This window comes from Anser cygnoides, chromosome 19 (assembly GCF_040182565.1).
Source record: "Anser cygnoides isolate HZ-2024a breed goose chromosome 19, Taihu_goose_T2T_genome, whole genome shotgun sequence".
NCBI classification, from domain to species: Eukaryota; Metazoa; Chordata; class Aves; order Anseriformes; family Anatidae; genus Anser; species Anser cygnoides.
Window position 1 is genome coordinate 6,708,600 of NC_089891.1, and position 103,504 is coordinate 6,812,103.

At 42.6% G+C, this 103,504-nt stretch overlaps 1 protein-coding gene across 7 annotated transcripts; it reads right to left on the reverse strand.

The window, feature by feature from the left end:
• Positions 1 to 39,591: 39,591 nt before the first annotated feature.
• SPAG9 (sperm associated antigen 9) lies at positions 39,592 to 102,638 on the reverse strand. Of its 7 annotated transcripts, XM_048064350.2 has the most exons (31): positions 102,237 to 102,635; positions 95,336 to 95,456; positions 84,297 to 84,367; positions 82,909 to 82,941; positions 75,833 to 75,927; positions 70,976 to 71,129; positions 67,306 to 67,516; positions 66,471 to 66,570; positions 65,652 to 65,773; positions 62,514 to 62,571; positions 61,415 to 61,567; positions 61,281 to 61,332; positions 60,718 to 60,848; positions 59,470 to 59,526; positions 58,436 to 58,609; positions 57,612 to 57,741; positions 57,241 to 57,333; positions 56,778 to 56,945; positions 55,913 to 56,084; positions 55,326 to 55,553; positions 54,545 to 54,740; positions 53,593 to 53,715; positions 52,992 to 53,072; positions 52,444 to 52,511; positions 51,327 to 51,475; positions 50,012 to 50,183; positions 48,887 to 49,000; positions 47,131 to 47,169; positions 46,086 to 46,262; positions 45,149 to 45,286; positions 39,592 to 43,236 (listed from the first exon to the last, which is right to left on the reverse strand). In XM_048064350.2, the coding sequence occupies exons 1-31, from the start codon at positions 102,540 to 102,542 to the stop codon at positions 43,121 to 43,123; spliced, it is 4,002 nt and encodes a 1,333-aa protein (XP_047920307.2). In that variant the 5' UTR covers positions 102,543 to 102,635; the 3' UTR covers positions 39,592 to 43,120. The 7 variants fall into 7 exon arrangements, with proteins under 7 accessions (XP_047920307.2, XP_066836455.1, XP_047920310.2 ...); XM_066980354.1 differs by lacking the exon at positions 55,326 to 55,553 and having other exon boundaries at positions 102,237 to 102,638; XM_048064353.2 differs by lacking the exon at positions 82,909 to 82,941 and having other exon boundaries at positions 102,237 to 102,634.
• Between the last annotated feature and the right edge of the window lie 866 nt (positions 102,639 to 103,504).

The following is a 103,504-nucleotide window of genomic DNA, read 5'->3' on the forward strand; positions in this document are numbered from 1 at the left end:
AACTAGGCCATCCTACCAGTGTTTAGGGAATGCCCTTAGAGAAGTGTCATTATCCTGCTCAGGCATCATTTCCCTATCTACAAAACAAGATAGAGCATTTTTGATTCTGCAACAAAAGCCTTGGAGACTAATGGATGAAAGAGCTAGGTACCATTAAGACAGACGGAGGTCCATGTTACCCTCTCTTCCTTACCGTGAAAGTAATTCCTGCCATCATCCTTTGAAACAATCTGAATGAGTCCCTAAAACTTGGACACTTCTCTAACATCCTCTGACTTACTGGCTCTTTTGTCCTCCTGTGCCTGCAGCAAATCTTGCTGAACAGGTTTATGCAAAATAATCTCCATGCAAACATTCTGCAAATAGATCAATTCCATGTCCGGTACCAAACGTCCTATCGGGAGCCCACTGAGCAAATGGACGTCTTTGCTATAAAATTACATACCGGAATGTCATGTAGCATCCTAACTATATAGATTGGAAATAATTTAACTTTCAGCACGGAGTTTTCAGTATTGCAACGACAGCAGTATGAATAGCCACATTTTCTGAGAATTGCAAAGGACAAGTGGTTAAGGTCAGCAGCTTCGCAAGAGTCATTTGCCTTTGGTGCCTAATTTAAGACTCTCCAGAGCAGACTTTGCAAGGTGCAGATCCACTGAAGCTCCCAGTAAACTGTGATGGAATTATGGATGATTTGCATTTTCTGGTAATCAGCCTGGAGAGAATGCAAGCTGTGCCCACAAAAACAGAAGTGTGCACAACTGAGGCTGGTTGAAGACCATGACACTCGCTCCTGCAGGCAGAGGAGCTCCTGCCCAGCTCCGTGCTGTCCCGGTGGAGCTCACCCTCCCACCAGCTGCCTTCACAAAGCAAACCACAGACCACAGAGATTTGCTGGGTAAACAGCGAGCCAGCCCTGCAGTATCACTGCTGTAGAGAAACTGAAAAAGAGCTGCAAGAGGTGCTCCCCACCTGGTGCAGCTCTCCACGGGACGATGCTTAGGTATTTAGGAGAGCGGCACGTAGCACCTCCCTAACCGAGATGCATGAGGCTGCACCCAAGGGCTGTCTGACCCGTGGTGGAGATATCTAGCAGGGAACCAAAGAGCCCAAGGAAGCCGGGAGCGCCAAGGCAGGTTGTGCAGCCACTCCCTGTGTGCAGAGGGCTGGAGCACGGCCGCTGCTGGCTGGGGAGCCCAAGCCCCATGGCCGGGGGGGAGGCTCCAGCCTCCAACACGAGGCTTTAGCATGGCTGGTCACACACCTCCCCAAAACAGAGGTCTGTCCCCTCCTTCAATCTCACCCAGACACTGCTCTGAACCAAGGCATTTCATGAGCCTGCCCAACGCGGGGAGCTCGTTTGCACGTTCCCTTTTGGTTTTGTACCATTTCCAACATTTCTGGCAAAAACATTTCCTCTGACTGTTTTCCTTCTAAAAACAGCCTCTTCCAGACAGAGCTGCTCTGCCACCATTTAGCCGGGTAGACATGCGGCTATTTAAAACGCGGAGCTAGAACATTAGCAAAACACTTGTCTGCTTCCAAGACAAGCAGTGGAGGGGAGGGCGCGCCGCTGGGTGCAACCTTGCCTGGCCCCGGGAGGGTTAAGCCTGCGTCATGGTGCCCTGTGCCGAATTTAAGGCTCCTGGGAATGGAATCTGTGACAAAACCTGACAAGGTTTTAGGAGCAGCTATTTCGCAGCCTTGGGTATTTATGCCTTTGGCTCCCAGCTCTTTTGCACTCTGCGGTCAGCGGTTTAATTATTTACCAGGCTATACGCAGCACCGTTCGGCAACAACCATCAAACCCGACATTTTGCTAATGTGAGGGTAATTGGGTTATTTTTCTCCCACCAGCTGAACCCCCCCCCAATCTGCTGGGAGATGCAGAGTCATAGCTCTGCTGGCTTGGCTCCCTGCCACCCAACTGCTCCTTTAAAACCCCATACCTCCCATTGAAGGAACTCGGTGTCCTGTTCGCCAGGAGGACGTCAGTGTTTCTATGGAAACTCTTCCCAAAGATTCTCGCTCCGTGCTGCTGCTGCGTATTGTATGACCGGCTTTGTACACGGCAATTCATTATAGAGGCTGTGACGAAAAGGGAGCAGCTCTCTGCCCAAAGGGAAAAGCATTCAAAAAAAATAAAAAAATCCAACCACCACACCACCTTAGTATTAATAAAATAAGCCACTAAAACTGAAGGTGCTAAAGCTGTTTGGTATTTGGGTTATGAATGGAATCTGCTTGCCTGTGCTCCTTGCAGAGAAATGAAAAATACCATTTCCTGAATAATTAGCTTAGCTGAAGAAAACCTTCTAAATTCTACATAAGGTCCATTTTTTTTCCCCGAGTAGCTAGGGGAAAATTTTCCACCTATCGCCATCACAATCATCATGATCGATGAGTGTCACGTAAGTAACAAATGGAGCCAAACAGGAGCCCCGTACGTGCACCGCTGCGAGTGCAGGGGAGGCTCAAAGCCGGGCTCAGATTTCGCATTTGAATTAACATCTGTGAAGGGGACACAGAATTAATAGGTTGACGGAAGATTCAGATTAATTTCCCATTTTCCTCAATAACAGAAAATCACTGGAACCAGCAGAGAACACGCTGACGACATTTACGTAGATGTCCCTTGCTGGTTACGTCCAAAGGTGGCCAGATTGCTCACCCTTCTGGAAATGAGCACCAGGTATGAAATGCTAGGAAGGCAAAAGGTCTGGATTTATTTCCCGCTTCTATCATGGGTTCGCCCTGTTATGTTGTATTGAGAAATATCCATTAACTTGGAATATCTGCAGTTCCTAGCTGGTGGTGTGAAGGTGCCTGGGTGCAGCACAGCCGGGACAAAACAGCTCTCCCTGCCCTTGGGAGAAGCTCTGGGCATCTCAGCAAACTGGGCTGCAGGGGTTTTGGGGCAAGCACGCCGGTACCAGGGTGCAGAACCATAGCCCCCAGCCCAGCAGAGGACTGGGATCTCCTGCAGAACAGCAGGATGTTCACACACCGAGCTGGGAAACAGCACCGAGTGAAAACCTGAGCAGAGAAGAGGATGAGAAGAGACAAGTGTTTTATTTTTAAACCTTATGAATTTCTGAGTAGTTCTGCTTTGTTGCTTTCCTGGGGAGGAAGGCAGGGTTGGGAAAATAGGAATCTCAAACTATGCTAGCTCCCTGATCCTGTGCTAAAGACTTGTATTACCTTTAATTGATGTTTCTGAGTGCATTCTCATTGATTTACCCCAACTGCGCTCTTTGTGCAGAGAACATTCTATTCTCAGAGTGTAATCTAGACCCATGCAAACAATATAGATGTTTCCTGATAACATAATTTAGAAAGAGGAGAGGTAATTACTGCCTATGCTGAACACACGGCATCTGCGCTTGCCAGCGTACGACGAACCCGTGACCCCGTTCGGAATCTGTACCGGGGAAAACTCCCAGCCCCGCCAATGTGGTTCTCATTTTGCTGAGGGCCTTTTCCATCTTTTTAAATATGCAAGCCCTCATGCCTTTGATTTTTAGTTTCCTTATGATATCTCATGCTGAAATTATTTAGAAGGATCTTGGAGACTCTTCCATCTGAAATTCAGGGATCATTCCTGCGGAAACGCCTCTGTTCATGGAGGAGAAGAGAGCAGCGATGCTGGCAGAGGCTGCAGAGCAATGGGGAGAGGGCAGGCAAATTCTCTTGGGAGTAGCTTGTTCTTTTAAGTGCAATGAAACAGGTTCTTGCTTTTAAGAACTTGTGTTAAATACTTGAAGAAGAGGTTGGAATTATCTGACCTGCTCAGAAAAATAAGAGTCTGTTTGCCTATATGTAGTTCGAGCGCTATGATCTAAGATGAATAGTTGGAGCACTTCTGTCTTACAAATCATGCCACAAGTGCTATATTTCATTACCATCTCACTGATGGAAGGATATTCGGGGCAAGATGTTGCAATCTGAATTTTCATCTCTAGGGTCAAATCTGTCTCAGTTCGGCAGTGGCTAGAAAGCATTGCCCCATAGTGGGGTTCTGTACAAAATAAGCACACGTCCCTTCACCGCATGGTCAGTTGAGATCCATATCACAGAGAAATCACCACCGTAATAGCTCCCTGTATCAGCTGCCTCAAGAAAAAATAAAATTAAAAATAATAATAATTTAAAAAATCAATGACTGAATTGGAAAGCTGAGCTCGGTGACCACTGGGATTAAGTCAGAGAGGACGAGGCCAACTGCAAGGAAAATAAAAGCACTTAAATACACTGCTGGCCAGCATAAAACACCATAAAAGAGGAAACAGTTTACACAATAGACAGTAAATATTAGTTAATCTTTTGTCTCCGTACATGTACACGTCCTCCCAAATCCCAAGTCTCCAGAGGGACCGGACAGTCCGGAGGGTTTGGGTTAAAACCAGTCCGGGTTAATTGTGCAGAATTAGCCAGGCCAGCTAGCACAGGTCAGACTAAGCCACAGAATTTATGATGTAACAGTTTTACTCTGGTCATCGCAGGAAAGCAAACTGAAATTAAATCTGTTCAAAATAATTAAAATGCTGTTTCCTTAGAAGGCCAAAGAACAGGTAAGTCAGTAACAGAGAGGAACTAGAGGCAAAGGTGGAGAAATACATATGAAAATATATTTATTTTTAAACACTAATTTAAAGTCACAGGAAAACCTTTCATTGTGCACAGTTCCTGAGGTTTCTTTAAACAGGGAAAGAAGATTAAAATATTAATCTCCGCTGATTTCGCTGTGTAGCGGCAAAAATGAGTGTGGCTAGAAAGACTGACCTATGAGAGAAGGTTGAAAAAAGCTAAATTTGTATAGCTTGGCTAAGCAACAGCAGCACATGAGGAACGCGCTGGCAGGGTGCAGAAACAGCGAAAGATGGATTATTATTTGGAAAGACAACAGAGTTAGGGGGTGAAAATTAAAGAAAGGTCAAGCAGAATGCTAGAAAAGCGTCCTCTAAGACTCTGGCACATTCTTTAAGTAATGAAAGCCATGGTGTGCTGAACGTATAAGCATGGGGCTGAACTTAGCTAGTGTGAGGACCGTCGGATGTGACTTAAGGCTCTTCTATTCTTGAGTTTCCAAAGCAAATCACCTTTAGAAAAGTGACAACTCAGCTCTCACTATAAGTCATTTCTTCTCCAGCTTGGCACCTAGCAGTCACTGATCATTTCTTAAAATCTTGAGCAAAAAATAAACTGCAAGGAACAGTCCAGCTCTCTGAGGGAATGGACAAGCCAATCTAAAGCATCTTTGTCATCTCTGGTTTCCATGACAGTTGCATAATCAGACATTTATGTAAGTCGAGGTTTCCTCTTTAAATAGCAGGCTGTGATCTCATGCGCACCTACGGTATAACCCATTTGAATGGGGAAGATGTGCCAGTTGTGTAAAACTAGTTTTTTAATGCTTCCACCTTATTGTTATTTATTCATCATGGCCAATTAGCCTGGAGAGCGCTGCTCATATGTGAGCGACTCTTCTTGTCGTGGCCCAGAAATAGCCACCGTGACTGGCTCTGATGAACGTCCGGGCTCGGCGCTTGCTCAGACCCTGGTTCAGCGGCCAGGGCTTGCCAAGAGGCAGGGATTTCCTCGCCATATCCCTCCCACCACCAGCCAGAGCTCCCCCTGGCTCATCCCGGCCAATTTGGGATTTCTGCAGGCAGGAGGGACCCACCTGGGGCAGCTCTGCCAGCTTTGGGAAGTGCTGCAGGGGTTCTGAAGGCTCCTCCGAGCTCGTGCCAATGCAGAGCAACAAAAAGCGATGCCAAAGATATGGCTGGCTTCCCAGATCTGATATTAATTGAAATGAAGTAAAGCAGAGCTGCTCTGTGGAATTTCAGTCCTACTCCCACCTAGGTTCACGTAATGAGATTGAAATGCAAGCAAGAGTAACTGCAAGATAAACCTGCTTAAAAAAAAATAAATAAAAAAGTTGGCTACCTGGAAGAAGTGGGACCAGCAGGTAAATGGCTCTCAGCATATATGGATATTCTGCTGTGCCAGAGACTCCTCAAAACCAGCTCAAAAGCTGCGTCCAGTTAGCAAGTGGTGCTTGTACTAAAAAGCCATCTTTTCAGTACTTTTTTGTACTGCTCTGCATCAGCACCATATGCAAAAACACCATGAGACGGGGAGAACAGGCAAGAACAGAAGCCTGTCGGCTCTGCCAGCTCTTGGGGCCACTGCCAGCCTCCCAGCGCAGTGCCTCCTCTCAAAGACCCTGCCACGAGAGCAGCACAAAGCCTATCACAGCCCTTTGTTCCCGCTATCAAACAATCAGCAAAAAATATCTCCGCTTGCTCCTCGGCCTAATCTTCCTCCTCCCACCGAAGCCGATTTAGTGACAAAACAGGGCGGATTGGGGTTTGCAAGCGATTCAATTGGATTTTGCAACCGCAGCAGTATCTCTGAACAGCCGTCCATGGTCCCAGGCCCCCTGCAGCTCCCGTTAGCCTCCATCGCAAGGTCTCATTTTGGCCCGGCCATTCGCCCAGATTTTTGAAGGGGGGGGTTCATTTGCTCGTGCAAAGCGACTCCTGTGCTGCACGGAGGCAGTGCAACGGCTTAATTGCGGCGAGCGCTGCCGCTCCGTAGAGCTGGCTCTGACGCAGGTTACGTAACGGGATTGTTAATGCTTTTTATATGTTGGCGGAACTGAAATTAAAAGAGGAAATTATTCTCCTGATGCTCAACTCTAATCCCCATCTGTCTGTGTTTTTACTTTTCTGCACTTGCAAAGCTCCCTGATCAAAAGGTCTTGAATAGATTCCAGATTTCCAATTTAGTTTGCTTATGCAACCCAAAATATTATGGCAGTCTTTCTTGGGGGCGATTAAGCATATATTTTCAGTTCCTCCAATTCTCTCAGTTCCAAGAGCACTAAAAATGGCATAAAGCTTTAGCTCATTCCATACCATTAGCACCACAAACAACTCTTTTTTTTTTTTTTTTTAAGACTTTAAAAAGATAGGAATAGCCAACAGCTTTGCAGAGAAGGAATATATGCTGAAAAAACGCGATTTGTTAAATGTCCCCTGCGCCTTGGCAGAAAAGCAGGCAGTCTATACCGATAGAGCTGCTCAGCCAAGGCAAACAACAGGGGACGAACAGACACAGAGCTGCGCCATGACCAAGCAGGGCAGATCCCTGAATCCACAAAACTTGAGAGCTCTTTGGATCGAGGCTCTTGCTTTGTCCCATCCCGAGGATGGGCTTCAGCTGCGCTGCTGGGAACGGGTCTGATCTTTCTTGTGGTTTGGACAGTGCTTGGTTCACCCTCATCTGAAAACTGGCACCGAGTGCTTTTATTCTTTCTTCTTCCTTCCCATCCTCAGCCCTTCACCTGGTGCTAGGACTATGCGATCACCAGCAGGTTTTGTTTGGGGTAAGAAGGAGAGAGCTTACACTGCAAAATGTGGTTTGTACCCAAAGCACCAATGAATGAACCCAAAGCGTAACTGCAACACCCCCATCCCCACTTCTCAGGATGGTGTCACCCCTTCTGGCCACTGTTCCTATGCTCATGGCAGCTGTTAAACAACTGCACCACAGCACAGCCCTGGACCAGAAATCCAAAAGGCAGTTTGTCCAAATTTGGGTTGTGGAAGCTGTTATTTAAGGCTGTTGCTGAATCCCAGAAAATACCGATTTCTGGCTCAGCCAGGGCTTGGAGCCTTTCTGCTTTCCAGGATAATTTGATCTGAGAGCCTGACTACTGTCAGTCTTACACGTTTCAGAGAAACTCAGCACACGAGATGCCCAGGTACCGATTAGGCAATGGCAGAGGAAGCAACGCAGACCCCAAGCTGCCCACTTTGTGCTGGAATACACTTCAGACCATTTCTGCTGCCTATTTTGATCAGCTGCCAACCTTTTCCCAAGAAGCATTCAGAGTGAATTTTCCCTCCAACAATGCCTAGTCTTAAACACACAACTGACAGGCACGCTTGAAACCTTAAAACAGAAAGGGTATTTTAAAAATTGCCACCGTATTTCAGAAATTGCCACCACAAGACCCATGCAGCAAAAGGAACAGCGGCTTGTGTGGCTCAGACATACTCAGCAAAGTGGCTCCACTCGAATCACACGAGCCATTTATTATCTGTGTTTCAGCAACACCCACAGGCTTTGGGGACCTGCACTCTGCGTGTGCAACAACAGCTAAATATAGCGCAAGCGACACTCGGTGCAACCACAAAGCATCACTCACTTGAAAATCATCGCTCCCTTCGCTGCCCTGGAAACTGTCCCTGCAGCCCCAAACCGGGGAGGATGCTGTGGGACAGCCTGTGCTACCAGGAGACGAGCTGCTTTCACTTTACAAAGATTCCTTAAAATATCCTATTGCTGGTAATGTTTTTAGCAGCAGGACAGCTCCAGCAGTGCTAGAAAGGCAAGAGGGTAATCATCCGCCAGAGCTGGTCCGCTTCCAGTTCTGGGGAGCAGCGAAGCATATGCTAAAAAATCTCTCATCTCCGTGGTTAAAGCTAAGCAAATTGAAATGCTTTGCTGGGCAGAGGTGGACTTGAGGACACACCTCGCTCCAGGTGGGCACCTAACGAGCTGGTGAAGTTAGAGGGAAGGTAACCAAGTGCTTACACTTCTTGCTGAACTGGGGCCCGAGCGCTACTCAGCCCCCCATCCTCTTAAGCAATGCATTTTTCACGGACATTTCATTTGACCACATACTCAGAAAATACCATCAAAATAAAAAGTTAAAGAGCCGGGAGCCTTTGGAGAACTGAAATAAATAAATAAGCAACCTGGGGAAATCATTAAACTGCACAAACCGGCAGCAAGCCTTAAAAAGGAACTCCAGCTTACGCTAGCTCAGCGTTTGCACGTAGATGAAAGATGCTCCAGCCCCAGGGACCTGATCCATGACGGCTGCTCTGCACCCCGTGCCACAAACCCTGCCGGGAGGTGGGGTGGGCTCAGCCTCACACCCATGTCCTTCGCCCTTCAGCCCTCCCAGAAGGGGAGGCAGCACACAGGAGGCTAACACACTTGAGGCCAGCCCGCACGACGCAGGAGAGGCCCCGATCAAATGTTGCTGCTCTCAGCGGCGAGCGCCCCGCTTATAAATAACGCCAGATCCAGTTACTCCATGACCTTCGCTTCTCAGCCCCAGCAAAACCAAGCTTGTCCTGCTTGCACCTCCTCCCCAGGGGAGCAGCCCCGTGTTTTAGGGCTCCCACCCCAATGTGGGGTGACGGTGATCCTCCCATGGTGAACCAGCACCCCAAAAGCCACCATGGGGCAGCAAAGTGGGGGTCTTTGGTGTGCTTTGCTGTGAGATGGGCACCGGTGGGGTCAGCCAGCGTGGAAAAGATTTGATAAATGGGGTTAGTGCCTTCCCAACACCTTAGCACAAAGTAGTCAGATTTAGACGGAGTCTGCATAAAATGGAGCTGTGCTTTGCAAATCCATTAAAAAAAAAAAAAAAGCTTTTTTTGAGAACTAACCCAGGGATAAAACGCACACATCACGCACAGCACATATAGTGTCCTCTCCCCCTCCCCAGGCTTTCATCAGGAGATTTCCTGGTTCCTCAGACTTTCAAATCTCCGGCCAGGCTGGCAGCGTTTCAGATACGCCGGGGCTGATTCGCAGCTTGGACGCAAAAACTCAGTGACCTGAAACAAAGGGAGACGTGGCTGCTCCAGCGCTCGTCTGAGCCCCAGGCGCTCAGGAGGGCCCGGAGCGGCTCCTGCCTGGCCAAAGATCCAAATGTGGGGCCAGGGAGGGGACGGACACACGGCGAGGACACGTGGAGGGAAAGGGCATCCAGGAAAACAAGCTGCGTCCCAACACCTGCCCCAGCACACCCACTGCCATACCGTCATCCGCACCCCGTGCAGCGTTCCTCAACAGCTCGAGAGGAAAATGTAATTTCTTTAGGAGACTTGCATTTCCTATTAGCTGTAATTGCCCAAATAAATCTCAAGTGCTAGCACAGCTGGTCTTCTGTTGTTTTTTTTGGAGTTTTTTTTTTTTTTTAAACTCGCCATAAAGTGTTTACTAGCAGGGTTTTTCGCAAAATTTGATTTCAAAATTTTATTGGATTAACAATGAAGATGAACAGTGTATGATTCCTTCCCAAGCAATTTGTTGTAAATATTTAAAGGCTTAAAAAAAAAAAAAAAAGCTATGTTTGATATCTCTGAACTGCACAGCGCATTTCTGTCCCTTCACCGGAGCGACATAAACCCACGGATGTTTTTTCACACAGATGAGTGGGGAAACGTGAACTTTGAGATTTGCTCAGTGCCAGCGTTCCCCAGAGCTGGCTGTAAAACCCCCAGCTCCCACAGACATTCCTGGCAGAGCAAGGGTTTGGAGAAGGCGAGCAAGCAGAGCCCCGCGCTGCCAGGGACTCGCACACCCGCGGTATCTGGTGTTATTTACTTCCTCGCGGCACTCGTCAGCTCTGCTAATAGCTGAGCAAAACACTCGAGTACATTTTCATGTTCGCCACTGCAGGAAAATCCCATTTTGAAGACACAGGGGTATCTCATGGGAAAGCTTTTGAGAAACGTGCTGGCTCGAGACAGCCCTGCTTATTTTGGGATACAACACCAGCAGCTCGGTAACTCTTTCTGTACAGGGTGCGGGCTTAAAAAGGTCCCCGGTAATCCACTGGCTGCCTTCCCTGCAGCATCCAAATCCAATGAGCAAATGCTAGGCAATAAACTTCTGGGTAAATGGAAAAGCGAAATATCCAAAAAAAGAAAAAAGCTCCCTGCCAACTCTTGAGGGATTACAGCTTCGCTTCGGTTCTGAAATGTTTCTCGCGACACTGCCAATGCCCAGGGACATTAAATTGGAAAGACAGATAGGCCTTTTAATAGTTTAAGGAAAAGGGGCAGAAATTCTCTTCCCTTATTTGAACTCCTCATTCAAGCAATAATTCCTCACTGAGGGAATAATATATCTATATTTTAATTGAAGGCTGTGCACACTGTACGTTTCAGTTGATGTTTCCTTCTAGTCAGGGCTTTAGCAATCTGCCTATTTCAGGAACAAAAGCGCCGGGCGAAACTGGGGTTGCCGGGCACTGATTTGGACACGCAGGTTTCAGAACCGGGCTGTTTGGCAGCCCTGAGTCACCGCCGGGCTCAGCCCGAAGCTGGGTGGTGCTGCAGCCATGCCCGCATTTACTGCCCCTGCGCACGCTCTGCTTGTGCTTTGGGCACAAACCCTTCCTCGTGCCTCGGGCACAAGCCCTTCCTCGTGCCTCGGGCACAAGCCCTTCCTCGCGGGGCTCTGAGCACCTGCACAGCCTCCAGCCATGGTAACGCTGAGGAGCTGCTGGACACCGAGCGGCCATCGAGGTACGAACCCGCAGCGTTTGCTCTTGCAGCTTCAAAGCCGTCTTAAATAGCGAGACCGCCAGTGCTGTTTGGGACCTCGGAGGGAATCCCAGCTCACCCCTAAAGTATTTTCCTCCCTCGCTCGCCCTGACCACCCCGTGACCCCGGGCTGATGCAGCAGGGCTTTGCCAAGGCGGCTGCCAGCGGAGCGCTCCTGCAGTTGTCGCTGCCCGCCCAGAGAGCCGCGATCGCCTGGGGCTCCCCGGGAAGGACGGCGGCTTCCACCCCCAAAAATAATGCAGGATCTAAACTGGAGTCCGTGACCATGCTCACTGTCTAAGCCATTATGGTTTTAAAATAGTAACATGACATCAAACAAACAAGAAGACAACCCAAATCACTATTTAATACAAACCTTACTCTGGGTATTTTTCATTCTTATTTTTTTTTCCATTTCATTCTCCTATTTTCCTCTAAAATAATGATATTCCAGGTCAGACTGTGACTGCTGGAAACACTGCGTGACAATATTTCAGGTAATTTGAAAACACTCCTGAAAAAAAATAAAGCACTATGTAGGACACCGAAGAAAGCTGTGAACCTTCCCATCAAAAAGCTTCCCTTTACTTCTCCCTCTGCGCCCCCCACCCCTCTGAGCCCACCTGCCTCGCCCAGCACAGAGCTGCAGCGATACAGCTCCACGGGGAGCTACAAGGGACACTTTGCTCCCCTGCGGGCACCAGCTGAGCTGCAGCTGCTCCGGGGACTTTCCACAGACTGGATCAGGCCTCCAGAGCCAAACCCGATGGGCAGTGCCCAGGCGAAATCTGCTATTTCCATAGAAAAGGCGCTGACCCCCCCGGTCACCAGTTACAGCGCAGACCTGCAGGCAGGGGCAGCCCAGAAACCCACCTGCCCCTTCCTGCTCTAACAGGACTTATCAAGAATAGATAAAATGGAAAAAAATCCCATACATAACAAACTTTTCCTTTCCTTTCTTCTGGAATTAATTTTCAACACCTTTTGTTGTTGTTTTTGTTTGTTTTTTAATTGCTTGATAGCAAAGTCTGAAGTCTGAAAAAAGTTTACGTCTTTAGGTTCATTTGGCTGTAATCTGGTAGCACTCTGGGTCTATCAAAAGCAACAGAAACTGTTATTTGTGTTTTTCTGTGTTCACAGGAAAAAAATTATACACTTAGATAAACTGAACCATTCTCTTTGAACTTTTCCTTTGTTTGAATTAAATACTGTGGAAGCCAGCACGTTAATCACGCTGCAAAATGCACCGAGTTAGCGAGCTCCGATTTTTTGTTTTAATGAGCAAGTGTTCCTTGTGATAACTTGGGGAATTATACTTTCTGAATGGTGGGAAAATACACAATTATGTCACATCCCACCAAACTAAACACACTATTCAGGAAATATGGATTTTTTTCCCCCCAAAAAATTCTTTTTCTTTGCTTCTATACTGGAGAACTGTGGTTGGGGATTATAATTCCTTTCAAAGTGTTCTTTCTTAACAATGTTGCTGCTATTCATGTTTCTTTTACAGCATTTTCTGAATTGTTCTAGGTATTTGGATCTCTCTATCTGGAAAACGGATTTTTCTCTCCAGAGTAACACTACCTTAAAACCCTTTCTGTTGGGATGTTACGATGAGGTTCTCTCAACACAACTATTAGTGCCTGGTGGTGCAGTTAATCACCTTGCTATGTTTCCTAGGATAATCGCTGTTCCTGAAAGAGTAAATCACTCATTTCCATTAACAGCCAAGTGCCTGGTGGGCTGCAGGTTGGCTTCCCTCAGATCTTACATGGACAACAAAAGCCTCTGCACCGCAAAGGTGCCCCGAGCCTCTCAGGAGACCCGTGATGCCTGCACCCCAGCCCCCAGGGATGCCAAAGCCCCAGCGGGAAGCAAGGCCGGGTCAGGGCTGCAGGAGGGAGCAGAGCCCCTTTCTGCAAAGCTTCTCGGTGCACCAGCTTGGCACTGTTTGGCTTTGAACCTCTCGGATTCAACTTTTCCGCAAAATTTATTTTGATGGGGATTTTTCTTGTTGCAACAAAAAAGCCATGCCAGCTTCAGGAAAAGCAAAGCCGTTCCAATCAGGGAAAAAAAATGTGCAGATTGCAAAACATGGCAAGTTTTTAAGGATGGAACGAGCCCAGATGGATTCTCCTGTTTCATTTGCCAGGAGGAGGAGTGACTCAGAGCTCGTACGTTTTATGGGAAGTGCTTGGCACGCTGCCGCGGCTGGGGGCCCCAGGGACAGGACCAGGGCCAGAGTGCCATGGCAGAGCCCCCAGCCAGCCACGTCTCAGTGACTGGAGACCAAAGAACAGGCCCCGTTCCGCAGAAGTTGAAGGACAAGCATAGCTTTTGTTGCTCATTAGAACCGTCTGTTTTTTTTCAGAAATCAGCTCCCTGTTTCCTTAGTAACTCCTCTTGGAAGAAGTAAATGCACCTGAGCGTAGCTTAGCAATGTGCAGCGTCTACATACGTTGCCTCATCCATTTCCACCCACTCTCAGCATCTCCACAATCTTCCATGTCAGCCCTGCCACTGCTCGGTACGTGGTCCGATCGCCAGAGGAGTAGGAGCAGCTCAAGCCCGAGAAGCCCGTTAACCAAAGCCGTGGCGAAGAACAGAAATAAACCCGCACCAGGCACCATTGCAAATGTTGCTCCCAAGAGATGGGAGAAATTGTACGCCGAGATGTATGCGCATAAGGCTGCCTACGCCTATGTGTGGGAAGGGGTTTAATGGGGAGCCGAGAAAGAGCCTGCATGTAGGAGGAGAAGAGAGCAGATGTTAGCAGCGCCTTTTTGTTTTCCTGGATGGCATGGCAGAGGGAAGATCGAAGGAAAGCTCCCCTTCTGCAGAAATAGGAGCTCGAGGCACAGGCTGCGGGACGTGGCAAGGCTTTGGCCATGCGGCCAGGTCAGGCTCGGGGACTCTGGCACCAGCAGCAGCCACGAGAGGACCGGCGAGACCACACACGGCCCTTCACAGAGCACCAAGCACAGCATGTGCCTTGCTCTGCGGCATCGAACTTGGAAGTGACTTCTCCTTGGGCTTATGGAAAAGCTTCCCCTCACCCTGACCCAGGCACCTGGAGGTGATCACAAATGGCCAGAGGCAGCACTTACAACCAACGCCCGGTTGGGTCATCGATCAGAAACCCGCTACCAGCTTTCGGAATACCCTGATGGCTTCAGTTCCACTACAGAAACACCGGTGACTTTCCAAAGACTCATCCCTCCCTACAAAACAGCCACGTGCAATGGAAGTACCCACAAGTCGCCGTGCGGTGCCCGAGGCAGGGAAGGGCTGTACAGCCCACATTCGATGCTCACACTGTGCTGCTGGGCTGTATCACCAGGCTGAACACCCCCGGCGTCACATGCCAGCCCATTTCATAACCTACGACACAAATGGCTGGTGGAGGGCAGTGTCTGGCGAGCTGCAGGCACACCCTGCCCCAGGAGAAGGGGCTGGCAGCTTGGGGAAAACACCAAAATTGGCCCAGAACAGGACCGAGCTGCAGCCACTGGCGCAGAGTGCAGGACTGGAAGTTAGGAGGGACAAACAACCATTGGGCTCGCCACAAACTCTTCTGCCACTCATTTTGTACCAGAGCAGCTCTTAGAAGCCCTAAAGCCTCATGCCATACTTCACAGAGTCCCCGCTCGGAAGATTTCAGCCCGAGCATCTCCCCGAGCTTCTCAGCGCCCCCACAATGGGTGCCTAGCTCAGAGGGAGGCTGGGGCTGCGTAAATGCCTGGTTGCCAGACACAGAGGCCATTTAGGTGTCATGCTAATGGCCCTGCCCATGCTTTTATATATAATTTTCTTTAGCTGGCAGTGGGCGAGCAGCTCAGCTGCCCCATGGGCTCAGTGCAGCGCCTGATCCTAGCCGCATCCGCGCCCTGCCGGTCGTTGCTCTTCTTCCTTTGCAAGGCACAGATACAGGGCCCCTTTAAAGCCTGCATGAATGAGCCTCTCATAAATTCCATATTGGAGAAACTCTGGCTGTATCCTTTGGTCATGAAAAGAAATTAAAGCTGCATATAACATTCAGTACCCTGTAATCCCTCCGCACAGCCTTGTGCCTGCATAAATCAGAGCCTCTCATGAATATTGCACTGTACCTGCAGCTGCCTGACCCACATGGTTAAAAAAGATAAATAAAATGAAAACAAAGCGGCAGTCACGTAAAGGCTTCACAAACAGCACCTGCTTTCTGAGAGCCTGAAAGGTCACAAAACGCAACCTGAGAAGCACACAGCTTTCAGAGCCTTAAAAGGAGGGGAGAGCGTGTTTGTTCTTCCTCTCATGCAGCAGAGAAGGAAGCAGGGCGATGCACGGCGAGCCCTCTGGCAGGAGCTCTGTGGTCATGCAGAGGGACGAGCCGCAGCACCCCGAGGGCAGCACCGATCAGGGAAGAAATGCTGTTTTATGAGCCTTGGAGGGGGAGCAAGACCCCAGGCCCTTAACTCGACAGGTGAAGGGCTTTTCCCACCAGAGCTAACTCACAGGCGTCTAGGATTTCAAATTTTGTCTTGATTAAAGATAAGGATCTGTCTCATGCCTTTTTTTTTTTTAATCCCAAATCTTACAGGATAAAAATCTAGCTTTTCATCCAGCTCCTGTAGAGAGGCCAGGCACAGCTGCTATTAACAACTTCCCCAGAGACCAACAAAATACATCGTGGTGCTTGGGGGTTTCTGTTGTTTAAACTTCAGTCATGGGCAACAAAAACTGCTGACAAGACATCCCGCTCTGTCCCCTCCATGTTCTCCCTTGTGTTTACTGCCCAGAAAGTCTCCCTCCTTGAATTTGTGTGTGGGAATGGCACAAATGCATAAAAGAAAGGATCCCAAGTTCAGCATAGATTTACCTTCTCAGGACTTACCAGAGACCACAGACCAAGCTTGTCACTCTCTGGCCATTTAATTACTTTGCAACCTTTACCAAGGCAGTAGTATGCTCCTGCCTCAGCTTCCCCCGTGGTGAATAGCAATGCTCTAGCTACCTCAACCTCCCTAGAGCCCACCAAGAGTCCTGGAAGAGATCTGAGTTTTGTCCTGTACAATTTTCTGTGGCAGTCTGTATGTACTTGCTGCATGCTACCTTCCCACCAAAAAATGGATTTTTCTTTTAATAACAGTAATTCTCTTTCAGCTCCTTGCTGCCACTCACGCTGCAGCTTCTCCTACGTCAACCAGAGACAACACAGCGTTGTGCCCCCCCATCGTTGTACTGCAAAATCCTGTGTCTTAAAGCATTAAGCAAAGGTTTGTATTGCAGCCAATGAACGCTGTTAAAAGGGTATTGAATGCTTTTTCCATTGCCATTAATTGAGTGAAGGGAAAACAGACTCCACTGCTGTCATATCACATCAAAATAATTAGCTCAACTATAAATAGCTCAGCTTACTCACTTTTTTTTTCTCGTTTTTTGTAAGGTCAAGACTGCAGCCAAAAGGAGCAGCAGCACATCCCAGCAGAGCATCCCCGTCTTCCACTTGGATTCAGACAAAGCAGGGAGAAAAGGAAGCGCATCTGTAATCAGTGATCCCAAGGCCACACAATTACATCATAATTAGACAAATAATTAGTCACATTTAGATAAGAAGAGGGGGGGAAAAGAGTATTAGCAAGCCCACATCTATGCAGATTTACATGAGCTTAATTAATGAGCATTTTCAAACCAATTTTAGCTAAACTGCCTTTGTTTTTGTTGAATGATGCTTCTGCATCAAGTTAAATTATTCTTAATCACTTCAACATTAAGCCCAGCTTCTCCGTGAATAAGATGAGCAGAATAAGCTGTGACACCAAGGCACTTTCTTGACCTTGATTCGGGTTCACGCCCCGGCCTGCTGGGAGCCATGCCCTTGCATTTGCTGCCGCTGACCCTCGTCACCTTGTCGCTCGTTACTGGCTGGCAGGAGCAGCCAGGTGCCTCTACTGCCCAGGGCAGCATCGCACCACGGTGCTAGGAGCAGCAATAAGCCTAAGCACTTGGAGCAACACTGAGCACAGTGCAGGCTCCTGGACTTACAGAACAGACACAGCTGCAAGGCTGAATGATATCTAGGGCTCGACCCAAACTGCAGCCATGCCCTGTTCTGGTACCTCTCCCACTGTTTTAGCCTTGTGATCAGCTCAGAATTATCATCGTATTACAGCAATTAGTATCTTCAGTAGCCAAGAGATCAAATCTGGACTTGGAGTGTGTCATTTGTAGATGCGTTCACTAGAAGAGGCCCCTGAAGTTTCTGTGACAGTGCTCGAACAGAGCTGCTTGTGTGCGGTTGTTGTTATCCCCTGGAAATCCAGGGTGCTTGGAGGCACTTAGGTACTAAACTCCTTTTGACTGATGTTTATTCTGTGCAGTGCAGTCTCAGTTCCAGTCCAAGGGCTGCACAACAGCGTATTTAGATCCATCTCTATCCACTGAATGAAACCTGAAATATTCCTTTTCCTCCTTCTAAACTTCCCAACTCGTTGTAGCATCATAAATCACAGAAACCTCACTGTGCTCACTCGGGGCCTGACTGCAGCGGTGCGGAATGGGGAACTGAAGTCTCTTTCCACTGGTTCTAAGCAAAAGATTTTATGCAGCTTACCAATACACTGAGTTTTCATGGGAGCCAGTGGGAGTTAAATATCCAACTTGAAAAATATATTTGTGCCCAGGCAGGTCTGGGAGGTCTGTAAGTGGATCCTGACCTGCTCACAGATACTTTTCCTGCCGGGTCTCACATGCAGCCGTATTTTTCCAGATACACTTATCTATCTGCCATACGTGGCGATATATAACTCTGAAGAAGGCAGAGTAGGTGATTGCCTTTCCCTAGTCAAGTGCAGCAGAAAGGTCAGATTTAATATGAAGCTGAGCGGCAATGAAATGACACAGAAAATGTACAAAAATAGAGTGTAGCCATGCTGAAAGGCAAGCGTGTCTGCTCGTCCGGCTGAAACGCCCAGCAGCACAAACGCGCCATTCATCTCCACAGAGGCTCTTTATTGCTCCCCACTCTTAGGTTCGGGACACTGGCATCGCTTCCACTGGAGATGCGCTTTCCAGGAGTGCTGGGGATGAAGCAGGTCCCTTCAGACCCCCGGCAGCCCCTGGTGCCACCCAGCACCTCGGGGAGCTGTGCTGCATCTGCGCTGTCCCAGCAAAAGATATTTTCCCCAGTCCCCCCCCTTCTAATGGCTGGGGAGCTGCCGCACGGCTTATGTACAGCCCTACAGCTATTTATTTTAATTTTGGTGGTGTTTTTTCTAAGCACTGCTGGACTCTTACAAGATGGGCAGATTGTGCACGTAAATGGAAATGAATGCACAACACATTATCTCCCTATGTTCGAAGGAATACAGTGGCAGTCCCTTCTCGTGCCCTGCATGCAGTGGGATATTTCAGAGCTTCCCTATCTAAATTGCATTATGCTATGCACATTTTTTTCTCAAAGTCACCCCTGAAGTCCACAGCAGATTTCAAGGAGCAGTTCTGACCACTCACTGTGGTTCAAGCCCCAGATCCTAAGCACTTACATCAAAGACTCCAGATCAGCCACAGGCCATAGGAGCGCCTTTAAAACTAATTTTACAGCTGACAACGAGCTCCTACTTTTGCTCGCCTGCCTCATTTGGAGTTCAGGATTCAAAGTGCCTTTCAAAAACATGCTTGAGTTATGGGTAAGGCATCAAGCAGGGAAGTGGCTGTTCTTAAAGCTGAGAGAGGAAACTTTCTGAAGCTATCTATGTCATGTAGATATGAAATAATAGAGAATTGTTTCTTGTAGATACAAACTACAACTCAGTTGCAGTATGGCTCGTGATAAAGACATTGTGAAAGCTATCAGATGAAACTCTGTGTGCTAAATCTTCTTAATATTGAAGAGAAATGTAACAATTTACTGCCTGTGCTAAAGCCTGGGCTTACTGGAAGCGTATCCCGCCTTGCTTCCCCATATCTGCCTCTGTCTTTTAAATGAGTGCCATGAATCACAATCTAATAATAATTTTTTTTAAGAAATGCTTCTTTCCTAGGAAATCACATTCAGCCACAGTTTAAAGTAAACTCTGTGCATGTTCCAAACATTTAGAGAATACACTTAAAAGCCAATAGAGATGTGCTTCCTTTATCTACAGGTATTGGGCATGATCCAGTTACCAGGCAGGTCCACACCAGCACTCCCACCATCTCCAGCAGGCCCACAGCGTGTGGCTTATCAGGGGAGTTTTCAAGGAAAAAGAAAAATTACATGTAGAACCACAAAAGCACCATGAGCTAATTCCAGCCAGCTAGAAAGGCAGTGCATGATCTAACCCAGTCATCTAGACCTTCCCTACTGAAAGCGTGCTTTCTAGCAGGCCTCTCTGAGCACACATTGCCCCCATCTGAAAGGCAGCACCAGTAACCAAAGAGCCGGTTTCAAACCTCCAAGACCCACGTGAAGTCTGTGCCCTGCAGCCAGTTTGGCAGTCAGAGCTTTAAAAAATAAACCCAGCTACAGAGCGGTGATTTGCATAGCGCATGGTGGCTAAAATTAGCCTGCCTCAACTCCATCTCGAGAGGAAGTCTGACTTGCCACTGCAGCTTCAGGTTTCTTGGCTTTAAAAGCAATGCATAGCATCTGAGGAATACAGACGTGTCTTCTAGGCAGTCCTGCTCCTCTTGGCTGGCGCTGCTCCCCAGCCTGAGGCAGTGCCTACATCTCCAAGCTGTCCTGCAGCACCAGCAAGAGCCTCGTTCTTCCCAACCAGGGAAACCAGAATATGCTGAAACATGTGAATGCCCTCTTTTCAGTATGAAAAGGTTTAGAAGATGATTTATTAAGGAGAGGATGCGTTGCAGGTCGCAGGATGGTCTGTCGTGGACACAGGAAGAATAAAACTTCTCTAAGACCTTATCACCACAAGAGACAGGGGGTTCTTAAAGCTTGAGAGAGCAGAAGTGCGGTGAGAGGTGCTCTGCAGAAGACACACATGATGCAAAGTCATTTTAAAACTGGTAGATTAATTTTTGTTAGCTACTGGATTAACTTGAGATACCCCAGCCTGATTCTTAGTCGAGGTCCCACATCACCCTTGCATAACAGCCCATGTTTCTCTGTCATAATTTGATGTTGTTGCAGTGTTGTGATGCAGCTGCCCAAACAACTCACATGCTGTCTCCTCTAATTCTGCAGACGAATGGATGTCCATAGGAGGTTACACAAGTCCACCCTGGATGTCTCTGACCAATTTAAATTATTCAAAAAGTCGATCATCAGCTAAGTGCTAAGCTGTTTTTCATTTCAACTTCAGATGTAGCTATAGCTGCTCCCCCTGAGACGTATAAATCATTAATTTAGTTATGTAGTGGGATCACTCAGGACTTGTACTGCCTGGTGCTGCTTGCACAGGTCCTTTCCCTCCTAGAGCACCAACTCTGCCCAGCTGAGCCGTATTTCACACATCCCCACCCAATCCGTGGGGTCGGGGTCTGGGCCCTGGGACCAGGTTTCTTGGGGCTTTTGGCTCCTCTCACCATGAGGTTCCAGATACCTTCAAATCTGAGATCACAGCTACCAGAGCTTTATAGCCGAATGCTTGTATTAAATTTGTGCAAAATAAACTTGCTGCAGCAACAATCCAGTATTGGCTTTTATATTTCACATGAATGTAAGCCAGCATGGCTTTTCATTTTCTGCTGTGTTGTAGAGTTGAAAGGTAATGATTAGCTTTTAAAATACAATTAAAATGATTTAGTTACTACTTTGACTACAATATATACCTTATGGAAGGAGCACAGAGTAAAAGCTCACCGATGGGCTGAGTCCTGGCTGGTTGCAATTAGGAACAGAACAGCCCCATGACATGAAATCTGATGATACACTGAACTTCTGACCTATAGCAGAAATCTGATCGTCACAGCCCAGCTTCTTCTTCATTTCAGCTCTGTTCCGGAAAACAAAAGTCTTCATTCAACATTCAGTTTTCCCCACCCTTCACCACTGGAATTTTTATATGATCTGAATTAAATATGCCAGACTTTGAAGGTAAAAGTTGTAAGGGGCCAAGTGAAATCCAGGGCGTCTTTCCATTTCTTTAGCAATTGTCAGTAAGCCTTGTACTGATGTGATGGGGCCCTACAGGAAAATGAGGTGCTTCTGTGTCAAACTTCACTACGGTTTAAGCAGAATAAAATACTGGATCTAATATTACTGGATTTTTATTTTAATTTTTTCTGGGCTGGAGGCACTCATTGCTTTTTGCCAAAATTAGACGCATTCTCTGCTCCAAAATTTAAGACTTAATCCTAAAGTACTTACTCAGGACTTAGGGAAGGAAAAGCTGCTAATATCCAAAGTGAAGTCTGAGCAGAGCACCGACTTCCCAAGTTCGGTTACTACGCACCAGTGGCGAGTTGTGGTCGAAGCACCCAATAACCTGGAGTGTGTCACAGCCATGGTGCTGACACCTCCACAGTGTTGTGTGGAGATAATTAGGTCTTAAAAGATGTGCCACCATGCTGGACGGAGTCCAGCTCAGCAGTCCTCCTTATCTGAGTTTCTGCTCAGTTTTAGGCCCGTGCGCTCTTCGCTCAACAATGTCAACAGCCAACCTCCGTGGGCGTCAGGAGTGCGCAGGCGGGTGGCTTTACCCACCCATGGCTCTGATAAGCTAAAAACAGATTGAAGGTCTAAGTCAATTACACGTAAGCACGTGATAAAATTCCTTGCTAAACTGGGGCCTAAGTCAGTGTGATCTTAGGGTGGAACTCAAATAAAGGCTCTTGGAGGAGGAAGAACAGGCACAAGAATGGAGCCAAAGGTTCTCCTGGGGTGATGGGCTGGGGTGCGTGGCCAGAGCCCAGGCAAATGGGAAAACAGCGTGATCTGACAGAAGGAGGGATTGTGTGAGTGGCACCGTGGCTGTGGCTTGGGAGGAGGAATTTCCTCATGGGAACGTTGCCAGGAGGGTGAGGAAATTGCTTGTTTTTCTAAGCAGAAGCAACTAATAAAGGAGGGGTAGGAACAAAGGTTCTAATCTGTGTTGTAGGCAGTGTCACCGAGACGTAGTACTGGTGGTGCTTTGAGCTGTGCTGTTTAAAATAGCTTGCTTTCTTTAGGCTTCTGAAAGCAGGGTGAAGTAATAGAGTTCATCTTTTGTAAGCATCTGTGATCAGCATTCAGGAGGACTATGGCAATGGGTTGTGTAGTGAAGAATAAAAATAGCCCAGGCCTAAGATATCAGTCCCTGATTTCACCTTCAATTCTGGAGAGCAAGTGTTAGCTTAGTCCAGAAACTAAACACTGGAATTAGTAGAGCTGTGTGTGCAAGAATCCAGCTTTACCATGCAAAGACACATTAGACAGAGCAAACAACCCATAAAACACAGAACCAAAGAACCCCCGAAACACTGCGCCCTCCCACTAAGAGGGCCTTGGGGCACTGTGCTGGCCGAAAAGAAGCTTGGAGCTGTGAGGAACAGATGCTTCTGGAGATATTCCCACTACACAGAGGGAGAGCAGACTTCATGCCTGAAGGATCTCCCTGATTACATCTCCATTTTGCAATCACCATCTACAACTGGTTCAAACATAAAAATGGGAACTTCTGCTCAGAAGAGACGGCAGAGTCTGTACTCCCCTTATATCAGAGAAGTTGTTTTGAACCAACTCTTCTAGATACATAGCACTTAGAAGAAAGTGTAGCTCTCATGATAAGTCTTGTGTAGGGGTTCTCAGTCAATTTTTATGCCAAGGATCACAAATTAATTAAGAAAATCTTGTCGCTTGGAAACTCTTCTAGTCACAGTTGCATCGAATCACTCTAGCAGTAGCTTGCATGGAAAAATAACATTAGGGATATTTTTATTTTTAGCTGTCTTAATGAAATATAGCAGATGGAAATAAAGAGGAGAAGCCCATCCTATGTGACTAGCCATCTGTCTGGGGATCAGCAACAAGTACTTCATGGATCACAGCTAGAAAATTACTGGGTAATTAAAGTCAGTCTTCAAGCTACCTTACAATTCTTCACTCTCTTTATTCTACTCTGTAAAATGGATTTCAAATGCCACTCATAACTTACCCGGCCATGAGAGACATGCTTATAGCACCACCCTTAGAGTACTAAACCTCGGGTTGAACACCAGTGGCTGCTGCAATCCCTCCCTCCTTTAGAGGTCTGCAAAGCTGTCAGCGATCACATAGCCATCTACTCAGCATGAGATAAACTACCTGGATCCTCAGGGCTATTCCAGATGATCTAAATTTACCTTTTGGACATATGTAACCTGCCCTCGGTTCCATGGCACACCAAGCACTGGGACCACTGGGACCAGCACAGGACCATCCCCTCTATTAGGCCTGTTACGGAAACCAGGTTATTAACTTGAACACAGGGTAAAGAGCTATTATCCAAAACTAAATTTTGCTAAACTAGATTTTTGTGTTGGGTTTCCTAATGACGTGTAGCTTTTCCAAGTTAGTTAAGTAGCTAGCTAGGAATCTAGCCCTTCAAACTGCTCCAATTACTTCGACGCACTATTCATTTGGAGGAAGCTTGTCATGTTTAATGACATCCTAAACAGACATACAATCCCAAACACTGCTAAAGGTCACAGAGCTCGAGCTCTTGGAGATGAGATACTTATTCAGTGTTGTCATAGCTATCCCCTCTCTGTGCTCACACATGCTGCATTACTGCTGCAGCTTGTTCTCGCTTTCCTTTTTGGGAAAATCGATGCCTTGTCACCAGAAAGTTTGATATTTCACCATCACAGAATATTGGTAATTCTTCTCCTGTAACAGGATATTGTTATTGGACTGTTTTAACCTTGTTTATTACCTCCATACTGCCAGCTCTTACAATTCACTTGATACTGTTTTGGTTATTTTTGTGCTTTGATTTAAGAACACTGTGCTCCAGGACTGCACTTTAAGAAATGCCCCGAGGAGCGGAGCCAAGGGAGTCATTTTGTGGGCTGTGCTGAGCTCTCCGCAGTGGCTTAAGAAATGCCTCCCTTCCTGGAAATCCACTATCTGGTAAAAGTCTACTGTATGGCACAAACACCATTAATCTTCACAGCCCCCTAGACACATTATAACTGAATCTTATGTAGCAGGTGAAAATTGTGTTACTCCTCATGCAGGATGGGATAGTGACCCCAGCCAGACTTAAAAATTGAGAAAATCCCATTTGTAGGCCTAAGTCTTTGGCTATGTCTTCTATTACTTCTGCGTTCATTTTTTTTTCTCCTTCTTACTTGTTAAGCAATCTCATTTTGTTGGCAAATACCATGTATTTGCAAACACGTTTCTGTCCTCTACAAGCCTGCAAGCACATTTGCAAGTGGGGCAACTGTGCCCTGACTCCCTCGTGGTAATGTCACCATCCCATTTGTCCTCCTCCCAGCCCATCCTTGGGGACGGGGGCACCACAGGCTTTATCGCCCAGGACCTGGGGGCTGGCAGCAGAATTGGGATTTCATTAGAACACGGCCATCAATCGGCCACTCCCTTCCAGCTTTCAGCAGACAACCTCTGTAAGGAAATTATTAAAACGAAGCCCCGCTGATCCTCCCCAGCCTCATCCGTGGAGGTGTTAATTGGAGGCACAGCTTGGGTTAGGTGCACACTGGCTTTGGGGAGGGACCAAGCATGTCCTGCTTTTTGTAGCACTCTCCAAAAGGCTTCCTGGAGGCTGGAGAGGAGAAGCGAGCATGCAGACATGCCTTGTGCCCGCAGAAGTGCGGCCCCTGCTTTCACCCTTAGCTGCCCTGCTGGCTGCACTTTGGCAATATGTATGGCCAGAGGACTGAGTCCCCTGGGATTTTATATCCAAATGAAACCAGTAAGCTGGCAGTGCTGGCTCCAGGTCTCTTCCTCCTTCCCCCTCCTCCTAATGTTTCAAGCAGCTGAAGGTTGCACAGGGACCAAGAGGGGGGAGTTCCTTCATGAACTTCAATTAAGCAAAGAAAAACACCAACAAATATAAACAACAACAGCAAGCTAGCAAGTATATTCTGAGGGGACATAAGCTCTTCAGTGTGGTTTCTGTTTTGGCCCCAGGAAGGAGGCTGTGCTGGCTGCCAAACCTTCCCAAACCCGCCCAGCTGCATGGCGGTGGCTGGCTGATGGGGAGCACGGGGCTTCGGACACACGCTCTGCTCCCCGACATATCCCGTTTGCCTCCCAGGGACCATGAGAAGCCTTTGCCGGCTCTTATGTTGCGTTCTTCTTTCCACCCGTCTCAGCCCACTGCTGACAGCTCTGCCACCAGCAGCCAGGCAGCACCGAGCCAGGGCCAAAAGCCACCCCTGCTGCCCAGGGAGCAGTAGCGAAGCCTCATCGCTTCGTTCTCGGCTGCCTGGTAGTGACACACAGCATTGCTATCCTCCTTCTGCACGCTGCCACCCTGCACAAAGAAATCCAAGCCTTTCTATGGCATATTCAACCTGCAGCTCTCCCTCCCTAGCGGGACGTGGCTGGGACTTTCAAAGGAGACCACTGGGCAGTCGTCCTTCAGGGGATTTGGTGAATAATTCTCAGCCTCTTTTAAAAACTCACAGAATGGCCGTGGAGATAAATTGCAGGTTCTGCACACAGGCAGACTGCTCGAGGTTCATTACAATACCAATTAAACGTTATTTATCTCATTCATTGTCTCATTCTAGTCACTCATTTCCCCTGAGAAGCCCAAGAGCTGGGCACAAGGGCTGGCTGGACACGATTCTCCTTTCAGCTGGCATTCTTAGTTTAGAAATAATCCCTAGAAACATCTTTTTTCCACAGAGTTTTAAGCCAACAGCCAGGGCAAACAAGTACTTATTACAGGAGCTCAGATCCAAAGTTCACCACCATTCTTGGGCAGCTGGGTCCAAGGTTTTGGTCTGGCTGAAGAGAGACGAGCACAAGCGGGCTGCGGGGCCTCGTGTGCTCCAGCTCGCCCTCACCGCAGGCTGAGCTGCAAGGGCTGAGCTGAAGAGGTGAACAGAGGTGCTTGGGTACAAAAGCTTTGCTATTACCAGCGGTCAATAAATATACTAAAACCTGCTGTGGTAAAGAGTGATAAAAAATGTGGGGGGATGAGGGGGATGTTCTGAGCTCTGCGCTGTAGCTCAGGACCCATGGCCCCGGCCTGCAGGTGGCTGTCACGCCAGGAGGGCAGCTGGTACCTGTCCTGGGCTTTTCTGGGAGCTGCACACATCTCCTGGACCAGTCTCCAGCCAAAAGAGCTGAAACCTCTCTTAAACAACGCATAGCACAGCTTCTCAGGTGCAGGAGAGAGGGAAGAGAAGGAGGCAGAGCTGGCCCTGACCGTTCACATGCTGAGAGCTACAAGTCCCCAGTTGTATTTGAAGCCTCAAGGGTTCTGAGGTGCAACAAGTTCCCTGCCAGTGACCTTTTACCGTTAACGTCTGAGGATGGTTTTCATTACAGTAATGGTAAGAAACCATTAAAGAACCACCCAAGCCCCAGATTTTCTTTCAGTCACACAATGCCAAGAGACATATTTAGAGAAATGACTGCAAGCCTGATCACAAACGTAATTACATGCCAAAAAACTCCATCCTTCTCTTCAGCATTTAAACTCTTTCTTGGCAAAACTTCCCTGTTGAGCTGGGGTGTTTCCCAAATGACAGCAAGTTTGCTGAGCTGTGTTTTCGGATGCCATTCCAATGGGCACATGCGTGAATGCTTTGCTGGATGTCTGTCTCCCACAGTACCTGCCAGCTAAATACCTGGCCACTGCTGGAGCTCACAGCACTCAGGGGCCTGTGGGACAGATCCTGCGTAAGCCAGTGAGAATCAAAACATAATTTGGCCATTTTTACCTGTCCTTGTCAGATCATCTTCAGTTTCCAAAGCTTCCCACCACCTTTCTTACGACCGGGATGATGACTACGTTCATTAGGCTGGAGGATCGGTGAGTCCAAGCTTTCATCCCTCTTCCTCAGTACTCAGGAATTTTACTCCACGGTAAGTTCAGCCTAAAATAAAAGATGTAACATGAAAAAGGCAATGAGAGCAGCAGTCTTATCCGAATGCTCTCTGCCCGTGTGCACACACAGCCTGTACCAGCTGTTACGGACTTTGCTTGCTATTGCTCTGGAGGCTGGCACCTCACAGGGTCCCTTCAGTCACCCTTCCAGCCGACAGGGGACACTCACCTAGCGGTACCTGCTGCCTTTCAGGACGTGCGTGGTTTGATTTTACTTATTGATCAAAAACAGCCAACCTGCTTTATTCTCACATCCACTTCAATACTAGGCAGTCAGGTAAGTGCCGCGGCCACCTGAAGAGCATCGGAGACCAGCCCAGTCTGAAGGGCTTCTGCGCAATGTCTGTGTGGTGAGAGGAGAGCCCAAGACAGGAGGAAGTCTCTGCTGCTCCCTCTCATGGCTCAGACAACCCCACCATCACCATAGCCCTGACCTAATGCTTTTCACCTCCTTATTATTTTCATCTCATGAACAGAAGTTGAGGTTGCCAACCTAGAAAAGCAACACGGAGTCAGTGCTTGCTGCAGCACAGCTCCTGTTTGTCTCACCTGCCTGTTTGGACCTGTTTTCCTTGCCTGGTTTGTGCATGGGGACGTCCTGAGGACTGGCGATCCTCAACAGAGTGCCTTGCCCAGGGACCTGGTGAACCTCCTTGCACTAATAAAATACAAATACCTTGCCATTGCCACCCAAATTAATGGCTGGGAAGACACAGTGCATGCATCAAATCACCCTTAGCAGTCCCAAGGATCAATCTCCCTGTCCACACATGGGCTGGGGGAGAAAACAAAGGGTTTAAGTTTTGTCCCCCTCAGGTCGCTGCGCCTTGGCCCTCCCACGCCGCCTGCTTTGAGATAAATCTCTCGCGCAGGATTTATCCAGAGCTTTCTCTTCCACATGCTGCCTGCAGACAGATCTGTGTGTGTTTGCATGTGTAAGTGCTATACATAACCAGCCTGCACTTTCCAACAAATTAGCAGAAATACCACAGTTTTACATTTGCTGTGATCTGCCTGCCAATCAAGGAGGCTCCCAAGGTCCTTTCTGATATTCATACCAGGATCACAGCCATCCGCTGTTTGCTACTAAAACTTGATTCTCTAAGATTGATGGAAACCTCCAGCTGGTGGCATCTCACAAAGAAACCATGGGCTTGGCCTCACCCCCTGCCTGGAGAGGCTGCAACAGCAGCCAGCAGCAGGGGAGCTAGAGCATAAAAAGTGCAGTAAATAAACCCCATCTTAGCACCAAGGCTGATACAAAAAGCCATAAAAAGCAGGGACAGTAAAAGAGAAAAATGCATGGCAGCCACAAATCCTTGAAGCTGACATGAAAGGATTTTAATTGAAAACGAGCGCCCCAAACTCCCTCTCCTGAAGGTGATCAGCATGCCTTGTCCTAGAAGGACTGTTACTTGCACATACATGCATACGTCAGCTTGTATTCATAGCCCTAAAATGTTCCTGCCAGTTACACACTCCACAGATACCAGCAAGATCTTAGATTCTGCTTCCCCCCCAGCCCCTGCTGTTGTTGCATCTGCTTGTTTTACCTATCATCCGCCCCATCCCCGTCTTCGCCCAAGCATACGCTGCAGGAGGAGAGGTATAAATAAGGTCAGGAACTCATTTCCAGGTAGCCAGATGTGTGGCAGCACCTTGAGCACATTCCCCACATCTCGGGCTGTCACGGTGCAGGAGAGGACTCCATTTGAGGCGCTCATCACCCAGACACCTGCGTGCTTATATACCTGCTTGAGCCGTTACCTCCCTTTGTTTTGCTTCAGGGCTCCGTGCTTGGTTTACTAAGCTCAGATGAGTGTGGTTACACTGTCCTACGCTGAATCCACATAGTTAATTTGTGTAGTTACCTCTGAATTCTTGCTGGTTAACTGGTGTTGAATGGGCAGTAAAGTAACTGCACCCAGGCACTGCAGTTTATGGAGCTGCATGCATTAAATCGGAATTAGCTGTGTGCCTATTAAAGAGGACATCCACCAATAACCCGTGCAAACGGCCTTTCTGTCTTGCTGCTTTACAAGAAAGACCTTGTTATTCTGTAAAATATTGCAGGAGACTCGAGCCTGCCCGTCAGAGCACATAGCTACAGGCCGGCTGCTTGCAGGGAACAGCAGAGCTGCTTTAGTTCTACAAAAATCTTTCGTTCCTCTGCCAAAGCCTTAAATCCCTCTGACGACCTTCAGCTGAACTCCTGGCCTGGCGGGAGGGAAGGAGCTGTGCGGAGGGAGGGGATGGAGCAGGGGACTGGGAGGTGCTGGGAACCCGGGGATGGGGGCGAGCGGCCGGGAGGAGCGGGCACCTGCTGGGAGGGACGGGCGCTCTCGGGGCGGGTTTTCCTATCTATGTCCATGCTACGTGCCCGCTCTCTAGGGAACCGGGCACCGGCTATTCCCAGCCCATCCGTCAGCAGCCGGGCGTGAGAGGGTTTTCCTTTCCCGGCTCCCTCTTGCCCCAGGGGCCAGGTTTCCTTCTCCTGCCCCGTCCAGCTCCTGGGCCCCTGCCCAAGACACAGAGGAAGGGGAGATGTCTGCTGGGGACGGGCAGGGACACGGTGCTCTTCTGTGCCTGCGTCACCCCCTGCTCGCTCTTCTCGCCAGCACCTCTGTGCATCCCATCACCAGTTTGTGCCAGGGGATCACACCAGCACCTCGTTCACAAATGCGGTGTGCCAAGCTGACCCCTCAGCTGTGCAAAACCCCCTAAAACACCCCAAACCCAAACCACCACCCCATTTCTGCATCCCCATCCCTCCGCACTTGCAAGCAGCCCAGGCAGAGCCCGCCATTCCCAGCAGTGCCCGCACCCGGTGCAGGATCTGGCCCAGGACACGGCTCTGGTTTGTGCCCAGCTGCCGCCCCGCTCGGCTTCAGCTGCTCGGCGAGCAAGGCAGCGCCCGGCCCCCCCACCGCAGCCCCGTTGTGCCGCACGGAGACAAAAATATTCACCAGCTGCTGCCCACCTGGTGCTGAGACGAGTTTAGGAAACGGCAACGAGAAACTGAAAATAAAAGGCCAAAAAGAGATAGATATGGGCCTCGCACCAGAAGTGAGAGTGCTAAAAATAGCGGTGATGTGATCCATCAGTGCTCTAGGTCGTAATTAACCGCTTGAGTGTCTTTGGGCATGGAGCAAGTGTGTCCAGCAATACGAAACCCGCAGGAGGTGAACAGCCCAGACGGCGCATCCTGGGCTCCCGGCGTGCCACCGCCGAAAATAGAAGACACATGACAGTCCCCCGGAGGGACAATGCTGGTGGCTGTGCAGTGTCACCCCCTGTGCCCCACCTTGGGGACCACCGGGCTCCATCCACCCCACCACCATTGTGCAGGACTTTCCTGGGGTGAGCTCCACCGGCACTGGGTGCTTGGCTTGGTTGCGACCCAAGGTTTTGTCCAAACCCTTCCTGGTGCTGGAGGGGGGGGAGCGGCCACAGCAGCGGGCCTGGATGCGTCCCGTGCCCCCCAGCAAAGCCCCTCGGGTCTCCTGCTCCAGCCCTCCCACCAGCCTCACGTTTGGCAGCGGCAGTCACAGGGGTGGATCTGGTGGATCAAAATAGCACAGCCGGTTCCAAGGCACCTCTCAAGTCAATTTATGCCTGATATTTAGTTTCTGTAAATATAGGATGTTGTGCATGAGATCAAGTGGAAAGTTTCCTTTTTGATTCCTCCGGAAACAGAATTATTTAACTGAGCTGCTATTCCCTGGAAACATTTGACTCAAACGTTACGACATTGTGATAGGGGAGGAGAAATTGAATGCCACAACAGCAGCCCGCAGCTAATCCATTCTCTCTTCTGGGACTGGGAAAGCTCAGGCTGGGAGAAGGACATTTAAAACCAGCCTGGTTCTGAGAGTAGGTAGTATTTAATACCAGAACGAAATAGGCCAGGTTTTAAAAACACATGTATGACTTAACCCATCGTGATCCTAAACAAAGTCAACACAGCTACAAACCATAAAAAACACGGTATCTCGTTGCAAAAGCTCATTTCAGCTCTGTTCAGAGCCTTGGGTACCCAGCAAGATGCCATCTCCTTGTCTTTCACCCCCAATACATCTGCCTTAATCCCTGTACAGCCTCTCCTAGTTCTCGCTGTGGATGCCCCCGGGGCTCTCCGGCCTGGCCCAGCAGATGCATGCATCCCATACGTCCCTTGGGGTAACGTCACACGGTGGGGAGCAGATGCTGCCTCCCAGGAGAGAGTGAGCTGAGCACCCAAGGCAAGAAGACTGTGAACAGCCCAACTCTTTATAATCCATAGGTATGCTTCTTGCTCTCGCAACTCATCCTGCCTGCCCTAGGTCCCAGTGCTGCAGCACAGAGAACCTACGAGCACACCGAAGGGTGCTGCAGCACCCTGGGGCTGTTTTAGGACTTCAGATTTCATGGGACAGCCAGTACGGTCCTGTCCAGCACAGTCACAGTGCTTGGACCAGGAGAAGACCACCATCAGCTGCAGGGCCTTGGCCAAGGAAGCATCCCACTGAGGCGGTTTTGAGTCAGAAGAACTTTAAAGTCACAATTTTATTTTCTCTCCCTATTTTTGGCTTCAGATTCTTGGATGTCTCCTGCCTACTCCCAAAATGCGTGACAAGGAGTAGGTCTGAGATAGTAACAATATTAAAATGAGTCCAAGTGCAGCATGAGCTGAAAGTTAGCACAAATGCAGAATAAAAGCTCTCAGCAAAAATAACAGCTGAGGAGCAGCCTCAGGAGAAGACCAGGAGGCAAGGGAAGGTGGCAGGGAGCCTCGAGGGCACGGTAATGCGTATGACGTGCTCTGCTCAGCCCTGCTCAGGCTCAACAACCAAGGAGGCGAAATCCAGAGAGGGATAGAAATGACCAGCAAACACAAGAAACGGGAAGAGAAAGTGAAACAAGCAGGGTCTGCAGATGACCAAGGTAGGTGTGGTAACAGTCCCTAGGAGTTACTGTAAACAAGTAGGGAATAGGACTGTTTTCTGAACACATTATCTATGAAATGGGCAAGAGTGTCCTGCCTTGCTTTGTGCGACCTGAGAAGGCCCAGCTGAAGTGGTGCCCTGCCTGCCAAGCTGCAGCTCACTCCTAATTCTATGGTGAAAAATCTTCACAGCTGCTAACATAACCCTCCGGAGCCTCTGTAGGTCCCTCTTCCAGTTCAAATCTCCTGCAGCAAGAACACAGAGGCCTTTCAGCCAGCTACCGCCGCATATAATGCCTTCTGGCATCACGGTGAACTGGCCCAATAAAGCCCAGAGGCGGCACCTGAGGAAAGAAAACCAGACCTGATTTCTGGGAAACGCAACTAGAGTAAGAAAGGAACCAACAAACTGTGAAATGCTCATTTGCCTTGTGCTGATCCTTACCAGAAGTAGGCCTGGGGAGAAGGTGAATCATTTGCGACTTCCAAAATGAAGCGATCCGCGTTAACGACCGCAGTTATTTATTGACTTCTTTGGGGCATGGAGCCTTGTCTATACAAAACACACATTTGTTCTCAGGGATCAGAGTAAAGGCACTGTTCTTGAGCAAGACGTGTGAGAACGGAGCGTTGTAACTGAGACTAACCACGGGATCTGTGGGACAGCACAGGGGACGGCACGGGCCTGGGGGAGCAGGGAGAAGAGGGCAAACCAAGGTTACAACCAAGTGGCTTGGTGCCTGCAGGGGTGCCTGCCCTGGGCAGTGCCCATCACACCTGCGCAGGGCAAGGAAGAGGCAGGCCAACATCCATCTTCTGGGAAATGAGAGTACACCGGCTTGGGGATAAGTCATTTCATCGAGCCACATACAGGAGGAGGAAGAAAGAAATCAGATGTTTCCCCCCATTTGCCAAAGCTCCTGAAGCTTCATTCGTTGTTGCTGCACTTGTTGTTCGTCTGTGGTAATAAAACACAGCCTCGGACAAGTGCCAGGGGCCCTCAACAAACAACTCAAGGTTACTGTGGGGGCAAATCCTACTTCTCTTTTTCCTTCTTGTGCCCTTGATTCAAGGCTTGCAACTTTCCTAATCCCCGGGGAGTGGAGTGACTTTACGTGCATGCTCTGGAGCTTGCAGGCTTGATGCTGTCAAGCCCAGGAGTCATTTTTGGCAGGAGTCTCCCTGATGCTCTGAGCACTGGTTGTGGGTATTTTATTCTGTTTTGACTGCTGGAGGCTTACACAGTTTCCAGCAAGCGTGTAGACCCCAGGGAAAGTTTACAGACAGCTCAACAAGCCGTACAACATTGCTTTGCTTAATTACTATTTATGGATGCTTAAGCATCACCCGCAGCATCCTAAACGTCCCCAGACCATGGTTTCAAAGCCACCCTTCTAGCTGACACGCTGACTGAAGCCTGCCCCGGGAGGCACAATGCACGGCGTGGTCCAGGTGTCCGTCCTTGTGCCATCAGCGCAGCTCTCAGCATTTTGCTCACTTCTGGTGCTCATCCCAGCCCCAAGTGGACCAGGACAGTCCCTGCACAGCTGCTACCAACAGAAAAGGTTTAGCAATCCCCAAGTGAGTACATTTGATAGAAACATTTCATTACTACTGCAAACACTTCCTAAAGCATCCCAGAAAGCACAGCGCTGTTGGGCAAATAAAATCTCTAAATAACTCCAAGCTATTAAAAGCCAGTGGGTTCTTGTACCCTCCACAGCCATAAAACCTGCAGAAATAGTGTCTCTGGATGCTGGCGCTATTTAAAGGAAGAGCACAATGCATGTCTTGTTTGTGCCATCGCTATGTCACCGTATGGTGACGTGGTGCTGGCCAAGTCCCTCAATAAGCACGTGTGCACAGCCATGCCCCACGCTCTGCTCACCTCCAGCTTTCCCCTCTGAGCATCACCGGGCTTCCTGCAGGCACTGCCAGCACGGGGCCGGGGCAGCGTGCCTGCAGGCAGGGCGAGGAGTGCTTCGGAGCCAATATTTGTGTTAAGGGACGATCAATGCTCAGGCTTATTCCAATCACATAGTATTTTGTTGTTGTTGTTGTTTATATTTTTAAACAGAAGCTGTAAAATCCAGGAAATGTGGATTTATGACCTATAAACAACTTAGAGCTACAACCTGCTGGCTTATGTAACTTTATTTACTCAGATGGGGCTCCCATCCCAGGTACCCACTAAGCTCATTCTGTGGCATTTCTTTCTCTGGGCTCTGCTAAAAGCACAATGATGGGGGCTGACGGAGGTTTCAGAAATGGGCGCTTACAGACAGGTGGGCAGCTACTGCGAGCAGACAGTGCCGGCGTTCAGCGTGGCTGCAGCACATGAAAAACAAACACGTCAACCTCTGGCCCTGGTGTTTGCTTTGGATGCAAAGTTCTTGCTGTGAGGAATGACAAGAGAGATTTCTTTCTATTTCTATCAAAATCTTTGAAGGGGTAAATTCCCCATGGGGTTGCTGCAGGAGGAGCTGGTCCCAGGGAGGAGGTAACCCAGGGCACTGCAGCTGCTCTGCTAGGGGACCAGGCTGCTCTGCTGGCTGCACCAGGCTTTGCAGCATCATGGAGTTTGGGGTTTTGTTTGTTTTAAAGGAGAAGTGATGAGAGCTGCCCCAGATCAGCAGAGGTGGGGCATGAGATTTGCTTAAAAAGTGTCATTTGTACAAACATGAGAGGAAACTGCAGCAGCCAGCTTGATTAACAAAGACTTCTGTGCCTCTTGCCCAAACACCAACCTTCCCTGGAGGAAGGCATGTGGCACCCTTGGGCCAGTATTTGTGGAGCAGCTGGAGGACGAGAAGAACAGCACCAAAAAGGCTCCAAATCATGCCTTGCTTGAGCTGCAGCTCCTGTGCACCACAGTCAGTTACGGAGATGATCAGGGCCAGAATATGGCACTGAATTGCCACTCACAGGCAGCATGAGCCCAGGTGGTGCCACTCACCTTCCTCCATGAGCTGCAGCCCCTCCTGGAGACCTACACCCTTTCTGGAACAGGAGCCGGTTGCAGCCTGCAGCACGACCACCTCTGTTCACAGCTCGCTTACAGCGATTCAGCCGCAGCTTTGGCCCAAAGTTGACATTTGGGGCTTTAGCGCAGGTCCAGGTTGCTATGGTGAAATGACCTTCCCAGCACCCTGAAAAGTTCAGAGATTTGGCTGAGAAATAACTCTTAAAAATGCTTGCAAAAGCCAGACAATCACTTTGCTATTTCAGGCTGACGACAGGTCGTTTTGGCAGCATGTTGGTACCCAAATGGCAGCAAAGCTGTTTCCCTGCCCCTCTTTGCAAGCCTAAAATCTTTACTTTCTCAATAAGCAGTAGCACGAGTGGGGAGCACGGGGTGCAGGTTTGCTGCTCGGGCACTGCCAGGGATGTTGCCGGTGCCACCTCCCCTCGTTTAGACCTTCCCTTCCCACATACAGAAAACCACAGCCCCACAGGAGGTCCAGGACAAGCACCTCGGGCCTGGTGCTCAGCACTGGCAGCTCCCCTGCGGCCCAAGGCCGGGCTGCAGCACCTTCCCTCCCCAGGAGGAACGCAGCACGGCCACATCCCAAAACACAGGAGAGCACTTTTGGTAGGGAGCACCCACACAGTGCTTATTTACAAGCTGAGTCAACCCGACTCTAATGGTTTTGTGGATGCCACCCAACTCACCTCTCTCTTATCCCGGGGATTTTCATTATCTTTTGGGCAATTTTGACAAGAATTCAATTTTCCCTGCCCACGCATGCATCCTGCTGTTCTCTCATTGAGCACATCAATTAGCAGCCAAAAATCTCCTCAGCGCCGTGTCTCTCCGGCATTCAGCTGTAAACACCCTTTCCCACACAATTACCCACCCAAAGCGATGCCAGCCTTCCCTGGGCACAGCCCTGAGGCCTACGGCCCGGTGAACCTGGGGTCTCTGCTGCCCCAGGGGCTCCAGGATTCAATACAGTCCATGAAGAGGCAGAGCCAGGTCCTCCCATGGTTCTAGGCTTTGAGGAGGCTGGCTGGGCCTTCTCACCTGACCCCAGTTCTTGTCATCCCCCGAGGTCTCTCTGCCATCTCAGGGAGAAAAACCAGGGCCTGAAGCGAGCAGGGACAGCACCACACAAAGCCCCCGCGCCTCCACACAGCCCCCAGGGCTCTGGGAGAGGACAGAAGTTAAATGGCCGTCTCACTCGGTATTTACTGCAGCCAGAGGAACACCCAGAGGCTTCCCAGCTGCCTTTGCACACCAATGAGCTCTCCGACTTCCTGCTTTTTATTCCTGCTGGGCTACAGGCAGCTATACCATTTTCCACAGATCCAGCCCATTCCAGCAGGCAGAGGCTGTTTTCAAGGCCTGAAGGGCAGCAGGCTACGGCGTAGCCAACACACCTGGCCCCACTTGCTCTCCTCCAGGCATTTGCCACCCTGATACAGGACATGGGGGCTTTTGGTCTGCCCCAGTGCATCACCTTTTTTTTTTTTTTTCCTTTAACTTTAAAGTAAAGGTAGGCTGATCCTTGCTTTGAAGGGAGTCACCCCCAGGAGCCATGTCTGCAAGCCAGGCCATGGGGTACCACAATGATTACAACTTGGTGCTCTCAAAACCCACACAAGGCCACAACACCAGCCCCCAAGGAGGGCCACAGGTCACACACACTGTGCTTGTCCCCATGCACCCATTTCACCCAGCTGCAGCCTGGGTGAAGAGGCCGCCAGTCACCACAGCGCTGGTCCAGATGCAGGCACCCGGTGGTGGCAGCCCCATCCCCACCAGCACAGAGGGAGGGAGGTTAAAACCCCGACCCCAGCTCTGGTGGCCCCGTGGCCACTCAGACACAGCACTCCCAGTGCTGGCCCCTCTGCACCAAGGTGGAAGTGAAAAGCAGATGTGGAATCCAGGACAGTTTCCAACTTTTTTTTTTTTTTTCCTCCTCCTTATTTAAGCTCCAGCCCTGAGCCATTAACAAAGCAGGAGCCGCTGGGCACAAACATCTCGTGCAGAGAGGGCAGCAGCAGGGGAAGGCAGCAGTCCTTCCCTTGGCCACAGAAGCCACCTGCAAGCCCAAAAGCCTTGGGGCTGTGGGGTGGAGGAGGGCTGTGGTGCTTCTGTTCTTGAAGAGAGGCAAGAGTAGCACCTCCTAATTAAGCCCTGCTCATGCTCCCATGATATTTAAAACAGGAGAAGCATTTTTTTTCCATGCCCCAGCTGCAAGGGGCTGAAGAGGTCCCAGGTTGGGGGCTCCACCACACCGCAGAGCGGCCGCACCCAAGGCAGAGAAATCCCCACAACACAACTTAAACCACAACCAAGGGGAAGGCAAGGGCAAGCAATTTTCTGAACCCTTTGATGATCAAACGCCCAAATTCTCCTTTTCTTTTGTTCGACCGCTGACACAGAATCTCCACCTTGAAGAGCTGCTAGAGGAAACCCAACACTCGCATGTTGGCAGGCAGGCAGGGAGAAGAGCCGTACCCCAGCACAACGACTTCTCCTCCAGGTCTGGATGGAGCCGATGAATTCTTAGAGCACCACCTTGTGTTTAAACACAACACAGGCAGTCCTGAGGGTTCCCATCCCACTTAAGTCACAAGCAGCTAATAAACAATCCACATCACACCACTCTGCAAGCGGGTTTTGAAAAGCAGGGAAACAACTCTTCTCAGAATTAGGTTTGTCACTTCAATGTCTTTTGAAGAAGTTAATTGTAACCGGGCAAGATTGCCACAAGTCCTGAATCTGGAGCACGGTCCAAGGCCAAAAAGCCCTCTTCATTCTCCTGCAGAAGACTTGAAGAGGCACTTCTGCCTCAGAGATGATCATAAAGCTAAATAACATTCACAGACTGTATTGCTCAAACGGCTTTCAAACACATTACAGGATGGTGAAAGGGAAGTGATGGCAAAAAGAATGCCTCATTTTGGTTTAACATCCCATTGTAGAAGAAAAAAAAAAAAGGAAATTCACTCTCTTTCAGTAAGCCTGAAGTTTAATTTCCAGCAGACAAGTACTTTCCAATAAAAAAGCATTCAGGCAAACATTTTCACTTCTTTTGACTATTAACATTTTACATACTATGATTTGAAGCTGGCCGCTTCTTTTTACAGGAGACAGACCACTGAGATTTTTAAAAACCTGCTAGTTTTTCCTGTTATTGTCATGTTCACTGGTGAATGGCTTGGGCATTTATCACAGCTTAAAACTTCAGTTTCCAAATATCATTTGATAGAATTGTAAACTACAGTGCTATAAGCACTTTTAAAATAAGAAATCTGAAGAATCAAACTACTTATCCACATGCACAGCAGGGCTAGGAGAAGAAAGCTTAAACATTTCCCAAGTAAAGATTCTTTTGATGCTTCTTCATATTTAATACACACTCTTATTAGCACAGCGCACTGACACGCATGTGAACAGATACATCTGAGAACAAACACTGAGGGATATGTCAGTACATCTGTTCTGGAAAGGCAACAAGGCAAAGATCTTGCAAGAAAATTCCAGTAAATGATCAAAAATAATCTCTGTATATGTTAATACAAGGTATTTGCATCCTATAGGTAATCAAAAGCAACTTTATGTAGGCTCTTCAATATTGTTTGAGAGAAGCAAGAGTACATCAGCACACACAAGCAAGGGGCATGTTGCTGCCTACCATGTTCACCAGCACACAAGGGGACAAAATGTTGTTGTTGCACAAGGAGGGCTCCATCAGAACCCATTACAACAAAGGTTAACCAAATATTTTCAGTGGCATGGCCACTTGTTACAGACTCAAGATAAAGTGCCGGGACAAACAGGGGTAGAATGTGGCAGATATCCCAGGAAACAACTGAAAACCTGGTTCTAGCCAAGTGCTTTGCTTCTGCAGGAGAAACCGGTCACCCAGCCCTCACTCTTCTGCCTTGTAAATATATCATTTCCTGTGCTGTGCAGTAACTAACCAACGTACTTTCGGGCTTAAATGAATGAAGCCAGTTCTTTTGTGAGGTGCTAAAAAATTTGGAAAATAAATTCCAGTGTCAGCGGCTACCTCACCTGAACTGCAAGTTCAGTGGTTATCCATCCTCTAGTCTTAATCTATGAATCAGCAGGTTTGAAGGCTATATAGGAGATGAAGACAGCATTTAGGATCCAGTCAGTGTATGCAGTTTTAGTTCAGAGTTTTTTGCTTAGGCCCAGTGTGAGATACCAGGATTAGAGCAGTTGTGGGATGACTCAAATAGATTACCTGTATTTATGATGGCAATATTTACCTGCTAGTATAAAATTATTATGCCTTCTGGTAGCATCAAAAGCTTTTGAACTTAACACAAGACCACAAAGAAAACACCAAATCAGATGCATGTTTCATATACATATTTATATATATTTCATGTACAAAGTTACATTCTGAACCCCATGGATTCAATAATAGAAATAAATACTGAAATAACTACACTGCTATATGAGCTTTTCTGCTCACAGAAGCCTCAAGTTTTAACAGACAGCAAGTTTAACGCTGTAGTATCCATCTTGGATTACAGAGGCAAGTAAAATTCAGCGTAAAGTGTCCAACAGACAAAACTTTCAAAAATTACAGACCATAAAATGTTTAAAATATGTTTAAAAGATTGAGAAATGTGCATCAACGAAATTAATAAAGGAAACTTAATTTTGTTAGAGGGCGGGAGAGACATTTAGTGTATAGAAAAATGCTTTGAGGTGCAACATAGGTTGTTACAATATGGCATAACCCTGTTAGAAAAAAACATTTAATTTCCCTAAAGAACTGTATTTGAGTTTACCGTGTCTTGTTTTACAGAACAGGGCCTTCACAAGACCCTGTTGAGACAGGGTCACTTACAAGAGTGCTAAGTCAGGTTTAATCCTTTGGTAACTTTTATAATACTCACATGGAAATAAATATTCAGTTACACAGCATTTTAAAAGACACACGTTCTTTAGAACAGTTAGTATAATAAAACAGATTTAACATTTGTTTGTTACTAAGGCAGCCTATGATAAAGTGTCTACGCTCTGCCAGCTCTATCTGATCCAACGCAGGAAGACCTTTACAAGAAATGGACAATGCAGCAGCTTATACAATGCATTTCACCTTTACCATGCAAACACCCTTACCCAGGCAAGTAATGTGCTGCATATTTTGTGCTCGAAATGTTTCCAAACTATTAACAAGCTGTAGCTATCAAAAGATTAGCTCCTATTTATATGATGCTTTAATCATATATGAGTGTATGCATAAACATTCTGGAGACTGATTTTTAGGGGTGTATTGTCATCTCAATGCCTGGGGCTTTCCTTGTTTTACTCACCATTCAAAGTGACCTTAAGTCAGAAGCATATAAATCCCAGTGCACTGTGATGAGAATAAGGATCCATTTAATCTACTGTACCTTAGGACAGGGGATAGTTTTTAGATGAGAAATACAGAGAAGTGCACATGCCTTTTATCTACACCCACAGTGGTACATAGTTAATCTATTATTTTCTTTAAAAACCTGTCTACTTTTGGACAGAAATAGCCGTTGCTGAAAAATCTGCTCAAGTTGGTCCACTGAGGTGACTAAAATGGCACGGTGGACCAGATACATTTGGCAAAAGACCAGGTACACACTTGCCAGATTTTACTGCTCTACTTGACAGCAGTAAAGCCAAAGAAAACTGATCATTACTAATTACAAATAAAATGCTATACAAGAACCAAGGAATGGAATTGTGCGTTTGGTTGGTTTTTTGAGAACACAAGAATGTGACAATCAACCAGTGAGTAAAAGCTTTGGAGACTGTGCTTTCTGAAGAAAAATGAATTTAAGATGGCAGGAGAAGCAATGAAACTGCACCACTCACAGTGAAGATTCTGCACAACTGTAAAAGTTTAGACAGCATTTTTCTTAGACATCCAATTTCATAAGTTAATTCAGATGTGCTTCAAGTTCAGCATACATTTTTCTACAGGAGATTTAAATAGGTCTCTATAAGAGCATTAAGTCAGTTTACCTTCTGTATTCGTATAATTTTTAAGAGCTCCCAGACTTTATAATTACGCCAAAGTAGTTTGAGTGACATTAAAGATGAATTTGGAAAGCAAATTATGAACAACATGCTCTCATCACTTTTGGCATTCTGAAGAGAAAAATACTACCAAGATATTAGACTTCTTTAATAAGGATTTTTTTTCTTTTACTACATAGTTCATGTCCTAAATACATATTTACGAGAGGAACAGCTGTGTACAAAATATGTTGCTTAAAAAGTATTTATACATATAAATCTAACCAACAGACCTGAATGGAGTTTTTCTGGTTTATCAGCTATGATATGCATTTGAAAAAGCTGCCTAAATATATATTTACACAATAGACCTCAGCTAAATGTGTTCATTTAAAAAATTAAGAAAATATATAAACACATGTTTGCCTGATAGACCAGAACTGCTCCTATTGCATAAAAATGTTTAGGCAGTTTTAAAAAAGTGTTTCTACATTTACTCCTCTGAAACTGTTCAGTTCTCTCACATACCAATTTACTAATTCTTCTGCTAATCTGAACAGAACAGTCCCAGCTTTTGGGGGGTAAATGCTGGATGTTTATTAAAACCCCTCAAATTTGTATTTTCTAGCAAATAAATGAAAGAGCAAATCTAGGTTTTAAAATAGTCTGAAGAACAGAAGTCATGAAGTGTTTAACTTAAGTTTGATACTAATGTAGGAAATTCAATGTAAAAGGAAGACAGTCTTCAACTCACACTTATGGTTAAAAAAATAGACAGTGAGTAGACAGAATGTCAGCCTGATATTAGAGTCTCCTGACTTTCAACAATTTCTCAATCCTGCTAACATGGTTAAACTTCTTTTGGGTGGGACTAAATGGGGGTATGCAGCTACAAAAAATACACTTTGTACCCTATTATCTGGCACTAAAGTTCCTTTACAATCTCAGTTGGGCAGAATGCATTTTTCCTGTACACTCTGTCTTTTCTCATGCTCTACTTGAGGTCTTTAACCTTCACACATGTAGTGCCTCATGAGTTTGACCAGCTAGGCAGAGAAGATCATTCTAGTGCTTAGGACATAAGGAGTTAAGACAAGAAAAAAAAATGTATCCCCTGGTTCAAGAATTCTGCAATTGTTTTCCAATTTAAATCATCCTAAGGATACCCTTTGGAAACAGTCGTTCACATGTATCCATGTCAGGGAAATGGGAAAACACTATGCTCAAAATTGCTGATCGAGGGCAGCAGTTCTCAAACTTTAAGGTTCAACAGTGAAAACATGTTGTTTTATTTAAATATTGTCATAATTTCTATACAATCCCTTCCCCCCCCAATTTTTGATGAAAGTAACAAATCAATCTGTTTACACTACATAAGCAAGACTTTCCAAGTTTGAAAACAAAAGCTGAAACAGTTTGCTTTAGCCCTCGCTGAATATTTGGATGAACCTTGATAATCCACCTGATTAATTTTTTTTTTAATACTCTGGGAATAACTTTGCTGTTTTACTCAATGCATTATACAGCTCAGTTGAAATAAAGCCAAACTCAAGTGAGACTACCAAAGAAGTGAACTATATTAGATTGTTGTGGTACAGTAAAACTAATGTCTCGATTGCTTACTATGGTGTGCACACCGGTTTTGAGGAAGTTCTGATTTCATTATACTGTTCCATGTAACAACGTTGCAGTAAAACAGCACAAGGTAATTCCTGTATAGTTAAAGGTATGACAGATTTGCAATATAAAGTTAAACAGCAAAGAAATGCTTCAACATCATGTAGTGAAACATGTTTCACAAAATAAAAAAAACATGCAGAAGCTTTTTTTTTTTTTTTTCCTTTTTAGTTTTTAAGGTCTCCAGCTGCATCCTACAGGCTCACTCACTGCCATACATTACTTGCCACACTATCAAGTGACTCCTCTCAGCTTTGGCTACAGAAGGTTCTAGTTGTAGAGCTTCTCCAAGGAGTTCAGATTCTCCACCTTCATCACCTGAAAAACAGCAGCTTTGATTCAGGCAGACAAGAACATTTTAAACACCAAATGAAGCAAAATAAATGACATCTAGATTTACAGCTCACTAAACACAGTAGTTGGCACATGCTCCTGAAAAGGAATATTCAGGATCTCAGATATGTAAGTTACAAACTGGAAGTTTGTTGCCTAATTATTTTGAGCCTAGTATTCTGACAGTTGCATTCTTCAAACCTAGCCCCATCAGAAATTAACTAGAGTTTTGTGAGTATCTCAACTCTACATATTTCATTACTTCTAGCTCTTCGATGTAAAAAAGAAATGGCCCAACTTGCAAACCTGTAGCATCTTCCAGGAGGAAACGAAGATGGTTATGCTACAAAGTGCACTAGCATAAACACACAAACCACAAAATGCTCTAGAAATATGAGCAGTAATTGAGCACAAATAAGACAATACAACATCCATGTGTTTGATAAATAGTGGTCCTTTTCGTCTTTTCCTCTTGTTCTAGTTAACCTAGCTTGTCACAACACTGCACACACTGGCACAAGGCATCCTTAAACCTACTCTCCTTTATTACCCTTCAAAAGAGGAGAGCATTTTTACAACTGCATCTAAACTTTGTGATGTGAGCCAACTTGGATCAAAGGTGACAGACTAACCACTAACAAAACCTCATGTAGACAGCAATAAACATCAGTACAGAGGCAGTCTTGTGGTACAGAAGATCAGTTTAATCAGATGAAATGGGAACTTACTGACAGCTTCAGGAAGGTTTCAAGTCACAATTTGGCTGGGATTCTGGTTAGACTACTTTGCAGCTCTAATGAATCTAAACACAGAATAGACTGAACTTGCTCTTGAGCCAGCTTGCTGCACTGGTGTGGCGAGGGCTGAGTTAATGCAGCTTATACTACACTATGCTTATGTTCAAGTCTTTGCATCATGCCACAAGGACAACAAAACGCATGTTTGGTATGTGGCTATACCAGCTTGCTTAGAACAAGTGCAGAGTTTTCAATACCTCGCTGCAACGTGGCACACAATTACTAAGTCCTACCTCCTACATAAACTACACCGGGGTTACTAGCAGGAACTTGTTTTGCATTGGGGATAACAGCATTTGGGCTGGCCCTTTTTTTTTTTTTTTGGGGGGGGGGGGGGGTTGGTTCGATTTTTATTGTTGTTTTGGGTGTTTTCTTTTTGCCCCCCCCCCGACGATCACTAGAAACAGATTAAGGCAAAAAGGAGTTCAAAATCAGGAGTTGGACTTCCTTTGGGGCACTTTTTTTTTCAAACTCTCCCACTGCAGATTCTAAACATTGAATTATAACACTCATTTTGTTACATTTCCCCAAAAGTTTCAATTAAAAATAAAAAGGCTTGCACAAGAGATCATTTATTGGCTAGATCATGCAAAAGTGCTGTCCAAAAAAAATAAAAACCAGTGATCAAAATAAGAAGGGCGTCTAAAGATAACAGTGAACTACTCTCTCCCTCTTCCCTCAAACATGAGCAAATCTTGGTTTAAGTGTTGTTCATGTAATACTTAAATATGCAAACTGACCACAAAAGGTCATTTAACTACAGACATATTTTTCAGCAGCTTGAGAAGGAAGACCTTAACTTCTCAAAATAAGGCTGAATACATAAAAGGTAAGGTGGTACATGACTCCAAAGCAGAGTTTCAAATAAACCTTCTCAAACAGTAGTCTCTCAGAGGTCATGGTTTACTGGGAGGAGAAGAGGAAATTGAAGGTGTGTATATGAGAATAAAGAGGCTTCTATATACTTAGCAAACACGCACATACTGACTAACCACAGAAATGCAGTCCACAATCACAATGGAAGTTTTTATATGGTTAATGACCTTATTTAAGACTTTCATTATGGAATTATAACTGATTGTAAATTCAGTATTTCTTACCCATTCTGAAGTCAATATATCCCTCTCCACCACTTATCACCAACATTGATTTTAAGGAGCTCTGGTTGAAGGACTCTTGGGCTGGTTTATCACCCGTTAGCTCTGTTCCACCACTACTCTGTGGGCAAACCACCTGACCTGTATCAAAACATACAGAACACGTTTTTGTGCCCCATCTCACAGAATAAGACCACCTGTAATTTAGTTGTTGGCTGACATACCTAATGCCTAATAATACAGTTAACTTTGGATTTTATTATCTCTACAACGAGCAGCAAAAAAAAAAAAGCTAGCTATGCTCTGCTTTCACCTCTCTCTAAAGAGATGAAGTCAGGTCAGCTCAGTGCAAGTCAGAATTAAATGCCTCTTGACAGAATTCACAGCACAGGCATGCAGATCTAGACAATGACACTGAAACAGACTTAAGGACTTCTTCAGACAACTGAAATGATTCAGCACATGTCAGCCCATTAAGTAAACTTGTCATTTACTTCCAGCACACCATGTATATGAAGTTGCTGAGAGGGTAATTCCACCAGCACCACAGCTCCTAGAAAACTTAAGCTTTTTCAAACAAGGTTCTTTCTTCTGGGGTCTTCTCCCTTAGTAGTTCCTCATTCCTGCAGGACGTCAGATTCTTAAATCAGACCTTGTGTCAGCTAGCCGTTTACCACCTTCTCAACAGGCAAGTACTCAGTTTCCACAGTACCTTGCCCCAGACAAAAGCAAAAAAGTCGTCTTTTTTTTTGGCCAACCCCTTTTTTGCCCCACTAAACAGTACTGCAGTTATGAATCAGAAAAGTCTTACAAAAAGTAATAAGTAAGTTTCCAAAGACAATTTCATACACTTGCTATCTTTGCCTAAAACTCTAGGCTTAAGAAACAAAGGAGGGGGAAAAAAAAAGAAACTTAATTTGAAGAATGATAAAAAGCTCACCAGGTACTGCAACAAAGAATTTAACAGCATCACGGTGCCCATGGAAGCAAAGCTGTGCATGTGCCATTGAACAATATGGTATGAAGGTTCCTGGAGTCACTTTGTCACTATTCTCATCTCCATATACACGTATTACACTCCCTGGACGGTTTCCGGAACCTGCTGCTGCTTTATTAGCTGTAAAAGAAGAAAAGAACTGTTTTCTGCTTGAAAGAACAAATTACAGAAATGGTTATTTGTTAAGAAACCTTATGGTACCATCTAAAAGCTAAAGCCAACTTAGATAAAAATGAAACAGGAGGGCAGCAATGCCAATTCAAGACAGAGCTGGAAAGAAAAAAGATTGCATGCTTCGTTATTTTAAGTACATCAGAAAATGGAGCAGGATTCTTATTAGTCTAGCATAAACACCAAATTTTAATATCCTACTTTTGGAAAACAAATAATTTGTGAAAGTTTTATATCTTTCACAGGGAATAAGTACCTCTAATGTATTTCAGTAAGAGCAAATTCAATGTATGTAACATAACTAAAGACACCTTCATTCCAACTAATCATAGGGTATCCCCTTGCAAGTGAAAAAAATCTCTAAAAATAGCCACCCGTGGGCATAAAGAAGCTACCGTATTATAATTCTATCTGATTTTTACTGAGAAGTTTTAAAATGCATTAAAACAGAGAAGTACTCATGCTAGACATACAAGCCATCTCCATTCCAAAGACTATCAAAGAAGTGAAAGAAACAGTGATTTGTAACAAGACAGTAAACGATGTGGATTAATGACAAAGTTATAAGATATGGTATCACATTGGCTGGAAGAAAAACAAAGTCTGTATGAAAGTTCAGCTGCAACACAGGATGATATACTAAACTGCTGAGCAGATTGGTGGCCATTTAGCAAACATAAAACTGCTGCAATGCAGTAACTGCAAGTGGAAAAACATTTAGGAACATACAAAGGGTAAATCTATAGGGAGTGGAAAACAGCCTCAAAGTGGCTATTAGAAGCCTGAAAATAGATTTTTGTTCAGGATCTGCACTTACCCCTCAGCCCCAGTAAACGTCCCTGGTGGAGGATTACAGCTAAAGTGAGAAAGGAGGAAAGGGGAAATGGATAGGTACGACAGTAGAGGAGAAGGATTAATGAGAACCCACCATTCTTGTATTTTGGTTTTGATAAGAGAGCTTAAAATTTTAGCTCCTAAAACAGTAAATATTTAAATACAGAAGATTCAATATTAAGTCAAAGAACATCATCTTGTTATTAAAGTTTCAGTACAAAATGGACAACAAAAGCACTGTCACCTTCATGTGCTTTATTGCTATAGAGTTTATCATTGATTAGCAATGTTTCCCCTTTCTCTCTTTCCTTGGCAGGAAACTACCAAAGTAATATATAACTACTCTTGTTTTCAAGTGCCCTTTTGAAACACTATCTGCAGATCTGGAAGGTGCCCTGCTAATGAGACCTAGGGAACTGAGATATGCAATTGATTATGCACGGATGTGACCGCTGTTGAAACCCTGAATATTTATAACAAGGGTTCTCAAACCCACAATCAAGCTATCCACAAATGGTTGTTCCAACTCACGAGCAACTAACAACACTGAAATTAAACCAAGTAACTTAAATAGGGATTTTTTTTCCATGTTCACTACTGTTTTAAAACACACTCCTCTGGAAACATTAAAGTAAGCTTGATGCAAATTAAGAGCTATAATTTTTGAAAGCATGAATTAAACCATCTCAAATTCCTTGATAGGAAACCTGTCCTTTCCTAGTAGACTCATGCAATGCAAAAAAAGACATTTATTGAATGGATGGACAATGTAATGGAACAGTATGAAAAACGCATGTATGTGCTGTTCAACAAAGCAGATACAACATGAAGACCTTTTACTATTAAGTTACCCTAAAATCTACCCATCAGATTGCACTAGTTTTGATACAAAACACAGTACAATTAAGACTACCAGTGCTACTTTTTATTTTCTGAAACTTCTGTCCATATGTTTTATTAATCTTAGACACAAGTATCATTGTTTTGTTGTTATTTGCTTCAAGCAACCAATTTACAGAGAAATTCTTCCAAAGCTTAACCTGTAAGATTCATTTTGCCCTTGAACTCGACCATCTTCTCTTAAGGTTCAACTGCCCACATCAGAATACTTGCCTCCATTCCCAAGTAGTTTCAGCCTACAACAAGAGTTCAGGGTCTGTTTTTAAGCAGATAGATGGATCTACAGTATTGGAATTTTACCTAGAAGTTGGTGTTCTATTTAACGAACGTGTTTAGAACTCCCAGAGCTTTGAACATGTCCTTAGAAGCAGCTGGTACTAGTGCTGTTCCAGTCCTTTATACAAACTTTGTGAAGAATTCTCAAAAACTATAGCTGAATTGTACTACAACAATACCAACTTGCTCAAATCAAATGGAAAACCTACTCTGGTGATCATATGGCAATCATAACATTAATTACAACACCACAGCTATCTCTTACAAGCAATCAACTCCTACAAACACTGCTAGTACTAAGGCTTCAAGGTGCCTCTTGCATTCAAGCCAGTTCACTTAAATTGAAGCGCAAGCAATTTTGGAGACAGGATTTTTTGCTCAGAATTGTAACCATGGGCACAGATTAGGTGCTAAACATTGTGCAGGTCCAATCTGCTACAAACCTGAAAGATTCAGACCTGGCAGTAAAATTTTCTATCCATTATCAAGCATCTGAATGACCTTAATATTATTTTTGCAACTACAGCATATTGCACAGTGCTATTCATTTATATTTTACTTACTTTCTGTTAATGGAATGGAGATGATGACACCATTTCCTGTTCCTACCCATAAACGATTACAAGACACCATAAGAGCTGTGATTCTCACAAATGAGAATCCCAGTTTACCAGTACCTAAAAACAAAAGATGCTTTTCATCAAAAATTATGAGCAAGAATAATTTTACTTCCATAACAGAATCTTAACTTCAACTCCCAACTCATGTTGACAAGTAATTCCCTCCCACTTCAAACAAATAAGGCAGAGGAGCACATCCAAGTTGTAAAGGTAAAATAAAAAAAGTTACAGCATTTCTGTGAATTAAGTCATGAATCTATATAGAAAGAAATTAATGTGAACTGTGAGAAAGCACAAAAGATACAACAGTTATACAATGCTGCACAATATGTTATTTTGGGGCTTCCAGTGCCATGGAAGCTTTTCAAACAAAAGATGGTGAGTTCACCAGTGTGAAATAGTTTCTCACACCCATAAAAATAAATGGTACTGTTTCTTCAAGAAGTGAAGAAGTTTCAAAGACTATCATTAATGCTATGAGGGGAGCAGAAGAAAGCTGTCAAGCTAAACGGAATGTATGCTACACTAGCCCCCCTTACACTGATGGCATAATAGTTAATTGTGAAGGATTTCCACTGGTCCAATTACCTATATTTGTTACGTAGGTAGTCAAATTGCTCTTATATAAACATAATGAAAAATCAGAAGCCTTATTAGCTTTCACAGCAGTAGGAATTTGCTATTCTGCATTTGTATTGGAAAAGAAACAGCATTTTTTGCAGAGAAGTAATGGGTTCTTCCCACTCAGACTAAAAGAGGCATCATTCTAGTAATAAAGGGAAAGATTTTACTTTATCTATTGATTCCTGCCCAAGTACCATTTTTCTCAATAGTTCTGAGTTTTCAGAGACACCTTAGACATCTGGTAGAATCAGACTATACCAGAGACCTATCAGACAGACTTACACTTCTACTTCCAGAATTAAGTTTTCACATCAAACAGGGTTTGACTAGACTTCCACCCACCCATCCAGTTTGTTTGCAATGGGAATTGACTGGCTCATAACAGAATAAGAAAGCTCCAGATACAAAGAGGTGTAAGAATACTACAGTTTCTTATCAACTTACCTAGCATTTTGCTTACATAAGGTTCAATGTCCACATCCTGCAGATGCTGATACGTGTGCGCATGATAGAGACGCAGAGTAGAGTCCAAGCGAATAGACACCCATACCCCATCACCCACCCATGCCAGCTGTCTCACTTGGCTTTCTCTTCTTGGGTGTGCATCAAATGACTTCTACAAAAGATTGGATTTTAAATTAGAAAATGAAATAAAGAAGAGTACAAAGGACTTCTCTACTACTCATACACTGTCAATACCAGCAATTTTCTTAAGTCATCTACCATTCCCTGATTTGTGAGATTACTAGCAAAAACATTGCTTAGCGACGATTACCATGTGATGCTGATAAAGTAATAATAAAAAGGCTGATTCCCTGCCCTGAAGCATGATCTCAAAGCCATAATTTCCTACTACATTCTTATGTAAATAACATTCCCAGCCTACTCTGATTTCCATCTGTTTTATACAGAAGCCTTTTTGGTGTGAGGTCCTGCAGACAACACACAAAATACGTATGCCCCAAAGGTGCTTTTCTTCCTAGTTTTGTCAAGCCTTGCTCTTGCATACAAGCTCACCCCTGCAGAATACACGCTATCCACCAGCAAAACAACTCAGTTCTTTATTGCATGAATTCTTTCCTTTCAGTTTTCCTACATATGTAACTTGTCACAAAGAACTTATGAATTGGGTGCTTAATATTTTCAGAAGAGCTAAGCAGTCACCCTGGAAGTCTGGTCCATATCTCAGACCAAGTACCAGAAGCTGAAGTACCAAAAGCTCAACTACTAATATTGCTAAGAGCTTTCAGAAAACATAGCCAATTCCTGTACTTGCATACATAAAACACTGCAGAAAACAGCTTACACACCTTACATAAACAAAACATTCCTTAACTGGAGAGAGATTAACACTTACAAACCTCTAAAGTGTTCAGACTCTAGAGAAGGTTACAGGGGGATGGAAAACATAATGAATACGTAAGTATGCATGAATGTAAAGAATGAGCTGGGAGCTAGCCTTACAAGACCTGCAAGGATCTACAAGACATTTTCTCATTTCTCGCCAGGTTGAAGTGGAGAACTAAACCCCAAAATAATCACTTCCTACAAATAAAAACTATCTCATCATATCTTAAACTCTTCCAGAACAATGACAACAACTTAAGAAAATTTAAAACTACTTCCTAAAACAAAGTTGTCTGCCTATTTCTGTGCTGATGAACAAAGAATTGTTCTCCAGAGTTACTCAGGAGTTTGTGCTGTAGCACGAGATAGCTTTAAAACAAAACGTTTATTTGAAACACCATTTTAAACTTGCCTCTATTTTCATGGCCTTCGGTTGAACAACATAGATTTTGTTTCTGTAGCCACACCAGACTTTGTCATGTACCACTGTCATGCATCTTATAGAATGATGCGGCCGGCCCAGGTCTAAGAGGTGATAGTTTGTCAAATCCCACTGACCATCTTTAAAGACAGAGGCAAAATAAAAAAAATGAAAAAAAAAAACCAAAACATAGGTTCCTATAAGTTTAAAAGTAAGTTAAAAGCAAAATATTTTAAGAGTTTCATTTCTCAAAAGCACTGTAATAATCTGGGTAAGTCAATACAAATTTATGTCTAAGCTCCGCATTAAAGAAAGCAGCTATTAGTTGTATGAACTACCAACATCCCAACTGCTACTTTGTTTTTATATAATAAGGGTGAACCATGACTCATGTTTAATACATGTCAAAACATTTTTAAAAACAGCAAGTTACCTAGTGCTAAATGCTTTACTTGGATAGGCATCAGTATATATACATAACAAGCAACTACCCACACAACGCTAGGCACTTGCTGCTTGACTATGCTGAGCATAGAAACGTTGGCCAGTGCTTTAAGAATTTAAATATGCCATAAGGGTACTTAAGAGTTAAGTACTTAAACATGTGAAAGAGCATCTGTTAACAGACAGCCAAGTAAATTATAAAGAAATGTAACTATGTGTTGTATAGGTACAGAGGCAGAGGATGCACAGAAGGTGATAGTAACAAAAGCAGTGGGCCAGAGGCTCTCACACTTTATATACCACATTCGATGCTTCATTCACTCTGTAGTCCTTTAAGCAATGAAAAGGAACTTTCGAGTCAGAATCTGTGGTGGTGATTCCAAATAGAAGAACCTGGGTGTCTCAGAGCAAGAGGAAGAGAACAGGAGATTCCTAACTGCTGCATTTAAAATTTCCCTGAACTTACACCAAGTGTTATGCTTGGTTAAATAAAGTATTAAAAATCTACATCATACTTGAGATTGCAATTGAAATAAGAGATATTTCTCAATACAATCTGCAAAACAGACATTGGGGGACCCATTTTCAAAACACTACGAAAGGCATATTTCTTGCAAAAGTACTATTGTAACTTCACTGTTTCAAGACCTAACAGAATGCTTACCGACTCCTCGGTGAAATATTGCTAGTGTTCCATCAGCTAGTGCAACTAATACTATTCCTTTTACATGTCTGGTAAAAGAAAGGAGGTACAAGAATATAAACTATTAGACTGCATTTCTAAAAATGTATGTTTAAAATAAACTATAAACATTTTAAATTTCAGTATACTTTTTATATTTGCATTAGCCTGCGTGTTTTGATTTCTACAATACTGCTCAACAGAACAGACAGTAACAGTGACTCAAAATCTAGTTCAGATAGCTTAATACACCAAGCTACAATGCTTGAAGGAAACATCAAGGATAACAACCTCTAACTGCTTTGAGTATGCAGCTACAAAGAAACTCAACATTTGAGCGACAGCATTTGCAATATATACAAGATCTCTTAATTTTCCTCACTCGCTAAGCATTTTCCACTGCCCCTCAAAAAATGTGTTCACTTATGGCAGCTGACATTCCCAATACCTAGAGAGGAAATAAAAAACTACTTCACATGTACTTTAACAGAAGTTAATTGTAATTTACATGACATTCTTTCAGGACTTACACGATACTGAGAATAGAATCTTTAAGTTTAATGGCATGGATACATTTCCTCCACTGGGCCACTGACGAATGAACATACAGGCTGAAAAGACAAATCAGGAAGGATTAAAAGCACTAAGAAAGGTCTACCAGGCAGGAGAAAAACACAGGTAAAACCCCTATAATTGAAATCCACAATTAAAAAGAAAACACATTCCACTGAACACTATATAAAGACTGAAAGAAAACTACATTAGCAGGCAGAACAGTTTTTCCAGATACCTAAAACATTACAAAGTTTTACTGCAGATGTATCTACAAAGAAAAGGCAATATTTTCTAGCATAATATAATATTGAATGGTTAAGAACTATCAGACCATTCCTTTCACTACAAAAAGACTTTTCTACAGGTAAGCATTACCTGCCAAAAAGAACTTGCTAATCACTTAAAACACTTTCTTTGAAAGTTCTAATGCCCAAATGTAGCCAAGCATACAAGGTTTTGGCTCTTGAGGGCTTTTTGCACTTAATTTTGACTTGAGACAGTTATCAGCCTATAGGGCCAAGAAGTACCTTAAAAATCATTTTTTTAAATGAATCTAAAAGATTATCGTTTTCTTACCATCCATTCTGTGTTCCAAGCCACATTGTCGGTAAAAGGCTACTCATTTTCTGTGCTTCTTCTCTCACTAGATCTTGCTCATTTGGCAAAATCGCAACATCTTTATATAACTCTGAGTCAGTGCTAAAAAAACAGTTGAAATACATTGAATAAAGTGCACAGATTATTCAGAGTATAACATGGGTATTTGCTTCATTGCTGTTGGCATCTACAGTTATTTTTTTTAAGTATGTAAAATATTTAAATACAGTAACTGTACATAAAAATACATCAATCATACAGACAGAAACCTAATAACAATCAATTTCTTCAAACGGACATTTATTTATAAAAGGAAAGTTTAGGTTTCATTCAAGCCTGTTAGTCTTACTGATCTCTCCGGGGCAATGGCAGAAGAGTTGCAACATCAGAGGCATGCAGGAGAAATACTTAAAAAACGCTGCAACTCCCTGACCTCCCAGTAATATAGTTGTGCCTGTATGCAGGGAGTGAAGATGTCAAACTTTCAAACTTGCTATCATTTGAAGTACTGCTTACTTTCAAGCTTCTCCACTGCTGTAACTACTCAGATTGATTATTCCCAGAAAGGAAACATATTTGAACAACCAGCTGGTCAGGAGAAACTGACAGTTTCACATCAGAACAGGAAATTTCACAAGGGGTTTCTAGATCAGTGCCATCAAGTCTGTAAGAGGACTTAGTGACAAACTGGTAGACACTCACTACTACATTCTGTAGGTGTGTGTACTCATGTTCTATGTATTTCACAGATAAAAGACTGTACCCAGATCACCACCTCATGCATGCAGAGCATTTTATAACAAGACTACTTACATAAACCTCAATATCCTTTACAAGGAAAAAGGTAGTACTTTTGTCACCATGTGATCCTGAAAACATAGTATTTTTATTTTTAAATACATTTTAAGAGGTATAAGTTTCAACTATGTACCTAGGCTGGTACACTGGAGATGCCTCTGTTGTATTCTGTACTCCCAGTGGATCTGTAAAGACATGCTCTGTGTAGACTCCTGTTTGTGCAATATCAGCTGGGTCTTCTCCTGTCCCTGCATTTACTTCTGTTGCTTCTGTTGCCTCCTCTGCAGTTGGAATGTTGTCATCTACTGAATTACTTTCAGTTGCAGTATCTGTGGAACAAAGACTTGAAAAACTGCAAGAGAATTCTGAACTGTTCAAAACAGACAAAGTGTGATACTTAGAATGTAAGTGAAGAGCTGTAACAACAAGACAATCACAATCCAAGTATCTCATCTAAAAAACCCTCTGATCAGAAACAGAGTAAGCTACTGAAGTTTCAGTATCAACAAGGTGTCAAATGCACTTTAAGTAAACAGGTATACTTCAATCTCTATTAAGACTTCATAGGATAAAGCAAATATCCATATCCTTTGGAGTCATGTGTCAAGAGAAGATCAGCGTGTCAAATACAGGATAACTTAAAAGTTCTCTTTAGACCAGGCATAAGACAGACTTCACTCAAAGGAATTTGAAAGAAGGAACTGTCTGCACCCATTTGATACCACTTCCACAAATCTCTCAGCTCCAATTATGCAATGCAAGTCAGATTTAAAAGCCATTTCCCACACATTACTTGTTTCTATGTCACCACCATTTAAAGGCAGGCTATTGTACTAAATAAACATGCACCATTTGTTCCTCAGCTGCATCTCATGGTGTTTGCCACCCCTGGGATACGTGTATGGTTTTCATACCTGACTGTTTATCTGCCATTGGTGAGCCACCATTTGCATCATGAGCTATAGGTGCTCCTGCAATACCCTCTGCAGTGCAGCCAACCACTGTTATTCCTCCAAGCAAGCTATCAGTTTCCGCAGAGCTGTTGCTAGTCATACTTCCACACAGAGATGACTTGTCCACTTGGCTGGGATCTGCTTCTTGAGACCCTTCTTCTCCTGCAGGATAGTCTGTTTCCCTTGCCCCTGAACAAGATTAAACTTGCATGTTTCTTGTGGGCAAAAAGGAGAGCCACTTTCGTACCGAATAGCAAACTATTAATTCCACAAAACAGTGGCACTACAGCACCATTTGTAATACAGCAGACAAAAACCTTGGTCCTAGTTACTGACATCTCTCTACCTTTGAGTTAATTTTAGGTCAAGAGCCAATTCCAGAGTGGAACAATAGAGCAGAAATCCAATAGCTTTCCCTTCAACTAAACATTTCTTATTGCCATGTTACAGAAATATTTTTATCACACTGATCTTTGATTTTTCCTTGCATAAGAAAATCTGAACAAGGTGCACTTAAAAGTTGGAGCTAAAATATCATAAGTCTTTACCTGGTACACTAGCAATACAAAGCACATGAGAATTGCAAACAATGAAACTGTCCAGAATATTTCCTGGTTGATTAGCATCAATAATGATAACTTTTGTAGCAGAATGTGTGCTAGTACAGATCCAAACTAGACTGGATAATTCTTCCTGATGTTTCAGCTCCTTCTGCTGGTCCTGAAGCAAAATAAAGGCATAGCAGACATGAACAACAGAAGGAAAAGGAACATGAATAAAATTATTGCTGTTGATCTTACATTATCAACTACAGAAATATACTTATCGCATGCTTACATAGCTTTAATGCCATTGTAAAGTTACAGTTACTGACTTGTCCTCTGTGGAGTTTGAATATTAAAAAAAAACATTTTATTCTTGCATAAAAAGAACAAAATAGCTACTACTGCACAATTATACAGCTAAAAAGTATAACGCTAAAAACCAATACTATTTACATGCCAGGTACCATGTTTGGTATTACCACAGATTATTGAGATGTCCCAATGCACTTCACGCCGAAGTTTTAGTATGATTTCCATCCATTGTGTTAAGTTCATAAACTCATGAAAACTAACACATACTTCAGCATTCTAATTTTTTCCTTCCCCTCCAAAACAGACAGCACTGGCATAAGCAGTGCATCATTTTAATGTAAAATTGACTTACTCCTCATTTACCAACAAGCTGGCACAGAAAAAAGAGTCAAAATATTTCAGTTGTTCATTTCAATATCCTAAATATCTTGGGTTGATGATTTCCTGAGAAAAGTCTATTACAAAAACTGATTACCAAATATATTATTAATCTACAGATAAACGGTAAAGGTGTTTAACTATAAAAACTATTCAACATCCCATATGGTGATCTTACCTTGAGCTCTTGGTCTAGTCTATCTAAGCTACTTTGAGATCCTGTGCGCTGCTTGTTGCCATCTGCATCTGTACCAGTCACATCGTTGTAAAATACGCTAGCACCAACCACAGACCCGCCATCTCGTGTTTTCCCTCCTGACAGGTTTACTCCCACAGCACACCACAGCTTGAAAGAAAAATAAATATTTCACTTAAATGTTAAACTAAAGAAAGATAAAGTATGCTAATACCAAAATTATGATCTTTCTGCAGTCCACTTCAAGGAATTCATTAACATTAAAGGCATGTATATTTCCACTGAAGCTTAAATTCTGATTCATCTATGATTTATTACAACTTATAAAACTTCTTAAATTTATAAGCTTTATTACAGAAAATAATTGAATCTAAAGCTAAAAAAAAATAATCAAGCTATAGGTCATCCGAAGTACAGTCTTGTATAATACCTCCAAATATCCTACCTTCATAGAGGTATCCTTTTCATCTAAAGGTCTCAGGTAAACAGGTACAGGTAAGTTTTTCATCTTATTGTCACCTTGGCCACCATTTGCTACCTACGCAAAGAAAAAAAAAAAATCAGATAAACTTTGCCCTTTGAAGACATTTACAATCTTCATAATCAGTTGATTAGATTTTGTTAAACATGCTTAAGAGTGTTGCTTTGTGGTTTTCTTTAAAAAACACAAAAAGACTGACTTTTAACTATCAAATTTGAGTACAACAAAAACGCTGGAATCACTCAAACAGCTGTGAAATATCACTGTTCCCTAATCTCTTAGAATTTTCCAGAACAAAGTTGTTACTGTTATATTTGAAAACATAAGCATAATACCTGTTTGTACTTCTGAGGTAAACTCCAGCCAAATGCTTGCACTCTACCATCCTCTTTCTGGACATGTGCTTTCACTTGGCGGTACTGTTCTCTTTTCTGCTCTCTGCGTGAGGCTAAACTGGCTTCAGTTCTACAGAAGAATCATTATTAAAAAACCTGTTACTTATGCTCTTCAAAATTCTGTGTCTATTGAGTTTAATGGAAGTTCCAATGACAAGATCTCTGGAAGTATCAGATTATCAAAGTTTTGCAACATCACCTGTATAACACCAGGCTTCCTGTGGGCTATTTTTAAGGGACCTGGGAAATACATGGCCAAAATCAGGAAGTCTACTGTCAGTATCTCTACCGTTAGTATTCTTAAAAAAGAATAACTGCATGGGTTATGCACTTCTACTGGAAGCTGTGAAGTTGTAAACCAAAATGGTGTATTGCCAAAAAGATGCACATGAGAAAAAAATACAGATAGCAGTTAGCCTAACTCATGTTGTATTTTTCTACTGAATTTCAAGTGATAGTATTCATACAGCTATTGCTTAGCTACAATGCTTGGGAATAAAAGTGTACTGAATGCTGCCTCCTGTGCCTAAATGCACTTTATGGAAGGCGGTGATATTTGCCAAACAAAACACTACTGCCAGCTACCCAGAATAATCATCCACCACTGAGTATTTCAGTTAGCACTATGTTGATTTCTTAAGTATCAACATTCACTTCAGGAGAACATTATACTTCACTTTGCAGCAATGCTGTTTATCTCAGAAGACTAAAAGAGTAATTACTTGATAGATCATATCTAGCATTATAAAACCAAAGCGTCTTACTCTTCACTGAGGAATTCAAAGGCTTTAGATTTGTCACTAGGTAATTGAGATAAGGTGCTGCTTCTTTTCTTGACTGATGGAGTAATATGTGACGTTGGAGCATTGTATTTAACATTGACAGGAGGTTCTGGTTTCTTAGCTGTATTGCTAGATGAACTGAAGAGCCTGCTAAAACTGGAGTAAGCAAAAAGAAGAAAGATAACAGTTAAGATTTTTAATATACATCCTGACGTTACTGTGCAGGCAAAACACCACACATGCTAGCCTTCTCAAGCCAGTTAAGACTAAAACTGAAGCCCAACACAGCAGCTACTGCACACTCAGAAATACTCTGAAAGAACAAACACTCATGTCAGTATTAAAAAATCTTGAAGATTTACTATCCCATTTGTTTATTAAATTTAATGGGATCTTCATCTTGAATGAAGATCTATAAGAAACCAATAAAATTAGGATGTGAGTATCACAGCTGGAAGACAGTCTTATGATGCATATTAGTTCGTGCACAGTGCATCCTAAAAGCCCCACCGACTCCTAGGCTAGGAAATAGATTAGTTATCAGCAAACCACAACATTAAGAGGATTATTTGATAAATAACTTGTTGTGAGTAATGCCATTTCAGATTTAAAGAGCTTCAAGTTAGAAAGGAAAATTTGACAGTCAACTAGACTTCATAGAGAAAAAGGAAGCTGAAATAAATACAATCCACACAAGCTATTCAAGTTTCTATTTTCATAATAAAAAAGAATCCATTAAAATGTTCAGAACAAGTTCTGGTGCATATTCAGCTAGGAAAGTTACAGCACTTTGGCATTTAACTTCAAAGTGCACAGCCATTCATTAAGTGATGCAGCTTACGATATATTTTGTCTTCAAGAACAGCCTTACCGAGCTGGCATGCTAGGTAACAAGAGGAGAACAATTAAGATATCTCTATCTGCCAAAAGATAATTAGCTAACATATAAAAGTGTGCCAGCTAATTGGTTAGGGTCTTTTATTTATTTTGTTCGTGAGTTGCGTTTCAATACTTACAACTGCCAAATACTTGATCTCTTCTTTTCTTGCATGGCTGGATTTTCTCTTGATGCTCTACAAGATGAATTTTAAACTTACTGAGTAAGCATTAATAAAAAGGAAAGGAACACAATGTTCAATTTATTTAAAAAAATAGGATAATAGATATTGAAAGTATCAAAGTATCTTCACATTAGCATTTCTAACCAGAGCATAACATTGAACTTCTCACAAGATGAAGCAACACAAACATTTACATTTATTTGCATTGCAAACAACTGGCAAGTGCTCTGCAGACAGAAGTCTGTATAATACTTTACAATGAAAACAGCTAGAAAGCAGCAAATCAGAAGGCAGAAGATTTTAAAATGCTTTTTAAAGTATTTTAATCATTGCCTTTATATTTTAAAAAATATTGTTTTTCAACATATTAGTAAATAAATGATATAGTGATTGCTCCTGAAGAGAGAAACAAACAGAGGTAAGACAAGAAGATTTCTACAGGAGAGAACAGCTACAAAAAAGCAAGCCATGGCTGCCTGGGAACACACATTTCTCTCAGACTCAAAGAAAAAATGGCTCACAGGTATTAAAGACGATGACAAAAACAAACGTCACCATTGTACCTGACCAGCAGGCGGCAGCAAATGACACTACTGGATATGGAACTGACTCAGGGGATGTGGCAAGAATAAGTTGGGGCTGAGTTTCCTTTTTACATCATCCCTTCCAGACAACTCAGTGTTCAGAATGCAAATTAGACCAAACTGCATCTTCACTGGTTAATATTTAACAAACCTTGCAGTTTTCAAATTGTTTCCTCCTGATCTACCAAAGTTCTTACACATGAATTACACTCAATCTTGAAGACCAACTGTATTAGTATTTTGATACCTCAGCTGATAACTGGGAACACTAAGATTTGCACATACATACGCAGTATTTTTTTTTCCTGTATCCCCAAATAATATTACAATTTCAAAGGTTTGTAATTGTTCTAAAGTACATGCATTTCTTCAAGGGATGCTTATTTCACATCACATGAAAAAACACATTTTCATGAAGGTTTCATCAAGAACCCATTCTAACAAGGTAAGTTATATGCATGTAACATTAGAACAAACTTATTCACGGACAAGTAGGGAGACAAGCAGAAGGTTGATTAAGGCCTCAGCCTACTGATCAGATCACTCTGTAGTTAAAATCTTTTTCCTTTAAAAAAAACTTGTGAAATCTAAGGAGCTCCAAGAATTTTAAGAGTCTTACCTTATCATCTCAGTCCATCGGACAGCTTCCTGAAGTTCCATCAGCCTCTCTTTATACTGATTTCTTTCCATCAGAACACGGGCCATTTCAACACGAGTAAAACGCTTCCGCTGAGCGGTAGGGACATCACTCTGAACACACAAAAAAAGAATGAACAAAGGAGCACAGTACAGCATTGCAGAGTCAGCCTCTGCCTTCAGAGGAGAGTCAGTTTACAGCACAATTCCAGATTCCAAGTCACTGAGGCTTTGTAAAACTTGATTTTACCCAGTACCTTCTACCTTCACCTTCCTCTCCTCCCATCCTTTGTAATGTAGTTTAATCTGAATAAAAAGCAGTTCAAGAAGAACGTGACATAGTAAGCAGCAGAGAGGAAAGAAGGAAAGCTAGAGATGGTAAGTTTACTTGTGCTCTTTAGGTCTTCTCTGTTTTCTTAACGTGGTGAAAGTTTGCTACTATTACTTATTAAGCGATAAAGCTTAACAGCACTCACTAAATGCACATGGACTTCTAACATCCAATTCTGAATTATTTATACAAAATACAGATGCACAGACACCTACATCATCATCCTCTTTAGCTTTCTGTCTTGCTTCCTCTGCTTCTGCACGAGCTCTAAATACAAAATAAAAAATAGCTGCATTAGATACCACAATAATTTTTTCCTTCTTTTTCATAACTGTGGTATCTAACTTACTTTTTGAGTTCTTCTTCCAGTTCCTTATTCTTCTCTTCAAGCTTTTGCTTTGCTTGTTTTACAGCCTCCAGTTCACCTTGTAGTACATCCTTCTCACAAGTCAATTCATCCACCTTTGCTATCAAATCATTCTTCACTACATTCAGTGCATTTCTACATAAATATTTAAAACACATCATTACAAGGATTGACTATGGTCTCATAGTTAAGTTAGCTTTAGTCTTGAACTTGGAGATTTTCAAATTTAAGTTTCTTACATAAAGCTACTATAAAAAGTTAGCTTTCCTCAACAGGCTAAACCCTCCCACAAATCTCAAACACTGACAAAATACATTCGCAGCACTGTACTTGAAAGAAGTAGAGACAACTCAGAACAGTTTGTTTACAGGTTGCATTCCTCAACAGGCCTCCAATGGATTAGATTCTGCAGTTACAATTGTGTTTCTAACAAAAGGTACGGAGCTGATCTCATATTAGGGCATAGTAATGTGCGTCCTTACAAGGGAAAGTCATCTTTTGCTCCCAAGGTCTTTAGTTTCTTGAATACCCATTTAAGCTATGTATTAAGCCAAATTACCTACAAATGGAAAATATTTATATACCACCAATACTCTTACAAAAGAGCATATTTCAGATTTTCATGCATGAAGATACAAATTGTTATTGATTTTTTTAAATGAGAAGGAGAACGGAAGACAGCCAGCCACCCATTTCACACAATGTAGTGTCGCATCTTCAGTCCTGATCATGTTACATGCTACTATGGTGTAACTGAATGGTCTGTGCACAACTCTCACATGGGGTTTCACATCTGCCTCTGTTCCATGTTAAAGTCAGAAAAACATTCAGAGACTAAATGTAAGTCTCCATAGGAAGGCACGCCGACAAATTAAGGACAAATCAGGTATATGGTTACTTTCCAATGCATGAGTAAAAATGCGCAGCTATGGAGAGCTCTGAACAGGTATGCTTATCATTTAACACCGAAGTGACAAGAGTTCGGCATTCTTTGATGACAGTTATCTGAGGATTTACTTGGAAGCCTAACAAAGTATCAGAGAAGGGCAGGAATTTTTTTTACATGCACATTCACACTTACTTTGTCTCCAGCAGTTGAGTGTTTTCCAAAATAAGGTTTTCTACCTCACGACCCATTCCTTTCCAAAGGAAACAAAACACATGAGATTAGCAGATGAAATGGTTATTTTTACAAGCTATGTTTTACTTTATTTGTCTAACGAAAACTGAATGTTAACTAGGAAGCTTGGCAGAAGAACTGAGCTATCTGAAGTTTCAGGACCTACCTTCTACAATTAGCTTTCCCCTCCACCTTTTCAACCTGCCTTCAATTGAAGACTAAAAGCACCCCTGGCTGACAGCAGGCTAGAGCTACCTCCACCTATTCTATACATTTTGAAGACGTTACAGTATTACTAATTAAAAAACAACAACAAAAAAAAAAACAAAATAGCATCATCGGGGAAGTACTAGTCCATTAAAAGTTTAAAATGCTTGTCTGTCTTTTATACCATGTAAGATTCAAAAGCATATAAATGATAGACAAAACGTGCTGAACAAAGCTCAGATTGCAAAAGCCCTGCAGACCTCCCCAGAGCAAATGATACCTTACCAAAGAAATTATGGTCTTTAAAGCCCATGCATTCCATGTAGAGCAAAAACAAGAACAAGAAATATTTCATGTAAGGTGTAGTATGGGTGAAGAGCAATAAAATATTTAGATTTATGAAATAAGAGTGAATTAAAACAAAGCCACCACCAATAATTTGAAGTGAAATGTGATGTGATTAGAAGCAGGATTTACATGGAAGATGTTAAAAAAAGTTAGGCTCGTCACAACCATTTCTATTGGTTGGACCTCTTACAAAAAAGAGTAATTTAATAGAAGTTCATCTTGACTTCTGTGAAATAGTTTAGAAGCACAATACTTAGAAATGCTAAACCATTCGGTGTAAGATTCAAAGAAATATGCTACTACAAAAAAGTACACTTAACTCTACGTAACTAATTCAATATTATTTAAAATTCTGGAAATTAGTTTCTTACCCCTACTGTTTGCATGCATAAAGTAGTCAGTTATAGGATTTTTTAAAAGCAACTTTTATAAGAATAATCGCTTTACATCCTGCACAGCAAAATTACTTTCCAATTAAACCTCCCACTGTTATCACATTGATGATAGCAGAAATTATGCTAATTCGAGATCAACACAACAAAGAAATCTCTTAATGGTGGAGGCCTTTTAAAATATTCTATAAGCACAACCTTTCAAGCAACTTTGATAGACTTAAAAGATATTTTGATAACAAAAAATGGTACTTAAATAGGCATGCAAGTCAATCTCCTCTCTTGAAATTCCTCTCTCTGGGTTTAGGATTAAAAATAAATGACATTTAATACTGAAGGAACTTGGATCACCTGAGGTTAATTTATCAATAACTAGAGAAATTCCTTACACTACAATCATCAAGGGGTTTTAATCAAACAGACATTGCTTTTTAGATGTTTTCAGTATGCATAGATAAAACTAGCTAGGATCACTTCCAACAGGTTTCAGGATCCTTTATAATGCAAGAACAAAAACTAGAAAGCCAAGAGTGCAAGGGCAAAAAAAATGTTACCAAGCAGGAAAAAAATGCAGAGAATGTATTTTATGAGAGCAGCAGCCAAGAACGCCTAACTGTAGAAGCAACAGATTTCAAAGAATTTTTTTTAAAAAAGAAGCATACACACCAGAATATTCCCCTGGGTATGCAGCCCAAGAGAAAACAGATTAGAGAATCCCAATTAAGTATTTTTACAGATCTCAAAACTAAAAGTAAATGGTCACTTAAAGTGGAGCCAAATGCTTGAAACACATCAACTATCCTGGATGCAGATGTCGCTTTTAAGCACCACAAAGTAGTTCAGACTATGGTTGTATTTAAGTTAAATGGTGATTATGTAGTCAAACTATTAGATCACATTCTGCATAATGTACGTTTATAGCAGTATGTTCATTTTCCACATATACTTGTATTTATGGCAGGGGTTTTTACCGAAAATGCTAATGAAGACAGTAAAACCTTTGCTACATTATACTAAAAAGTATATTATTTTTGCACATGGAAAAGTATGCATCATCAGGACACTCTGACAGAAATTGGATTGCTTTAAACAATTTATCATTCAAATAAGAGACGGAAGTTGTTATATCTTAATATTTCTCCAGTACCTACATTTTTTTGCACGCAGAATGTGTCATTAGTTGTCCCTGACAGAGGGCAAAAGTTTTGGATGAAATATGTTCAGCAAGAATGTGATGGTCCTCACTGCTCAGGATTCAAAGCAGTATAGAATAACATCCATGAAAATTCCTCTCTCAGACTAGGCCCATTACTCAAGTGGGAAATACTTGGCAGAAATGTCCCCTACATGATATTAAATAAGTTTCTGGTAGAAAGCAGCCACCAGAAATCCAGACTGCACACACAGTAGTTCTAAATTATTAATAATCTTTATTTCTGGCTTCTGACAGTGCAATTAATGATTTTCTATAGGCAATCTAACACATGCACGAGATGCATCTGTATTTTATATGTATTCCATAGTGCCAGCTTTCATTAATTCAAAATTAGGCGTGCACACTGATATGTCCAAAAATAACTTGTGATAATACTAGACAGTAATTTATAGAAAGATCAATTTTTCCCCCCACATGACCTTTTTGCTCCTGATCAACTCATGTCCCCAAAACCTCCATTTTGTTCAGTCAGCACACAAGCAGCAGCAAGCCACTTGGTGGGAAAAACAGAAATGTGTTTCTTCCCCTTCCCCTGCTTTTAATTAATAGTTTGATTCTCAAATTACCACTGCTGCATTATACTGCGATTTTCTTACAAACCATATTCCACAGAGTTGTGATAAAGCCAGGCCATTACAGACAGGCATAACCTGAATTAAACTACCTAAAACTAAAAATTGCTTTGGTCAAGATGTTATCTGACACAAAGGTTTTATATTATATTATACTCTGTTTCAGTTTTCCCTATAAGTACCAAAAAACATTATGGCTGATAGTATATTTCTTTTTTTTTGCACAATTCCAATAACCACCTTAGGATGACAGTCAAATATTTTCATGCAAATGACTCCTAACAGTAAGTCTAGTAAGGACAATTAAACACTCCACTAACAAAGAAAACTCCTCTGAACAGGATCTTTAAAGAACCATTCTTACCCAGTAAATCTGCACCTTCATCCACATCTCCAATTAGGCCAGAACCAGCAGATGACAGCTCTTCAAAGAGTGACTCTGTATTACGGTCAAATGCTTTGTTCTCTATGCCTTTGGTAGGAGTGCTATTCAAAGAATTAGAACAAACATATCAAAAAAGGCAGAAAAAGTCTATTCTCACTCTGAAGAATGTTTTCTCCATTTTTATTTTTTTTTTTTTTTTTTTACCAATAGTTCATTCTTTACCCTATAAAAAGGGAATAAGAAAGATTTAGAAGCTTTTCGCTTAAAGCCCTAAATTCTATTTTTATATGTTTTCCTGACGTTACCCTTCATAAGCAAATGCCTGCAAGGAAGCAGACTCAGGCAAAGGCACTCTACCAGCAATGGGATTCTCCCATCAGAATCTGATAAATGCTGTAGCCCTTGAGGAGTCAGTCCTAAATCCAGATTTTAAAGACTGAGTGAAAACACAAGAGGTCAGCTTAGCAAACACATATCTTGAAACCCAGATTCGGGGAGAAAAGGCCTCTTGGTACAGACCCTCAAAATATGGAAAGAATATTTAGGTATTATTAAGCCTGCTGTAATATGAAGTACCCTGCACGTTCACTTGAAGTGTAGCGACAGAATGAAGAACCGCTGTTACACTTAAAACCTCCTGAGGAATCTGGGGAAAGAAACAGGGTCACAGAAGTAGGAGATTCATTATATAATGCATGACCTCAGTCTTAAAATTTCAAAACAAGTAAAAAGATCAAAACTGAAGTCTGGTACCTTATGAAATTGGTTTTCCTACTCAAATCACACCACACAGCTTACCTAGAACCCTTATATCCACTGAGATCTTTATCCATATCCAGCTCTGGAGTTGACTCAATGATGGCCTGAACTTCAGATTTTTCTTCATTTTCATTTCCACCTAGGGAAAATCAAGTAGTATGTTTCCATAAATCAAAAATCACTTTAAATTGTGACACACCACATTACAGACCTTAATATTGAATTGATCATCAACTTAACAGATTTGTGTTCAGTGACTTATTTAGCAACTAAACAAGATCTGTGGATTTTGATACCCTAGCACAGACACTGGAATTTCTAAGCAAGTCTCTCTTATAAATCAAGTGAAGTTTAGGAAAGTTGTTGTACAGCAGAAGTTTATTTGAATGCAGTTTTCCAATGCTCTTAGAAGACTTCAGTTTCTTTGGCATCCACACTGAGTAAACACTATTCTTGCCTGTAACTGGATAGCAGTTCCAGTTGCAACTCTCACAAGTAATAGGCAAGAAATCATTTTTTAGAGAAGGCCTCTCTCTAATCACAAAATGGTCATTATTCCTTGCTACTTTTGTATTAGCTACTAAGTAACGTCTACCTCATTTCATGACTTTGTGTCTAGATGAGTGTTACTTCTGCTGCTCACAAGGGAATGTCATAAATTACTCCAATTCTAGAAAAATAAGGACTAACACCACCAATAAATAACAGACCTGTATCTCTCACCAATACTTCATTCTCCTAAAAATATCAAGCAAAAAACATTTATCACTTCTGGCAGAATTAAGGCATTTCATTAAGGGTTACGTATAAGTAATTATAATAATAATTCATTTATTCATAATAATTCATTTACTAAAAAGTAAATGCGGCTCACCAGTGGACACATTTCTTGTCTCTTGAGCTACCTGTACTTCAATATTCTTGCTTACGTCTGGCTTTTCATTCTGCTTATCTGTGCCCTTCGCAAGTCCTTCAACATCTTCCTTCTGAGGAGTTTCAGCAGGCAATGCAGGTACATCTGAAGCAGCCGTGGATGCTGGAGTAGTAGATTTTGAGCCTGCTTGGCTAACATCAGAGAGCTCATCCTAAAATGGATGAATTAGCATTGAAAAATCAACATAAAATATTAGAAGAGTCATAGTTGTTTCCAAAGAACAAGTGCCAAAATTCCTCTGTTTTTCTGAAGAATATGCAGATCTAAAGAAATAGGAACAGAAAGAATAACTTGAGCCAGTATTGCCAGATTCATGGCTGTGAATAGCTAATGCTGTGGTTTCACTCCTGTTAAGGAGGTTGTAACTACAAAATACACGTCCTTATTTTAATACTATTTAAAAACCAACAGGTTTATGATGCTTTTCTGTTAAGTATTACACAGCAGTGTGTATTCCCATATTAGAAATCCTTCTAGCTGCACAGTAAATTGCTGACGGTCTTCCCAAAGCTGCTCTAAAATGTGCTTTTCCAAAACTTGTATAATGTCTTAAAATAGCTTCTTAGAGAGTAGATAACTCAAGTACTGATGCAGAACATGCATTTAACTAGTGTAGAACTATAGCATGGAGAACTGTACCAGCATCTTAACCGTGACTTAAACGGCAGCATACCAGTGAACAAGATCTTTCTGTAGATACAAACACCAACTGGTTATTTAGGCCACTGTTTTCCAAAAGCGTTAGAGAAATATCCTTGGGAAACAGATGAAATACTGAGACTGCTACATGCAAAATGAAGGCAGGAAAGCAAGTCCTGACAAAAAGCTCTTTTATGGTCTTGTTTGTGAATCAGAGGTGAAAGCAAGGCTCCTAGGTATCTCGTGACATCTAACAGCATGCATCTGTTAGCTCAGGAAACCAAAACATGACAAGAAAGAAGGATGTTTATATTTTGTGAAGCTTTAATTCATCGTACTGCTCGCATCCTTTTTCAAGAAGGAAGTGAAGCTGAATTTTAAGGTTGCTTAAAAAACAAAAAACCTTGCAAACAGACACATTCTTAGATTTGCATTAAGTGCAATATTCATAGCAAGTGCAAGATTACTAGGAGTTGTAACTTCTAAATTTTTTACTTTTGCTACTTCCGTGCAAAATAAGACTTTATTTTCTAGGGGCAGGGAGGAAGACACACATTTATATCTGCATAAATGAAAAGCTTGCATCACATAATAACATCTCCACTTGGAATTTGAAAGCGTTGGAAACAAAACTCTTGCCATCAATACCTTCTTATCAGTTAGGAATTTGATAGCAATTGATTTATTAATCTTGAAATTACCTCAAAAGAGTACATTATTCCACAGCTACTCAAGAAAACAAAACCCAGATTCTAAGGTGTTATATGAGATACTAGGTGTCCATTTCCAAAAAAAACTACACTATTTACCTAATTGCTTATTGAACTGGTGAAGTTCAGCCACTGGATAATGATTCATACTTCAGCACGTAGTTACAGAAAGCAGGAAATGATACTTCTTACCAAGGGAACCCAGAGATCACACAAACACAGAATAAAGTCTTAAGAGAACCATTGGCTCTGTTCGAACATCTCTACATCTTTGCATTCCAAAAGCATCCGCTAACTGATGCGACACAGACCAACCACTGACTTTCACACACATTCTCAAGAGAAACATCTTGATAGCAAAAGAAAATAGTGAAGAAAATGGCCCCTTGCTTAAAGGAGTTTCAGGTAACCCCGTACTTTACATTTCTGACTTAGCTATCTACTGCATCTTTTTTCTTTAGCTAACTCTTAGAAACAATGATCATTAAACTATTGTGAATGTTTGGTCTAAAAACTAACGAAAACAAAATGCAACTCCAAGAAGTGCAGGAAAATCAGAATATTTCAAAGACTAGGCATTTGAAAGTCAGTGCTGACTTAGCAAAATTGACCTTTTTGGCAGTGTTGCCAAAAGTTTTCCTGAATACAGCAAAATTAGTTTAAAAATTAGATCATTAAATCTGGAGTAGTTGTGGCTCACCTTCAATACCTTGCAGAAATAAGCAGAAGAGAACGAATGGAACATACACAACTGTATTGAGTAATATCGGAATACAAGGTACTGTTCCTGCTGTACTGTTCCTTCTGTATTCCTACAGATTACCTTGCCTTTTTAGTCCGGGTTTCTCCCTGACACTTGCTGTTGTGATACTTTAAAAGGAACTACTGACCAATGAATTGCAAACATACCTGAAAGCAGCAGAACTTTACTAGTACATTGTAGTTCTTGTTAAACTATTTAGAGAGAAAAATCAGAATTAAAAGAAAAAATTTCAAATTCTGGTTATGACCTCAATATCTCATGTTATCCACAGGTTCACTTCAGAAATTTTACATTCACAAGTATAAATCTGCTTTGGACCAAAGGAACTTATTCTGACTGAATAGGCTTTAGAAGTTAGTTTGCATTATTTTGTAAATTCTTCTAGCAGAATTGAGAGGACCTACACCAAGAAACCTTTTTTTGATGACATATAGTAGCCATTATAATTTTCTAAGGGCACAGGATGGGATCAGAAACTCCCCTTTTTATTCCACCTCCACCTATTCTTAGTCATAACTAATTTGGATTTCAGTCAGCTCTCCTAAAGAGAACTCTGTCAATTTGTTGAAATCAATTGGCATGGGACAAAGGAAACAGGAAAACCAAGATCCAAGATGGAACAAAGGGAATAGTTTGATAAATGACATTTTTTAGATTCAAACTCCTGTTGTCACTGATACCTTCTTATAGTTAATCATCACTTATACTTCCTATTACCTCCATATGACCTCTAGATAAACAAAATCAAGTTCTAGTTGTTTCTGGATTGCTTTTTATTATCAGTTTAGTATTCTTCTGCTGTATATTAAGTTCACTTAGGCGAAGGAATTTCCCCTCAGCTGCACATATCTTCAGAAACAACAGCACATCATGCCTCCTAGAACACCTTGCCAGCATCAGGAGACAGAGGCTTTACACAGCCTGGAGTTCTTCAGCCTGCAGCCCCCTGGCTCCTGCTGTGTTCGTGCACCCTAGTCCCAACCACCAGGTTCACCACACTCCCAACACCACTCCTCTATTTTTCTCCTTTCTGCAGCTTGCTCTATGCCACCTCGCACTGCTGGAACACAGAACAATTGGAGAAATTATAGCCAAGTTACACGTAAGGGAAATCACATCACAAGCTAATTTAGGCAAGTTAGGTCTCTCAACTCTATGGTATACCACGTTGTGTGTGTCTGAGAGAAGGCAGCGGCTGCATTAGAGTACTGCCTGTAGCCAAAGCTTTCCTTCCAAAAGGATATTGAATCGGCAGACCTGTTTACACTACCTAGCTACATACCTAGGCTGTAAAGAAAAAGTGACTGGCCTTTGGAAATGGTCCTTGGTCAGGAAAAAACACTCTTGTGAATACGAGAACTACATTACCACTTGTTTGCAAAATACAAAGCTGTTTAAATGAACGTGATTCAGGGTTCTCTCTGAACCTACTGTTCTCTACTGGCAGCAAACTGTAACCTTTTTATGGGGGTTTCTCCTAATGCACAAGACAACTCACCTTCAGGCTTGTGTGGGACCGTGGCTGGCTTAGCTCGTGGAATTTCCAGTGCTCTGACCCAGGTGTTTCTCCTGCTTCTCTCTGAGCTTCAGGCGTAAGTAGTGCATCTCCTGGAGGTAATGGGAAGATGCCCAGTGATATTGGACGCTCCTTTCTGTTTGAAAAAGAGACAGATTTTGTCAGTTATTTCAGATGTCACACAGCTTCTTTTCCTGTACACCTCTGAAATCAGCAGGGAAGCGGTAAAATTACAGTTTGAAATGTTCATAGCCTGTTCTCTATTAAACATAGAATGCAGCATATGCAGTTTGTATTACAGCACATACTAATTCCCCATTTCATGTGATTTGATTAATTGCAGATTGGGCTATTCCCTGGCTTTAGGCAGCAGCATTGACTGCACTGAATCTAATCTATAGCAAACTAACAGAAACATAACACAAACAGCAGTATAAAACAAAAATGTCTACTTCAGAAAAATTACAGTTTTCAGCAGCCACTCAAAATACTTTTTTTTTTTTTTTTTGCAAGATACACTCTAAGAACTTCAACAGCTATATCATTAATTGAAGCATTTGGGAAAGTCATAAGACATCAACCAAAAGTCCAAATTTAAGGTCACATGAATTAAATTAATTTGTGTAACTGGGTAAAATAAACAGGTCAAGGAATTACAAGTGTTAAAACTAGCCCAGCTGAAAAGTTTATAGTTTTAACAAAGATCAGTTCAGTACTCTGCTTTACTGTACGGCCACAGAAAAACTTGAAAATAGCAAGAAAAGAGCAGACAGTGCCATAACATGACTGCTTCCATAAGCAGCAGTACTAGCTTAATGTTACATAAACTACAACTTAAGATTTACTTCAACAACATGGAAAGTAACTTCATCCTAGCTCCTCACTACCTTCGCTAACTTTATCCCTTCTCTATAACAAACAACATTTGGAAGTTCCAAAGCTTTGTATGTTGATCCCTTCCACAAAAGATTCCCAAATCCAATCTTGTTATCAGTGAACAGAAAAAGATTAATTCTTCCTGATAGCAAGAGACAAAAACATTGTGTAGAATACAATTCATGGGATGTGAGAGCCAGCCCTGAAAGGGAAAAATATCAGCCAGACTTAGAATTGAGACAAAACAATGTATTTGTTGAGTTAGAACAATGAAATACAGAAGAAAAAATGGGACCATAATCAACTAGTGCAGCTCAAGCAAAGTTTCCAGTATACTGAAGACCAAAAGATAAAAGTGCACACAAGTGATGGCAGAACACTGTGCTTCATGAGAAAGCATTGCCAGTAACTATCCCTACAGAGATAATCCAAACAATATTATGACCTGAGAGATTTTGTATATTTTAGCATTATGAGACAAATCATGTCCTCATTTTTTTTAAACCAGGCTTTTCACAAATTAAACATAACTGTGACAGAATTCTATGCAGAATTAGTACCTACTTATAACTTATATGCAAAACCACAAAAAGGAATGTTAAAAAGCATAGGAAAAACTTCTTTATATTGTAAACCAAGAAGGAAAGTTCGTCAAGAAGTAACTGTATTTAGCAATTAATCAGTGAACTCCTTTTGGAAAATTTTGACATCAGCAAAAATAGCAATATTTGAATAGTAAACAGTTTGGAATGAACCTTTGCAGTACAGAGGCATAAAGATGCTCCCTGTCACAGGAGTCTCAAACTCTCACATTGCTCATATCTTGGTCTTTCATAAATATCATTCCAACTTCAACTGTTAATTCAGGAGTACTTTATTAGCAGCGCAAATTAGGCAGCAAAGAAAGTAAAGCAAAATCAACCAGAGTTATAAAATAAGAAGCGTCAGATGGCTTACATTTTTCAAAGTTACTGCTCTGATAAGTTTTCATGAAAAAATAGCCGAAGAGCTAAACAGAATTTGATTCCAGCAGTTACCGCTATTGTAATAGGTGCCGCTTTTCTTTAGATTTCCCACAACTCTAATGCATGCAGGGAACAAAGGATACCACATAAGCTTAAGTTATGATAAAAGCCTGAAAACATTTCATTGGTTAAGAAGTCCGGCAGGGAAAAAAAGGAAAAAAGAATCCCTTCAGTCCAAAAGAAAGCTTATAAAGCATGCATTGTGAAGGGCCCTTTGCTTTGGAAAACGCCTCCTGGAGCAATGGTTCGAAGGAGACATATTTGCTTGCTTTGTAGTCTTCAGAATACAGAATCGAAACAAAACAGGCACCAGAAAAAGAGTTCTCAGCTGAGAAGTGCTTTTTTGGTGGAATAGTTTTAAATACATTTTATAATGAACCTATTTTGATGTGCTTAAAAACAGTTCAGGTGCATTGCAAGACTGCACAGTAAATGAAGTTTGAAAAGAGGCCTTATTTTGGACATTAAGACTTATTATGTGGATGCTGGATGCCTGCATTAAAAGAAATTATCTAATTAGACTAAAGCAATCTCAACTTATTTACAGGTTGTTGACTATTCTGAAATAAAGTATGGAAGCATTCACAGGAACCTTTACGATAAACACCCAGATGCTCTGTTTTAACAGCTGGCTAATGTGAAAAATGAGACAATTCTTTTACGACTGGCTTCCTTCACCCTATGTTTTTACCTTTTTGATATGAATAATAGACTAAGAAACTAAGCTCCAATTCCTGTAATTCCTAAAATATATTACTGGGAAGAGTTGATGGGGGGGAGGGGGGGGAGAGACAGCTTCCAAAAACACTCAAATCCATTAAATATTTACCAGGGAAGGAAAAGCAAATTACAAAAACATCTTAAACTATCTATCTGACTCCTTAAATATAGGAACTGTAATTAAGTTTTTTGAACCTGAAGTTCAATATTTTGCTGTGCTGCTTTTGTTTTGTTTTTAAGAATTGGGGGGTTATTTGTTCTGGGTTTGGGTTTTTTGCTCCTCTTAAACAAATACAGCCTAACTAAATCAGTCTAGATAGTTACACTGTTTCTGTGTATTTAATATGCACATTTATTTTCACTAATAATAACGTGGTTTTTAAGCTACTGATGGACTTGAAACCTTTGGAAAAACCCTTCTGTGCTCTGAGACCTAAACTGAAAAGCATACTACCATACAGCGGCTACATGCACCTTTTATCAAGGAGAACATCACATGGCTCTTTCAGAGGACATTTCCCATTTCCAGCATTTTTCACTCTCAAAGTTTGTTTTTGCCTTTTTTAAAAAAAATTAACTTCACCAATAGTGGAAGTATTTCAAGTTTTCAGGTCAGCAAGCTACATTGTAAGTTTTCCAGTTGCTCTCTTTTTGTAATTATGGTACAAAAACATATCAAGATTACTTTTGGTAACCATATTCTAATGTATGTCTGGTACTGCTCCAGGCAACTAAGACACAGAACATAACTTGAGGGAGGACAGAGAGCTGGCAGGTTGCCATACAAGTACAGAAAAGAGGAGAGGATAACATTCGGCTGAACAATAGTGAATAGGCTTTAAGAGTTCTAATGCTTAAATAATGAAAGATTTTTTTCCCCCCACGAACCAATAAACATTTTTTTTTCAATAGCGTAATCAACTAATTACTATGTATTTGAATAATTATCAATTTGCTGATCTTATGCAATTCTTTAGATTAAAAATGAATGGAATATATTAATACAAGGTCTCAGTCTGCATACATTTATGGCTACACACAGTCAGCCAAGTACCTGACAATACAACGAACATGAGCTTGATCCATGACATTATCACCACAGCTTTTTTTTTTTGCAGGTTACCATCAACCAAAACAATAGCTTTTTTAAAAGAACAAAAATACATTAACAGACCTTGTAACTTGCCTAAGCAAAAGGCAGCTAAATTTGAATGTTTAAAAATATTACCATGTCCCAGTCCATAAACATTAAGTTTATAGAAGAATTTGAAATTTATGCACAATTTGCATCTTTAATTTGCCCTTGCTCTTTTTGTTTGACAAGAAAAGAGAAAGCAGAGAAAAAGAAAGAGCAGGAGAAGCTGAGGTTCAGTGGGTCAGAGTACCTGAGTATCCTTGGTAGGTTCTGCGTCAGAGCTGGCACACCAGTAGAAATAGAAAAGTGCACAAGCAGCAAAACAGATAGAGATACCAAGATAGCCGAATTAATGACCACCGCCCCGCCAACGAAGCCAAACACAAATAGCAGCATGCATCCAGGATTCATGGCGCTGTGCTGGCATGGTGAAACGCCGGAACCAAGAAGGCTACACAGAGGCCGAGGGTGTATCTTTGTAGGCAAAGTCTGTCATTCAGCCGCTGCCACAAAAACAATGCCATCAGCAGCAGCTTTCCACTCTTCTGCAGCAGCTCCAAAGCAATGACATCACCTCTCCTCCCCCTCGCACCGAGCCGCCGGGCTCCTCGCAGCATCTATGCAGCGACGCAGAGACACAGCCAGCCCAGGAGTTCTTCTCCCCTCCTTCCACGCAGAGTTCATAGGCTAGAAAGCTCAAAATCTGCATAATATATTCACACTGAGCCCTTAGAACAAGTGGGTATCAAGATACACACCATCAACCTGAACACAAAGCAATGGCACGGTATCAATTATTTTGTCACAGCTGCTGACATTTTTTTCCTACCTATCTGAATGTAAACACCAAAAAAAAGCTGAAATTGAGATATACTTTGTACGTTAGACTTTATGTTTAGCAGTACAACAGCAAAGGCTTTTCTCTACTGATTTCTACGCTATTCTCTTACTGCATTCCAATCATACAACAAATCTTTCTGATTCAGCCAAATCGTTGTTGTAGGATTAAAGAACAAAGTCTTGCAAACACAAACGAATGGATTTTTCTTTCATTTCAGGGTGAGAGCATAATAAATAGCTTACCTAATTCTACTGTGCGTAGTGGATTCTAACTGTTCGCCCCCTGTTAGCTGATGAAGTTTGGTTCTTTCCAAGTGCTCCATATAATTGTGAATCATCTGTTTAAAATGACAGAAACAGTAAAATTAATACTATTTACGTTTAGTACAGTTGCATAATTTTTAGTTAATACAGTATAATTTTTCCCTGTAATGCTACAAATAGGGAAAGCATTCAGAAACATTAAATAGATAAAGAAAGATGTAAAATTATAGTGTGTAAGGCCACAAACCAGCAGAGAATCCCATAATTCAAAAAAAATAGAGAACTTCTGCATTCATGCACAGGAAACATCCTAACAGCATCCAAAGTGCCTGTGGTAAATTCAAAACTCTTGTTTATAAGTGTCATATTCAAATCCATTTTAGGTGCTAAGACCTCTAATTACATCAAGGAGATATTCAAATTTACTACGACATTTTATTGCCTAATTGCAAAAAATCTGCAAAGGTGAGATAACATACACCTCAAATATTATACAAAATGACTATAAACTAAGAAACCGATTATTTTCTGTGGGCAGAAATACGAAGTCAGCATCTCTTCTTTCTCCCAACATTTAAATAAACTTAACTTCTCTTATAGAGAATACAGAAAGCTTTAGTTTCGAATCACCTAGATGGACTTCTCATAAAAAGGAGGGAGTGCCTGTGGATTATTAGTCCTTGAGAAGAGCTTTGATCACTTCCTCTCCTTCTGTGCAGAGACAGCCACGGGCCAACATGCTGACTCCTGCAGTCATGACTTATTTAACGAACCCTGATTCCAATCAGCCTAAGGACAATGCTGCTCAGCAGACAACTGATCTGGGTCGTGCATGGAGAAAAGTAACAGGTATTGCCACATCACTCTAAAAGGCTAATTTGGACGTGTATCTTCAGAATGAAAACTAGGGAAGTCTGAAGAGCATTGAAGCCTGAAGAGAAGCCTACATGACTATTTTTAGCATTTCTGTGCTCACATTCAACACTAATAGGGCACTCAGAAAAGGAAAAAAAATCATAGGTATATTGCACAAGAATTCAGTGTAATTTTTTTCTGGGATGTATTCAAGTCACGTCAAATGCTTCTTTCTGGAAATTACACCTATTCTGTAAAACTAGAATTTCTTAGAATCACCGAATATCCCAAGTTGGAAGGGATCCAACAAGGACCAACATGTACCATGTCCAACTTGGGCGGATGCATTTTCAGAACATCTTGATTAACAGATATCTATACAACCAATATTATATAACCTTTTGTTTGTGAGGACATGTTCAAACTTCAGGACTAGATTCAGCAAGACCTGGAAACCTCCACCTACATGTTTCTGTCAAGTCAGGGTTGATGTGTCCAAGGCTACTAAGACTGGAGTTCAATGCAAACACCAGTTGACAGCATCAGCTACATAAGAATAAATATTCTTAGTCTAAGATTCTCATATTATGAACTGATTTAAGATACCCTGATTGATAGGTATCATGTAAATCAAAGTTACATGACATACAGATCTTTTCCCTGCATTCAACTGAAATACTTTTTTCTGATTCGAATTGTATTGTCTTGCTATTTTTAGAGAAACATTATATAATGTACTTTAACTGCTGTCAAAAGCTTACAAAATTTATCCTCCCAAACGATACAAATGCAGCGTTTTACTACAACAATCTCATTTGTTTTCTGAATTATTTTTAAATGCTTGCTTATATGCAAAACAAACAAAAAGAACTGAAAGCTCCACCTTCAACTACCCAATGTTTTTTGTTTTTTTCCTGTTTCCATTGAGGAATCAAAATCAGGCGTTTCAACATTTCCTGTGTAGAGTTTTACAAGGTAACAAGTCTATAATTCAGATAAATACAGAAAACCCAGAGAAAAAAAATAATGTATTAGTTTGAAATGTATATAAGGCCATTCGGTATCGTTTGGGTATCGCCCCATCATAGAAGGGAATTATCAAACAAAAGTCAAGCTACCTGGAAAAATGTCGATTTGTAGGGCAGCATTTTTTAAAATTAAATTTTTAAACAGAACATCTGTTTTTTCTTTTTTTTTTTAAGCCACTGAACAGAAGCTAAGTAACTAGTAGCTTTCCAAGGAACAGTTACCACATGGGAAAAAAGAGTAGGGTCAGGAAAATCTGTCTAACTTCTGTGTTCTTCAAACTGTGTTGTTTAACCTACTTTCTTCCCTCCCCTCAGCCTGTTATTCTTTTGTTTACTGAAATGTCTCATCGTTATTTATTACCCACATACAGAGGCTAGAGGGCAGGTCAATTTAAAGGACTAAGCAGTTTAGTATTGCTCTGCAGATGAAAATAATGCTGATGGTAAAAGCAGCAAATCCATAGATCTCATGCTTCAGCATAAAGTGTGTAAGCTATAAGAACACAAAAGTAAGATGAGAAAGGCAAACGTATGCATCTCATGCACACGCAATGCAGCACAGCAATCTCCCCACAGATCCAGGCTACAGATGCCTCTGGTGTGCCCACAGTCAGAAAAAACTATGTGAAGCTGACACACTGCCTTGATCCAGGGTCACACGCATAAAACCTGACAATGCTGGAATATCATCTGCAAGGAGTTGAATTCCTCACCCTCCTTCCCTACGCACAGGATGAGGGGCTACACAGCTGGTGCCAGAGATCACGCAACATGAGACACAGCCCATGGATTCTCAACCTGTAGAAATCTGTATAATCAAAGCCTTGAAATGATAAATGCTGTAATTCACTGAGGAGTTAGCTCAAAGTGCTCCTTTGCAACAAAATTTTGAAGACTCCCTCCAAAACCATTGGGATTTGAACCAGATGACATGCAGTGGCCCTTTCAACCTAAATGACTGAGCCTCAGCATATCCTTGAAGTGCAACATCTTCACCCAAATAAATGTCTCATGAAATAACATGCTAGAAGTCAGAGTGCTCAAAATTCAATCAAGAGTTTTGAGAACACTCAACTATCTCAAGTTTTAATGTTATTGATAACTTCAAAAATGGAGCATCTACTATTCTTACAGAGTTATAGAAAAAGACAGATGATAAAGGACTACAGCTACTCTCTTCTTTCACAGAAGCTGCAGTCAATATTTAATCATTTGTAACCTTCTCCTACTGACAGTTCACTTTGCTGCCTCCAAAGGTCACAAGTATTTTGAATATGACCAATTGCTCCAAAGACAACATAATAAATACCAACCTCTCTTCATCATTTTTGTGATTAAATACATTGCTCAGTTACCATTAGCTGAAGGGATTAAAGAAAGCTCAAAACTTGGAAAAGTTAACTTCCATAGTTAACAGTATTTCAAAATTCCTATTGGCGCATTTCAGGGCACATGAAGTAGATAACTATAATGACTGTTTGAACACATTACTGTGTCAATACTCAAGTCATTCCCCTCGAACAGAAGCAACAGCCATCCAATGTCTTTCCATCTCAAAAAACACTCAGTTTCGTTACCGCATACAGCATGTGACAAGTTCTAAAAGTATGAAATATTACAGGTTTTTCTTCCTCAAACTTCTGTGCTCAGTGAAAGACATCCTGGCACTAGTTTGTATTCCTACCCTTACAAACAATCCCTCAATATACACAAGCCTTTTACTTCTTTTGCCACAAACAAAAGGTGTACAAATCCATAACCCCAGTCTGGGCATTTTTCTTTAACTGAGTTGAAAGCATCTCCTTTATGCCTTCCTTTCTCTTTCACCTCTCATTCCTTTTTGTGTCAAGGCTACAGCCCCCCGAGGACAGCAGTTGGCAATTCTTTTACTGTCAGACGAGGCTCTGCACGACAGTGCTCACTGTTCAGCCTGCAGATCCAGCCAGGTTTGGCACAAGCAGCTCTTCCCTTTGGGAACGTGTGACCAACTGTGTATATATAGAGATTTCTGTGTCCCACATAATCTAGACCTATTAAGGTAATAGACGTTTTTAGAATCTCCTTGATTCAGTACATAAATCCTAAACATACTTCCATGTAACTCTTTTACCTTTAAGGGTTTGTGATGAGCTTGTCACCTCGGTAACATTCCCACTGATGAACTCGATGCTTCTTCATCCACATAAAAGACGATGTTGCTGGCAGTTACAATAGCATGTAAAGATGCTAAAACCAGGCTTTTACATCAAGGTGCCAATGTTTAGCGTAAGACTTTAGAAAAACGCTGTGTTGAAATAAATATCTGAAGTCTAACCTCAAAGACACCAAGTGTGGTCCCCATGCCTAGCCAAAACTGGAAGCATCCCTCTCCATTTAGCCTTCTCTTCCTGTTCCCCCACACTGTGACCTGCCCAGGACACTTGTTTATCCAACTGAACCTGACAAAGTGCACACCCAATGCCAGGGACAGGCTCACTGTTCTGTCACATTGTATCAGTGCAAAACAGTGAGAAACTTGCATGGCCCAATTATGCTTCATTAAACTAAGCCCATATTCTCTGTGTCAGGAAGAGCAATATCGAACCATCTTAGCCTTGTGTTTCCCAAAAGATAAAAAAGTGCTTGCTTAAGCAGAAGTTTTATTGTGGAAATCTGTGCAGAGAGGTGCTACAGGTGTTAGTCAACTGTCAAGTAAATGCTAAGTAGTGCTTCGCCCTGGTTTCCTGAGTAATAAACATAAGTCTTTAGACAATTTAGATAAACCTTTAAAAAAATTAATTGTTTCTACGTAGTTGATAGGGCAAAGAAAATATGCCCCTTTACATGCTACTTTAGGGGTTTGCTCTGAGTCATGAGAAGCAGCGCATCACCTCTTTGCAGCGCAGGTAAGCAAACTCCAGCAGGTACGTGCAGTTAACAGGTCTGCTCTTATACAGGCAATATAAGGAGTCAATTTTATATTTAATAGAATTGTATTTGAGAAGCTCTAAGTGCATACCAGAATTCTTTCCTTACTCTATACATTAAAGATTAAGAGATTTTTGGATTAGACCACGTCCAACCCTTTAGCTTTTTAGCACACTGTCATCGTGGTTGCGTGACCATTTCCTGCATCTGGTCTTTTACAGCTCTAGGAAGATGGAAACGATACCTGTCTCCAGAAGTTAGACTCCAGGAACTTCTGCTTGCTGCTTTATTGCTCATCCGTTCCGAGTGTTAAAGCATAGCAATATTAGTGCAAGACCAAAACCAGCTGTAAGCAGTGCAAAGACAAGGGAGCAGCGCACGTTAGCTAAACAGGGAATCACCACAAGGATGTGAGAACATGCTCAGGCTGCATTCATGCATTCTGTTCTGACTGCACAAGCCAACATCTCAAGTACCTGCAACAAATGCCTAGCTATGCTCCACCTTCAAATGTGCCAACTAAATGCTGAGGTTATCACGCCCTAATCAATTTAAAATCAAGCCAGTTAGCTCGAGCACAGGCTTAGCAGGGAAGGAAGCTTATGGAATATATGGCACTCACACCCATTAGCTCATCTCCCAGTGTATGTAGAACTGGAAAGACAGACATAGGCTAATTTGAAGGAAGGATGAAGAGGGCTAAAGCCTCTTCTGCGAGCTTTAACAAGTCAGGGCAGTCCTGCTGCCTCTGCAGCTGCACAGATGCCCCACTGCCAGGGCAGGCTGGTGCCCTGGGCTGCAACGCAGAGCACCGTCCCTGGCAGGCTGTGCTCTACAGAGCACTCCTAGCACTTGACAGCATGGCCACGGAGCCTCAGGGAAGTCCAGAGTTAGAAGAGGAAGCCATCCAAGTCTGAAATATTAAGCTGTGATTGAAGAAGCTGGACAGAGGGGGATGAAGGGAAGCAATAGCGAAGGCAGGGAGAATAGAGAAAAACTGGTAGAAATTAAGATGGCAGAAAATACAGGCAATACAGGCAATCCGCATCTTTTATGTGACATGTCAGAGCAATCACTGCCAACATCTTAGCTAAAAAAAAAATAAATCTAATGCTCCATTCGTTATTTGGTCAACTGAAAGAAAAACAATTGTCATTTCAGTAAGTACCAAAACCAGATCACTTGCAAAGGCAATGATGAAGCTGATTCAGAAGGAAAAAAGTATTCCTTCCTAGAAAAACCATCAACATAAAAAAGGCTTTAGAAATATGTATTGTGATTGAAGTATTTAAACCTGTTCACTTGATAACACTGCTTAAAGTAGGTTGAGTATTTGCCAAAATACCTTGCATTAGGACCTGTACAGACCTAAAACATGAAGATTTGTTAGGAGAAGGGGAAACAGAAAATCACAATGGGGAAGAGGGAAGAAGGGGACTATTATCAGTCTCTGCCAGTCCTTAAGTCTCAAACACACACCAGAAACGTGCACTCAAATAATGATCTTCTTGACATACCTCAGACTGTCTCAGAAGTTCACAGACTACAAAATTGGCAATGGTCTTTCTAATCATAATCAAAAACATAGTTAAGAGCAAAGATAAAGAATATCTAATTAACTTCCTGAGGACTGTCACAAGCTGTTAAGAAGACCCCTAACCTTTTAAAAACAATCACATTGATGGAAGCTATTCTTCGTCCTTAGTCCTCACTCCATAGCTGAGCTTTCTCAGCCCACAAGTCATTACCCCGACAACTCTCCATGCTTTATCTTTAATATACTGTTGTATTTCAGTAGATGTCAGCTGATGGCCTGAGAGCTTTGTATGCCTTTGTAACATATATACGTCACCTAAAGACAGAGATCAAAGTCTACATACACAAAAGCACAAATATCCCACGGCAAGTGTGTTTGTTTTTAGAAACTATGTAAAACTTGTTTTTTCTGCACCATCCTGATTTCCTTAGTATTTTGAATTATAAGAAGTTGGCTAAACAAAGAAAGAGGTGAAACATGAAAAAAATGCTAAAACAAGGGAACAAATGAAGAACAAAGGAGGCAAGCATGCTGAAAGGAAGCACAGAAAACATGAGACCTGTTTTTAAGAGCACAGAGGTATGGATAAACCATACTACATTATAACTGATTTCTTTATGAAGGAAGGACATAGTCACCTCAGTGATAATAAAGCCCAAGGAAACCTCTCCCTACACCAAAGAAAGTGAATGTAAGATGGAAAAGCATTTAATAAATTGGAATCAAACCAGCAGAGGTTGTTGTCCATTTTGGAGCAAAACCTACGTAAAAAGATATTCAGAATGTTTCATTAGCATCTCACTGATTTACTGGTGCCCAATACATTTAGTTAACTCAAACTCTGCAAAAGAAGTTTTGATAAAAAAATTGTGCCATTTCTATTGTGGTAGTAACTCGTAGGGTCTAACTAAACTAAACCAAGCCTGCGAAGGCACACAGTACTCTGAAGCACTTTCAATTCAAAAGGAAGCAAGCCTTATACAATTAAGTTTGTCTCTTCTTGTTTTACTTAAGTTTCCAGTTTTCAACAGATGCAGCATTCTAAAGTAACTAGTAACAAACATGATCTTAAATACATTAAGATTACAGCAAATCCACAATTATAAAACTATGAAAAGTAGAGGTCTTGTCATGCAATACTTGAATGCTATATGCTGGCTGGCTGCAGTTCCAAATGACTTTCAGCTGTTGTCAGTATTAAAGCAATTTTAAGATGAGCATGCTAAGTATTACAGGTAACCAAACCCAACACTGATGCTTGCTTCTCCTTCCCCCGCATCCTTTAAACTACAAATACTCAATATCACATTCCCCTCTGTTACTAATGTTCCCAAACCAGCTATCTCATCTTTCAAATAAGAAAGGCAAAGCAGTCAGAGTAAGGGGAAGAACAAGAACTGTGCTACCTAGTTCTTCAGACTGATCAAAATTATTCAGAGAACATAGTGATTTCCTTACTAAAATAAATATACTAACTAGACAGTAAGCATCCCTGCATGAGAAAATCAGCCTTCAGCTAAAAATCAAAGCACTGCAAGTCCCTTTATGCTACAGAAAGTTCTTTAGCAGCGTGGCTATTTGTTTTTAACTTCATAGACAAAGTCAAACTTGTCCTGTGTCCATCAGCAAGAACTGTTTTTTTGTTTGTTTTTTAACAGCTATCAATAAGTATGGCAAGGTCTTCTGATCACAACACTCAGTAGAAGGACAACTTTTGAAGGTATTTGCTTCTTCAGCACCACAAGACCAACACAGAAAAATGCTGGAAAGAGAACTGAGATTGTGATTTTGTTTCTGTTTCTTTGAAGTCTGCTAGTGTGCTTTCAAAAATTATCTTTAAAATACGAAAAAGCAATTTTTTTTTATTGTTCTGAAAGCGTGAGCAAGCTATAGAATTGGCAAAGGTATAATCAAATTAACATGGAAAAAAACATACTCCTGGATATGAATGAGATGAAAACCAAATCTCAGGTGACAGCTGGCTACAGCCAACACTAAGAAAACAAATATCCAAGTATCAGTGAACAGATTTAAACACCCAGTAATTTTCAATTGCTCGGGATAGGACATCTTCCTTAGATATACATTTTTATAGTACCTCGTTATAATGACCCACCTCTGTATGTCTTGAATGAAGAGCATTGTATTCTTTCTTGAGTTCTGCTTCCCTCTCTTCCAGTCTGCTAACTAGAAGAAAAAAATTGAAAAATGAATTAAAATTATATTCATAAACCTAAAAAACTTCTGATTTGTCCAGGATTAGGCAACCAGATCAGAGACAAGAATATTGTTAGCAATGAATAGCAGAGAGCAGAACAGAAAGTACATCAGTTCCTCCTTACACTCTCATCACTTGAGCTTCCTGAACACACCAACAGGAGCACAATGTTACAAACTGCAGTCCCCATAAGAAAGGCAAAGCACTCTTCCCTAGCTGATGCTAGTTCAATGACAGGGGATTTTTATGTTCAAGAACAGCTTGTATCAATCCAGATCTTTTCCACACATGAACATGCAAAACCCAAGAGGCAGAAATCACAGCATATAGCTACACTCAATCTAGGATGAGAGTTGCAAGCTCCAGTAAAAGTTCTACCTTGCTTTCCTAAAATATGACCACACATCTCCAGAGGTGTTTAACTGGTAGAAATATAAACAAGGTATTTTGAAATAGCTTCAAGTCATGTGCTGTGATACAGAAATTAAGGCTTTTATGCTAGCATTCACTCATGTTCCACTGAGGTAATAATAATACAGTAATATAATAAATTCAGTGAAAGAAAATATTTGAATACTTGTGTAGGCATTCCAAGATATTAAAGATATGTCTAGCAGATTAAAGTAACATTTCAGAAACTACATTAATATTAAGAGGAGACAGGCTGGAACAAACTGATTTTTTTCCCCCTTCAGGAAAAAAATGGAAGAACAACTTTTTTCCCCATTAAAACAGAAAATGCTTTTTGTTGCCAGTCTTAAATGGGAATGACATCTTTTTCTTTGGGTATTTTGTCACATGGTATTTATAAGGATGATATAAGGATGAGTCTCAAATGCTGTAACTGCAGTTCCCTTACTCCACTTGCCATGAAGTAGCTTCCCATACTCCATTTGTTTAAATACCCCTGGGAAACTTAGAATTTGTAGTTACTCACCTCCAGAGACGCATTGCCAAACACATTATCTGAAGATGAATGCTAGCATTTTCTTTGGTATTTGCACATTTTGCCATTGCTGACTGGGTATTCTGAAAGTCATTTCTCATCTCTTTTTGGCTCCATACATCTATATTTTGGCACAGTGCTTTATTGCAAGTAGGTTCCAATCAAAAAACCTTTGCCAGAGTTAAATGCTGGAACCAAAATACACAATTGTCTGTTCACCCAGATCTGTATAAACACTCTTAGCTCCTAATCTAATCTTGCTCTTATAAGAACATTAAGTTCCCTGACACAACCTTTTGCACTCTAACTATAAATACCTCACCAAAAGTATCAAATCAAACTTTATTTACACTAATGCAAGATTGAATGCTTCCAATTCTGCACCATTTTCAGACTGAACAAAAGCTCTTTGGGTCAAATAACAGGAAGCGATGTAAAAGTGTTTCCATCCCACCATATATTTTCCAGCACAATACACACGCCAATGCACAGTTTTGAAATGCAATGCAGGACACAAAAATGATATCTAGTGAATGGAAGAATTTAGTTTATTATTTTTAGACAGACATTTTAAACCTCCTCATACAGTTAAAGGGCTGCCTATGCTAAGCACCTATAGAAACAAGTGTCAAAATGTGTAATTACAAAGACTGACACAAAAATTTTACCCAGTATCTTAAAATGACAGGCATTCTAGTCAGAAAAAAAACTGCATCTTGCACCAGACGCCCATCAGAGGCATCCCAGCCGTACCTGGGGGAAGCTGCAGGCCGGGCTGCAGCAGCTCTACCTCCCCACGGCCCCAGCAGCGCCTGCAGCCCCGCTTGGCAATGCCCATCTCCGGGCTCCGCACTCGAGTCCCCGCCGTCTCTCTGCCCCCCCACAGACCTGGAAGCCTTTCAGCTGTGCAAGACCTGCTTTAGGACAGGCAAACGGCCTGGAAACGATGAAAATGCAAACTGCATTGCTAATTAGCTTCACGTTTTGTGAAACCTGCTCCCTTCCCTAGAAACGGTTTCCAAGTGCCCCGGCAGAGGCCCAGGGGCCCTGCACAGCCCCGCACCGACTAACACGAGCTCCCCGCGGATCCCTGCTGCTTCCTGACGGCAACTGAGGCTGCGATTCAAGGCAACCACACCAGGGTTTCATGGAGACAACGGTGGGGCACCCCCAAACTGCTCGATACACCGGTGTCTGGGCACCTCAGCCAACACCAACTCCTGGAGATAAACTTGAGCTGGAAGATTCTGGGAGAATTACTTTATGCAACATATTTAGTGGAATTAAAGTGGTGCTCTAGGTGCTACAGACACGCTTCTTTCTTCACAGCTGTCTATAACCTTCCTTCGTGAAGCCCACAAAAGCACTTCCCATAATTAGCTACACAGCAAACACTTTCACAAGGGTTACGGTTCCATAATGAAGCACACTATTTTCTCCTTTCATCCAATTTTAATTAGTTCCTGAAATCAAGTCATAGAAAACAGTAGTACATAAATACAGTTACTGAATAGTCAAAGAGGAGATCTTCATAAAAATGGTTATTCAAGATCAGGTTTAATTATGAACGGAGGTCTAAAAAAATATGAGCGCCCTAGAAAGTTGCATTTCTCATTCCTAATTTTCTTCTGGAAGTCGTCTCCAGTTTCTTAATGCTCATGTCACACTTCTACAGCTGGCAGTTTCAGCCACACGCAGATATACGCTAAGTTTATGTACCTCAGATACCCTATTAACAGTCCTCAAAACAAGCTTTTCCAATACCAACAGGACAATAAACGCTGGAAACCTATTTGACACAGAACATGCTTCCCCAAAGAGATGATCCAAACCAAACATCAGCCAACAGAGCTCGCTTCCCTTTTCCACTTAAACACCATGGAAGAGATCAGATATTCCCTTGGGATCAGAGATCACCACACTCTTAAACACAGAGGATACCTGCACCTGGTGAAGAACAGCCAGAAAATTTTAGAGGAAGACCATCAGGTTCTGGCCCCCAAACCCTAGAGGAACTAATTAAGTCACTATTAAATACACCTTCCTGTCAGCAGTGAGAGGAAGTTCACAGCAATGAAATAGGAGGCAGAAGAAATGCCTTCCAGTGGCACACAGAAGCACATTTAAACTGAATTGTCGTCAGCTCCGTTTTACTCCACCACACAAAAGAGTGGAAGTCTGGAACCGCTCTGATAACATCCACCCCAAGCAGGAACGGTGCCGGCACTGCCTAACACCGCTGGGTCTGCAAAGAGCCAGCCAGCCAGGGATCCAAGCAAAGGAGTCACATTTTTGTTTAATGTAACAATATTAAAAACACCTCTGGTGTTTCCTAAGATGTTGAATTCTTAATGGGTAGTCAAAGTGATGAAATCACTCTGACGATGCACATTGTCTGAATGTTTCAGGGAACAAAGTTAAAAACCCTCTAGCTGTTTAGCACAATCTATCACTGCAACACGAATGAGGTTTCCCATGTGTTTTGCCATGCAAGAGCACAACCTGAAAGCAAAGTACCCACTGCCTCTGTCATAATGGCTTTATAAAGCCATTATATCCTTGTTACATCATGTGAGATATAATGCGAGTTTATTTTAAGATACTACAGGGGCAAAATGTAATACACACTGAAAGTGCCACTGCTCACAGCTGCAAGTCTACATTTCAAAAATGGAAAGGTCTTAATATTAAGTCACTGTGGGCTTTGTTGACATTCTACAACAAAAAAGACTCAGTTTTAAAAGTAAGAGCACAAAATGCAAGTACTCTACTATTCTAAGGCCACTGTGAAAGCATCCCACTGGCACACCACCACAAATTCATGCTCAAGGTCTGCCTGCAACCTTCTCCAGCACTATCAATATCCTAACACATTCAACGACCTGAACTACCAGTCTTAACTAAAGTCCTCTCAAATCAAACCAATTGAATCTAAAAAAAGGAGGTTACACATTAAACTAGAGACGCCCCTGGAGTTTCTACCACTTGACAGCATTATGAAGAATTAGGCAGCACAGCTGCCCACCCTGCCTGTTCAAAAATCAGAGCTTACCTCCCAAGTCTGATGGCTTTTACCAAGTTTGGAACACCCTCCATCTGTATGTTGTCCTCTGCCTCAAACTGCTGATAAGCCTGAGGGGGAGAAAGAGAAACAGACCTGCTAGAACGCCAAATCCAACCTGTGTGGCACCTTCAAGAGGAATGGCAAGTTCCTGCTACACCAGCCAGGACACAGATCCAGTTCACTGACGAGCCCTTCCTGGCACTGAAGCCATCTGAAAGCTCTCCTTGAACAGTTCTCATCCAGATTTGTACTTAAAAGCAAGTCCCATACCAAAGTTAACTTACAGATCAAGTACAACCAATTCTATGAGCCAGTAGGACCTTATGATCTAGTAAGTTGCTAAAGGACACACATCAGCCATTGCCTGAAACACCAGCACTGAAGCTGCCGAGCAATTATTTAACCCAAAAGTGATAAGACCAGGAAATAATCAGCACAGAAGACAATTTTTTAAAACAAGTGGCAAATTCAATTCCTTCTCAACCAGCATCTTCAAGTAGCTCTTACCATTGTGAACTGCAGATCTACTTCTCAGTTCACAAAACAGGGCACTAAATCAGGTAACTTAGTTGTCAAGATAATGCTCTACTGATTGCAAATATCAACACACAAAGCTGCAAGGTCTTGTCGCTGCCACCTCTGGACTGTTAAAATGCCCACTGTCTCAGCCAAACCTCCAAATCACAGAAATTTATCATCAAAAGCTTGACGTAACTTCAAAAAAAGCTCCTTAAGCTTTCTGCTACCACCATTTCATTATATTAATGCAGACAGCTGCACTGCCAGGCTCCCTCACAGAGACTGAAGTTCAAATGAACAAGGATACGTACAAGCCAACTTCTATAAAAATCAAGTCAAAAATTGGATCTATTACTAACTCCTCCCTTATTCTCTGGCCAAAACAGTGTTTCACTGAGGAAAGTTTTGAATATTTGTTTTGAAAAGTAATATATTTGCTTATACATTTGGCTACTGAAGCAAGTCACTTTTTCAAAAAAAATCCAACAAAGTCAACATGAATGCAGAAGACAGCAGACTGGACTTGTGTTTAAAGCCAGATAACCCAGACAATTCGGGAACGTTAAGATTTAAAAAAAAAAAATCAAAGCTTTTAAAGCTTATTTTCTCCATTGCTGCAACATTTACAACAATAGAATTATAACGAAATTCAGCACCCAAACCACTGGCATGCCACTCAACTTATAAAATAGATTTACACAAGCAGTTAATTACACGTCAGCAGATTTCAACCTACTCTCACCACTTTTGCTCAGGTATATTAATAGATTAGTTCAAAGCAGACCAATCACTGCTCTTATTTTCTACTCCATTTTGGTTTAGCCTCCAGTCTTGCAGCGTGACTTAGCGCAACCTCCCGAGCTAACTGTACCCTCTGCTCCATCTAGTGGACTACTGATAACCACAACACAAGAACACCAGGTATTGCTATAGCTTCTCAACATAAAGCAGCCCACAGATGCCCATAAAAATTAAGCATTGGAAAATTATTTTAAGAAGGTTAAAAGGAACCATAACTGAAGTTGTAATAGCACTGTTGTTGGTCTTCACCTTTTTCACAGCATAAAGAACAGAGGCGAAATGCACTGCTGGGGGTATAGATGGTAATTCCACACTCGCATTCAAGCAGAAAGGTACCAGACACCTTCAGGTCTGAATTCCCCATGGCAGGAGCTGGTTTGTTTCCTACGTAACAGCAGTGCCTTGTCACAGATGCTCTGGCTGGAGCGGCAGAGCTGGGAAATAAAAGTCCCCTCAGTGCAAGAGCAGCCGGAGGGACCCGCATGCCCAAGGAGCTCCTGAAACACCACCAGACTCGTCACCTCTTCAAGTGACTGAGAAAGGCTTTAGTCAAAAACAAACGCTTGTTTCTGGCACACTTTGATGCTCACACTCCTCCTCACAGAAGGGTTCTTCAAGTTTAGTAAACGATACCCACGGCACAGTGTAGAAGGAGGAGGAGTATCCGTGCCTTGTCAACAAGCCAACATAGATGAGCAACACTAAGGAGAACCCAGCAAACTAAGGTCCAAATTCATTAATCGTGAAATACAGAACTTGATTTGTTCTGTTCCTTTTCTGTTGGAAAAGAGCCTGCTTTCAGTCCTTGAGAAATACATGGGAATAGAGACCTCCCTGGAACAAACCTTAGCTTCTCAGCTTCGACGACCTACCAAAAAGCTTTCTTGAATTCCTTAGAAAAACCACTCCGGTTGAGCCGTACCTAGAAATAGCATTACCAACAGCTGTATTTCATACCAGTTACTGATATTATCACGTGTGCAGATACTCAAGTCACGAGTGACGTCTCAAACCAATGTTAAGTTTCACAGGTGAAAGTTCATATTAAAGTTCCATTGTTAACTACACACGTCTACATTCAAGTGCTTCTGCAGTGAGGTGTCGGCAGATCTCTAGCACTGGGTGCCTTCAGATTATACATCAAGATGTCCATCTCAGTGTACACTATAATAATGCTGGTATCTGGCAAGCTCAGATGAAAATGAACACCAAACATCTGCAGAAGATTCACAACAGTAACCAGTCCTGTGTTCCCTTGAAATCAGTAAAAGCAATAGCTCTGTTTAGCATAGGAGGAAAACAAATCTGCATGTTTACATCAGCTGCCAAAACATTTGCCTCATATCCCAAATAAAACCTACAGCAAGCAGTATCAATTGCTGCATTATGTCACCTGATGTGGGAAACAGACAACCCAACAGTTGTGGCACAACGTTCACAGCTCTGAAGACAGAGGTTTAACTATATATGTAGTTCTTTTCAAATAAAATCTAACAAGCATACTTAGGAAGTTTATGTTTGATAAACTTACGAGGTATGGAAACATATCTGTGCTTAAGTTGTCCTGTCAAATGAGGCATGATACCTTGGTTATATTTAAGCACTAGGCAGATCCAGAAAAGAAACCAAATCTCTCAACTCCCAGAGCCTACCATCACTACCAGAAAGCACTTGATCCATCCAGATGCCTTTTTTCCCCAATTTCTCTTGCAACCAAACCCAACTATCCTTGTGAATAAGTTACCCTGAAAGCAATTCCTCCAGAAAGCACATCCCAAAGCTGTTCACTTACACAATAACCCACAAGATATACTAGTTGTCTTTTACAGAACAAACAAACCAAGCCACCTGACATTCCCAAAGAGTGATGCAAGGAGGGAAAAGAGTAAACTTCTCTAGCTCCCACAGAATTCGCTGGGGCACCGAGTGAGCACTGCAAGGCTCACACCCCCGTTTAGTAACCAGACCGAGCAATACCCACAGCAACACGGCAGGTGCCATTGTGGAGCTTGGCTGGACAAGCAAGGCATGCATTTGTGCTACAAGTTTTTAAACAGCACTGTGAGCCTGATTTTCCAAATTCAAGACTGAAATTTGAAACCTCTTAACACTGCAAGCTAGTTACAGGCAGAGCTAGTGGCATTGCTACAATCAAGACTTAAAATAATGTGAAACTGTTAGGCAGTTATCTAAAGCTCTTGATAAAGATGTTCAGGGTTATCAAAGACTAGTGTCAGCCTCAGATACTTGTCTGAAGTGTGAGGGATGGGAAGGGAAAGAGAAGAATTGAAGTGTTAAAGCTTCTAATTTGAAGAAGAAACACCAGCACGTCCATGCCTAGCCCACCCCTGCAATGTTCACAGGTGCCCTCTGCTGTCGAGAAAAAAATCCAGAAGTCTACTTGAGCAATAAAGCCAAAGAGACATCTGTTCTCAGAGTAAATTCTTTCTTAATACTGACAGCAAGAGCTTCTGAAACTGCCTGTACTGACATCGTCCCAAGATGAGTATCATGAAGATAAATCCTGGAGATGTAATTTACTTTAAGTTCCACACGCCACAGGGCCAGACTTCCCTGTGCTGCCTGCATAGGTAACAATGACAGCTGAGGCCACCAACGCAAGGCTGGAGAGGAGCAGACAATGCAAAATCATGGAGAAAAGCAGCAGTGCAAAATGAGACGAGTAGATGGATGACAGGCCAAAGGGCCGCGCCACAGCAGCACATTCCTGCACTCAAATAGAAGTCGCAAATCCTTACACCTTTGCTCTACTTTAAGCAGATGTAAAGTTTACCAAAACATCCCAGGATGCAACTTGCCACTCCAATTTTCCAGCAGCGGACTTTACTTCGACAACCACCACAACCCCCCAAAAACAAGGATCAAGTGCTTTATATTGCGCAAGCGATAACTAGATGTGCATCTGCCCCTGCCACTCAGGCTTTCATCATCTACAGCAGCTCAGAGCCCTCTCAGCAGTGCCACCAGGCCAAGCTGTCCCCCTCTGCCCCTTCCCCGTTCCTCCGACAAATCCGTTTTGTCATGGTAGGTCACTGGTCCAGGCTGCAGCTGGCAGCAAATGTTTAAATTGGTAACGTGGTGGGTGGGAAGCGAACCACAATAGCGTAGAAACTAGTTGACAGAAACTAAGCTTCCTTTTCCACTTCTGTAACTTCAAATGGCAGACTTATTCCAGCCCAGCTGGTTGAATATGTGGCTATGAATGTAATCCCACGTGATACTTAAGTTGAAAGAAAGATTATTTTTTTTTTAGTGTGAAGATCACTAAGACTAAGTGTTTTCAAAGCAGTTCATTTGTAAAGCATTTCAATTGCTGTGAGGAGCAACATGTGAACTCTTTAGCAGAAGGGAGTATTATTTATCCTGCTCGAGGTTTGGATACCTTCTAGCAGATGAAATTACCTTCAAAGATGTAGTCCCATGTCTTACTTGGGTTTTATTCTAAAAAAACAGTCAATTATTAAAATGTCAATAAGCTCTATTGTGAGATTTTACCGACTTGAACTTCAGTGTTATCTGTAACTTAAGTAAAAGCCTAGATTTTGAGTCAAAATCTTATTGACTTATGTTACTGACAAAAAAAAATTATTTTGAGTCAAAACAAACCCATGACTCATTCTTGCTGTCATTCTTTACCAGGAGGCACCAAGTAAGTCATCCAACATCTGAACTCCTGTATCTGTATTGTATTTTGACAGCAAGAATTAAAATATACAAGGCCTAAACCCCCGGGTCTGCATTTAGTTCACAAGACTGGCATTTCCATCTTTGACCCAACTCACACCACTGTTCTCAGATGAAAACAAAACACAGACCTCCCACATACTTTTAGGCAGTTCAACAGCAGCCAAACACCAGCGCAGCCACTTGGTGAATCTCTGTGATGTAACATGCACAGAAGTGCTTAAACATAAACCCTAGGTTTGTGCCTGTGGCAAAACTGCATCGCGTCTCACGAAGATGTTTGCCACGCACAAGAGTGCTTTGATTCTGAGACTGGAAAGTGGATTCTTAAGAAAATGGGATGTAAAAAAAGGTTAATCTAGTATCTATCACATTCCGCTGACAGTAAGTAATCTAATATCTATCACATTCCACTGATAGTAAGTACAAAGTAATACATGAAGTATTTTCCGATAAACTGATGTTGCTATCTCAGCCTCTGTACTCTGACCCAGAAGAGCCAAGCCAGGTTTCACTTCCTTACTCGCCCTGTGCCAGGCATTGGCCCGTCCCATTACCGGTGATAACAGCACCACTGTTTGGAATGTTGGTGTGGTAACAGCTGGCAACACCACAGACCGATTTAAGTACGCAGACAGTACCAGACGTAGAGAAAAAGAAATATCACTAGATGGTTCATATCTGCATCCAGCGAATTCAAGTGACATACTTCCATTTTTGGTGACACAGGACATACAAATTGCCTTGTCTATGGAATAGAAGAGATAATACAGCAAAGTTAGACTTCTTCAAGAATCTGTATACCTGCATGGCTTTCATACCCTAGAAATTTAGATCACTGAAAAATCAGTTCAGTTGCATAATATTCATTAGGTGTTCACAACTGTGTTTACGTCTCCTTTGATCTTACTCTGCATCAGCAGCATTTCAAATATTTGTACCACTTTCATGTTGTCCTAGACAAGCTACCAACCCACATCATAAGCCAAACCCAGTGTTCCGTACAGCTCTGTTGTTTCTCAAAAGTTAGGTATCTACCCTTACTCATAGCACTGAAAACCAAACTTCACAGAAGCTTATTATAACTTAGGATGAAAAAAGAAAGCTCTAACTTCTTGCATTACAGGCATGGAAGGTGGCTGACAAGAAACAAAGGAGGAAAGAGCAGTGGAAAAGAGCTATTTGACAATTGGCAGCTCGCTTTTAGAAGCTGATCTTATCCCAGCCTGATCAGGCTTGATAACACTGTCACTGCATTTGTGCATGGGTCAACAATAAATGCTGTATATTAACAGCCAGGCATACTAGTCTTAGGTGAACAGAAATCAGCTCAGAAGCACCTGTCATCAGTTTGACAAAAACACTAATTCACGTTAATCAACATTTCTATACTGTGCCCAAAAATGTTAAATGAAAACAAAAAAAATCAGAACCTTCACTGAACACTTAGACTCAAAGCAAAAAAAAAAAAGAATCCATGATTAGCAACATAGCTTTCATTTTCACTTTCAGACTGGGGGTGGGGGAGATGAAATGAGAGAGTATTTTTTGTGGTTTTGAGGAGTTTTTTATTTTTTTTTCTTTACCCTTTCTTCAACTAGAAGTAGAAAAACTCACGATGAAGTTTTGATCAACCACTGAATCCACCTGGATAAGAAGAAGCAGTCCAGCAAAAAGCTACATTAGATTCATTTTATAACTTTCCGTATTTCAAACAAACTAAACATTGCTGTGTTTTTCCAAAATTTACAAAAATTTTGGTGAATTACACAGAACATCTCAAAGTAGAAGTACACTTCCTCATTTTCTGAAAAACTAAATTTCTTAAAAATAATTCTGCAAAGTTTTACGAACGCTAATTAGAATCAGAAGCAGAGGTATTCCAATATGTTTTTTACTTACTTTGATCAGCATAGTTTTTTGCTTTTAGTTCAAGCTGTCGAGTTTGTGATTCTAATGCTTCCACTCTGGTCTGCAAGTCCTTTTTCTCTTGTTCTTGAGAATCTTCAAACTCAATGAATTTCTAGACAGGAAAATATAGTAAAATTAGATTTAAGTTCAAAAATAATTTAAAAGGCATAAGCAAAGTTCTTTCATCAAATAGAAGCAACAGATGCACAGTCATTACTAGATTTGTTTTTAAGTAGAATGACTTTCACTTCAAGCAGCATGTAGGAGACAATACAGAGCTCTTCACAGCAAAGACGGCACAACTGGGTTCCCAAAATAACACAACTACAGCCCACATTCAAACATGAAGGACACCAATGACATTCCAGTCTTGTGTCCGCTGGTCAAGTATCCCATCCATCTAGCCCACTTTCCATAATCACCATCAACTAAGTACCAACTTCTTCAGAGAATCCCGCTCAGGACTAACACGAACACAAATTATTTCATCCTATCCCAGCTTCACACACTGCCTGCCAACCCCGCATGGGAATACAGAAGGTCTCAGTACCCTTCGATTTGACTGAACATCTATGAAGCACACCTTCACCAGGAAGCCATGAAAACACAGCCACTGCAGTACACACCTCCCAGGTGCCAGCCAAAAATAACACGCTTTTTCCATCCCCACCCAATTGCTTCTAGTGTCCAACAGGTTATAAAATGTTCAGTCTTTATCAAATGCTTAATAACCATCTCCTCCAGTCTGTCAACTGCTTAGCCAACCACTTACAGACACTGCAATAGTGCTGGTCACACCACCTCCTGCTACCGTGGTTTACCGAAGCGTGTTACTCGACATTCTGGAGTTCACTAACAAATATCAGCATTTATATTCTGTAATGTACAAGTTACCAGTTCATCACTATGGAAGTTTTAAAAGCTTTTTTCCCCTATTTATCTTAACCAAAACCTGAAGAAATTGAGCATGTCCTGGCAGCACAAAGACTACCTCGAACAGCCAAAGATGGATTAGGTCACACAGAGCTCCATTCAGCGCTGCGAAAAGGCCAAGGCCATGAAGAGAAGCTACGAAGACAGCTAATGACACGAAGAAAAGTGTACCAGAGGCCTTCGCAGAGAAAAACAGCCCAGGCAGCAACGGGGTTCAGCAAGAAAAGCTGCAGCTGGATACCACAGGGAAGCAGAGAGAAGGAGCCCAGATGCTAGGGAGGAGGCACCAAGTTAAAAGCAGATTATTAATTTCACCTTGTCAGCAGGATTAATCGAAAGAGGACAGACTGCCCACTTCCCTCCTTTCCTTCAGTCCTCCCAATGAAGTGGGAAAATCGTCCACTTGATGGGACTGAGCAGAAAGAGGTGTCTAACGGGAAGGATTCCCTTGGAGCAGTCACAAGGTTACCACCTATGTGACTATGTGGGGATCAGTTTAACTGGTAACCTTTAACAACCCTCAGAAGGAAAAGCAAAGTGCACAAGCAGAATAAAAGGCACGTGAGCCCATTACAGATCAGCTTTTCAAATAGTAATGCTACAGGTCATTTGAATATAACCATGTCCTGTGTGTTTCTAGGAGAATTTAGTGGAAAAAATAATTCAGATGCTCACACACCAACTTTTAATAAGCTGGTAAATTTTAACAAACATACGGATCATAGCCTCTTACCCTATGGAAGGGCTTCAGCTTAGGAGGGTCATCAGAAGAGATTTTTATTAAAAATGACTTCAAATGTACAAATGCATCAAAATCTATGTAGTGGAACAAGAGCTCCTTTCAGACAAGCTCTACATGGCTATCACAGGACTCCGAATGGTGTTCATATGACTGTGCCTGCAGCAAAAGTCATGAAACAATCGAGGAGCAGCTGACACTAACCCAGGTAGGACTGCTTCGGGTTCTGCAATTTAAAAATGAGTTCTTCCCCTACTTCCAAAAGACAGATGTGAAAGTCTTTGCACATCGTGCCCTCAAAAAAAGTTTAGGAATATTAATTTGACAGTGTGTGACCAAAAATTTCAAACTTATAACTTGCTCAATCTCTCCTTTGCAGCAGATGATATAATAGTTTTGCCCCTTTTATAGTGAAAATTCAAGTCAAGTCTGGCTTATTCATTCTTAGCAGACTTCCTTTTTAAGAAGGGCTTCAAAGTTAGACACAAATTTGGCACCAGGGCAAAATACCACCATGGTCTGGTACACAAAACATGGGAAAACATGAAAGAAGAATTATGAAACAGAACTGTAACATCTTTGTTTGGGAAATCATCAGAGAACCAACTAAAGTCAGATGCGTTTCATAATTTGCAAAAGGCCAGTGACAATTATACTTTTGACTAAGCAGCCGTTCAAAACCATCAATGCCACTGTTACTCACAAAACTGTGGACAGAGTCCTTCATTATTTCATATTTCCTCTCATGTTCTTCAATTGCACGCAACAGAAGTGGTTTTGCATTAAAGTTAAATGATTTGTTCGCTTTTCACTCATTTACCTTCACTTTGTTAGAGTAAGGATTTAAGTTACATCTCTTCAAAAAACTTTTTGATTCAAGACGGATCTTTTTTTCCCTCTGCTGAGAACTGTACCTGATCAAGCCACAGACCAAGTCCTTGAGGCAGAGTGTGTCTGCGCTGTTTCATCTCCCCTTCCTGCGATGGGGCAGGCCCAGGCAGAGCCCCAGGAGCTGGTCACCCTGCCTTGACTAAGCCTGCATGACTAGGATGGAAAGACCAGTCAGATAAGCAGTCACTGCAGCCAAGCACACTGACAGCACACTTAAATCCTGCACGCTTTCTGCACTGCTTAAAGTGAATGCAGCAGCACACATAGGAACATACTGGCCACTCGATATATGGATTTCTCATTTCAACCTGAGCTGCTAATTACACAAAATACTCAGGCAGACAGAAAAGCTAGCGTTCCTCGTCACAAGCAACTTCCTCCATAGGCCACAAAGCTGTATCTTGTAAATCTAAGGAGAAGTGAGTTTGGGGGCTTTTTTTTTTAAAAAAAAAAAGAAAAAAGAACAAGCTGAAGGACACCAATGCATCTTTAAAAGAATGAGTCTGATTACAGAAGACTCTAATCTAAAGGCTCAAACTGTCCTTAGAAGGCTATGCTGTTTCCAGGCTCTTAATCTGCAATGATCAATGCCGGTGTCTGCATCCTAACTTTGATATATAACAATGTGTAAGCACAGGATATGATGCACACTTCCTTCTGCATGTGCCTACCGCTGAAATTCAAGCCTGAGATACCTTCATAAGCTATGTTTGGTAACTCCCATTTAATCCTTCCCATTTTCTCTAGGCGGTATCAACTACGTCACTTCAGACAGGCATTGGTCCGACCTGTTCTTAAAGACTTCCAATAAAAAGTATAAGAGCGTTTTGATAATAAGTTTCAGAAGTCTTCACCTAGATTTAAAATTGATTATGTCAAATTTACAGCAATAATCATTGCAATAAACATGAACTCAGATCACAAAATAAACCAGCACAGCATATACATTTTGAACAATCCCTCAAGCACATGTCCATTTAGTGACCCGGTAATATAGTACCAGAAAAATTAAACATTTATTCCTATGTGTGTCTTCATCTTCTGTTTCCTTATATATTAACTTGTTTTCCTGTCACGTGATCCAGGTGCAGTACTAAGCACATCTGATTTGAGGGTACCACCTACTTGGCAGCCTTTATTACCCTATGACGCAGACTTGAGTAACTTTTATTGCAACGATGCTAGCTTTTCAGCCAAAGGCATGCTCTTCCTTGAGTATCCTATAGATAGGGACAGTCGAAAACCAGCTCAGCTAGACTTGATGTAGATAATGTGGAGCTGAAAACAACTGAGTATAAAGTTGATGCTATTTTAGTAAGCTCTGGGACCTATAAGAAAAGTTAGCTATCAAGTTCATGCTATTACTTAAACTAATCTTCATGGTGGTGAATCCTTTTTTGTGGCTGTAGAAGTAGCAGCTACATATTCAATATCAGACTTGGAAAACAGCTCAATCCCACCAACAGCAGAAAAACTGAAAGGGAAGTTAAGTTGCTTGACGCCGCTAGACAGTGACAGATTTCGTCTGTTTCCAAGCCCACCTGAAACTCCTGCTAGCCATGCACACCCGAGTACAAAGTAGTATAGCGATTTTTGCTTCCTGCAGAAGTAATGGGTAAGATAGCAGAACTCCAAACCCTTCCTCCTCTCCCGCTTCTGTCGCAGGGCACGCTGCCTCTCATTTACGAGGTGGGAAGATAAGCTATGCCCTACTGTAAGCAGAACAGCAGACTAGCGAGTTCCTCTATTTCTCCAGCCCTACACAAAGCACACCATGTTAAAAGTCAGGCAAATGACTTGATAGCAATTAACAAGATCATTACTACTATCTGAAGGACTGAGAAGCAGGTCTGGTACTTCTGAAATCTTCCTTTATTTTAAAGCCACCATAACAGAAGCCAACATACAACAGCTTCCAGAATATTTCCTAGCACAAGTTCAAGAATTAAAGGAGGCAAATTAGGACAGTGGTGTAAAGAGATTGCTATTCAAACAGTAAGCCATTTATCTTCCTGTAGATATTACTGCAAATAAATACTCCTGCAGTGGCGAACAGAAAGTAAAAAGAAGGGACATTACTTCTCCAGGGTAGTCAGAACAGACAGTATGGAACATTGAACTTTGTAGCTCACAGGTCTCCATTTTGCTATCAGAGCAAACAAACAACCTCCAAAATGAAAGAAAATAAAAACACAAAGCCAATAACTTGTTGTCCAAGAAAAACAGTGCTACATTCGCGTTCCCTCCTTTTTTTTCAGCGATACAGCACCCCTCAGGTTACCTCAACATTCAAAAATAAGTCACAACGATCAATCAAGTCTGAATAAAACACACACCTCATGGACATAAAATGCTTTATGGGACAATTTCACAAATGTACGGCAGAACTGACCCCAGCACATACCAAAAAGATGACCCTGGTGCTCACCATGGAACATACCGTCTTTGATCTAATTGTGCTTTAGAAAGCCTCAGTGAGCTGTCTCGCAGCACAAGTAGTAGTTTTTAAGACAGCATAACTCTGGTCCCCTTAATTTATCATGACACAAAGAAACAGTGATCACAGTGAGGTACAAATATAACGTATGTGCAGCTCCTGAAGAGCCGCGATAACACAGTTTATACCATATTCTATTTCATCATATTGTTATGGTTTCTGTTCAGCTGCCCAAGGCCTGCTTTTTTCAATCTGGTAAGCGCTTCCTGGGTTTCAAGCTTGACTGACTTTCTCATCAACTAGTTCAGAAAAACATCTGTATCTGTCCCTTCCGCTGACACTCTTAATAAATAAATATATTTAAATAAAAGCCTTTTACACGCAGCTTGTGTCAGAATTAGTGATTTATGGCAACAGTCTCTCTAGACTGAAGTCTAGAAAGCACTGTAAAACAACTAAACGTCTGACAAGGACAACAAATGGTTCATGGGTACAAGAGTCTGGGGACGCTGTTGATAGCACCTTAGTTTGCAGCAAACTACTGAAGCCCTGGAGCAACTTGAAAGACAACATTTCTCGCTCACTTATAGGCATAATGAATGCCAACATCTGCACAGAACAAACAATGTTTTCCAAATTAAGTTTTCCTCATCATGATTGCCTTTACCTTCAGTGTTGTTATTTTTCTAATCTAGAAAAAGGTAAGCACGACCACAGAGACAAGCATGGGACGTGAGGTCTGGAAATAGACTTATAAGATGACTTGCTCTATTACAGACAATGCTGTCAATCCAATTTCCTACAAGAGTTTGGCAGGACAATGGGCTGAAAGCAGCTATCCTGCGTAGCTGCCTTCTATTGTATTTCCTTATAACCTAGCAGACAAAAAAAATCCAGTTAACAAGTTTACGAGGAGGAAATTCTTAGGCATTTTCACTTCGTTTTTTGTAGTCACATCCAAACTCTGAGCTTGCCATTGAGCAACCCACACCACCTGTTGCCAGCTGCAGCTTTTATATACAGACTCTGCACAGCTCCAGTGCAGACAGCGCCTATTTCCATACGTTTTGCAGCGTATCCTTTTCGTCAAACCTTGAGCCTGGAGAGCCCAGTGCTGGCCAGCTCCCACCAGACATTAAGCACAGCGGGGAAGAGGCTGGGATCTCAGTCCCAGGCCTGTGCGAGCCGTACGGGGCTGAGGCCTCCCAGGCCACCAGGCTCCTCCTTAAGCACTGGGTTCAGTTTTGGGCCCCTCACTACAAGAAGGACATCAAGGCCCTGCAGTGGGTCCAGAGAAGGGCCTGGAACACAAGTCCTGTGAGGAGCGGCTGAGGGAACTGGGAGTGTTTAGTCTGGAGAAGAGGAGGCTCAGACCCTATTGCTCTCTACAACTACCTGAAAGGAAGGTGTGGGGAGCTGGGGGTCAGCCTCTTCTCACAGGTAGCTAGTGATAGGACAAGAGGGAATGGCCTCAAGGTGGTAAGGGGAGGTTCAGTTTAAAAATTAAGAGATATTTGTTTTCAGGAGGGGTGGTCAGGCATTGGGATGGGTTGCCCAGGGAGGTGGTGGAGTCACCGTCCCTGGGGGTGTTCAAGGAAGGGTTGGACGTGGCGCTTAGGGACATGGTTTGGTGGGTGATAGCGGTGGTAGGGAATGGTTGGACCGGATGATCTTGAAGGCTTTTTCCAACCTTAACGACTCTAGGATTCTCCTCTAGACTGCTGAGTAAGGCCGGGGGCTCATGGCGGGAGCCCATGGCAGAGCAGCCCCAGCCCATCGCGGGCAGGGATCCCCCCGGTTCCTCCTCAGCCCCGGTCCCGCCGATTCCCCCATCCCCGCCGGTTCCCCCCTCCCCCCGCAGCCCCGGGCAGCCCGTCCCGGCCGCCCCTCACCTCCTCGGCCTGCTTGCGCAGCGCCTTCTCCCGCTCGTACTGCGTGAGGAGCTGCTCGTTGTCGTCCCGCAGCAGCTCCAGCTCCACGCTGGTCTCCTGGCTGTGCGCGCACACCGAGTCCAGGTTCTCCAGCACGGCCACCACCAGCGGCATCAGCTCGGCCACCACCTCCTCGTCGTAGCGCCCGATCAGCCGCTCGAACTCGCGGTAGATGGAGCCGGCCAGCCCCGACACCCGCTCCGACATCATGGCGGGGCCGGGGCCGCCGGGGTCCTCCTGGTACACCACGCCGTCCGCCAGCTCCATGGCTCTGAGGGGAGCGCCGGGACCGGAGGGGGAGGTGTACGGAGGGGGGGGGGGCGGCTCCGCGGCGGGGCCTCGGCGGCGGCCGGGAGAGGAGGAGGAGGGGGGGGAGCGGGGCGGGGGGGCGGAGAGCAACGGCGGCGGCGCGCGGCACTGACCTCAGCCGCCGCGCCGGGGCGGGGCCGCGCGTCACGCGGGTGGGGGGTCACGTGGGTGGGGAATGGGCGGGAAGGAGGCGGGGGGGATGGGGGGGGGGGTGAGGGGGCCGCGCCCCGCCTGAGGGAAGTGGTTGCGGAGGGGGGCGGCGGGTGTGTCAGGAAATAGTGCGCACAACGGGAGGGTTTGGGGAGATGTGGACTCCCTTTGGCAGCGTTTTACACAGCTCCACTCTCAACAGGACTCTGTGATTTCTCTAAATCCGGACCCTAACCATTACCCTAATTATCATCCTGAGCCCACAGAAGTCTCCCAGGAAGCAGTCCTCACAACGGAAGCCTTTTGGGAGACCTGAACTCCTTTCTGGAGCCTTTACGCAGCCCCACGCACAACAGGACTCTGCGCTTTCTTTCTCTTCAAACCCAAACCGGAACTCTAACCCTAACCCAAACCCTAACCTTACCCGTTACCATTACCCTAATCATGACCCTAACCCCACACTAAGCCCTCCTAAGTCTCCCAGGAAGCACTCCTCACGACGGAAGCCTTTTGGGAGACCTCAGCTTCCTTTGGCAGGATTTACACAGCTCCACACACAACAGCACTCTGTGCTTCCTCTCTCTCAAACTCAAATCCAAACCCTAATCATGCGGCTCGGGGTGCTGGTGGCCCCTGTGGGCAGGCGGGTGACTGCACGAAGAATCCTTCTCTTTTAATAGATTTGCAGAAATGCCCTCCAACAATTCCCATGAAAGCATTATTATTTATTTATTACATGTACAGAGGCATAAATAGATCAAGTGAATGGG

Coding starts and splice junctions, on each gene's coding strand:
- SPAG9 (XM_048064350.2), bottom strand. CDS start 102,542: ATGGAGCTGGCGGACGGCGTGGTGTACCAGGAGGACCCCGGCGGCCCC. Junction 57,334..57,611: donor TACCTCAGAAGTACAAACAG/GTATTATGCTTA, acceptor TTCTTTGCGTAG/GTAGCAAATGGTGGCCAAGG. Junction 46,263..47,130: donor ACGTTTACTGGGGCTGAGGG/GTAAGTGCAGAT, acceptor CTTCTTTTACAG/CTAATAAAGCAGCAGCAGGT.